Source organism: Melozone crissalis, unplaced genomic scaffold (assembly GCF_028551555.1).
Source record: "Melozone crissalis strain CALT ecotype California unplaced genomic scaffold, PUWL_Pcris_2 ptg000006l_1, whole genome shotgun sequence".
NCBI classification, from domain to species: domain Eukaryota; kingdom Metazoa; phylum Chordata; class Aves; order Passeriformes; family Passerellidae; genus Melozone; species Melozone crissalis.
Genome location: NW_026535784.1, coordinates 38676526 through 38817894, shown reverse-complemented (window position 1 = coordinate 38817894; position 141369 = coordinate 38676526). Strand labels below are relative to the sequence as shown.

Sequence of the window (141369 nt, the reverse complement as noted above, 5' to 3'; positions counted from 1 at the left end):
GAAACATCTCTCAAGGGGACTGGCTTGTGCTGAGTGTGTATGAAGTAAAAGAGGTGAGTTCAGTGGACAGCAGAAATAAGAGCCTGAGCTCCTCTTAACCCCTGAAATGACAAAACTTGTGGTAAAGGGAGACAATATGAACTTCTGTTCTTAAGAATCACAAGGGAATTGATGTTTATATGAAGGAGAGAAGACAGATTTGCTTGAAGGATATCTGTAAAGCACAGAAAGGATTTGGAAGAATATTTAGGGCACTTTTCTTCTGCAGAGTTGAAGGTACTGGAATTTGCCTTTAATGGGAGGTGTTGAACTGTCTGCAGAGAGAACTCAGTATTTAGAGAAGTTACATGCAATGGCTTAAATAGGTGAAAAAGAAATGAAAAATCCATTCAGGTTGTCTGGCTCAACAGCTCCACTGTTAATATGCGTCTAAAAGAGACAGTAGAGTTTTTCTCCTCACTAGTATATCAAAAAAACCCCAAAAGTTTAAGTTGATCCTCCACTGTGAGGTTTGTCTATATGAGAATACCGAGAAAGTGAATCTAGATTTGTAAAAGTCTTCTCACCAAAGTTGGACTAAATCTTCTGTGGACAGTCCCATCTAAATTTAATGTTCTTCAGCTTCTGAGTCCTAATTTGCTAAAGAAGTGAATGACATCCACTTCGCTGTGGAATGAACATGCCTACAGAAATGTAATTAAACTGGATCTGCTTACAAATTAGTTCAGCTCATGAGTTACTTGTTAAACAAGTTTGTAGGTCGAGTGTATGATTCTGATCTACGTGTTACAATCCAAGACTACAGAACATATTTGGCTGGCAAAGACTTTGGGGTGTCATTAATCACTGCCAGCAAAGTGTGCAGGGCCCAGGTTTGCCAGGAGAAAGTGTTTTCAGCACTGCTCATCTCAGGCTTAACTTGAGAAGGCGAGCCACTCTCTTCAAGCACAGAAAATATCCCTGAGCTCTTCCCAGAGTCTAACCCTGCTCAGTACAAAGATTTGCAATATTTTGGGAGTGACCAGTTGCAGCATGCTGGGATTTTGGACACAGTCCCAAACAAGACAAGTGGGCACTGAAGAAAAAGAGCCAACATAGCACAAGAAAAAGGTGTGCCACAGTCTACTGGCAATTGGCTTTCTACTCTAAGATGCTGTATCAAGTAAGTTATTTGACTCATAGAAAGAAAAATATTTTCATAACTATTTCCAGCGAAAAGGTCTAGAAATGAGAAAAACAATATAGAAAATTTGAAAATAATTATTTCTAAAAGGTAGATGCTGAAAAGGTAGGCATTAAGTGCTTTTCAAGCACAAGCAGCTTATTAGCCTTCTAAGTACTTACATGTTCTCACAAGTTTGGCTGAGGGCCTCATGATGGCTGCTCATGAATGGGCTGGTCTTTTTGGGGTTTATTTTGCTTATTGGATCACAGGGATCATTCTGGCCCGTGACACTCCATTGTCTGTTGACAGAATTGTTTTACAGGCACTGCTTAGAAAGCTGTTTAAATGAAAAATATTCCTTGGTCTGTCTGTTGTGGGAAAGTTGTACGGCCTGCCAGCAAGGCTGTTCCAAGGGGCAGAGCACTAACACTGTCAGGATACTTCACCTTCCAAAACCCCAGAGGCATCTGTGGGTTTGGAATGACTCCACCCCACTGAAGAGGGGCAAATCATTTTACTGCATACCAGTGCACAGTAGACTTAGAGAAAGGCATAATGCACATCAGTCTCTCTGGCTCGGGACAGGGAGGCCATCAGCAGCATCTGTGAGACTCCTTGGTTGTCAGCAGCCCAGGATTTGGCTTTTCTGCTGTGCCCAGTGGTGGCAGGACTGCCTTCACAGCCTTCTCTTCAATTTTTGGGCAGAGTGCTAGCTATTGATTTGCTGTTGTATTTCTGCAGTGCTCCTGGGAGCTCCCTCAGCAGAGCATTCCCCAGCCTCAATGGTGTGCCCCAGCATGCTGGGCACCTCCAGCACACTGTCTAAAGCAAAGCACTCTCCTCAGGAAGCTTTAAACATGTATCTCAGGACCTCTCTGGCACCATTCATTATGGCTCCTCAATTTCTTCAAATTAGAACCCTATATCTAATAAAATAAAAGAGCTAAAGATTACTCTATTGATTTCCAATTGAGGCAGCTTTTCCGCTTATGGCCACGGGCAATCTATAAAACACAGACTTTAATTAACCCTGGTGAATGCAGCTGACATGAAATGTCAATACCCTCAAAATTTTCAGCATAGAAAGCTGAAGGATCTTCTCAGCTCCCTTTCATCCATTTCGCACGTTCCCTGGCTGTAGCCACAGCAGAAGCACCTCCCGGGCAGGCTGCACTGGGACAGGGACAGAAACCTCTCTGCTGCCACAACCATCTTTATTGCTGGCATCGCTGGCTGTGCCTGCTGACATGCCTCTCCCTTTGCCTTCATCTTGAGGGTTGAACTAGAGCTTAGAGGTCACTTCCCACACAAATTATTCTGTGATCGCCTCCCAAGGCTTTGTAGGCAGGCAGGACAAAGACCCACGAGCAGCCTGCTGGTGGCCTACAAGGGACACCCAGCAGGTCCTGCTGGTTTCTGGGGACCCCATGCCATGGTGGGCAGCTCTGAGGCTGCTCTTCAGGCATCCACAGGTCACCCTTCATTCTGTGGCTGTATCACTGTGGGCTCTGCATTGTGCGGGGCCTGTTCCTTGGAACAGTGTCCTGTAATTTCAAGGTGTTAATCTGCACAGAGCTTGGTCAGTTATTTGAGGTCAAAGCTACTGAGGTGCCTCAGCAGGGCAAACCCGTCAAGAGCTCTGTTACATTTCAGGACCCTCACAAGTGGCAAAATTCCAAAGAGAGGAGCAGTACTCAGGACCTCTGGCTGGCCAAGGGTGAAACAAAAACCTGCCTGTTGGAAAGTGCTTTCACTGCCTTCCGCAGCAGCAATGCCAGTTTTTGGGGCCACATTACAGCACTCAAGGGAGCAGCATTAAACAGAGCAGCTACAGAACTCACTAGCACAAAAAACCCACAATATAAAACTGGGAAGAAAGAAAGGGCTATGTGGGCAAGGAGCATTTCATCAGTTTTCATCTCTGCTTTCCACAGAGCATTTATTTTCTCCAGATTTGGTGCTTTCTGATAGAAAAGCAACTGTGTTACTGTGTTCTTTATTATTATTAACAACTTTCACCTTTCTCATTACATCAGTAGGACGCTTCCCTGGTCAGGGCTGCTGTTTTTCTAATGAATGTGGCTCATTTGTCTGTTTCCCTCCCTCCCTGCTCTGCTTTTTGTCTGCCTGCTCTTTGGGTAGTAATTTGATGTATTGAGCTCTCACCACCTCCGCTGCCCCTGGGGCTGAAGTTCTGACGATGCTAAACAGTTAAAATGCAATGCAATTACAGGCAGCACAGAACAGCAGAGAATAAGCCAGCAAAAATTCAGTCATGCATAACGCTGTGGAGACTGTGTGGCTGTCAGTCTCCAACTCCAGGAGATAATTTGGGCTTTTTAAGAAGCAACAATTGAGCCTTTTGCATATGCTGCGGTTATGAACTAGTCAAAAGCCTGTTTGCTCTGCACCCTGGAGCACCAGATGGATTGGATAGTCCCTGCAGGTCTTTGGGGCCTGCCAGCTTTACACTTCAAGACTTTTCTAGCTCCTGTACTTGTAAGTTATTCTTTTGACAGCTCTTATGCAAACAGGCACCTTGTCTGAATTTAGCTGGAAAAGTGAGGAAGGAAGGGTGAAGAAGAGCATGAAATCCACGTAGCTTGGGGGAGTTCAGAGCCAGAGCTGAACTCTGCTGCTCACCTCAACCCAAGAAAAAATCATTTGAAGAAGAAAACCATCTCAGACCTTCAGCCCTCAGAGGATGGGAAATGCTGTGTGCTGCAGGTGAGACTGTGGCTGCAGGTGTCCCATGCCAGGCAGTCTGATCACACTCACTTTCAGTCCTATCTTCATGAATCCCATGTGCATATTTCCAAAGAAGACTCAGCACTAGGAAGCTCAACAAAGAGCTGCTACTAGAAAAAAAAAAGTAATTGGAGGGAGATATTTTTTCCCTGGGATTTAGCAGCTGACTGCATTGGAGCACACACCTGATGGAAAGGGCAGAGAGGAGGTGATTGCAGGTACCTGCAGCTGCTCTGCTGACTGTCAGGGCTTTGCATTGGACTTACTGGTCAAATTTCAGAGATGAGTCACAAAAATGTCCAAACAGTCCCCATTGCCATCAGAGCCCCTGCTGATGGAAGGGGGGGCAAGAGGCAGGATGGTGGAAAAGCACCTACTGGATAGAAACCCCTCATCTGCCCAATGCTTGTTGGGCTTGCTTACACACTCTCCCTAGGTCCCTCCCTCACATCCCCAAATCTGTGGGCATTCTTTGCAGACTGGGACAGAAAAGACTTAATCCTACTGCACTACAGTTTAAGCTCTAAGTCCTCATGAAGGGCCTGACCTCCACCTCTGGGAGATGGAGATAAATGGGGCCAGGATGCGAGCCAGACTGCACTTTCATGCTGCTTATGCCAGGTGCTTTAGGAGCCATGGCACACACCTGTGCCAGACTGTGCATGGCTGAGGGCCTGGGAGAGCCTCTGGGTGCCCACCCCACAGGGAAGCTGGCCCTGAGGCACTTGTGTTCCCCATCACCCCAGTAATTCCTTTCAGATGCCACTGCTGTGTAATCACCAGGGAGATTTTGCCTCATGTATCACCTCTCCTCTCTCCAGGTAGGTTTTTTTATTGTTGGGGCTGCTTTGCACCCTCCTAAATTATTCTCTTGGCAAAGGATGGAGGCTTTGGGGCATCTGCCATCCTCCAAAAACCTGGATATATTTGGGTTGCCTTCAGTTGGCCAAGTCTGGCTGCCCACTGAGGAGCAGGAAGGCTGAGTGCTGGAAGGAGGAGTTTACTGGGGATCTGTGCAGTAGTTCAGTACATTTCAGCTCCTGGTCCTTGGCATGGGATGATGATGGGTCTCACTGAGAGGGGAAAATTGTTGTTGTCCTGTAGCCATGTTTCTTCCCTTTTGCTGCTTCCATCTGCTCCCTCAGGCAGTCTGCTTTTGCCTTTTCTAAAAACCACGTTGTTACAAGGGGGAAAACACCCACCTCTCTCCAGGCTGTGTCTGCTGCCCCCACACAGCCATTAAGGTGTCTGCATGCTGAGAAGAGCCCTTTGTGATGGGCACCACCTGGCTCCCTCCACACAGCCAGCATCGAGCTCTGTACCTAAAAACAGACAGTTCAAAACTCCATTTTAAGTTCAGTGTTCAAGGTTGGGGCCCAACTCCTGCTCCCAGTGCCCAGCCTCAAAACCTGTACTAGATGCAGTCTGGAGTGATGCAGGTCAAACGGTTCCTTCAAACAGTTCCTCCACAACTCATAATTTTTAGACTTCTTTTAAACAGCATTTTAGCAGTTCTTTGGAACTTTGCTGGCCTGAAGCTGTCGCATGCACAGGACCACAACACAGCGAAGGTGATGGAATTCTCGTCCCTGGATGAGGAAATGTGGAATGAGAAGCATAAACAGGAGCTGGTAGGGAGGAGTCAGTCTGCTCCATCATGCAGTGTCTTGGCAGCAAAGGTAAGGGGTGGGTGTTGATAAATGAAGTGTGCCAATATGCTGCATCTCTGCTTTCTGGGCTTTCAAAGCTTTTTTCCCTGTGCCTACTAAGCAGTGGTTGAATGAGCTGTTTGGGATTGTCCTCTTCGTGGGGTGTGCACCATATACTCCTTGGAGGAATTTGCATAGGAGTCATTGCTGTGCTGTCTGTAGTCTGAAAACACATCCCTGCCTTTCTCCCCATGGCTTTGTTAAAAACTGCCCTGTTCAACATAGCAGGGCTGGGTCAGCTGTGGTGGTGCTTTGTGCACACATTCGGCTTTCTGCCTCCACACAGGTCTTAAACTGAGTCCAAAGTATATGAAGGAGGAATCCTGACTCTGAAAACGCCAGTGGGATTCCTGCATCCCTGGGGCAAGCAGGTGTGAATTTATGTACCTGTGCATCCTCTGGGAGAATAAAATTAAAGCATGTCACCCTCTATTTTCCTGAACTGCACCAGGTGATATGATAATATTGCAGCTGTCTCTGAGGGACTGCAAGGCAGAAGTGAGGGTCTGAAGAGGAGAGAATGAGTCTTGTTTTCTTGCACTTGGAAAAAAACTTGTTGGAAAAAACTGCAGTTTTTTGAGCCTTGCCACAGATTGTAGAATGGAGGTGACTTCTAGATCCAGAGATGTTTGGTTGAAAATATTCCAGACTTTTTTTATTTCCCTCCTCATTAAATAGAACACCTAACGTGCTGGTTTACTGTGCCGGTTTAAGGAACAGAATCATTAGGATTCAGCTGCAGTGCAGAGACAATGCACTAACTTTAGCTGAGCCTCAGTCATTAGGCACACACGGTTTTTATTTTCTGTAGCTGTCTGACATATTAAATTAGTTATTTTGCCCCTGTGTGTTGAAGCAGGAAGAATTAGTGTAGAGTATAAACAACATACCTGGTAGAGCAAAATAAGGAAAAGTTAATGACCATAAGTAGTGGAGAAAGAATTTTAGGTATTCAAGGCAGTGTTCAGGGAAGAAACCCTAACTATTGTGGATCAAATAATCTCACAGCTTTTAGACAGCTCTTTGCAATGGAGGACATGAATACTTGGAGTCTGTGTTTTGTAAGAGAAAATGAGAGACATTATTTCCACATTACCAAGGGAGAAAAACAAGAGTGAAAGAGCTTCACCTTGCCAAGGCATGACACATGCCTGTGATGGGGACAGGGAGAGCAGCCATCCAAGGCTCACTCCTGTTTTGCTCTGCAGGTTTCATGCCCAGGAAAACACATTTCAGGCCTGAAGTCCTGAAGGTGAAATAGAAACCAAGGGAAATTGCAAGGGCCGATCATGATTTAGAGGCTAATATTTGGATAATGTTAGCCCACCCTGTTTTATAAATTGTTTTTTATTTAAATTTAAGTTAACTTTTTAATTGTTCACCCTCCATGGTTTCATGGCTTACCTGAAGCTCTGTGACAGCAGGTGCCTTACCAGAAATATTTAGCCAGCAAACTTGTTCTATCAGCCTCCAAAGCTGCCTCTTACCACCTCAGAGCATCAACCACTCCTTTTCCTTGCCATTTGCTTTCATCTCCCATATTAATCCAAACTGGTCTGCTTTTAGCTAAGCTGGCTTGCAATGTTCAGCACAACACAGCAAATTGTTAGAGAAATGCTGAAACTTCTGGAGCAGGCGTAAAACAAACAAACAAATCAAAGCACTGGTTTGGATCTGTTGGGAGAAGTAAAAGCACAGCTTCCCAAATATACAGTCTATGAAATCCATAAACTGCAATAGAGAACTAAAGAATTCCTATCCTAAAAATACCTGTTAAAAAGTTGCTTTACAAAAGGAAGCAGTGCTTTTTGTATTGGACAACTTGCAGCAAACTTTAATCTTTTATCCAGAGAGACTAGAAATATCAGCGTAACAAAATAACCATCTTTCTTGATTTTCCTTCTCCTCAAGCAGCAAGAAATTCAGCGTTCTGATTGCAAATGCCCTTAGATGAACCCTGGGTGCACCATGTGCAGTGGCAGTGGGTAGGTGGAGAAGTCAGTGATGGTTTATTTTTCCTTGGGGTTTCCATCCCCAGGAAGCAAAAACTCCACTGATGAAACAGTAGAATTTTTCAAGGGGAAATGCATGACGAGCCCTTGTGCAGGGCTGCCATGCAGGGAAGGATATTTCAGCAGCCCTTGAGCTGTGAAGTACCATGGACAGCTGGTAGGTGGTGTTCACCACCACTGAAACCAGAGCCTGGGAAGTGCAGGTCTCACTTAGCCCTGCAGGTGGTTAAAGTCTTGTGCCTTCAGCACGATGCTTTCTCTCAAATACACGGACAGGTACATGATACAAATGATCTCCTCGAGCCAGGTCTTATGAGCTCTTAGAGAAATGTATCACACCCGAGATAGCTCTGCTACCTCTGAGGGCATAAAATCAGCAGGATGGCTTCTATGGTAGTGTTGGAAACAGAAAAGTTTTAATAAAAGGCAAAATAACAAATCTCTTTAAAGAGAAAACCCAAGCCAGGGGCAAGAGGCTCTTGCTCCTGGTAAACCACCCCACAAAAGCGATTAGTTCCTTTGTTCTCTTCTTTTTCTAGTGAATTGCTCAGGTGGGACTTTTTGGCTTCTGTCCAACTGGTTCTCCTTAAGTTTGAGGTGAAGTCCCCAAGGTCCTATGAGGTGTCTTTTTACCTAATTGAGGAAAGAAACTTCTAGGCTTTTTTCTTTTTTAAGGAAACAAGGATAATTTGGTCACTCTGTCAACAGGGGCACATTCCTACAGGTACATGCCATTGGCACCCGCTGACTGCGTCCCATGTAACTCCTGGGATGGACGGGGCCACTTGCTGCAAGCCCACGACAGCACCCTGGGTCTAGGAGCTGCTACTAGCTCCTCAACCCCTCTGGAGACAATTTGCTTTTGCAGTGGGAAAGGTAAATGGTGAGATGGGGATGATGATGATGATGATGATGATGATGATGACGACAGTGATGGCGTTGCTTTGTTTCTTTACCTGACTAGTTACTTCTGTCTGTTGTTTTGCAGGCTGTGTTGAGCACAGCAGTCTACACATCTATATTCTTCTGATTGCCTTTAAGCTTACAGGCTTTTTAGAAGGGTGAAGAGCTTCAGAGAAGCTGGCAGTGCTCCTGTCATCAGCTGGCAGTCATAAGTGGAATGCTTTAACCACAACATAATGGAGCAGCTTGGACCATAAACAAGCTGTCTGGATACCTACAAGTTATTCTCAAAGAAAACTGTTTTCTTTGCATCTGTGAACAACTTGCTGTTCTTTCAATCTTCAGAGCACCGAAATCATGACATTTTCACCAAAACATCCACCAGAGTCTGGCCTGAGAAATACAAGGCCTTGCCCCCCAAGCAGGCCCTGTTTCTTTTTCCCCATACAACACACGCTGGCCACAAGAACTACAAAGCTTGTGGCTTTAGCACATTGCCCCCAAATAAATGACTACAGGGAGAGGAAAAGAACGAGCTTCTGACTGCTCCAACCACGAGTCTTATTCCCACCTGTTAGACAACATCTTTAGACAACATCTCTGCCTATCAGCACAGTCCAACACAGAAGAGCAGACTGACTATATTTAAATCAATCAAAACTTTATTTAAATTGAATTAATCAGAAATGAAACTATATACAGGAAGAACTATATGCATAAAGAAACAAGTCTCTATAACTTCTCTAAGTCTATAACTATCTAAGTCATCTAAGTCTATCCTGAGAAACAGAAGCATTCATAAATAAATGGGATGGTATAGTTCTGGACTGAGCTCCACCCTGCAGGTTGGGCACATGTGAGAAGCCTCCAGGGCAAGAGGGAGGCATCTACTGCAGAAGACATGGCCACACAGGGTTGACATAAGCTGTCGTCCACGTCGCACAAACTGGAAGACAGAAAATCACAACATGTATTGAGAGGAAAGAATTTGACTTTGCTGCTCTATTGGCACCAGAGGCTCTAGTTAGAGCATCTGGAATCAGTTAGAAAAATGAGGGACCCACAGATGTGCCAGTGCCATCTTGGCAAAGGCTTCTCCCTCTACATTCACCATCAAGAAGTGACTTGTGGAGATTCACAGCAAGGGTTGTGCTTCCAGCCAGCTGACCACAGCACCCCACATCACCCAATTGACTTGTGCAGCTCCCCTTCTGGCTTTCTCCTCATCACAGGTGGATCCTTACCTGTGAGTAAAATTCCATGCAAATGGGACACCTAATGACAATTCCTTGCTGTGCACTAGAGGGAACAGAACTAAAAGAAAGTACAGCTGTTAATATCACCACACTTCAATGGTTATTGATACAGAAAATCTCACACAATCATGCAACTGCACTGACTAGCCATGACACATCTCCTCTGAAGAATCCTGCTGTCTTTAAGACTCTGTGTGCTGCATTTAATCAGGATTTGGGATCTCCCTGTCCTGAGGGAAAGGGTGTCCTGCTTGTCACCAGGAGAAAGGTGCAGTCAGTCACCCTGCCCTGGGATTTGCAGTAACAGCAGTCTCTAGCACTGGCCAGTTTCTGTATGGCAACTTTGACTTCCAGCAGGTCATCAGTAAGGCCTTGTAACTACAGCATCCAGCTGTCCTTTGGGAACTCTTCACCGCAGAATATTCAGTCCAGGACCCAGTTCTAAACTACAGAGTAACACAGCTCTGGCAAGATCCAGCCCTGGGAAGGAGCTTTTGGACAATTTTAAATGCTGCAGCACTGACCTCTTTCAGCCTTACCTAAACAGAGCAGTTACATTCTGTAACTGATAGGTTTGAGACTGAAGGAACAAAATATTCCTTTTGTTATATTAACCAAGTGGTAGGATTTGTTCACCAACAGACTTAAAAACCAAAATTTAAACATCTACAAATTCGTTGGCAACATGCATCATGGTTTAGAATAGTAGAAGCCCTTTAGTGGCACATTTAAGGCCTGACACCTAAAAGTTCCATACTCAAGTTCTCTCCTATCATGCCTTTCCAAAAGGCTCAAAGCACACCAGTTACAGTAAAACCTATGTATTCTCCCCCCACCCCCACAAAAAAACACGTTTAGAAAACATTATACCATAATTCTCATGTTCTTTGTCTTCCCTAGTGACACAGACACCTGGTTTAGTTTAATCAGCCTAATGAATTGCATCTTTCTTATCCTGATGGAATCCTACAGCAGGACTTCCCTGTTTCTCTGCAGAATGGGGATTTTACTGTAAGGCATCCAACTTCAACTGCAAGATCTCCACCACAGGAGGAAACAAATCAGGACTTGTGACATCCAGCACTGGCCATAAAAGCATGACCTCCACAGATGCCTGTGTACAAGTCTACCTTGGAAGAAGGGCTCCAGCTCCAGGAGAAAGGCACCAAGCTGGCACCATCCCACCAGGGAATTTCTGCTGGAATTTGCCCAGCTGCTGCCTGCCAGTTCCATGATGCCAAGCTCAATTGATAACAACAGAAGCATTTCCATATCTAACATCACTACCAGAGCTTGCCAGAAAAAGCAAATGCAATACTGAGCTATGGCCTGTGACCAATCCCCCTTCCTTGCCATACCCCCACACTCATCTCTCAGCTTCTGTGCAAAGCTGTTCATCTGCTCTGGGCTGCCTTTTTCTCCCAAAATGCAAATGGTATCATTTGATCACCATACAACACGGGAGAAGGAGGGAAATCCATAGAGTGTGGGAAGGCCTCAAAGATAAACCAGGCACAGCAGAATAACTTAGTGCTACACAGAAAAGAAAGAAAGGCACAGAAAGGCTCTGTGTTTGGTAGGGCAGGAGCCATACATACTCTGGACTTTCAGTGTCCTCCTCCTCTGCTCCCTGTTCTGCAGGGGCTGAGTCAGCCTCAGGTGCATCATTAGCTCCTGTTCCATTACCAGAGCCATCCACCTGTTCCTGGCTGTTCAGTGTAACAGTTCTCCTTTCTTGTTCATTCACTGTAATTTAATTTTCAGAAGTTAGATCTATTATTCTCTCTCTCCCTGGAGCTACCCTTGAAATGAGTTATATAAATAGTCAGCAATGGTTCCAATTTTAAATGGACTCTATTCAGCTGGGTTAAAAACAATCTTCAACAAACTACTTTCCCAAATAGTAAGGTCGAACCCTTCCAGATATTGTGACTATTCTGCTACAGACCAACACAAAACATTTGCTCTATTGCTCTATATAAGCACTGTCCTTTGCCTTTCACTAAAGGGAGTTTCAATCCCTGCTGCCTGAGTTTCTTTAATTTTTTTTTAAATATATATATTATGTTTAGGACAATTCCATTACCAACTGTAAAACATCAACTCACCTTCAAGAAACTTCCATCAATGCACATGGAAAGGTGGAAAGGGAGAGAAAAGAAGATACAATTAGATTTGGTGAGGCCACTGGTGCTTCACACAAGCCTCAGCTCAGAAAGCAGTTACAGCAGGGGAGGTGAGCAAGGGTAGGGTACCACCCTCTATGTTTGGTTAAGAGCATTCAAAGCAGTAGCACAAAGAGCTGCTGCCCTGAAAAACAAAGTGGGTGCTGCTGATCCTGCTCTCATTGCTGCAACAGGGTAGAAACAGAGACAGCTTAGGAACCCCCTGAACACCCTCCTCCCTCTCTACCTGTTTCAGCTCCCTAATTCAATGTGGTCTAGAGCTGTTTCTTTCCCTCTTTCTTCCTCAAAAGGGAAAATTCAAATGTGATATCCATAAACACTCAGTATAAGGTGAACCACTGCTGAAGAAAGGAAACCCCAACAGGCACTGGGAGTAAAGAATTCCAGTTTGCTGCCCCATGGCACCAGGAAAACTGAGCTGGAAATATGTGCAATCTGTCACTCAATGCTAGAACTACAAGGAACACACAGATCTGCCAGTTCCAGAGCCCTCTGCCAGAGGGCTTCTCCCTCTATGGACACCACCAAGGAGGCACTTGGAGGGATGGGTAAGTTGGAGCTTCCCAGCAAGGGCTGTGCTTCCAGACAGCTGCCCATGGTATCCCACCTCAAACAACTGAGTTGTGCAGCACCCCCTCTGTCCCCTCCCCTCACACAAAGTAGAAATTATGAGTGGACCCTCACCTCTGACTCCTCGTCCTCACTAGTTGGAGGACTGGCACGACCTGCTGGCTGTGCACTAGTGGGAACAGAACCAGAAAGACCATGCAGCCATTAATTCCACCATCCATGAAGGGCTATTGATACATAAACTGTAAGTGATTGAAACACCCCCTATTCTGATTTAGCAACATCCCAACCCACTAACACAACCATTCAAAAAACTTTTATGTAATGCAGTGCAACTCAGGCCATTCTCTGAGAAGCATTCAATATTGTTGAAGAGAGCAGTAAGGTTTCTTCTGGACTTTGGTGTTTGCTTCTCTTAAGTTAGTTGCCCTGCATTACATAAAAGTGCAATAGACAGGCCACTATATGCCAAATCAATTTTTTTTCACACAGAATTGAGTAGACCCCAAAAGCTTGGAAAAAAATGTTTCCACGGTATAGTAGAAATTAGGCTTTGAAGAGACATTTTCTCTTACGTACTCATTATTATCTCTTTGTTCCTCTTCGTTGTTCCCCATCACCAGCACAGCTGAGTTATCTTCTGCTCTGACGAAGCGTGGCTGCCGCCGCAAGTACCACCACTGTTGCATTGGAGTAGAAATGGAGGCACTTAGGTACCACCTGAACACCCTCCTCCATGCTCCCCCTGTTTCTGTTCCCTAACTGGGCTTGGGCTGGAGGTGTGGGTCCTTACCTCTGAGTAGTAATGCATCCAAAATCGAGCGACGTATACACTGTCTGGCCATCTCCTAAAGGGAACAGAACCAGAAGTACACACAGCATTAACTTCACTGGGCACCAAGGATTGCTGAAACATAAACTGTCAGAAATTGAAACATTCCCTATTCTGATTTAGCAACATCCCAGCCCAACAATACAGTCATTCCCATAGCTTTTATGTACTGCAAGCATTTCAGTATATCTCAAGCCTTATTTAAGAAACATTGAACAATGTCTTCATGCACAGAGAAGAAAGGCTTCTGCTGGATTTTGCTGCTTGATTTTTTCATTACTTCTCTTCAGGACACTGTATTCTAGGTCTGATGTTTTGACACAGAATCAAGCAGAACCCAAAAGCTTAGCAAAAATTTGGGTTTACCATGTATCAGAAATTAGAAAGACAGTTTCTTTCTCCCATACCCTTGATTATCTCTTGGTTCCTCTTCAGTATCCCTTGCAGGTAGCTCAGCTGAATTCTCTTCTCTTCTGAAAAATTGTGGGGGCTCCCAGTCCTGCAGTGAGATAGAAATGGAGGCACCTAGGAATACCTTCCTCCTTACTCCCTTGTTTCAGTTCCTTAATTCAGTTTGGTCTGGAGCTGTTCCTTTCCCTTGCTCTCCCCCAAAAGAGCAAATTCTGCTGTCACAGCTCTAAACACTTCATGCTGGATGAATAAATCAACGTGTGGATCCTCACCTCTGAGTCCTCATCCTCACTAGCTGGAGGACTGGCACGACCTGCTGGCTGTGCACTAGAGAGGACAGAACCAGAAAGAACATGCAGCCATTAATTTCACTGTGAACCAAGAGTTCCCAGTACACAAACTGTCAGTTATTGAAACATTCCTTATTCTGATTTTGCAATATCCCATCCCAGCATCACAATAATTCCAAGAACTTTTATGTACTACAAGAATTTCAGCATGTGTGAAGCCATTCTGATAAATGGCTTTATGAACAGAGGAGAAAGGGTTCTGCTGGATTTTGCAGGTTGGGTTTTTCTTCTTTTTTTTTTTTTAATTACTACTTTTCCAGACCACCAAAGAAAATGTTGGTTATTAAAAACATCCCCTATTTTGATTTAGCAATATCTCAGCCCAACAACACAATCATTCCCAGAGCTTTTATATACTGCAAGCATTTCAAGCCATACTGAAGAAACATGCAGTAATGGCTTCATGCACAGAGAAGAATGGTTTCTACTGGATTTGTTTTGCTTGTTTTGTTGGCTTTTTAAAAATTACTTCTCTTTCTGTCAGGCCACTCTATTCCAATTCTAAAGTTTTGGCACAGAATCAAGCAGAACCCAAAAGCTTGGCAAAATCTCCTTCTGCTATGTATCAGAAATTAGATTTTAGAGAGTCAATTTGTCTGTCACATACTCATCAAAATCGCTTGGTTCTTCTTCATCCTCCCTTGCCAGTGATTCAGCTGATGCTGAAAGATTTGGCTGCTGCTGGCTCTGCTCTCTGTCCTGCAATGGGGTAGACATGGAGGCATTTAGGAACCACCTGAACACTCTACTCCCTTCTCCCTCATTTCAATTTCCTAATTGCATTTGGGCCTGGAGCAGTTTCTTTCCCTCACTTACCCCCAAACTGGCAAATGCACTGTGGTATCCAAAAATATTTTGCAGTAGATTAACAGTTGCTGATGAAAGAACCCCAAATCCAAACCCACGTTGCTTTTAGTGGAACTGGAACTGGGTCATGCAGGCTCTCTTGTAAAGTCTGAGGCCTTTCCTTTGCGAAGGCTCAGGAATAATGCTGTCAGGAGTTACCCTTTATGTTATGCCTGCTGCATATTCTGCTTTGCACAGCAGCGTGACATCCGAAAACTGTGGGAATAAACTACACTGTGGGCTGGATCAAGGGCTATTCTTTCAAATAGCAGGGAAATTAAAAGAAAAAAAATAGTTACATTTTTAAAGACTTCTTGGAGTAATAAAAATACAACTGGTTTTTACCCCAGTCAGCTGCAGTTGCACTTGGCACCTCAGTGATAAGAGCACTTTAAACTGATGTTGCAGCAAAAACACTTCTTATTTGGGAAGTCAAAACTTCCTGTCCTTTCCCTTGCTTTTTCTTTAAATCACTGAAGCAACAAGCTCTTTTAGATTATTCTTCCACTCTCTGCAAGTGATACTCAAAGAGATAGATGCCAGAAGACAAGCCCAGGAGATCAAGAGAAACTAATTTGAAAGGAAGATGGAGAGGAGTGCGCCCTTCACTGCTTACCACAGGAGACTCATCGTCACTGATAATGATGACTTCAGACTCAGAAGATTCTCCTGTGAGATCTATGATGTCTTCACCTCTGAGAGCTCTGTCTTCGTTGCCTGTGACATTTATGACATCTTCACCTGTGAGGTCGGTGACTTCTTCACCTGTGGGATCTATGGTGTCTTCGCCTGTAAGATCTATGACTTCTTCACCAGTTGAAAAAGAGAACATTAGAACCAAGGTCAGAGATTGCAGAGGAATGAAATGGGCTGCCACTGTAGGACAGGCTGTGGTTGGATTCATTGTGCCCTCGGTCTCTTTTTTTCAGGAACGTGTACATTTCACTCAAGCTTTGCCCTCAACAGTCCAACAGGGAGCATGGCCAGCCCTGTCCCTCTGAAGGGACAAAACAACAGGAAGAGCAGCTGAGCTCCAAACAACTTCTGTTGGATGACAACAGCTTACAGGAGGTTCACATCAACAGATTATTAATTTCATATACAGGAATGTTTAGCACACAGGGAAAAAAAAAGTCCTACCAAAGGTGTAATCATAGAGGGGATCTTCATTTTGAAGTATCATGCTGTGCATGTTCCCCTCAAGGATGGGCCACAGCTAATGACAGGTTTTCTTCATCTTCATCCAGCTTGGGAGATCCCAAGCTCAGCGTGCCACCCTCCGCTGAGGCAGCTGCAGTGACTGCCAGCTCATCAGAACACACAGTCAGGGCTTTGAGCAGCACTTGAGCACCTTTGCTACACAGCTCCTCTCCCACTAGCTGCCAGTGTATCGAGCTCAGTAACACCAAAACAGTTGTCAGAAGGCTTGCTGTTTGGGGATCCCATTCCAGGTGCTTCCTCAACCCCAAGGTTTCCCTTCCTCCCCAGTAAAGGGCCTAGAAACTGGCAAAAGCACATGGCCAGATTTTCTTCAACCCTCCAGAAGCAGTTTCTGTTCTCACCAGGCTCAAAGGCAGGTGCACCACTTTCCTCAAGGTCTCTTGGCTCGGTCTGCGAAGTTCCACCTGCGCTGGAGGGCAGCAGCCTGCTCCGTTTCTGAGCTGGTCTGGAATCAACTGCTCCTCCAGGGCGCTTTCGCTGACCCTGACAGGGAACAAAGCCTGAGCACTTTCTGTGGCACAAATCTTAACACGGCCCTCGGTTTTTGCAACACCAATGACAGCACACAAGGATACAGAAAACTCTCCTGCAAAGGCTGGAATACACACCAAATGGTGCTATGGGCCATTCCCACCTGAGCACATCACATCAGGGAAAAGACATCACCCCTGATCTCCCACAAGCCGCCTCCCCAAGAGCCAGCCTGTCCCAATGGCTTGAGAATGAGGAGACCAGTTCCCAATTCCAGCAGCTTGCTGCTCACACCGTAAGCATTTCTGAACTACTGCTAACACCCACAGAGATTCAAAACCTTCACTATTCCAGAATGTCAAGTTACATGAAGTTTTCAAAGGCTTCTGATCCTCTGCATTTGCTACAAACTCTTGAAATGCTTTCTAGAAGTACCCTGGAAAATGTTTTAAGAATCAGGTTTCCATCGGGTAGCAAAGTACTTACTGAGCTCATGGTGGTTTCTGATCAAAAACCACCAGCAGAATAAGTGGGGCAAACACCAAAAAGGAACTTCAGGGATGTGATCAATCCCTTTGGTTCCTTCAGGCAGCCCAGTGCAGATTTTTTGGTGTGACAGAAAACTGCTCTTCCAAACCTATCAGAAAAGCACAGGGGAGATTATCTATTTGGAATGCCAGTTTTCTTGAACACCCCCATGTCCCAAGACTCCCATTCCTGAGTCCCCAGTTCCTGTCCAAAGCCAGAGAGGAATCTGTGACTCTGTTACTTGAGCCCACCGGCAGCCCATCCACCCATCCTGCAGCCCAGCCCAGCCCCTGAGCATCAGAAGCCTTGCCAAGAATCGCCCGCCCTCACCTGTACAGTCAGTGCTGAGTTTGGCTCGCAAATGTCAGCAATTCGCTCTCTATTCCCAGCCGGGATGGAGAAGATGGATGCTCCACATCTGCTGCGCAGCAGAGAATCCGTCAACTGGCTCAACAGAGTCCGTGCCAAACAGAACCTTGGAAGCGGGAGTGCCCCTGGCAACCAGGGGCAACATTCCATGCCTGGGTAACGGGTGTCCGCTCTGCCCACCCATGGAGTTCCAGAGCGCCATGGAGGCACCTCAACCATCGCCTGCTGCTGCTGCCACCCACCAGATCAGGGTGCTCAGGGCCCTGCCCAGCCTGGCCCTGAAAGTACCAGGGCATCCACAGTTTCTCTGGGCAGCCTGTCCCAAAGTCTCACTGCCCTCACAGCTCTTCTGAACATCTGATCCCAATCTCCCCCTTCTGATCTAAAGCCCTTCCCTTCCCCATCACTCTGCCCCCTTAGGGCTCTGCAAGGCCTCAGTGAGGCCTCCCCGGCCCTGCTCCTCCCCAGGCTGGACAGCTCCAGCTCTCCCAGCCTGGCTGCAGAGCATGGCTGCTCCAGGCCTGCACACATCCCCACGGCCTCCTCCAGCCCCACTCCACAGGCACGTCCTGGTGCTGGGCACAGCTCCACAGGCACATCCTGCTGCTGCTGGGCACAGCTCCACAGGCACATCCTCCTGCTGGGCACTGCAGGGCACAGCTCCACAGGCCCATCCTGCTGCTGCTGCTGCTGTGCACGGCCGGGCACAGCTCCACACGTGGGGCCTCAGGGACAGAGCAGGGACAGAGCTGCATCTCCCGCTGCCCTCAGCTACCCGAACATCACTTGAGCCTTCTGTGGCTAAAGAAACCTCAACAAACCACACATCCCCAAATCAGAAAGAAATTTAAACCCTTCCTTAGTCCTCCTCCTCCAGGTTTATTAGTCTGTTGCCATTTTAACTTTAACTCTAGTAAATAGCAACTAAAATAAAATCGGAAGTTTTTTGTTTGTTTCTTTTTTTTTTCCAAAACTGTTAAAAGGATCTAACCATTCAGATCTTTATTGCAAGTCTCTGAGGCCTTGACATTTTCAGGCGTTCAGCTATTCCTCTGACAGCATTTCACAACAGGGTTGAGAAGTTTTGCTCTGCTCCCGGGAGTAGTACCTTCCTCCCGAGGCCCTGCTCTGCTATGAAAGGTGAAACAGCACAAAAAGCAGAATTAGTAATTGGTTTTCCTTCTAGACATGCTGCCACTGGACCTATGGAGTGGGCTGGGGCTCCTGAGAGCAGCAGGGAATCCATCTTAGTCCTGCCAGATGCAGGGATGTTCCTAAGCACCTGGTCCCATTGGGTGCTCTGTGCTGTGGGAAGAGGCATGGAAATTCATCCAATGCTGAACAAGGACATTTTTAGCTCATGCTTTACATGAGGAAGATAATTTTTTACAACAAATTTTCAGTTATTACAGTTGTTGCTTTTAGGCAATTGGCAACATGTTGAGTGTTTAAGAATGGATGGGGATGACTTTCCCAGTATTTTGAGTCTTGTGTCTGGGAATTGAAGCAAAGTCTTGCTCTGGTCATCACATCCACATCATTTCTCATATTCAGTGTTTTGAGACTGGTATGAGGTACTTAAGTATCTATTAATTAATTACATATTTGGAATTGCTTTAGCATCTTAGCATTTTCATATGAAGTGTTAAATCTCTTTTAGTATTTTTCTTATCTAATCCTCTGCCCTTTGGGCCCAACATTTTTGGAAAGCAAAAGTATTTAAACAGGGAAGAAGTGGATTTACAGCAGTCTGAGACATCACATGTGCTAAAGCAGAGAGCCTGTCCACTCATGCCCCAGGTGCAGCTGAGGTTGTCTAAGTGGACTCAGCACCACGTGTGTTTTGGGACAGTACTGGATGGCTTTTAGCAGAAATGTGTTGTCATGGGTATGTGCTGTTTGTGAAGTCCCCAGGACGAGGTGAGAGATGAGAATCTGACTCCATGTTCTCAGAAGGCTGATTTATTATTTGATTATATTATATTAAAGAAAGCTATATTAAAACTATACTAAAGAAAGAGAAAGGATACAGACAGAAGGCTTAACAAGAATGAAGAATAAAAACTTGTGACTGACTCCTCAGAGTCTGGCACAGCTGATGGTGATTGGTCATTAAATAAAAACAATTCACATGAAACCAATCAAACATGCACCTATTGGTAAACAATGTCCAGACCACATTTCAAAGCAGGCAAACACAGAAGAAGCAAATCAGATAATTATTATTTACATTTTTCTCTGAGGCTTCTCAACTTCCCAGGAGAAGAAATCCTGGTGAAGGGATTTTTCCAGAAAATATCACGGTGACATGGGTAAGGGACAGGGGAGCACTGAGGAAGAGGGGCAGATTTTAGGAGGTCAAACATTTGAAGGCTCTAATCTCCCTCATCCCTGGTGGACAGTGGCAGCAGGGGCTGGGAGACCTTTACTGTAAGGCCCAACACTTTTTAATAAAAGCAGATATTGAAAATATTCATTGTTCAGTGGTAAGAGGGAGAGAAACTTCCTGTCCCTGCACTGCACATCCCAGGGAAGCTGCAAAGGCCACATTCCTGTTTCATCTCCTCCCATGTGGGTCACCTTTGAAGCAAGGTGCAAGACTTTTGAAGCACCCAAGGCTTTTCCATTTTGGGAAGGAAGAAGTTTGCATATATTAACTTCCAAAAATAAAAGCTAACAGCCTAAACTAAGCTCAGATTGAGCTGGCTTGGTATATGAAACACCTGGAGTTAGAGCACTGGTGTTTTCACATGATTAGCTATGGTTTGCCAGGAATTTTTGGAGAGAGGAGACTGAGAAGACATGTCAGGGAGTGAGAAAGCCAGGGCTCACTGGACAGGGGTTGTCAGCTCTGTACTCTCCCAAACCAGGGCTACCCTGAGGATCAGAGCAAGGGCCATGAAGTAATTTAGGAAGGGTGAATGTAGTGAAGGATGCTGTATACCAAAGCACTGCAGGGCGATCACTGATGATAAGCAAGCCTACAATGACATGAGAAAACCCACTTTCCACCCCAGCTGGGTCAGTGCTGCCTCTCTCTCTCCAACTCACCGTCTTCAATAACCAAAATGATTTTAATCTGAGGGTGGACAAACAACTGGATTCCACAAGGCAAAAAAGATCCAGCAAGCAGCCCAGCCCTTCAGCCCCATGACCATGGCCATGGCTGCCCACAGGGGTCCTGCCCATGGGCAAGCTGGTTTCACTACGGGGCAACCCAAGCAAAAAAGAGCTGCATCATCCTCACAGGCTGCCAGAGACATGTTATTGGTGTGAGGCAGCCAAACACCCAGCTTCCCACACAGCTTGGCACAGGGACAGGTCTGCAATCCCTAGAGCAGTCCTGCAGACCAGTCTCTCTAAATCCACCACAGGGATGTGGTGAAACAGGCAAGGATTACCAAAAGAAGCCCCCAAAAAGCTGATAGTCTTGACAAATGATAACTTATACCAGTCTCACTGAGGATTGCATTTCACTTCATGTGTAAAAATGTGCCTTTGCTTGACTCCAGCAATGGCTGTGATTTCAGAGTCTGTGTCCTTGAAGACTGTTTAAAGTAAAACCATTTTTACCCTCCCTGAAGGTAGGCAGTAGGCATGGCTTGTTCTGCAGAGCAAATATGTCTCTGATTTCCTTCTCCCATTTTTTCTAATACTCCACAGAGGTATGAAATTCCTCCACAGAGTCTACATGGTCTTGAAAGCTGAGCAAGATGTGTATCTTGCTCTGAATCTGAGGCAACATCTATGAGTGAGCTTGCAGGGAGATGTGCATAGAGGGCTTTTCAGGCAGTAACCAAATGGAAAATGTTTTTCCATCTATAGCTTACGTTGCTTGTTCATACCCCAGACCTAACACTAGGAAAACTCATCTTCATAAATTGCTTTCTTGTGAAGGCAGGTATCGTATAGTGTTTTATACAGTGTTAGGCAAAAATAATCTCTAAGAATTGGGTCACTATGGTAACCACTTCTTATCTCAAAATCAAATAGTTGTTATGGCTGTAATTAAACAATATATTATTTCTACCAAGAATTATTCTAAATTATAATTCATTTTCTGTCATAAGCTGAATTACTTTTATTGCCCCCAAAGGCATCAGCATTTGATCTAATTCAGCAGTACAAAACTTTGCAGAGAGAGACTACAGCCTGTCAGAAATCATGGTCAATGACTTCAATCTCTTAAATACTTAAAGAGACTCAAAATATCAGTAATCATTTTTGGGGAAGGCAGCAGATAAACAAGGTGTCCTGAAACTTGTGTTCCATTGCAGCTAGCCACATGTCCTGAGCCCAGTGGTGCACAGAAGAGCCAGGTTTGCTGCTGCACACAGAGTGTGCAGGCCACAAATTCAGATTTTCCTTTGGCTTAAGCAGAAACTTTATCTTAAAACAAGCAAAAAAAAGATTGAAAAAAAGAAGAAAACCTCTCAGCTTTTCTTCCCTGGGCATTTCTGCCTATCGCTTCTGTTCTTGGAATCAAGGACATGCATGAAAACCTTGGCAGACTAATGGGACACAGTCAGCATCATTCACAGGTCAGTCACTGTGACTGCCTTTAAAACCACAACATGAGTGACAGCAGCACAATGCTCCATGTAGGCCCAATCGAGCCAGTGGCAAAGCTGGTTTCCAAATAAAGGGGAACAAACCCAGCCTTGTGACGAGGTGAGCTGCACCACTGGCTCTGGTGGGGGTTGTCCACAGGTGGCTTCAGGGAGGAGCAAAACCCCCAGTGCTAATATGAACCACTTCCAAGGGGGTAATAGGAGGGGGATTTTATTCTGTCCTTTGGCTGTACTAGCTCAGGAGACTTTTAGCAGGACTTTTTAGTACTTGCATATGGGAGTTTTTCTGGCTTTTTTTTTTTTTGGGGGGGGGGGGGGCGGGGAAGGCTACAGGTGGTTTGTTCTCTAGCTAACACACTATGGAGCAAATATACGCCTATGTTCTACGAAAATATTAATAGAATTGTTTGCCAGAATATTTCCTTTTTTTATTTTTCTCTTTCCAAGAGGGAGGCAAAACAAACATTTATTTTTCTAAAAACCTGTAAATTTTTGAGGCACTCATTTCTCCATACAGTTGTGAATCCCCGTGGACTCTTGAGTGTTTTCTCCTGGAATTGAATTTACTGCTCAGTGGCTGCAGTTATTCCAGCAGGAAGCCATGGAAAGCCTTTCGGTGCCTAAAATAAGAGGTTTTTCTTCCCGGTCTGGAGGAGCAGTTTCCTATGTTCCAGATGAGCAGTAATGCTAGGCATGGACTAAAATTTTAATGAACCATGGACTAATGTTTTTTGATTCTTTGGGAGCTGTTCTGGCCACCCATCCACCCCAATGATGCTTAGTGGAGGAAGATTAACGAATCACTGAGTTGCCTAAGGACTTTTGGGAAGGGACCCTGTCAAAAAACAGAGCCCCAATATGTCTGTGGGGCCTGAGCATTGCACCTAGCACAGTGGCAGCCCTGCCTGCAGTGGCAGAGCCACTGTATATGTTTGAGTGCTGCGCAAGGATGCTCCCAGCACTGCCTGCAGCCTCCTCATCAGAAGTACAAGGCTGTGGCTTTCCAGGTAAACCTCTTGCATGGTGAATGGCTTCCTGAAGCATGGACTAACTAAGAGTTTAAGGTGCTGAAGCACATCTGAACCAAGTGCAGCTCAGAGGTGAGTTAGCTGGGCATGCCATCGGGAGGATGCGGGCAGTGGGAGGGCTCTGCAGGCTCCTGCTGTGGTGCTTCCCCAGGCATGGAGCACCCTGAACAGGAGGGCAGCAGCACAGGAATGCCCTTAGGGAGAGGGGCTTTCCTCACCCTGCGGTGTGCCCTGTCACTGCACAGGGACAGGACTCAGTGAAAGGCAGCTCCTGTGGCAGAGGGACTGAACCTTCTGGACTTGAGGCTTTTCTGCGGCTTTGCCCTGGGCATCCATCCCTTAGCTCCACTGTGGAGCATCAGTATTTTGGCCTTTTCTCTGCTGGCTTTTTCCAGAGCCTCCCTGCTGGTTTCTCTGCTCTTCTTTGACAGCTCAAGCTAATGGTTTTTTCCCCAAACCCCAGGCTAGCGGCTGCTTTTTTTGTCTTCTCTCTTCAGTTTTTGAGATATCCAGCAATTCTCCTTTTTTTTCCTGAGCTGCTGTAAAAGAGTCACAGCTGAGCTGTGGTTCAAGCCAGTAAAAAATATCCTGTGCCCACCCCCCACCCCAGCCCCCAGTGCAAGCAGGTTTTGCACTCATGATGGGTTTAATGCCAAGCAGTGTCTTCAAGTGGGATGTCATTTGCAGGGGCTGGATCTTTGCACTGCCATGAATTGTTAGCCTCCTCTGCCACCCTCATCTTTCTAGTTTCATGAAGGCAGTTGCTTGCTGGCATAGCCCTACCCTTAAATTCAAGAAATGAACTTGTGTGTGTTGACACACAAGACTACACTTTCAGTTTTCAACACAGGGTGTCTGCAGTGTGAAATCCTGCTCACCACCAAGGACGTGCTTCATAGTCCCAGCCAGTGGGGACCACATCTCCTCCCCTGAGGAGCTGCTCCATGAAGGGTGGAGATGTGTGGAGGGATAGAATGTAAGAGAAAAGTGCAGAAGGATGTCTCACACCTGAGGAGTTGCAGCTGTACCAATCACTAAAGATTAGGAACAGGCCTGCCCTTAATAGGCCATAGCTGTGTCCAATAAGAAGAAGAGTGCTACAAAAGAGTGGGTTAGCTGGGTGAGAAGAGGGTTGGAGTCTGTTGCTTGTGCTGTGAAGGGAGCTAGAGTCTGTTGGTTGTGCTGTGAAGAAGGAGTCAGTGCTGTGGAGAGATGACCATGAGAAATCACCCAGAAGGGATGGGAGATTTACAATGAGATGACAACAGAGATGTGCTGTGAGCAGCAGGAAAAGGCGGTGTGTCAGTGTGCAGCCCTGAAACTGAAGAAAGGAGGCCTTCTTTCTCCACCTGGTCCTCTTGCTTTGAACTGACCTTCCCAACTCTCCCAGCAGCACCTGGGGTCAGAAACACAAGAGACCATCAGAGGGAGTTCTGGGGGAGGGGACTCCTCTGCAGCCCTGCAATTGCAGAGGTGCTTGTGCTGAGCTCTGAGGAGCCCTTGGCAAGGATAATTACTCAAGACTGCAGAGGCTATGCAATCAGAGCCATGCTAAGCTTGGAGGAGCCTACTTCAGTTTGAAGTACATTAGCCTGCTCAGTACTGGAGAGCAGAAACCAGCACGGTGCATCCTCAGGCTGTGAAGTGAGAAACAAATCCTGCTGTTTGAGCTGGCTACCAGGATGAGGTGGCCCTTCATCTGTCTTCTCACACTGAATTCATTTCCTCATCCTCTGAAGAGGGTAGCGCAAGATGGTCCTTGCCCATGGGGTATCATGGGCAAGATGATAGAAAGAAGGGAGATGTGCTCACACAACTTAGTACCCTCAGAGAGCCAGGTGTAAAGGTGGTCAGGAAAGGACCAGCTGCACTGGCAATGCTGTGCCAGTCCTCAGGGGCAGTGGAGCCTTTCCTCCCCCTCTCTGCTGAGCACTCATCCTTTGGATGATGAGAATACATTTGAGTCAGTTTTTTCTAAATGCTGGAGCATTCATATAAGGCTTTTCATTCTACAGTTTTTCAGCCATTATATATATAGGAGGAAAAAATATTCTAAATCATATCTTTCAATGGCTACAGGAAAGTACTTACTGGCCTGGTTCCCACCTCATGTAAGAAGGAAAATGTGTGCAACTGGGTTTTCCCCTCATCACTGAAAAGGTGAGTTCTGTTACAGTTGTTACTGCTGTTTTGTGACTAAGCTCTGAGCAAACAGCCTGGGAACTGCTGAACATGCTGAGACCCAAGGCCCTGAGTCATTTGTTCATCCCACTTTATAAAATAATTTAATAGAAAATAATTTAAGTGTGGACTTAATTGTGTTGCTGAATTGATACTTTGGAGTAAAGTCCCTGCTGGATTCAGTTCATCTTAAGCAGATATTTATTAGAGCTTGGGCAAGGCCACTGACATTTTGCTAAAAGTGTTTCATAAAAATGCTGCTGGTGATAACTTGGACACCACCAAACAGGCATTTTGGGAAACAAATGAATATCAACCAGTGTTGTACTGGATGAGTCATATGGGAAAGAGGGAAATCTGGCTGATTTTGCTGTTCTTAAGGCAGTCAGCCATACTGATGTGAGTGGCAAATAGGCGAGCCAGGCAAATGTCAGCTATGATGGAATCCGTGATAGCCTGCTATTCATTTTGGAGGAAAAGTAGCAGCAAAAAGGATCTGGTCATCATTAAGCTCCAGCAGAGTTTATTCTAATTTTGTCAAGCTGACTCCTTAATTAAATGGTTGTTTTATGGTGAATTGGAGAAGTATTGCACGCGAAGTAGCAACAGGTAGAGGCTGTCATCCCAATTCATCTATTTTCTCTGAACTCTGAGAAAACACTTTCCACCTCTGAGAGTCTCTTCTCCCAAAATCTGCCGATCCTTCCCTGAGCAGACAAGATGAAAGTTGGGGGTGGGTGGGAGGGAATCCCCTTGTTTCTGTCATAGCCACCTGCTTCTGTACCCCAGCTATCAAGGATAATTTTGCTTTTAGTTTCCAAACAGTGCCCAGGCATTTGTCTTTTCCTAAGGGACAACTTAATTCCTTTTGTGAACTCATTTTGGCTTATAATGTGACTATATTTCAGTGCCTCTTATTAATCCCATATTGAAGGCAAGCATAGTAAAGATGGGAGAGAAAAAGAACTACAGTTTGTTTTTTCTTTTCCTTTGAAGGTCTTTTTCCTTCTCCCCACTCCCAGGGCTTTCTCTGGGTTTCAACCCAGTAGCCCCTCCATCTTACAGTGCTCTGCTAAAAGAGCCACAGGAGATGCACCAGGGCACTTGGTGGAGCAGAGAGAGATGGGCTGGATTTTTGCATTGTACTGCTTTTCTCCCCTGTACATCCAGGGCAGGGGTAAGGCCAGACACACCTCGGTGTTTGCTTCTGAGGCTGGGCTTGTGCTGTGGGTTTGTGATGCAAAGCTGTGCTGGGGCTGACAGTGCACTGCCAGCTCTTGTGAGCTGCAGCATCCGCTGCGCCACTCAGCCTGCTGCCAAGCTGTGTTCCCGGGGAGGCCTGAGGGCTCACACCCACCTTTAATGAACACTGTCCCATCCAGGCTTTGGATAACCTCGAGTAGTTTCAGGGCTTTGTGACTTTCACCAAAAAAGGAGTTTGCCGGTGGAGAGGGAATGTTGCTAGGTGCTGTCCCAGCAGTACCCACTGTGTGGCAGAGATGGCTTTGCAAAAGGGCCTAAATCCTGCTGGGAGCAGCTGCCAGGGAGCATTCCATGCAGAACATGAACCGAGTAGGAATGCAAAGCTCGTCTTGCTTCTGTCTTACCTTAAGAAATCCTTAGTGCTCTAAGGACACTTGTATTACAGTATTAGAGTGCTTGTACCTTTTTAATTCATGAGTGAAAGCGATGTGGAGTATCACATGTGATTGTGTCTGAGAGCTGAATGACGGAGCTGTCAGCTGTGGGACACTGCAATGACAGCCCTTTAAAGTGCTGTCAGCTCTTGTTGGATACTTTTATCATAATGCTTATTTCAGCCTCAGGAAGACAAATCCACTGTGTCTTCCCTTTCTGGGGGGTCTCCTTAAAGTACTGCTATTCAGTAGTGGGTTGTTTAAAAAAATGTCTTTCTTGAAGTTGTCTGCACTGTAGGCAAGATCTCCTCCCTTCCCAAAGACGGGAACCACACCAATGCCACAGTCAGGGGCTTTAAGCAGGGTTCCCAAGACAGAGAGAACTTTCCCAGGCCTTGTGGCCCCTGCCCTTTCAACATCTGATGGATTCCAAAAGTGCAAATGATCTGCCTAACCCCACTGCCAGCCCCTCTCCCACGGGAAGAGCCCAGCTCCTTCCCAGCTGGAGGAGGTTTGGTGCACTGTGGCAGTGCCACAGCAGAGCTTCCCCTAAACCCACCCACAACCATTAAGTCTCCATTACAGGGCACTGATTTCACTCTGCAAATGAAAGATAGATAATGTCTCCTGAGGAAAATAAACTAAAAGCGGGGAAGGGGGTTGGCAAAACAAAAACAACCCTTCCCACTGCAATAGCACTTTCAATTAAGAACAAAACAGAGCAGGAAGCTTTGAAGCTTGACTTTGGGCAGGAAGAAAAGGCCCTTTCTGAGAGCCCTGGGTTTCTGTAGGCACAGCACAGCGGCTGCTGTCTTCTTTTTACGTCAGAGCATTAATGCTGTTGTTTCGCCCCTGGTATCAACAGAGCTTGCCTGGTAGGTGGGTGGGGTATTGGGATTTATATTGTAGACAAATTCAGTAAAGCTTCAGTCTTTTTTTTTTTTTCTTTTTTTTTTTTCCCCTAACAAAGCTTTTGAAAGTTCACTGGGGACCCCTAATGTTCAGCTACTGCTGAAGCAAGCACTTCAAAGCCAGAGCTGCACAGCTCCTTTAGCCATCTATGGGTTTGATCATTCTGGTAGGCCTTTATTACAGGCAAGCACACTCCCTTCCCCCTACTAAAGTCATCTTTCTGGAAGGGTCTGAGAGCTCCTCAAACTGCCTGGTAAAACAACATTTCTGTGGTCAGAAAACATGCCAGCCAACTCACACTGAGATGGCCTGGAGATGCTTTGGGAGGCAGAAACCTTTTTGCCGCCTGCAGAGCAGGCAGGATCCCTCCCTGCCCTGAGCTGTGGCTGCAGACACACCTAAGGTGCCCCACAGAAATGTCTGCAGAAGAAAAGTCGGCAGAAGAAGTGGTTATTGTAAAAGGGGGTGGGAGGAGTAATCCTGTGGGATTATAAGGATGTCAGTGACAGTGTCAGCCCTCCATAAACCCCCACTGTCTAGTCCCTATGCCCACACATCCCCCCTGTGGCTGCCTCGTTTGCCCCCCAAAAAAATCTCCATTGCCCACCTTCTATGGCCCATACCAAGCTGGGCAGCCTCCATGACCAAAACCTACAGTCTTCCCACTGCCTTCAGCCAGGGCAGATGGGAATTGCTGTTATCCCAGGGTTTACCCTAGTTTCCTCTGCGGGTGGGGCCAAGCAGGACATAAAAACACCTCCACAACAGCCAGGTTTAGGATTTTTTCAGCCCGATTCCTGGGGTCAGCTTTTCTCTCTCTTATGATAGGCATGCATGTGTTTTCTCTCCTAGACTAGCATTAATATAATTCTAATTTTCCACCATAGCCAAAGGCAACAGAGTGGTCAGTTACTGGGAGAGCCACACCAAAAGCACTTGAAAGTCTGGGCAGAAAAATGTTAGAAATGCAGCTGGAGTAAGTTACCTTCCAATTTCATATCTCCATCTCCAATCCTAAGTAAATCAGAAAAAATTGTGCTTTCTAAGTGGTTTCTAACATAATGAAAGTCAATTAGAGTGATGCAAACAGAGCTTATAACTGCAGGTTTTCATCATTGACTCTGTGCTAAATATCTGCACTGTGTGGTTTGCAAGGAAGTAAGGGTGCATGGAGAGGAAGGGGGGTTTTAAAAGCACTTAAATTACCTCTAATTAGCAACACAACTGTAGTCAAAACATAATGTGAGGATAATAAATTGATATTTGCATAATGGAAAGACTACCAAACTGTACTTCAAATAAGATGAATTAGATTATAATTAGAGCTGTGTTTTGGGAAAGAAAATCCTTCTAATTGCCGGAGTACAGGCAGTGCCAAGGAGGGGGGGGCTGGCAGCAGCTGGGGAGGTCCAGCCAGGGCTGTGTGGGACAAGTGCCCCACAAGTGGGGCCATTCCCTGAGGGGGGACAGGGTGCCCACATCTACCAGCAGCCAGAACAGCCATGGCAAGGCAGGTCTGGGGAGAAAAAGGGAAAAAACAGGAGGAAGGGGAATGTGTGCACTCTCAGCCATCAAGTGCTAACCATGAACTGAAAGGAAATCCAGGGTGAAATGGTATGGACAGCAATTAGGGTGGGAGACACCTGTGTTTCAGGGGGAGGTGGTGCATGGGTAAAAGTGCAAGCATTCCTTTTGTAAATTGCAGGAAAACAGTGAACATCTTTTTCTGGTAAAATCTCGTCACCACCTTGAGTTCTAATGCTTCCTTCTGCTGCTGTTTGAGAACTGACTTTATTAAACCAACAATTGTTTTCATTCTGTTGAATCATATGCCAAGTTGTTTGCAAACTTATTGCACAGCTCTTACTACTCTTTTTTAGTAATTAGAGCCACCTGGATAGCACTGGATGATGGGTCACTTACCCATTGTACATGACCATGTATACCAGTAAGGAAATTACTGCTGATATGTTATATTCCAAAACAGCTTTTTTTGAGAAAGCAAGCAGTAGAATTACACTTTGTCACTGAAGTGAAGGCAGAATGAACCTTGAGGCTGACTTGTTGCCTGGTAGCTGCAGAATCTGGTGCTAATGCCCATTTTGTTGTTGGGCAATGACATGGTTCAGGTGGGAAAATTGATCAGCATTAAAAACCTGCTCCCTCATTTTGGCTGGGGGACTGAAAAAGGTGATTTCTTAAGTCCTGTGTGGCCATATTTTGATAGTGAGGGGGGTTATGGGATGGTTTCTGTGAGAAGCTGCTAGAAGCTTCCCCCATGTCTGACAGAGCCAATGCCAGCTGGTTCCAAGGCATGTGTGCTGCTGGCTAAGGCTGGCCTAGTCAGGAATGAGAGTAATGCCTTTGTGATACCATATTTGAGAAGGGAAAGAAGTTATTGCACAGATGTAACTGTGGCCAAAGAAGAGCAGGAGGGGACTGCACCTCGTGAAAAGTGACCTCATTGGAGCAGTCAGTGGAGAACTGTCTCCTCTGGGAGGGATCCCAAACTGGAGCAGGACTTCCCTCCCTGAGGGGGCAGCAGCGGCAGAAACAGCTGTGGTGAACTGACCATAACTCCCATTCCCCATCTCTCTGCACTGCTGGGAAGAGAGGAGGTAGAGCCAGGGAAGGAGGGAGGGATGAGGAGGAAGCTGGTTTTAAACTTCATCTTCTTTTTAATTATCCTGCTCTGATTTTTTTAGTAGTAAATTTAATTATTATCCCTGAGTTCAGTCTCTTTTGCCTGTGACAGTATTTGATGAGTGATGTTTCCCATCCCTTATCTCAACCCATGAGCCTTTTGCTATATTTTCTCTCCCCAGTCCAGTTGCAGAGGGCAAGTGAGGGAAGGGCTTTGAGGGGGTCTGGAATCCAGGCAGGGGCAATCCAGCAATTTACTGTGAAATGCAATGACCTTGCTCACCAGGCCCTCTGTCTATTTGCTCCTCACATACCCAGGTGAGTGTGCCTTGGCTCACTGAGCTTATGTCATACCTGGGCCACCGACAGCATCATCCTGGGCCCAGTGGCAACAGGGAAGGTGTGAAAGGTGCCTGAGCTTGGCCATCACTGGTTGGCAGAAGTGTGCAGCAGAATATGGCTCTCTGCAGCCATGCTTGGATGTCCCTCTGACATTGGCTGCTGCAGTTAGGGAGGATGGAGAAAACAAGGAGGATGATTTTGGGCGTAGAGGAGTGGCAGCACACACTGGTTCTGGGTTTCAGTGGGGTTTCTGAGACAGCTCCTCATGTTACTCGCTCTCTGGGTGCTGTTTTGAGGACACAAAGACAAGGTTTTCCTGCTCACAGGCACAGAAAGGAGGGTACCAGAGGCCTGGAAAACATGCCTGGTGCACTTAATTGGTGGATCTCTCTATTTATGAGATGTAGAACATAGGTCTGGTTTCTAAATCAGGAGCTACTGCTCATGCATGTTTACTCTGTGAGGAAAAAGGGCAGGGTATGAGATGTGATGCAGCACAAGCCCACATCACGGGAAATATTTCCCTGCCTTCAAAGGGTCCTGGCTCAGGGCATGGCCCACAGAGACCATGGGAATAAGCTCCTTTTTGAGTTGGCAAATGGTGCCTTGCTTTTCTGCTTGAGGAGTTGGAAACAGAGAAACTCACCTGGAGCTCTGCTCTGCTGTGCAGTTGGTGGCACCAGATTTAATAAAGGGCTGTGTGGGAGGGAGCACAGAAGGGAAGGAGGGAGAAGAGTGGGGGAGCAGGCAGCTGCAGTGCACCAGGGAGCGTTGGTGTGCAGCATGCTGGCAGGGACGAGCTGAGGGGGGCAGGACAGCCAGGCCACAGCTTTCCCCTCCTTTGGGACAGAGAGCTGGCCCTGAGGAGCCCAGCCTGGGGACAGCCAGGCAGAGAAGAGGCAAAGCCCGACCATCCCTTCCTTAATGTGTGGCCACCACACAGTCTCCACCACTCCACTGTGCAGGGTGCTGGCATGCTGTGCCTGTGGGATGCCCCGCAGTTGTTGCCAGGATCGCCTAGAAAGATACTGAGGCTGACATCCAAGAGGGGACAGGAAAATGGGAACCTCAATAAAATCCTTCATGCCTTTGCCTATGAGTCATGGCACTACAGCAAATCTCAGAAACCAAAGCTTGGACCCCACCATGGACTTGCTGCCCCATTTGCTCCCTCTGTGGCAGCCCCTTGTTCTCAGGCTCACCAGTGTGGCCTCAGGCACCCAGGGGGACTGCAGGGCCGTGTGTCATGCAACAAGTGAGCTGGATAATGATAGGAAAAAGGAGACATTGCACACCAACAAAAGCCCTGGGAAACAATTTTATTGCTAGCAAAACTCTGCAGGTCTTTGTTTAGTGAGTGCACTTCCCATGAAATGCAATTGCTCACTGAGGTTTTAAACTGCGACCACCCTGAAAATGAAGGCAGTTTCCATTAAATTGAATTACTTTTCCCCAGAACTGGCATGACAATGGTAATGTTGATAAGGAACAATAGCTGTTAAGTGAGAGCATCATTTCTATTTTCTATTAAATCACTGTCATTTCCAGTACAAATGGATCATGTGTGCATGTCATGCTGATTTGCAGTGATAAAAAGCCTTAGTTGTGATGAGTTATCACAAGGCTGAGCAGAGCATGAAAGGTGCCACAAACATGCAAGCAACACTGCACCAGGCCCAGATCAATATTTGGCTCTAACTTAGCATTAGCAGATGAGTTGGTGCAACAGTGATGGAAGTTTTTTCAAAAATGTTCATATGCTAGTCATCAGTATAACCCTAAAGGCTATTGATCCCCTCCACCTCACCTTTCCTGTGGTCTTCAGAAGGGGCAAGCCAGGAAGCAAATGGAGAAATGCTATGGACCTGACCATGGAGACGCAGCACAAAGCAAATGTAATGTGCAGTGAATGATCCAAATTCCTGAAGATTAGACACTAGGTAGGGAGAAGGTGGGGAGCTGAGTGCAGAAGAAGGCGAGGTTGGATGAGCACTGGTGTTGCAGCAGTCACTCAGGGAAGGTTTCTGCTCTTGAAGATGTTTTCCAAAAGTTGCTGAGCTTCTAGGAGCCCATGGGCTGCTGCCACACTGAGGAGCTTCTCCACCTCCCTGAAGGACATGAAACCTTCATCAAGAAAATATAGGAGGACGTCCTAAATTCATTCCTACTAAATTTTAATTACACAGGCTTTTTAAAGAGGAACACAGTTACTGAATATGAAAACATCTGTAAAGTTAACTCTCCCCTACTCAGAAAATTATCTGATTTTCCTTCTGCTTTTTCCTGTGGTCTGAGCACATATGTTCTAGGTTTGGTGATTTTCTCATCTTAGTTGAAGGAGAAATGGTTTTGGAGTTCTTGAAATACTACTCAATATATGAGTCTGATCATGCAATATGTTGTGCAGACTGAAACAAAACGTATTGGCTTCAAACCACAAGGTTTGTCCAAACAATGCTTTTTTAGCTTCATTTAGTGTACAAATGCTGTATCCAACCTCAATTTTAATTTTCAGGCTTGAAGCAAATGAAAAGAATCAAAATTAAACAATACATTAAACCAAAAAAGAGCTGGGTTTCACTGTGGTGGGATCAGTTTCTTCAGTTTCACTAAGTCCTAGGACAAGTTGCCACAGTGACTGTGTGAAGCACAAGGCAACTTTTCTCAATCTCTGGGCCTTGCTGGGAACACTGGTGTGCAATGTGCCCTTGGACATCAGGGAGAGAAGCTCATCCCAGGCAGTTTCAACCCAACCCCCAGGCAGTCAACAGGAAGCTTCTCATTGACCCCACTGGGTGGAAGGAGAGTGAAAAGGAAACCCCCTTAAAAGAGAAAACCAGAATTTTCTTTATAGCAGAAAATGCACATGTTGCTTCAATACCTCTTTCCACACCAGTACAGGTCTTGTCCCTTGCCTTCATTGGGAAACCATCATGGAAAAACATATGCAATCAGACCACGGGCATTTTAGGTGCTGTGACACCTAAGTTTTAAAATGTCATTGGACTAACTGTGTTTTTCCCTTTCCCTGCTGCAGGTACTGCATTACTGACAGTACAAAAAGAGGGCATTAGAAATGCTGGAGTGGCTTTGTGCACAGAGCACCTACAGCACCAGGTTCTCCCCTCCCCAAGAGGAGCTGAGAATGAAGCTGTAATAGGAAGGAAGAGTATTATCTCAGGTTACCCTTCTTCAAGTGCCATGGTCATGTTTCTGAGTGTCCCCACTGCCAGGTTGAAGGAGGAGTGGGGATGGCCCTGTCCTGCAGCCTGCCTACAGCCAGGAAGAGACAAGCAGAGAAAATGGTAAGAGAAGTACAGAAGGAAACCAGACTTTGAAAGTTTTCAAGCAAGGTAAGAGTTGGTTTTGGCTGAGAGTTACTTTTCCTCCAAGCAGCTGGTACAGTGCCGTGCTTTGGATTCAGTATGGGAATAATGTTGGTTACACACTGATACTTTGGCTGCTGCTGAGCAGTGCTGACCCTAAATCCAGGATTTTCAGTCTCCCATGCTCTGGCAGTGAGCAGGTGCACAAGAGGCTGGGAGGGAGCACGGCCAGGCCAGCAAACCTGAATGTGCCAAGGGGATATTCCATCCATGGAGCATCTCATGGTCAGTGTATAAACTGGGGAGGTTGGTCAGGAGCTGCTGAGTGCTCATCAGGGACAGGCTGGGCACTGGTCAGTGTGGTGAGCAATTGTGTTGGGCATCACTTCTGTTTCTTGGGGTTTATTCCTCTCTTTTGTTACTACTGTTATATTTAACTTTATTTCAATTATCACGCTGCTCTTATCTCAACCCACGGATTTTACGTTTTTCTAATTCTCCTCCCACAGGAGCAGGAGAGGGGAGGGAAAACCAGTGAGCAGCTGCACTGTACTTAGTTGCTAGCTGAGATTAAACTGGACTGAGCAAATAAGGGGAAAATTATGTATAATTCACTTTTAGAAATGTGATTCCTTTGAAATTTCAGGCCTGATTTGGGAAACATCCTTATTCAGAAAAGCATGAAAGCTTCAGCATTTCTCTTGGTATGGACATCTTTAATGATTCTTCCTTGATTTCCATCTCCTGCTGTCACAGGCATAGTTCTTTTAACCCTAAAAGTCCTGCAGCTTGATGCTGTTCTATGCCTTGAGCAGGCGAGATACCATCCAACATGCCTACCTCTCTCCCCTTGTTTCTTGGGGAGCACAGTAAATTTCCCTGTCCTTAATCCTTCCCATTTCTCACCAAGACTGGCAGGATTCCAGGGAACACAGCCCAGGCTCCCACCTCAGGGGTAACTGCTATGGGTACCACAGCCCATGCACACATAGCATGGCTGTGTCCCTCGTGTGGCAGAAGTCTCTTGGGAGGGTGTGCTGAGAGCAGGACAATGATACACTGCTGTAACTCGATTTCCCTTTGCCTCAGCAGCTCCTGGCTCCCTCCCAGCTGCACCTATGCACTCCTCCTGCTGCCCACCTGCAGTTCAAGCCTCCCCAAAAAGCCACAGAGCAGCACCAGCATCCCTCTGCACTGCCCCTGATACTTCCTTTCTTCCCACGGGTTTAAAACAATAGCAGTAGCAGGTGGGGAAAGGGGAGCAAAGCATAGTGCAGCCCACAGGGAGAAGTCAGGAGCTCCCAGTACCCCTGCGGCCACCTGTGAACCTCCTTCCCACCAGCACAGGACAGCTCAGTGAGGGTTTCCCCACAAAGCACGGCCAACTTTTCCTTCCTCCCACACTACAAGTAGCCTTTCCCCAGAAGAAGCCAATTTCCCATGACAGGAATTGATTAGAGGGTTTTTGAGCCTCACCTGAACCAGTGCATGGCCATGTCCTCATTTTTTTCCACTCCAGCTCCTGGGTGTGAGACAAGGTAGCAAAGGTTATAAGATACAGTGTCCAAAATCCGGCAAGGTGTTGGTACCACAAAGGCACCTTTGTGTTTCTGGCCTATAAGCATGCACACTGTGGCAGCAAATTAGCCACAGACTGGAGAAACACTACCTTGCAAATACCTCTGTGCCAGGATGTGCTGGGCATTGGGGTACCCCAGGTGAGCGTACACATGAGCCACATGGAAATGGAAATGCTCGTAGCACAGCAGGATGTAGAGCAGGAGGAGGCCAGCAGTGATTACAGCTGCCAGCTGTAAAAGAGAGCAACAGTCATGATGCAAGAAAGAAAATAAGCTGAGGGCTAGCAGCAGCAAATATTTCATCTGAACTCTGAAGTCTCCCAAAGCTATTCCCCACAGAGAAATGGGAGGAAAGGCCCACACAACTGCAGAAAATCAAAGTCACCTTTGATAGAGAGCCGGTTCCAGAACTTCCACTGAAGCTGGCAGAAAAGGCCCTGCTGAATTCAGTGAGCAGTGTATGAGCTCCCAAGTTAATTTCCCCTTTAAGCTCTGCTGCAGCAAAGGAAAGTACAATCATTTAATTTTCTAGTGGTCCTCTTGAAGTAAAGGGGGAAAAATAAACCCTAAGGTGCCATCAGGCTTTTAGAAACAGTTCATCAAAGGCACTTACCAGAAGGAGCCTCATTCTCCAGCCACCTGGGGACTTGTGGCCACCACTGCCCACACTATTGTCATACAGATGTGAACCCTCATATAATCACAAAATAGGTCAGGCTGGAGGGACCACAGTGGCTCATCTGGTCCAACCTCCCTGCTCAAGCAGGGTCAGCCTAGAGCACATGACACAGGATTGCATCCGGACAGTTCTTGGATATTTCCAGGGAAGGAAACTCCACAGCCTCTCTGGGCAATCTGTTCCAGTGCTCAGTCACCCACACAGTAAAGGAGTTCTTCCTTTCTTCCTCGTGTTCAGGTGAGAGTTCCTGTGCATCAGGTTCTGCCCCTTGCCTTTTGGCCTATTGCTTGGCACCAGGGACAAGTGCTGTCTCCATCCTCTTGACATCCTTCCTTCAGATACTTATAAATGTTGATGACTTCCCCTCTCAGTGGTCTCTTCTTGAGGCTGAACAGGCCCAGCTCCCTCAGCCTGTCACCCTCCCTCAATCATCTTCATTGCCTTGCACTGGACCTGCTCCAGGAGCTCCATGTCTGGCTCCCTTTGAACATCCACAGCCCATAAACCCTTTCATTCCATGTTACAGCAAGGACATGCCTACACCTGACAGGAGAATAACCTTGAGTCTGAAACTCTTCTTGCATCCAAGGTATAAATCAGTGAAAAGCCTGAACTGCACCAGCAGGGGAAAATATATGAGAGACCAGAATAAGACTGTTTGCTTCTTTTGCCAAATTGGATTTTCTTTGTTCAGTGAGCTAGCTATTAGCTTCCAGTGAGAGGAGCTGGCAACTTATGCACCCACATCTTGGCAGAGTCAGATGTTCCTGGCAGGGGGAAGAAGAACATACTTAGGAAAAGGCTGTAGGAGGCCCACGTGGAGCCCCCTGCCTGCACAGGTTACCAGAAGCCCTTTGTCTCCCTGGAGGGGAATGCAGCATCTCACCAGTGATGCCAGCCCTGCAGAAGGTAAAAATCTTCCCTACTACAGGGGAAGATGCACCAGGTACAGTCCTGGATGGAAGGCATGGCTTTTGAACACATCAAGGAGGTGAGTGCTGATCAGTCTCTCCGTGCTGCTCTGTGCAGAAAGAAACCATGCTGAAGGTGTGGGATCTGCAGGAACTGGGGGTATCCACTAATACCTCATCCTTCAGCTCTGTAGCTTTGGTGAAGCAGTGATGGACTCTTGGAGCTGATGCTCATGGAGACATGCAGAAGTGCCCGCAGGTGCTCTGCATGCCACCGTCCCTCCCTTGGGTGTGAGAAAGCAGAGCAGACACAAGTAGCCCTTTTTAACAGCCAAGTCAGAATCAAGCCCCAATCTCTGTCCAGTTGACCACAGCTGTTCCAGAACAAACTCACTTTTTCATCTGGGCATAATTTCCATAGTGGCTACAGCATGTGTGTGTGCATTTGTCATCATGTCACGTTCAGAATGAGCCAAGGGGACATGAAGCAGCTGCAAAGGATGATGAGATAGAAGAGCTTTAATACTCAGGGGCTCTTCTGGTCACTGTGGATGGTTTGATGCAACTGACACAGACATGTGCAAACACCAACTCTCCTTCACTTTTTTGGGGGGCAAGAGGGAGAGGGTGTAGTCCTCAAGATATATGCAGACCACTGCAAAGCAAATGATGCATTTAGATCCTGATCTGCTGCTCAGTTGTCTTTACGGCTTGAGCACAGAGATGTTGTGGGTCTGCCATTCCTTGCTGTTTCATGGGGGCTTCTGCATTCCCACACATCACTATCAGCTGCAGGGATTGCTGGAGCAGCAGATTGCCAAGAGCTTTTTATCTCCTAATTGGGACCCAGGTCCTGGTTTGGGCCCATCTCTAATTGGGATTAGTGAATGCTGAGGATTAAATGAGCCTAGTTAGGTAATTAGGCTAAATAATAAAATAGGTAAGCAATAATGACATGCAGATGCCCCAACATTTGATTTTCTGATTGATAAATTTAGGGATTTAAGAAACTTGGACACACACACATTCCCCATTCAGCCTGTGTGATGCTGTTCTGAAAGTGCTGATGGATATGTAAATCCCTGTAAGCCAATGGCAAGTCCAAGAGGAAATGCAAGTCATAGGTCAAACTGGGTTTTTTCAAAGCTTTTGATCTTTCTATTTAAAAGGAGGAAATGATACTCCTCCTGGTAAAAAGTGCTTCTTGCTGGAGACATGGCTGATGTTAAAGGTCCAGCTCAGGCAAAGCTGAGCACAGATCTATGGTGAAGGGTAGGACAGTGCTTCTGAAGCAGTGCAAAGAGTCTGGTTTCACACAGGGGCCGTGGGCTATCCCTGTGCTGTTTTGTCACTGCTGCAGTGGCTGGAACATGTCAGGGAATGTTTCATGTGGCTGCAGGAGATGCAGCAAACTGCAAGAGGCAATGGCAGTGCTTTATAGGTGCAGGTCTGTGACCTGCAAGATACTCACAGCTGTGGTGTCTGCTTTGTGCTCCATGACAGGTTGTCTGAAGCCTCAGGAAAGGAGTAGGAAATGCAGTGTTTTGGAGGAGCTATTCCTATTGCAAGTCTGGAACATCCAATACATGTAACAGCAAACAAATGACCAAGAAGGTGAAAGGGAAAGGATATGGTCAGAAGCTAGGTGACATGCACCAGTGCCATGGGGGTACACCCTGGCACATATGCTCTCTGTGGGACACCACCTTTCCACAACAGCGTCCATAATGATCAGCCATGCCCTGCTGGCAGCCTCCACCCTCACTACTGCAGAGATGCTGTGCCTGGCTCCTAGAGGCAGGTGGTGCAGGAACCTCTGGGTGTTCACTTTTTATCCCAAGATGTTTTTTGAGGGGAGGCCTTCAGCTTTTTGCAGTTGTGTAGGCACTGACATGTATGGCAAGTTCACATTTCACAAGGAGCTCCTTTAGAAATTGATCCTTCAGCATCCCTAATCTGATTTGCTTGTTTGTTTATTTGGGAGGGGTTGTGGTTTTTTGTTTGTGTGGGGGTTTTTTCCATTTTTTTTTTTCCTAAACAGGGAGAAGAAGGAGACCTGTGCATGACAAAAGGCAGGTGCACAAAGTGCTGGAGTGCACTGATCCCAGCTCCAGAAGATGGTACCACAAACAGCTGTTGCTTGGCTGCCCACCATCTGAAAATGTATCAACAAGCATCTACATCTAGTCCTACACAAGCAGAGACATTAGCAAAAAGACTCCTTTGTCCTCCACTGTGGCTACATCTCGGTTCAGGTAAATATTGTGTTAAGTGTCTCCAAGACCAAGAGAGGACGGAAACGCAGCTGCTGGTGGATGGGGGGTCGCTTTGAAGTAAGGCATGCCTGGAGAAGGGATGAAGGAAGGAGATGCAAGTCCCCTGGGCTCCCTCCCTCTGCAGGCCTTTGCCCTCACTGCCAGCAGCAGGGACTACAGGCACCAAGAACTCCTCAGGGACCCCAGCTGGGCAACAAATATTAGTCTACTTCAAATGGGGAGCCTGTTGCATTGCATGCAGAGATGTGAAGCAGATCACTGCCATGAAACAACCTTTGTGGTCTTGGCTGGCACCTCTCAGTTGCTCTTCACCGCCTTTTCTGTGGTGACTCATTAGAAAATACTTTGCATGCTTGGAACCCTGCATCCTTGGGGCAGCTCTAAAGCATGGGGAAGCCCAGTGCTGTTGTTGGGGCTCTGCTGGGCAACCAGGCACTGGGGGACACAAATCAGGCTGTGTATATGTATTTATGCAACCTGGTTCCTATACATCACCCATGTGCCAAAGTCAGGTGAACAGGACCAAAATCATGACCAAGAGGAATGCCTCAAAATCCCACCCATAATCACTGCATTTGAAGATGCCATATTGCTGTGTGCTAGCAAAAGCCTCTGCTCCCCAGGCTGAGAAAGGCATTGCAAGCCTTGCCATTTGGAGAGGCTGCTGTGAGCAAGCAGCTCCTGTGGCTTCACCCACTCTGGCACCAGTGGCTTTCAGAGGCAGGGTGTGACATAGCACCAGCTGCCAGCACTCCCACCCTGAGCCCATCCCCACACTCACCTCCCAGCTGCTCCATGCCAAGCTCGGGGGGTGGGGGTTCCCACCTTCCAGAGAAGGATTTTCCCCACAGGGATCAGCTCTGCCCCTTCCCTGCCGTCGCCACCGCGCCGCAGCCTTCGTGTCCCCCATCTCTCCCTCACGCAGGAAGTCCGAGCACCTCGTTGGAAGCTGAAGCTGCTCTTTCCCTCTCACCAGGCACCACCACTGCCCTGCCATCACTCTTACCCATCACCATCCCTTGGTTTGGCTCCTGATTTACAGCAGCTGCAGCCCAGCTGCTTCACTGAGATAAGAGGGATGGATACACATCCCCTTGGAGAGTCACAGAAAAGATGGTCCTGACAAAAGCCTTTCAAACAACCAATGTTTAACTCTCCCTGTGCTGAATATTTCTCTTCTTCCAGACTGCTTCCTAGTGTTGCAAGGCCTTACCAGTAAAATGTTGCATTTGACAAACTTGTTTACATTTTTTTCCTACTTTTTACATGCATGGATTTGGGACAAATGCAAGACCATGCAGGCCCAGGCCTAGGTGAGAAAATCAGACACAATGCAATGATGTACAATTGAAAGTTATCAGGACATACAACCCACCCACCCCCCCAAATTTGACAGGATGGGAGGGGTTTTTTAAGCTATAAAAGAGCTCACTTGTAAAGTCAATCATTTTATAGCTGTGCAATTATGCCTCTATTCATCTGCAGTAACTTCACCTGGTGAATTTCATGTGCTAAGTTTTGTTTTGCTTTCACATCTAAGAATAAAAATCCCTTTTTAACACAAGATCTCTAAAGCATGTTATCTTTCCTGCTCTGAAGTCCTAGCAGAGGATCTTAACCAAATGGCAGCCAGGCAAGGTCCCTCTCACATGAAATGCTGACCTGGCCTGGTCTCCTGACCACAAAAAATAAAATGTTTTTCTTTCCAATTTTTCAGCAAGATAAGTGCTGTGCTTTGATTTTAATGGCAACCCCACCCCCAGAGAACAAGGATACCACTTTGGTGATGATGACTCAGCCTAAAAAGCCTTACAGAAGAGGAAACCCTTCATATTTTCGTATTTTATTTCTTATGTTATGCTGCCACCATTGGGACAATTTCATTTGGTCAGTCACAGCCCCTTTACAGTTGAAGAGATTCATCTTTATAACCCTGGTCAAAGTGTGACTCATTTTCACAGTATATCAAATTTAATTGGGCAGTAATAGTCATACTGCAAGATCAAATGCTTCCAAGTGCAAACCTCTGCATTAAGGAGACTTGGAAATTTCCAAAACAAGTCCAGCATAAAACCCTTCGCTGTAGCAAACAGTATAGAAGAGATGAAACAAGGTGAGGAATCTACTTACCTACTTGACTTTTTTTTTTCTTCTTTAGGTGCAATTTAAAGATAAATGAAAAAAAAAAAAATAAACATACATTAAAAAAAAAAACAAAGTCAACCTCTCTGGGAGTTACTGTTCTTGGGAATGAGATGCTCTTAGCCATAATCCCAAATTTTGGCAGAAGTGAACTCCTGAGTTAAACTGCTGTTGTTTGTAAAGGTATGTCAGTAAGAGCTATACCCCCTTGACCTCTGACCCCTCATCTTTGATCCTTGACCCTTACCCTTTACCCCTTATCCTTGGCCCCTGGCTTTTGACCCCTGTCTCTGGAGCCTGGACCCTGACCCTGGTCCCTAACCATCTGCCCTGCCTGTACCCAGACCTGCTGCTGTGTCCTGTGTCCCCAGCCCTGGTGTGTGACCCTCGGCCCCCAGCCCTGCGTGTCACTGCAGCCTGCAGGTGCCATCCCTGCCTTTCTGGGGGGCTCTTGTCCTCCTGTCAGGGTTCTGCTGCTGGCCTGGTGCCATGAGGGTGAAAATGGCATCCTTAGGGCAGTGTGACTTTCTACTGCTGTTTTTTTTTATTTTAAACTAGAGAGAAAAATTACAGTCTGGTTTAAATGCAGAAGAGCAGAGGAGCCTAGGTCTTGACAAAAAAAGCAGATCAAATGCAGAAAGGTTTAAAATATACCCAAAAAACGTGATTAAAACCAAATAAGAGGGAGGAAGGAAGGGAGGGAGTGACAAGGGTTAGGCAGAAAGGTGTCATCCTTCCAGGGATCCCGACAACATCTCGTTTCTCCCCTCCACCTGGTCTTCTTGGTGGTGAGGGTCCCCCACAGCCAGGGCCATGCTGAAAAGGACAGAATCCAGTGGGATTTGTGCTGACACCTTGACTCACTCAGAAACTGGTAAGTTCTCAGTAGAAAATTAGGCCCTAGATCTCACAGTTCTTTGTTGCAGATGACTAAAAATGAGAACATGTTATTATTAATTATGTACTATTCAGTGAGGGCTAGGCTGTCTGTGTCACAAGTTAGGTGTGGTACAGGATCTCATTCCAGTTGTGATCGTCAGTTACTTCTCTACCAAACCCAACTTGCACCACGAGGAAGAAATGACAGCTGTAGTAGCTGCCTCCTACCACCTAAGAAGAGTTGGATTCCTTCTACTTGCAATGACTTCGGCAAGGAAAGGGTTAAGCCCCCCAGTGAATTTTCTCTCCGGACTTCCAAAGGGCAGGTGGCATTTCTTTTTTCATGTTCACAGAACAAGTTGTATAGAACCATTTCCAGCTCCTGCAAGGGAGCATTTTGTTTGAAAACCTAGGAAAAGCCACCTTCGGGAAAATGTAATTTTCTTCTTTTTTTTTCATGTTTTCCAAGTTGCTTTCTTAGGCAAACAAACTGGTATAACGAATTTTCTATAGCTGGCAAAAGCCCATTTGACTACAATGCCCTCGGGACATGGGTATCACAAGGCAAATTAGGTTCACCCAGAGTTCCCCAGCTTGAACACAATTGGAGTAAGTACTTGCAAATGACTTTGTAGCCAACACAAAACATCATGTAAATATAGCTTCAATTACCATATTGAACAGAGCTCAGATAGGAGGAAGGTGGAGGACCAAAGCAAACCCCAAAGAGTGTTGAGGGATAAGTTTCTGTGTAAGACCGTGGGAAGGATGGGGTTAAGGAGTTCTGGCTGTCACCATCTCTGACAGATTCTCATTCCACCTTGCCTAACTAGCTGTAGCTTCCTTTCAGAGCTGGCTAAACAAGAACAAGATAAAAATCGATACAGACTAGTCGTTGTGACACTATTAATAGCAAATACAAGGGTGTGCCATGAACAACAGTGTGGATATAGCGGTAGTTCAAGTCTTTCTGAAATCAGCATGCAAGTGTTATCTGCAAAACTATTACAGACTTGTATTTTGTTACAAGTACAAAATTAATCAGAAAATAAACCCTCCTGTTTTCCAGTTGGCCCTCAGAGGGTCTGGGTGCAGCTAGGTTTAATTTTTTATTATAACCAATTCAGCACTGTAAGTTCAGTTGCATTCAGTAAGATCCCAGAGGCACCAATACAGTGGATCTCATTCACAATCAGAAATTCAGAAATAGTGCAGCTTACCAATGAGACACTGTAAGTCTGGTTGGGTTCAGAAGAATTTGCACAAATACAGACTCACCAAAAGTGCAGTTTATTGGAACAACAGATTGTAGATTCTTACAGATTGGCAGTGATGGATTCACGAGATGTGCAAAATATAAATATATATAGTACTATGTACAAGTGTTTCCAGATATATTTTAGAGGTGCAAATCTTACCAAAGAGGCATCCCAACTTTGGGGAAGAAGAGAGGAGTAAAGTCTTTGACTTGTCTGCAAAGTGGTCATATTCTCAAACTTTGCCACAGAGGATTTCAAATACCAAATCACATTTTTTGGAGAAGTGGAAGTGAGAATGTAGTCAAATATTTTGTTAGCTGCTATCACAAACCGGAAGGGTAGACACTTTATACCTAAATGAGGAATACTGAGAGTTACAGAAAGAGAGATTACAAAGGCTGTATGTCTTGGCAAGAGCAGAACAGGACTGTGACACCTGAGTGTTACTCCCTGTTCCAGCTGGATTGCAGTGATGAGAATCACCTTCAACCTACAGATAAGATAACCTATCACCCCAACGGCAGGCCATCATGCCCATGGTAATCCCTTCAGCACATATCTCACACCACATCTCACCCCTACAATGTGTGAAACTGCTTAGAGATAACAGATTAACAGATATATCTGTTAAACTGAGCAATTGAATTCATTAATCACTACAAACAATACAGCAGTGCAACCACAGAGGGTGGGATTTTTCCTGAACCTTAAAGCAGCAGCCAGCAAGGAGACCAGCAGAGCAGAACCCTGTTATTTGATAGAGATCCTGGAAAAGGGCACAAGGGAACCCTCTGCAAGAGGAAAGAACCCTGGGGGCAAATGCAAGTCATACAGGAATTCCTCTCACCACAAAAACTAGAGTCTAAATAATTTAAGTGGTATCTAAAAAAACCCCATATGAACTATATTACTCATCTAAGAGGAGTTGGTTCAAAGTTCAGCATACTAAAACCTCTGACTAAAAACTGTGTACTAAAATCTGAACTGCTTAACTCTCACCTAAAAAAAAAAATTAATTTCTCAAATGCTCTCTGCTGCCTGGCTCTTGAAGTTCCACAAATATCCAGATTTGTATCCTGGAAATACCATGGCAGAGCTGAGCACCTCGACATGTATCTCCCACTTAAGCAGGATCCAGAAACTGTAAAGTTCTGAAGGCTGTGGTACAAAGAGCTTTCTGGGAATGCTTCATCAGCCCACGGAAGATGATCTCCACCACTTCTGCAGAAACTAAAATCCTGCAAAAAATTCAAGGAAGTCCAAATATTACCATGTTCGCAGCCCAGTACTTACTGAGGGGGGAGCAGCAGTGCCCACTTTAGAGAATTTGTTGATATTTTTGGGGCAATTGGAAATAATAAGGAAATAATACCAAGTAGTAGGCAGAGTAGAAAAGAAGGCAATGCCACACCCCAATTCTCCTAAAGCTCTGAGAACACAGAAGGTCCTTCAGGTACCACTCTGTCTCCAAGGCAGAGATAACCTTTACCCAGCAGCTCCCACTGCAAGGCTGAGAGCCTCTCAGCAAGGAGCTGCGCTAAAGGCAGGGCACCAGCAAAGCCATCCAGCTTCCCAGGGCAGGGACAAAGTGGTCAGGACAAGGCAGCAGCAGCCTGGATGCTGGGCTGTGTGTGATGGGCAGCAGCAGCCTGGGTGCTGGGCTGTGTGTGATGGGCTGCAGCAGCCTGGATGCTGGGCTGTGTGTGATGGGCTGCAGCAGCCGGGGTGCTGGGCTGTGTGTGATGGGCTGCAGCAGCCTGGATGCTGGGCTGTGTGTGATGGGCTGCAGCAGCCTGGGTGCTGGGCTCTGTGTGTGATGGGCTGCAGCAGCCTGGGTGCTGGGCTCTGTGTGTGATGGGCTGCAGCAGCCTGGATGCTGGGCTGTGTGTGATGGGCTGCAGCAGCCTGGATGCTGGGCTGTGTGTGATGGGCTGCAGCAGCCTGGGTGCTGGGCTCTGTGTGTGATGGGCTGCAGCAGCCTGGGTGCTGGGCTGTGTGTGTGATGGACTGCAGCAGCCTGGGTGCTGGGCTGTGTGTGATGGGCTGCAGCAGCCGGGGTGCTGGGCTGTGTGTGTGATGGGCTGCAGCAGCCTGGATGCTGGGCTCTGTGTGTGATGGGCTGCAGCAGAAGCAGCTCAGGCACAGCCTGCCCAGCACAGACAGCCCACACAACATCAACAATGAGAAGCACTAGAAAAACTCCACAGTAAAAAAAGTAGGGGCACAAGGGCTGGGTAAATGATGTAAAGCCCTTCACCACTGTGGCCTTCAAAGGTAAGACACCTGGGGATAGGCTTTCAGTACAAATATCATTATAAATATCATTAGGAACTTGGACTTGGTAAATGCTCCCTTCGGCTCCTTTTATGCATGTGGGATTGAGGTTGAGTTATTTGTGCTCACAACTGGGTCTGAAGTTGCTATGGGATTGTTTCTGAGTACCTAAGTTTGTTTCAATTTATCTCTTTAAATAGCAGAGAGGGGAGTCCAGGTTGTGCTCATGAGAGTGTCTTGTTAGGCTGCATGAGGTGACCTGAGGCTGGTTTCATGTACTCTACCTGACACGTCCCTAACCTTACCTGGATGGTAAGAAATATCCTTGCTTTGGCTCAACATTTGGTGTTAAGCTGCCTTGCCAGGTAATCCCAACTGTAAGGAGCTCCAGGCAGCCAAAGTGAGCCATGTGGAAAGTTTGTGTGTGTGAAACAGGGAATGTCTGTGGCAGGGATATCTCCATCTGATAGGAGGCCTTTTTGTTCCTCTTCCTAGCACTTCTCTGGACAGAAACTAGAGAATTTTTTGTTTTGTTTCTTCCTACATCGTGAATGGTGTTCCATAGGGGTATTATGGCCTGCAACTTGCTTCTCTTTTTCTGCAAGGTAAAGGGCACATGGATCCTTGATTTTGAAAACAAACAGTTTTTAAACAGCATGTTGAGCGACATCTTAAGTTCTGGAGGCTTTTGTAAAACCTTGAGGTTTGTTTTTAAACTTTACCCCCTCCCCCCCCAATCCTTCAAACCCTTTTTTTTTTCTTGCTGGAGGAGAGTATAAACAACTGATGCTTCAAATAGACAGAAGCACCAGACAGTTACATAAAAACAAACTGCCAGATCCCTGCATGTAGGAGTGCTGCTCTCAATTCAGTCCTGCCTCTCTGTGCCTGTGCTGGAAGTAGGTCTCCCCACCCGGAGGCGACAGCAGCTGGGACTAGAAGCCCAAACTGAAACAGGGGGGTGCAGGCATTGATGATGTGGCCTTGGGCTGTCCTTCATAGCCAGGGGACCAAGTACTTGCAGTCAGACATTGGAGAAGAAGAGCCACAAAGTTTTAAATCTTTACTCCACGTGTGAACAGCTCAAAAGACCTTTAAGTGAAGCTCTAGGGACATATCCTCCTGTCTTAGAGCTCTGAGTACTTCGGTTGTTGTAGACCTGAATAAAGGGGAAAAGTTATGGTGTGGAGAGCATCCTCATGAGGACTTTATGGTGTCAGCTCTACCTGCCACTTAACATCTGGCTGTAAGAGTATTCATTGTGCTCAGGACTCTTCAATATCAAGGGAGAAGAAACAGAAACTACACCTACCCAAGTGCTGGGTTTGTGATCAGGTTAAAGTGCGTGACAGATGTAGCTTGTCTTCCCTCTAAAGAGCTATTCAGCCATCTAAAGGCCAAGGTTTCTCCCTGAGTTCACTGCATGCTCACTGATGAACAGCAAATCTCTCAGATAAAACAGACTTACAGTGTTCTGGAAGAGCACAGCAAATTGTTACTTTTTTGAAGCTGAAAATACAGAATTAACCAAGAACACCCTCAGCCAAACTCTGAGGTTCAATGGTAACATACTGAAAACAGCACCTCGAAAAACTAAGTAGGTTATGGCTTCATTTTAGGGAAATACAGCCAGGGATTCAAAGTGCCCAAGGTAAGGAAATTTGCACTACGTTAATTGTTACACTTGGAACAGAAAGGATGATAAACTGCTTTTAACTGCAGTTTGTGAAATAGCCGGTGACACAAAGGGGTCTAAGGCAGGGTGACCTGAGGTATTAGAGATAAAAAATAAAAATCAGAACACGTGTGTAGTCATTGGCACTTCTCCAGGGCTGCAATTTTGAGAAGTTGATGGGGGAGCTTTATTTGACGCCCCTTATTTGACGCCCCTGAGCAGCCTCGTGTCCTCGCTAAGGCAGTGTAATAGCTGCTTATCCAAACCCGCGCATGATCTCCTCCAGGCTGCTCCTGAGGCGCTTTGCACACAAAGCCAATTAACTCCATTGTGGGAAGAAAGCTTCGCGGGCAGCGCGGCGGCTCTGGAGCCATCTGAGCACAGAGGCGAGGCTCGGAGCGGGGCCCGCCGATACAGAGCCACGCGAAAATGAGTGGAGTGACTGTGGGCAGGGTCTCTCTCGCCGGTGACCCCACGGAGCGCCAGCCCCAGAACAGGCCGCCGGCGCCGAGCCGAAGGGAGCCCCACACCGCGGGCAACATAACCGAGACACCCCCACCGCCATCACCCCCCCCGCGCTGTCTCTGTCCGGGGAGGCGGGGCCTCTCCCGTCCCCCGCGTCGCGCGCCCGGCCCCGCCCCAGCTCGCCATTGGTTGTCGCTGGGGCAGAGCGGCCGCCCCGCCCGCGGCCATTGGCTGGCGGCGAGGCCGGGGTTCCCGGATGCGGCCGCGCGGTGCGGATATAAAGGGCCAGGGGAAGGCGGGAGTGGGCGCAGTTTGAATCGCGGCGGGTCGGGATAGGTCGGTGCTGTCGCCCGGGCTCGGTGCGTGCGGGACGCTCTCAGCTTCAGCCTTCCCCTGCGCGGCACTGCGCTCCGGTTCGCTATGGTGAGGAAGCGCGAGGGCGCTCGGGGGGGGGCGGCGGCGGCCGGGGCCGGGCGGGTTCCGTGCTGCTGAGGGGGGGGGGAAACGCGCGCGGGCTCGGTGGGGGGAGGGCGGGGGCGGCTGGGGGGGGGGTGGTCGCACGCGCTGTGGCGCCCCGGGAACGGGGAGCGGGGGCCGCGCATGCGCGCAGGATAGCGGCCTGTGCCGCGCGGTGCGGCGGGTGGCGCGCACGCGCCTCGCAGCCGCGCGGGTGGCTCTGCGCGGGGTCGGGGGGGTGGGGTGGTGGAGGCGCTGGGCGCATGCGCGGTGGGAGACGTCAGCGTCTGCTCTTCTCTTGGCATTGCCAGGCTGGTGGGAAAGCTGGGAAGGACTCCGGGAAGACCAAGACCAAAGCAGTGTCCCGTTCCCAACGGGCTGGATTGCAGGTGAGCAGGGGCTGAGGGGTGCGTGAGTGAAAGTCAGGCGGACCTTCAGTCTGTTGGTTGGTTTGTGCAGTGTGAAACCTTCACACTCTGCTGTCTGGCTGTTGTCTGGAACGATGTAAAGGATCGTCAACCAGATATTAGCACACCCGGCCGGTTTTAGACCTTTGCATATCTATGCAGGGAGGAAAGCAACTCCCTTGTGGCTGTTGCTGGGAATCGTGAAAGTTGCTGATGCGAGTTTGGCATGCAGTCTCTTAACTGGATTCTCAAGTTCTGAAATGCAGCCCGTGCTTCTGCCGCTGGGATTTTGCTGCCCACAATGTGGTTTTGTGCAGAGCCTTTCTGTCGTCACAGCCTGTTCACGCTTCCGTTATTTTGCAGTTCCCTGTTGGCCGCATCCATCGGCACCTGAAGTCCAGGACAACCAGCCACGGGCGTGTAGGAGCCACAGCTGCTGTGTATAGTGCTGCAATCCTGGAGTACCTGACAGCTGAGGTAAAATGCCTGCAAGGCTGCCAGCAAGTTGGTCAGTCCCCAAAAGGTGTAACGACCAATGCCCACTGTATTTGACAGTTTGAACTGGGTTGTGAACTCTTCATGTGCTTTGAGACACTTTTAAAGTGTCTCAAAGAGCAAAAAACCATGAAATATCACTCCTCTGCATTTCAAGCAGATCCTGCAGTGTGCCTTGTAGGAAAAATGCAGTATTGAAATAACTTTGAGAATGGGCCATTATAGCATGTCATATCTGCTGTCACTTACTCTGTCATTGGGAAAACTAAATGCAGAGCTCCAAAGGAGGAACCCCTCAAAAAGAGACATTGTTTGCTGTCTTGTTGTCACTAGCAGTGACACTGTATTTGGAGCAGAGAATTGAACAGCTAGCAGTGTGCTGTTGGTATCACTTGATTGTGTAACTGTTGAAAAATGGTCTTGTTTCAGGTCCTTGAGCTGGCGGGAAATGCATCCAAAGACTTGAAGGTGAAACGTATCACTCCCCGTCACCTGCAGCTTGCCATTAGAGGAGATGAAGAGCTGGATTCTCTGATCAAGGCAACAATTGCTGGTGGTGGTATGTCAGTGCTTCCTGTTTATGGGTGCTTGGGTGGCATGGACTGTCACAGACTTGAAGTTAGTTAGTGTTGTCATTTTATTTGAAGCATGAAGTTTAGGAAAATTGTTGAAGAAAAATATCATGGCCTTAACTGTTGTTCTTTTTTAGGTGTAATACCACATATCCACAAGTCCCTCATTGGCAAGAAAGGACAGCAGAAGACTGTCTAAAGGATACCAGGATTCCTTGTTATCTCAGGACTCGAAGTACTTAATTTGTCCAGTGTTGGTGATTCCAGTGGACTGTATCTGTGAAACACAATTTTGCCTTTTTTTAACTTTGAGAAGCTAAAGCTCCCTTGAGCTTTCTAACAAACCAAATTTCTGCGTTGAAGTCTTAACCATATTTAAGTGTTACCATGGCTTCAAAGAAGCTATTGTGTTTGTAGTGGGTTGTAATTGAGCCGACTGTTCTTAGATTGGTTTAAGTAAAGGAAATGTTTGGTTTTGTACAGACTTTTCATCTACTAGAGTGGAAATACTCAATAAATGTTATGTCAGGACTGATTTGTCTCTTTGTCATTAACTGGGAAGTCTGGTCTCCACTGTGCAGCTCTTGAAGTTGCTCCAAGAGCATGTAACTGACAGCCCTTCCTGCTGGGCTTGGGGCATCTTCAAATACAGCCCAAGAATACTGTAGTCAGTAAATAGCATGTAGGGAAAGGGCACAGGGCTTTGTCCTGTAAAGTCACACTCTTCCTAACTGAACCTGCTGTTCAGCTGTCTTTAGCAGGGCACGTAAAAGACTGATGTTATTTAAGGCCAGTTTTACTCAGTGTCAGCCTTCATAGAGGGAGAGGGTCTGTCATGGAGGAGAGTAAGATAAGCTGAAGGGATGTTGAAATTCCATGCTTCACATAATTTCATGTCAGGGCCTCTCTTCACTGGTTCAGCTTGCAAAAGCTTTGGACAGACATCCATGAAAGCAGGAACTATACAGCAGCACCCTTTAAATTGTGCCATGCAGTACAATCCTCAGTAGCAGGGGATTACAGGGGGGTCTGGGCACACCTTCAGCTGTCCCCCACTCTGCTAGTTCATTTCCTATAGCAAAGCCCTGCCTGTTGTGGTAAGGGAAAACCCCCTTTTGTTAAGGCAGAGGGAATGGTTACTGTGTGCGGTTGGGGGTAGCAAGCTCCGTGCCTTCCAGAGCTGCAGTCAGCAGTGAAATACTGCAAATAGACTTGGTTCTGCTGAGAGCAGGCTCTCGTGTTTCCCTAAGCTCTTGGAGGCAGTAATCTCTGCTGCAGCACTGTGGCTGGGAGGCGGTGACCTAGATCGGAGACGCCGGTGAGACCTGTGCTAGCTGCGCTCCTCTGGCGCTGCGCTGCTTCCCCGGACCAGCACCCTCCTTGGCGGCACAGCACTTTGCGGGCTGGGACTGTTGTCACTAATTACAGTGAGCCGCTAATGAGCACCGTCAGGCAGAGTCGGGCACGGGAAGCGGTGGCACCGTGCGGGCCCGCAGTGCTGCGGCAGCGCGCACGGTACTTTTCCATCGCAGCCGGCTCCCCCGCTGGGCCGGCCGTGAGGGCGGCTGCGCTCCCGGCCGGCCCGATCCCAGCGCTCCCGGCCCTTCCAGCCGCTCCAGGCCGGGCAGCGGCGGAGCCCGGGGCGGGCGGGGCGGCGCATGCGCGGCGGGGCCCGGAAGGGGCGGCCGGGCTGGTGCCGGTGCGAGCGCCGCGCTGGGGCTGCGGCAGCGCCGGGGCAGCGGCGGGATGAGCCCTGCGGAGTGAGCGCGGCCCCGCCTGACGCCCCGCGCCGCTCTCGGCGCCTCCGCCCCGCCCGCCTCCGCTCTGGCTTCGGGCCCCTTCTCTCTGCGCTGCGGCGGGCGGAGGCGGCGGAAGGAGAAGCCCATGGAGGGGAACCGGGACGAGGCCGAGAAGTGCATCGGGATCGCGCGGGAGGCGCTGGAGGCCGGGAACCGCGACCGCGCCCTCCGCTTCCTGAACAAGGCGCAGAAGCTCTACCCGACCGAGACGGCCCGAGGTGAAGCCCGGCCCCCTCCCCGCTGCCGCTGCCCGGCTCCGTCGGGACGAGCCCGGACGGACCGCGGGCCCGCAGGAGGGCGGGCGCAGGGGGGCCTGCCCCGGGGGGGGCCGTGCGGGCCGAGGCGAGCGGGAGCCGGCCCCAGAGGCGGCCCGGGGGCTCTGGCGGGGTGCGCGGCTCGGCTGGCGGAGGAGGCCGGAGTGCGTGCCCGGGGGCCGCGCTCAGGGCAGGTGCCTTCCGCCGCCGGTGCGTGACTGGCGTCAGGCGCTGCGGAGGAGTGGGTTTGCCTCCCCCGGTGCCAGCGGGGATCTCCCAGGGCCGACCCAGCTCCTCGCCTGCATTCCTCTCCTCCCTACAGCCATCAGTAAAAGCGCAGCCGTACAGACGAGGCTTAGCCCCGATTAACATCAGGACATCTCAGGCCCCAGGCCGAGACAGGCTGGGTTGGCTTATTTTCTGTCACTGTGAATCACCCCTCTCTACCAGCTTGCAATGAGAGCTGCAGCTCCAGAGTGGACCGTGTCCTCATTCTCTAATATATTTGTGGTCTGTGTCTCCATTCTCTAATATACTTGTGGTTTGGGTTTTCTCGGGTTTGGTTCCCTTTTGGGTGTACAGCAGCCACATAGGAATTGCACACGGGTTTACCTTTGCTAGAGAAAATAGAATATTTGGCACCCCCAAGACCTAATTAGCTCTCCTGAATATTCCGTACTAAAACCAAAAAATATTACCTTTAGTGTTTAGAAATAATTGTTTCAAAGGAACAGTAGTAAGGTTTCAGTGTATGTAGAACTGTTTCCTGTCTTGGAGCCTTTCTGTCACACAGTGCCAGAAGTCAGCTCAAAACACCTTTGGACGCAGCAGGGACTTGTTGCGTTCCTGTGGTTCTCACTTATGTGGTCTGTGCTGTGCAAGGAGTAGGAACAGCTTCAGTGCCCTGTACCACTTACAGGCCTCAGCAGTTGCCATTTCTGCAGCAGAAGTGTGAGGCCAGATCTTAACTGGAAGTTGCTGTGAGGAGATGCAGTGAACATTTTTGGACCTCCTATCCCCTGACTTCTTCTTCTATGCAAACGATAAATGAAGACTTTGCTGGCACTTTTTAAATTAGTATTTAATTTTTTCAAGTGTTTTGTTTTCTGCAAGACAGCATGGATGTTGCCATATTCCCCTAAATTTCTGAGAACATGACATAAATTTTTGAGAACATGACATGCGTGAAAATACTTGGAGCTTTTTGGAATCTGTGTTAGTCAGGAGGCAGGAAAGGAGAGGATTTCAATTCAGCTTCTTTCACCAAGGAGAGCAAATAGCTTCATCTGCTTCACACAGCTTGTTATCATCTTATATCTCAAGGAGTTAAAGCAGCTTTCAGGAAGAAAATCTGACTTGTTTTGAGCATTTGGTTTTTGGTTTTTTTTAAGTAGGACTGCCACTACATAACCACCATGATAAAGTATTCAGTGCAAGAAATAGATGGCTAATTAGGCTATTGTCTGTAGGACACTTGTTTTAGTCACTGTGGAAATTAGCCAAGTCAATCACAAATGAGGTACAGACCTGAGGAAAAGAATTTGGCTTTGTGGTAGTGGGCTGTAATCTGGGGAATTGTGTCTTCTTAAACGAAAAGCTTCCCAGAATTTCTCTGTGATGTTAAATAAGTCAGTTCACACCTTTTCCATTAGTCACCAGCTAATTGTTTGTGCTTGGTTTTTCAGGTATTCACCTTGAAACAAGGGCCTGATTTGTGGAACTGGTGGGCAGTTAAAGCTCCATCTGAAGCTAAAGAGAATTGCAGATGCCCTAATACCACTGAAAAAGTTCAGGCCCTAGGCCTGATTTGAACTAGGTACTTAGAAATTAGGGGACTCTGTAAACATCTAATATCTCTGTGCTTCAGTTTTCTATTTGTGGAGGTTGTTGAATCTTTTAAAGTCATCTCATTTCCTCCCAAAACAACACCAACTCATTGAATTTATTTTGGTTTTAAAGTTTGAGGCACTTAAGTGGCCCTCTTAAAAGTGCAGGGACACAGACTGTATTTTTTTCAGAACAGGTTCTGGACAGGCTGCAATAAATTACAGCTGGCATTTTACACTAAGAACAAATTAAATTGCTCTCATTGGCATCTTTTAGTTGGGGGCCAACATGAAGGAAAAAATCCAACCTGTAATTCACAATTCAGGTAACCAAAAATGTGTCATAGCACATACCAGAGAGAAAGGAGTAGTTAAGGTTTTGTGAACCCCTTTAGTTCTAACACAAATTCTCATTTTACAGTCATAATGTGTTGGGTTTTTATGGTGCTGGGACAACGTGGTGCAGCCCCAGTTGCCTCTCTGCTCACTTATGTTTCTCTGGAGTGGGTTGGAAGGTAGTTGAACTAATTTCTCACTGAAGTTGCAGATTCTTCGTATGCTGTACCTTTAGTATCGTTTTGAGAACAATTGCCCACCATTTCACAAACAAAGTTGTCAGTCATAAAAGCAATGAGAATGGTACTGCTGAATCTTTTACTGGTGGGAGCTTCCTCCTCCTGATGTTGTAGTGGATTACAAAAGGGCAGAGAATAGGTTTTAACTATTGTCTCTAAAACAATACTATGTGTGATCTGCTTTTGGCAACATTTACATTTAAAGGGCATTCAGCACTAGTTCAGTCATCAGTGAAGTTTAGTTTTGCTAAACAAAGCTTCTGCCTGAAATACGCTGACTGCAGCAGTGCTATTTTAGGGCTTTACTAGTGTGAAATGTAAGGTCAGTGCTTATTTAATGATACTGAGCTAATGACTTCGTAGTAGCAGTGTCCATGTTGACGTCATTCTTTGCTAGAAAATTGTTTGATTTTGGTTTTTGCCAAGGATTCATCTTGCAACTGAACAGAATCTAATCGCTTGTCTGGAAAAGATTTTTTTAGAGTGAATTTAAAGATAACAAAGACAAAATGCCCCTTTCAAACTTAGGTGCCATTCTGTTTGAAGGCAGAAAACATTGTTAAGGAAAACTTTATTTTTTAATGCTTCTTAAGATTTTCTTGCCCCATTTCTGAAGCTGCCTTTACAAACATTTTTTGGGAGCATGTCAATTTAGTTTTTAGGCTGTTGCATTAGGACAAATTCTGAATTAAACGGAATTCTTCCATTAGTGAAAGTGGGGGGAGGAGGGGGGTCATGTTCAATGCATAATGGAATCAAATGTAGTCCAAGGATCTTTCATTCAACAGCAGGTAATAGTACACACAACAGAGGCTTCAGACACACTCAGAGATAAGATTCGTTGCCTTACCTGCTAACAAAATAAGTCTTTGGTTCCCTGTATGCCCTATTTCAAAATACTAGATGCACAGTTAAAGTTTTCTTAAATGCAGTGTTAGTGTTACATTCTAACAGCTGGTTTTACCACCAGCAGTTCGTGGAAGAGCCAGAGTAATTTCTGAATACCTAAACTGTATCTTCTATTTGAAGGAAACAATGGCCCCATACCCTTTGTGTGGTTTTCTTTTTCAGTGTAGGACAATAGCATGTTTGTGTACGCTGTGTCCTGCTATTTTAAGAAGTTCACACTGATATATTTGAATTTTATTTTTTTAAGCATCCTGCATTGTATTCTCAGCAATGCAGCTCCATTATGAGGTCTGAGAAGGGGGTTAGAAAATAGTGATGTTTAAAGTATACTGCAACCAAACCTGTTCATTAAGAGACTTAGAGCCACACTTGCTGTGGAGAAACAAGGGGTGTTAAAAATGCAAACCATGGCCCATGCCTGCATTTCTGCCATTTCTGCTCCCACAGATGCTGCATAAATGTTGGGGCAGGGATGAGAAATTTCTAGAGCAATACCAATATGAAAGGAGGAACTGCAAAACTTGGAGCAAGCATTGTTTCAAGAAGGCCACATGTGCATTAGGATTCTGTGCAATGCCATTGTTAAATGTCATACTCACTGGATAGAAAGATAATTATTTTTTTTGTTTTGTTTTCTGGTAGCAGTTCTTTGGACCACATTGGGATTGAAATGCTTCATTCCCAGGGCGCTGTCTGTTCATTCAAAGCTCTGTTCTTGATTAGTTCTTAATCTGCAGACCTGGTCACCTCGTTGGAGTTGTTACAACTTCATTTACCTCAGAACTTCATATGCCACAACAGAGGATATTAGAATAAAGTATTGCAAATATTCAATATGTCCTTCAGCTATAATCCATAATGCAACTGTAGCTCTCCTGTTTTCAGTCTCCAGATTTCATTTGTAGTGAGAGCATCCCCTCAGTTACAACTAGACATCTAAAGCTTAATTGTTTCCTTTACATCTGCTGTAAAGAGCCTGATCTGATCAGTCCATGAGTCTGGCTGAGGCAGGCGGAGGGCAGGACTGGCTCTGAAGTCAGCTGACTTTCTTGTTCAGGCTGAGTGTAGCTACTCACTAGTAAGTGAGTGTAAAACTAAATGCTGGGGAACTTTTAAGAAGCTCCTTTTCAACAAAGCTTCACTTTCTTTTCTTCCTGTGATACACAAGCTATGATGTGTAGGATCCCAGTTTTCTGCTGCTCTAAGAAAGACTATGCTAAGCAGAGGAGAATTTTATTTTAATTTAGGAGGAAATTCTTAAGGATTCTTCCCATGGGCTTTCTAGAAGAAAGTGCTGTACTTTCACAGTGCATGGGACATTTTTCCTTAGCAGTTTTTATTAGTGCATTTTTAATGCAGATAGTAACTAATTTTCTTTATGAAGCGAATTTAGCTTATGTAGTTTGCCATGTTGCTCTGAAGGAATCTGTTTTCCGGAAAGGTGGACTATTTAATAATCTTTAATCTATATTATACTTTCTGTGCAGTCCCTTGTGTTAGAATGGTATTGTTTCTGATTCATTGCTAAGACAGATACCCCTAAAATACAGGCTTATATACAGAAATGGACTTTGTGTATAATGTGTATTAAAACTGCTACATTTGAGATGTACTGGAACATGGAATGAAAGAGGATTTCAAGAACTAGCAGAAGCCACTGGTTTTCAAGTTTCAGGTCTTGAGTTGGGTGTACTTGGCTGGTCCTTGCTGGTTGTGGCATTTTAACAGTGGTTTGAATTTCAGCTGATATTGCCTGGAAGGAATAGAACATCAGTTTGTGGCAGTACTGACTCGGGTTACAGACAGGTATGTACTGTAGGAACTGAAATGTCTGGAGATGGGCTTGATGTCTGTGTGGAATGATTTGCATTTTATATAGAGTGCAAGGTTAGTTCCTCTTCTTCAATTTGCAGTTGCTTATTCAGGTGTTCAGATGTTTTCACCCCAAGGCACAGGTTCAGTGGCTCTAAAAAACATCTAGAAATGAAGCACCTGGACATATTAGCTCCAGTGTTACATTACCTTGGCAGAGACAGATGGGAGGAGCCTGGTTACTAATTTTGAAACACTGTTCCATAGTTTTGGCATGAAATTTGTGACACAAAGTGGTGATCAGTAAGGAAGGAGGATGTAGCAGCTAGTCTTGTCATGTGGTGCTCTCATCTGAGATACTTGAGAGGCCTGACTTTTTCACTAATACCTGTAATGATACTATGATATATTGTTGTTTTTACAGTTTTGTTGGAAGCTATTATGAAGAATGGAAGCACTGCTGGGGGAGGCGCTTACTGCCGAAAACCAGCCAGTAACAGTGATCAAAGTAAGCCCAACAGCACGAAGGAGAACAATGCATCTGCTGCAGGTGAAAGTGGAAAAGGCTACAACAAAGACCAAATGGAAGGAGTACTAAGGTATGGCTTAAATATGTCACTGCTTTTCATTCTGTGTATTGTCTACTTACCCTTTCAATTCTGTCATCTAGAGGAGCCACAGGAAGTTTGAGGTTGTCTCAGAGGGATTACTTGTACTGAACTTTGACTGGAAGGAGGAGTGTTGCTGGCTTTAAACACTGAGTGAGACGCTGTTACTTTCTGCAAGAAAGATGCTACTCCTTTCTTCAAAATATTAAGGCTACTTTATGGAAAAATAATACTGAAAATAGTTACTGAGTAGATCTCATGGTAAATGGAAAAAGTTATGAAAATTCTGTTGTACAACTTGCAGGGCAGTGTTTCTATTCAGTATTTTTATACTAAAGATACATGGTCACTCCTAAAGTTTATTTTCAAGCTAATCTTGCTGTCCAGGCTGGTCTTAGACAAATGTTAAAATTATTTTGGTTTAAATGTAAAGGTGTCTGAGAAGCACTGGAATACATCATCTGAGTTGCAGTATAAACTCTGCCTAGTGCAGCTTGATAGTATTAAGATGAGGTGACATCAGGAAAGGATGTGGGAAAAGAAACAAAAGTCAATAAAAATGCCCTTTTGAGGCAACTAAGTCTTAAGTCATGTTATTACTGCATACTTGCTGGCTGTAGGAGCAAGAAAAATATTGTTTCATATGTGCCCAGGTTTCTGCTAAAGAAATATGGATATAGCAAGGAAATTTCACAGCTCAAACCCTGGTATTTTCACATAAGCCTAGCCCACATATTTTCAAGGGAGCTTGAAGGGAAATCAAGAGGTCCCTGTCTCCTAGTTTGTGTGTATTGGATGTTGTGCATAACAGAAATTTGGGGTGATTGGGGTTTGTGTGCATCTGTAAAATGTATGTTTCTGTTGATACGATCTTAGATCTTCCTGCATTTCAGAAATCTGTTCAGCTGTGCTAACAGTGAGGAAAGAAGTAGTTTTTCTGTGTTGATACAGAAGCTCTGCATTCAGGCAGGTAGACAGCAGCAGGTCTCACATGATTATCCTCTTGGTGTTATTTACTAGTGCTTTTCATTGACCATTATCTCTGCTTAATTAATGTTATTACCTTTTGTGATATATCTGAAGTAAAGCCTGGATAAGCCTGTATGTTTTTGTTAAAATGATTGTAGAATGTATGCTCGTACACACATGTGTGAGACAAAATATCCAGAAAGAAGTCCTCTGTAAATGTGGCTTAGCTCAAAATAAGGCATGTCACATACTCCCAAAAGGCTGCTGCAGGGAGGGCTGTCTGGTGCCAATAGTCACTCACCTGTGACGTGCCATTCTGAGCTGCAGTCTGCTTCGACATCAGGCTCCCTGCAAGATCAGTCTGTTTGTCTTAGCAGAAGGTATGTTGCCTACTTTGTCTTGGCTGAAATGGTGTTGTAGAGCTAGCTTTTTTCTCTGGTTGGCTTTTGTGGTATTGGGTATTGCTTTCTTGAAGGGATTTGTTAAATGCTATATAAACTTAATCCAGTTTGTTGAGATCAGGACCAGAGTTAGGGGTATTCAAGAATCGCACATTGAGAATAATATTGATGCAACATTGCTTCAAGGACATTGAATGTTGAATACAGAGTTTTAAAACCTACCAAGATCTTTGCAAAATAAGCGATTGTAATACAGAACAACCCATGTTTGTTTGTTTAACATACCACTTAAAATCATGTGTTGAAACAATGTCTTCACCTTTGCTCGGGGAACGCTGCCATCCTTTAATACAGCACTTCATGAACCTTTAGAGAGAGATGAATTTTTTGTTTAGATTTGTGCAGTGATCATGTTGAAAGTTTTGAAATGTTCGTCTTGTTATTATTTAGTGACATAAACCACTTAAAAAATTTGTGGTTAAGAATTAAAAAACATGTGTGCCTTGCCCATGGGAGCAGAATTAAATACAAACAATGGCCTAAAACTAAACGGAAAAATATAACACATTCAGCGATGATAACTGAGAGAAAGTTCATGTTTAAACCACAGTGAGAATGAGCTTTCTAGTTGGAAACATGACAGACAGCATATGATATTGCTTCAGCCAGGCCCCATATTTTTCCAATTAAATGAAACATGCCCCTCTGGGGAGGGTATTCTTTAGAGAATAGAGTTTGTCACCACCATATGCTTCTGCTGTACCGCAGTGGAATGGTTTTAAGATGTTTGAATTGATTAAAGAAATTGTGTGTGAAAAGAGGTGGTTTTAAGCAGTGTTTCATGCCCAGTTGTTGTCTTTTTTTCTGTAAGGGAAGAAGTTTATAGACAGCAAGGTAGCAAAACCTCCAAACTTCAATAAATTCTGACACTCAGCATGGACATCGGACAGAGTGGTTTGCATGTGCATGATTCAAAAGGTCATTATCCTCAAATATTCTTCCCTTTAGGAGTTCTTGGTTCAGTAACTGAATATAGACATAGGAAAAGCTTTCAGCTACACTTCCATGCCATTTCCAATGCTGTTGTTTTAAGCTTTACTGAACTGTCAGACAGGGAGACTGACTCTGAGCTCCCTGGCTTGGATCACTGATTAAAGTTCCTGGAATTGTACAGCTATCTTGAATTTGTTTGTGACAGCAGATTTAAGAAGCATAGTGAGGATATGCTTGGAGCAATGTAACTAATTTAGCTGCATTAATTTTCATCAGTGTTACTCTAGTAATGTGAGTAGCTATGAGTACAAACAAGCACCTCTGTGCTGGCTTCATTTTTTCCACATACACAGGGGACACTGATCACTAGCAAGTTACCATAACAGTTCTGTAGAGTATTACGTGAGCTTGCAAGCTGCTCAACAGGGAGAAGCGTAAGATGTAACATATTTCCTTTGATTGCATAAGTGCTGGGTAATGCTGCTCTTTGTGGGAGCTGTGCTTGCTATTTCAGTGTGACAGTTTGAAGGTTGAGAGATGCCGCAGCACTTCGTTGCTTTTTAGTGGAAATGCTTTGAAAATCCCATCTGTAGTACGTGCATCTTAATGATCCTTACCTTGTCACCGAGAACTGGATCAAGTTGCCTTAACACCTTTAGGTGACCTGCGTGTGGGAGGTATTGACAGGAGACCAGCAGAAATATGTTAGGACCCACAGTAGCCTTAATGCCTTCTTAGAGCAAGTGCCCTAGAGGTCTCTAGGCAACTGAAAGCTACACAAGCAATGTCAGCTTAAGACAAATGTGTAAGAATCACATGCACGACAAAAAAAATGAGGCATTTTCATGTTGTATGTTTTATACAGGGTCTTTTTAAATTATCTTAAAATGCACATGGTGTTTGACGTCTTTGGTCTCTTTTTTTTTTTAGTGAATAAGCCATAGCATGTATTCCATATTGCCTTTTTGACATCTGAAAGAAAACTGCCATGACTACTAGTATGCTAAATTTGCATTGTTGTCTTGTGAAAACTGTGGTGGAATACTGCTTTTCCTGCCTTGCCAGTGCCAGCTTCTTGGAAGAAAGCACAAGAATCAAGTTTTGTATTTGGATTTTTGAGATAAAACCAAATCAAACTAACATGAGTTCTATAGAAACCTTGCAAGGCAGGATTAAGTGCCATTGAGTAGTGGTCAGGAATAATCAGTAGCTTGATTTGAATTCATGTAGTGAACCAAAACATTGCCTGTACACATTTCATGGATCAAAACAGGAATATAAGTTGTGTGACTGACTTTTTCCAAGCATTCTGCTGACACTTTCACAAATCCAGCAAAAAGAGAGATATTGGTTCTTTTCTACCATAGTGTCAAGAAGATAATTAATTGGAAGTGGATTAATAAGAGCAATCAGTATGTGTTAAAAAAAACCAAACCACCAAAGCAGAGAAATCAGGGCATGCCTTTAATTAGGCTGTAGAGCTGCCGTGAGTTTTTGAAATACCCAGTTGAATGATGGATAAATTAAGGTGGAAATCATAGTCATAGAGCCTGTCACAGAAAAGTGGCAGAGAAGAGATGATGGACTTTGTCATAAAGCTCATAACTAAAATAAAATATTAAATAAAATCTGGAGAAAAGTATGCTGATGTAAACACAGCCTTGACTATTTCATATGATATACACAGTAGAAACAAACTGATCAGGTACATCCAAGAGGAAGGTAGTAAGACAAGCACCCTAATAATGTGTTGTTGAATCTATCAGTGCACCAGAAGTCTGAGAGTTCTGCTGCATTTGTTTTAAAAACTAGGGGTATGCTGGTACCAGCTTGAGTTCCTTGACAGTGCTGTGACCTTCTCTTCCCCATCTAGAGCACTTCTTTCAGCCCATGTTTGTCACCCAAACTGTGACTGGCACATTACCAGCTCAGCTGCAAGATACCATTTGCATCAGGCTCTCTGGCATAGTTGGAAATTTGACCTGTATAGATTTTGGTCTGCATTTTACTGTGTTTTTCGGCTCAACTCTAGGATCAGAAGTCAGTATAGCTTCCTCTTGCTGGATTCTTTGTCACTAACATTCACATTGCTGCTCACTGTGCTGCTCAGTTCAGATTACCATAGGGAGAAATGATTGTGGCTCCCTTGACATGCTTCTGGTTGAAGTATTTGTCTTTTGGGCTGTTCCTGTGAGACTTTGGAAGACCCTTTGAAATACCTCCTCATACTCCAAATTTCATGATTGTGCATTGCTGCAGGTATTTGATCCAGTAAGGCAAGCATCTCTGATAGGTTTTGTTAATCTGATAAAAACTGACAGTGCTGACCTAATCTGAATTGTAGATTTGAAAAGTGATCTGACAAGCACAGCATTAGGATCACATAATTTTGTAGTCACAGGAGAACCAGTGGTGGCAGCCCTTGGGTTTCTGCAGGTGAGAAGAGGCGTTTCAGAACCTGAAGGGCTCCCTGTGCTGTCAGCCATGAGAGCATGGAGAGGAGCCCAGCATCCAGCAGAGTTGTTGCTGCTGCAGTTTGCAGCTGGCTGACCAGTTGTACTGCAGGTGCCTTGTCAGCTGCAAGCTGGGATAGTGGAGCTTTGCAAGGGGTGATGAGATGCTTCTGTCAACAGATTGGGCATGAATGTAGGCCATCACTTGCTCTCCTGCAGTTTGAGAAGTCTATTCTGTAAAAGTCAGGTGTTATTTCAGGAACAGCCAGCAAATCTGTTAATCAGAAGGACAGTGCCAAGGTGTTGGCAGGGGACTGACAATTCAACAAGGAGAGAAATAACAGAAATAATTTGATAGTAATTCAGATACAGAAGTGATCCAACCAGAAATGAAAAGTACAGGAAAAGCAATTCACAAAAAAGCCAAAACCCCAAGCAAAGTATCAGTGAAAACTACAAACTTCAAGTAAACCAAAAATAAAGAACAACAAAAATAACCTGTTCAGTACAAAATGGGCAGTTTGTAAGCAAGTGATGTGTACATTAGAATTTAAAAAAGAAATGTCTGCATGGAGTTTACATATGCAAGAAAACTAGCAGTAGGAACTGCAGTGCCTTAAGGGCAGCAAGACCAAACAAACAACAATTTGAAATGCAGCATTCAGAAAGTTGTTAATGCTGAGAGTGTTGGAGGGGTTTCAGGTGCAGTTGAAAGCCAGCAGTAACATCAGTGATGGAGCTTTTCCAGACCTTCACTGATTTTACCCTTAATTTTTCCCTGCCTTTACTAGCTGATTTTTGTGCCCTGTAGTAAAAGAAAAGTGCCACCTGTCTTCCCATGACAAATGTCCACAGAATAATTCAGTGGTGCAGGTGAGGGTTTCTTGGCTGAGTGAGGATTGTCAGAGGTCAGTCTGCTAAAGTAAAGAGGTGAGGAATATGTCCAGTAATGTCTGCATCTTTTGAGGGGCAAGGATCAAGTTGGCCATGGCTTCCAACAGCTTCCAGCAGCCGGAGTGAAATTTCTCCTCAGGAGAGTGGAGTTTTGGGGGAGGAAGACTTGGAGCATCTCTTAAAGGATGAGGAGGGATGGGGCATCTGAGGCTGTGTGCTGAGGCATCTGAGGGTGGGCTGTGTGCTCCTGCAGTGTTAGAGAAGCCTTGTGGCTGCACAGCCATGTGTGACCTGAGTCCTAGTGACCCCACAGTTTGTCCTGTGATAAACTGACTTTCCAGGTTCTGTTTGTGGTGCATGAAAGTTTTGCTTCTCGGGAGCACATCACAAACACTGATAACTTTGTTTAACTGGAAAGCACCTTCTAATCATCTTTGCTTGTCCCATCATTCCCAGTGCAAGTTTTGGTGCAGAACTCACATGAACTCAGCTGAGAGGGGTAAAACAGAGGTGTTACCCTGTTATGATTGCCCTGAATTGTGCTCTGTCAGGAACCTCCTGGCAAAAGTCACTGACTCCCTCCCAGGAGGAAACTGCATTAACCAGATGCTGGCAGCTTACAGTCCAGGTGGTTTTTGCCTTGAGGTGGCCAAGCAATGGTGTAAAACTGTTGGCTAATGGCACAGTGTGGTAAGGGCTTCATAGCATAAGGTCACTGCTGAAAATTCCAGGCTTAGGTATGGTTTTTGGCCCCTCTGCATTTGTAAGATCATTTAATGGTTTTTAGCTTTAAAACTTTATCTGCCTAATCCAAAGTCCTGCTAAACTGCAAAATTTCTGTATGTATATTCATGTTCCACATTTGTGTTTGTAGAATTTTTCATTTACCACTAGGAAAGACTTGCAAAGAAAAAAACAGAAATGTGTTATACTTTGGCTGAACATGTTTCTCAGTAATAACAATACCTCATTTGTGGGCCAGGTTCAGGATAGCTGTTGCATGAAAGTGATTGCATTAATCCTTTAGATGTTCTGATAGATACCCACCATTGCTGCTTCTCCTTTGAGGGTCATCCACTGTGGAGCATCCACTGGTTGTGAACAGGAGGAAATCTCAAATGGGTTTTGGGGAGTTAGAAGTACAGGTTGGCATCTGTTGCACTGGTTTTTTTTTCCCATATTTCTCCTCTTGGCGTCCTAGAGTTGTGAAATGAATGTATATTGTAAATAAATAGATTTCTGTGGTTTTTTTCTTCCCCATGAAAAATGACAATATGCTGTTGAAGGAGAGAGTTGTTCAAGATGCACAATGCTTAAAAACACAAGAATGAATGTTTCACACCAGAGTTTTAATGCTAAAACAATAACAACTTTGCTGAACATTGACGGCTTGCTATGTAATTTTATATCAACCAAAGTTCTGAAGAGACTGGCCCACAAACAGATATCTCAGAAGCAATTGTTGAAGAGAACTTAGATTGGATGCTGAGATAGCAATTTCATTAAATAAAAGCTTAATTTGATACTGTTAGACATTTAAATAAAGCTACCTGTTCTTGGTACAGTTCATAAATCATCCCAGCATTGAGGCTATGGATTAAGGGATCTGTACACTACCACACTTCTTTCTGCTTGTACAGATTACCAAAAAGAGTTTCCAGTACTCACGAGTATAATTTAATGTATTTTCTTTCCAACCTTTCTTGATGGATTCACTGTGTTCTTTTTAGTTAGCTCTATCAGCTTCCTAATTGGAGCTTATTAAATGTTACTTCAATATAATGAGCCATATTTATTTCACAGGATGTTTGTGTTGGCAGCTGCCTGCATACATTCAATTCAGTGCTCTTGTGAGCATTGCACCGAGGCTTCCGTCAAAGCTTCTGTATTTGAACACAGGAAACAGGATCCCTCAAATGAAATTTGATTTGATCAATCTGTGAAGTAGGATGGACCACACATGATGGTGTGGTTGTACTTGTGATGCTCACATTCCCTTAATTACAGGATTCCATGAGAATGCCAAAGGCTTCCTTGCCCCCTTGCAATACACAGGGCTGCCCTGTGTATAGTCTTGGAAACATTAAACCCAAAGTTATGTAGACATTTGTGCATGTAAGAGAATGCAGATACAATTACAGCCATGTGAAAGACTCACATGAAGCTTTTAAAGTATTTTTGGATGTAATTTCTATTTCTTGCTCAGACCAGTCCATTTTTTTTGGCATGCACTCCATGTCAGTGTGCTTTATTTCTGCAGTGCAAGTTTGGGATTCAGCCTTTTCTTTCTGAATTTTTACCCAAGTAACTTGGTTTGATTGTTAAGCTGTATTTACTGGTTTGATCAGTTCTTCCTGCCCACAAAGAATTAATGTTCTCACTTTTCCTCTAAGTGGTCTTTCTTTCTTCTGGGGTATTGTGAACTATACTAAATCATTACATCATTTCCAGATTTTGCTTTTCCTGTCTGGGTTAGACAGCCTACAAAAAGAATATTCCTGAGGTTTGAGTTTTAAAAAATGCTATACTTGATTATATGAGATAAGCTAAATATGCAATTGCTGGAGCTGATAGTGTGACTTTGAATTTACATAAACACTTACAGAAAGATTGTTAAGATCCAGGTGCATTCCCAGCAGCAGAAGTATTCTCTCATGTTTTATTCCCTGAAAAGTGAATGCTTGAGTGATGGTAGGATTTGGCTTTAGTTTGGAGAAAGGGAGGTGTTGTTTGCTTTGTTTTATATCCTTCATACTGAAGTGCATTTGCTGTTTACAGTCAAAACACATTTTCCTACCTGCTAGTTGTGCAAAGTAAATTTGGAACCTTCTTTTTATGCATTGTTAACAGCAATATTAATGCAATTATGGATGAGAAAATGCTACAGTAGTTGCAAACTGAAACCCTTTCTTACAGCCATGGTAGTTCTACAGTAGAAGTAAAAGAAATGTACATAATAAGCTCAATAGTGAGTTTATTATCAAAAAATGACATTCTTTGTTTCTAGAGTGGATATTTTAAAAATAATTTATATTGAAAGCAAAAGATGTAATATAATGCACCAGTGTAGTGTATGACCTCATTCACAGCTGTGTGTTAACCCATTACTTTTACATCTTTTTGCTTGCAACATTTTACATCATTTTCTTTTGCAGTATAAAGAAATGTAAAAATTATTACGAAGTCCTTGGAGTGTCAAAGGATGCAGGTGAAGAAGACCTAAAGAAGGCTTATAGAAAACTTGCTTTGAAATTCCACCCTGACAAAAACCATGCACCTGGAGCAACAGAGGCTTTTAAAAGTAAAACACCATTTTTACTTTAAATTTCTTTTATCATTAAACTTCCTCCAAATCCATATTTATCTGCATTGATTGCTTGTATTTTTACAAATGTAAATGTGATTTTTAGCTGTGGTTGGACCGACATTTTTATTCAAGAAAATATTTGACCTTTGTTATATTAGAAGTAAAGATAAAGAACATGGACTTTGGCAGTAGGGCTTGGTTTCAGAAAATTAACTGTATTGTTCAGTACAGGGAAGAAATACTTTATCTGTGAAACCCAATTGTACTTTTTTACTGTTGTTGACTTAATGTAGTTATTGAATTTTATTGTCTTGGATCTTTACTGTACTTGAGCTAGATAAAAAAGAAAGCAATCCTTGATAGCAAAATGCAGTTTTTTTCTGAATCACGTGCCACACTAAGTTGCCTTTTCCTTAGAATTTCTTGGATATGTGTAGTTTTACTACTTTTCCTGCATAAATGAGTTCAATCATGGCCTTAATAGTAGTTGCCTTTGACCATTTTTTAGGTAGAACTTACAATCTGACTTGACCTTATTTAAGGCTGCCTAGCTTAGTCCTACACAAGGGGAGTTATTGAAGAAGAGCTTTTTAAAGAAAACTACAGCTTCATCTCAGATGAAGAAAAATGTGAATCTGTAAGAAATTATAATGGATAAACAATCTGATCGTGGTACATCTTTTTATTTTTTTCCTGTGTGAGGTTTACATGCAGACATTTGAAAAAATCATTCGGATAAAACACTTAAAATTGGGGAGGGAAAAAAAGAAAAAAAAAAGTCCTGAGCAAGACTTCTGATACAGACTTTAAGAGGTAATTATAATGATATATTAACAATTCCAGATGAAAAGTAGATACAGCAGAGCAGGAAAGTTGATTGCTATTGATTCATTTCCTACAGCCTTGTGATGTCTTTATCTAAAAGATACTATTCCTATAAAATTGTCTCAGGCCCTGGGAATAAAATAGTTCTTCCTTGTTAATAGCATTTCAAATAAATCGTCTTTAAAATGTTAAAAATCAGCTTCTTAATATTTTATTTAATGTGAGCACTTTGTACAAGTCTAATTTCTTCAGCTGAATTTCACTTTCTGGTTTTTAACAAGATGAGTAAATGAACAGAAAATTTTGTTGGGGAATCTCATTGCCCAAAAATTATTTCATGACAACTGGTATTTTCTTGCATTGAAATTATCGTAACCTTTTGTATGGCTGAGTAAATTTATGGTTTAGTTTTCCTTTAAAGATATCTGATCAGTTTTTGACATCAATCTGAGAAAAAGAGTTTATAACAATAGTTTTTATTTCATAATAATGCTTTATTTTAAGGAAAGGTCACATTATAAAACAGAATTGCATTTCATGATAGGTAAGGTACTTAGATCTTGACCTACCTAGCACTTCTATTATACTGAGCAGTCTTACTGAAGTGAATTTTAAATCAAAAAGTATGTGCAAATGTAATAACTTCTGCTATCTTTTATCAATTTAATCAAAAATCTTTCCTGTGAAAGTTTTGACCAGTGACTTTTTTTTCATTTTTATGTCCTTTTTGAAAAGAAAGTTATATTGGAATCAAATCTGTTGTGAATTAGCACCAGATAATCAAGAGCAAGTAACAAACAGACATATTGTGACAGTAGGGTAACTTCACTTTATGTGCAGTCACCTGAATTATCTCTGTTCATTTTTAAGTCTTGGGATAATCTAAATTTTTACTACCTATTTTATCCTCATACTGAGCAACACAGCAATATTTGATGTCAGTTTGTATCATGCTGCAGTTCAAAATACCAGGCTTCATTTATTTGGGTTTTCTCCTTCACTTAAAGGAATTGCTTAGGTTTTTTCCTAAGAGCATCTTAAAAGACTGGTGGCTAAAACTCATTAACTTTTGCTTAGATTGGATAATGTTTAAAATATTAATTATAAAACCACAGTCTTATTTGCCTGTGTTGAGGTTATAGTGTTGCACCTTTCACGAACTTTTGATGACTGATGGCTTTTCAACACTGAAAATCATAATCCCTGTGCCTTGGGTTGGCTGGCTGCAAAGGAACTCTTTTGTTGGAGAGGCCTGGAGGAGAGAGTAGAGAGGAAGGCAGAAGGGGTTTAATGAAGAAATGACTGAGTGAAGATTGTTCATCAAGTGGCAACACAAACTTTCCATCAGTCTGTAAGATCATTATGTCTGTGCACCGCAAGAAAAAAGCTTCTAAAGTCAGCAGTGTGTGTGGGTTTTCTTGCTGATATTTTCTGTGCTTACCTAAGTGAGGTTTTTTCCTTTCTACTGCCAAAATGGAAGCTGTTCATTTGTGATACCATAGCATAAACAGGGACAAGCATCCAGGCCAGGCCTTCCAAACACTGAGGTCATACTGACCGCCCGAGGAGCACATTCCTGCCATGCATTAATGTTCTACTCCTCAGGTTACATCATGCAGAACTTTGTGTTATTCATGTAACCCACAAATACCTTCAGAAGCACGAAGAAAAATACATTCACACTCTTGTAGACAATGAGGTTGGTGCGTTCCAAGAAATGCCCACTTTACCGAATGAAACCAAAGAAAACCTGCTGAGTCCATGAAGGTTTTTTAAGCTAGCTGGTAGAGCAAACTGCAGTTACTCAGCTTCAGAGTCTCATTGTAATGCTTGATGCTTTTTTTGTAACTGCAGTGAGAGAGAACATTTCCACAAGGGTAGGTGTTCCCCTAGAAAAGGAAACAAAGCTCTCCTGCCTTCTGCCTTGTTTAACAGGATAAAAGGCTTTTGGATAGCGTTGGTGGGAAACTTTGTGGAAGCTATTCTAAGAAAAGTGGAGATGTTTCTGGACCTTGTTCTACTGTAGCTGTTTTGTAACATACAGTAAATTGCATCGTTTGCTGCCTATTTTTGACTTTGAAATTGCAATTTTCATGCTGGAATAGCTTTTATCATGCATTTATGGGAGTTGTGTTTTATTCCTCGCTTCAGAAATCGGAAATGCGTATGCTGTGCTGAGTAATCCAGAGAAACGAAAGCAGTATGACCTTACAGGCAGTGAAGAGCAAACCTGCAATCACCCTAGCAATGGCCGATTCAACTTCCATAGAGGTTGTGAGGCAGATATTACTCCAGAGGATCTGTTCAACATGTTTTTTGGAGGGGCCTTTCCAACAGGTATTTGTATACATCAGCATAATTATCGAGATGTACTGCCAGAGTGGCATTAGAGTTTATGAATTATAAAATAGTAGAATTATTCCGGCCAGCCTTGAACCCCAAGTCTACAATCTGCATCAGTTTATTTTTCCCTCAAGTGTTCCTAAATCCCAAAAATGTCAGTTCTTTGGGGTTACTATCATACAGCTTAAAATACTTATTTTAAACAACTTTGAAATTTCAAGATACCTTAACGTCATTTTATGTGCTGTTGAGCAGTAACGTAAAGTGCTTTATGTTGCTTCTGCACTGACCTCTAAACAGTGTTTTTGTACATGATTTTAATGTGGATGTTCCTTCCCCAGGTAGTGTACACTCATTTTCTAATGGTCGTGCTGGCTACAGCCATCCAAACCAGCACCGTCAGAGTGGGCACGAGAGGGAGGAAGAGAGGGGTGATGTAAGTTTAAGCACCAATGGCTTTAAACTACAAAATTTGCTTTCAGTATTGTGATTGTACAGGAGCTCTGTACTGTAGAGGAGGATTTGTACCTGCCAGTTGGGTATTTTAAACTTCAGTGGGTGGTTTGCTTACTGACTGATAAATAGGTGTGCAAATTTGAGAAGGTAATAGTCTGGTTTTGTAAACCTGATGTTGTATGTCACTCTCTTACTGGTGACTGGTATTATTAACCTATATGAGCCTCTAATTGTGGCCACTAATCCTTGTATGCATAGAAAAATTTATTTGGGCTGAAGTAAGAATTGAACTTATGGCTCAGTATTCACCTCCATGAATTATCTCTAGTCCTGTATAATCACATATCACTGCATAGATAAGACCAAATCATGGCATACAATGTAGCTGAATCCAGCTTTTATGTGGTAGTTGCTTGTGTGTACGTGCTAACCCATGAACTCCTGCAGCTTGAGCACTGTGTGAATATTGTGTATGCATCTGAAAGTTCAGATAATACCACAGTGTTTGCAGTTACTGTTTTCCTAGCAGCTTTTGAGGCTTAAAGCAAAAAGTCACACTTAGCATTAAGTATTGTCAGATTTACCTGTTTGCCTGATGATTTATGAAATACCTGAATCTGTTTTGTTCCGTAGGGAGGTTTCTCTATGGTCATTCAGCTGATGCCTATTATTGTGTTGATCTTTGTCTCCTTGTTGAGCCAGTTGATGGTATCTAACCCTCCTTACGCCTTATACCCAAGATCGTAAGTAATGCTTAATTACATCACCTTAAAGCAGAGGGGAAGGTATTGTGATCACCCTCTCCCACTTAGAAGCATTGTGGAGAGTCTTCCCTTAGTTGATCATTGATTTCCCACAGTGAAGAAAGGGAGGGAAGGTGTAGATGAAGCAGAAAAACATGTTCTGTTTTTAAAAAAAATTAGATGCAAAGAACTTGCTGTGAGAATGTAATGGAGAAGAGAGGTCAGCAGTACCTGGAGTTCAGGAGGTCTAGGACAAGGCAGTGGGTCCATGCAACATGGCACGTTGCAAAGGTGTTTGCATCTCCAACATAGTTATCAAAACCTGAAATCTTCTAAGGCTCATTACTCTTTTGGGGGTAATCTGTGTTTGTGGAAGGTGAAGAACTTGAAAGCAACTTTCTCATCTTCATTTAAGTGGTAAACATGATGACGGCTGGGAAGATTGTCTGTTCTTTGCTTCATTCTAGGTGCTGGTAAAATCTTCTTTTTCTTGTGAAGAATTCTACTTGTAAAACTTACCTGTTTCATACAGTAGGATATTTAAACCTTTTTATCTTCTGAGAAATAAGTAACTTGAATCAAGCATGCAGCTAGCTGGTAGAAATAGCCCACTCATCACACTGGTTTTAAAGGGCCTTAGTTCCTTGCAGAACTAAGAACAACAGAGAGGTTTCTTTTCTCCTGTTTTTCAAAGTTCTCTATTTCTGGAGTAGGATGTTTTTCCCTTCTGCAGCTAAGCTGTTGTAATGCTTACAAAAGCTTTTCTGCCAAAATATTTGCACCCGGTCTTTGATTTTTAATCATCGCATCTACAGAATGCCAGCAGGAAAATGAATTTATCAGGGCTGGCAGCAGACACTTCAGAATGGAGATGCTGTACTGGGTTGCTACAGAATAGTGACTTGTTTCTGTTGAGTTTGAATGTAATTTTCTATTATTAAAACTTGTATTTGGCTAAAGAGGTATGAAATAAGTGTCTTAGTAAAGTGGATTTTTTTTTGAGATCAAGTGTTTTGGCAGCAGAAGTTTAATGTTTAGGTAAGTGCAATAATTTTTTTCTCTAGCAGATTACAGAGCCATTCTTTTAATTATTTGTCTCAGAATGGCAATTTTGGGAATGTGCTGCTATTATTCTGTAATGTCAATATTTTTTTAAGTCTACTTGTGGTGTTAAAACAATAATCAAATTAATATTTAGTCTTTCTCTCCCCCCTGCCTCCTTTTTTGCAGAAGTACAGGGCAGACCATAAAAATGCAGACAGAAAATTTGGGTGTCATTTATTATGTCAATAAGGACTTTAGAAATGAATACAAAGGAGTGTCATTACAGAAAGTGGAAAAGAGCGTGGAAGAAGATTATGTATCCAACATTCGTAATAACTGTTGGAAGGAGAGGCAACAAAGTAAGTTTGGCAATGTGTGTAATTTCATTAAATCATGCATTACTATAAAAATAGCCTGAGGCTAGATGGAAGTGCTTGTATTGTTACAACATCTCAATGCAAAAGTAAGTGTAAGGTCCCCTGCTGTTTCTCACTTTAAAACTGCCCCAGTGTTACTTAGTTTTTGAATTTTAGTCAGTGATCTGAAAACCCTTTGCAAATTATCAGCAATTTTAACCTGATTTATTAGCTGTGACCATTTCTCAGAAAATTAAAGACTACACTAAATTGATTATGACAAAGCTTTTGTCCTTAACTCACTGCAATTTCTAAGAATTCTCATGTCTTCCACATTACTTTATCATGGCAATAGCTCATTTCCCTAGGTGCTTTTATACAAGTAAATAAATAAACCAGAAGCTTGCATAGGTGTTTCCAGAGAGACGAAAAATTAATGTGCCTTGGACCACAGTACATACAAACACTGCTTTTCCAGGCAACCAAGGACAGGCAGCACATCCTGTAAAACAAGGGGGTTTAGTTTGCCATCTGTTTCTCCAGTCTGATATTATACAATGAGTTACTTCTTTTCAGAAACCTAGAATTCAGTGTTAAAGCATAAGAATACTGAAGAGCACCAGCAGCCTTTTCTAAATCAGCATCAATTTTAACCAGTTATTCTGTTGTCTGTGAGCTCTGTGGGAACAGCACTGCTAAAATTACATCAGTGTTGAAACCAGATGGTTTTAACTTTTCATGTGGTGAGCTTCAGTCATAGAAAACTGGAAAAATAATTCATTCATGACCTGTCACTACACAGACTGGAAGTAAATAGAATGTAGTTCTCTGAGTCAGATCACATATTTCTGTCCAGCTTTAGTCTCTGCAGTCCAGTTGTTTGGTACTTGTCATTTATCATGTGGTGAAAACTACCCAAAGTGATTTTGAGTAAGAGGCTCCTAATGGTTTTTCTTTTTATCCTGATTATAGAAACAGCTGATTTTGTGGTTTTATGGATTTAAAACACCTGTTGTGTGTTAACTCTCTTTGACAGTTAAAATCTATCTGGGGTTAATTGACGTTTAAGAATGTCTTGCATTTTGAGTTGAAGTGACAAAAAAGATTTTACAGAATTATGATGCTCAGCAATGTCAGGCTGTTGAGCACCAGTATAATACAGAGAGCTCTTAATTATTAATAGCTCTGAACATTGACAGTCTGAATCAGCATCAGCTGAAGTAAAGGGCTTAACATTAAGATTGGATTTTTTGGGGCACAGACAAGATGCTAGAGGAATCAATAACAATGCAGGATCACTGAGAGTGGCCTATATTTGTAATGTTTAATGAGGTGTGACAGAAGTAGTAGGGGATTTTTGTAGGGTGTGGTTTTTTCGTGTTAATCAGATACTGCTGTATGAACTCTGAGGGAGCTGGAAGGCTGATACAGCTTTACCTGCTCAAAAAGATGGAAATGTTACAAAGATCCAGCAAAGGAAAACTGTAGCAGTGCTGTTTCAATGGCGTCTGAGGGAAGTTAGAATAGCGAGAAGGAAAAAAGGGCAAGGGTTACAACCTGAGGTGTTTTGTACAGCTCTGTCATGTGCCAAGTATTCAGTTTGTAACCAAAAAAATCTTTTCTCTTTTCTCCTTAAAGAAACAGACTTACTTTATGCAGCAAAAGTCTATCGAGACGACCGGCTCCGAAAGAAAGCAGAGTCCATGTCCATGGAGAACTGCAAAGAACTAGAACGGCTGACCAGCCTCTACCGAGGAGGATGAGCTACAGTTACACACACATCTTATCTATGCTGTTATCTCTCCTGAAACTGAGAAGAGATTTAGTTTCACCATGGATGCTGGAAAAGAGGGTGGATGTAAAACTCTACTGTGTAGCTGTTTCCAGAAACCTTATGCTGAAATATCATTTAACGGCTTCTTTACCTACTGTGAAATATAGGTAACTTTAATTGTTTAGATTTTACTTCAAAGCTTCTGTGAATTCTTTCAGCAGAGAGAATAGCTCAGAAAGGATGCTATACTTATAGAGACTTAGTCATAGTGGTTCTCCTCTAACATATTTGCCATGTAAATATCTGTGGAAAGAACTCTTTGTGTATATATGAGTTAAATGACTTTCTATTTAAAAATCTCAGAAATTTAGTTCCATATTACATTTTGTCTCACTGATGGAATAAATGGTATGATTACATCACTCCTATTCAGATGTCAAGTGTGTGGAGTTGAAACAATAATTTTTAATATTTTATCTCTAACTCTATGTAAAATCTTCTAGGTTTACCACTTAGAGGAACTTGGTATTTTTAAATATAATGGCATATATTCCTAAATATCTGTTGGGGTAAATTGATCTGGTGTAGAGTAGCAGTTTAGCTGTTGTAGTTTTTTAGCATTTCTAAGCAATGCTGAGAAAAATAAGAACTACACTAATCTCTTTTCAGAGTAAATATTTGCAAATGCTGTACAGACCATTATAAACATTGCTTTTAGTACTTGCAACGGTTTACAGCAGCTCTACCATTTGGTATTCCAGTAGTAGTAAGTCCATACGTACGGTTAACATGCATCCATAGCTTCCTTAATTTTCACTGGAAAGGTAGAGGAAAACATGCAGCACTAAAATTTTAAAACTAAAATAAAAAGGCAACCTAATTTTTTTTCCTGGCAGGCTTCCATTTTCTTACTACTTTTTTATTTCAAGCTAGGTCCCAATACTGATTCCTCAATGGGCACCGCAAGTGGAACAGGGAGATTTTGCTAAGGACAAGCTATGTGCCTTTCAACCCTTTTGCCAACTATTTAAATGCTTTGCTGCTTTGCAGTGTGCTCCTATGGTCAGAGCCCTATCACTTGTCAGAAGAGGTAGGGTATGTTTTTTTTGGGACCAGAATGTAGCTGGACTGACTTTGTAGAAATGAGCAAGCCTACTGTTTGGCTCCTGCATAGAAGATCATGTAACTCAGTGGCCTGGAAATGGAAGCTATATGTAGCCACACCTGCTGATGCAAAGAGGTGTTCTGAAGCAGCTAAGTACAATGTACTTAAAGTTTATCAAAGTATGTTGAAAATGTTTTTAGGTTCAGTAGCTAATGTTTTTTACATTTTAACAGTGTTATGCAGGGGAATGTTTCTTGAATTTGAGAATGGCAGACAGCTTGTATTATGGGCAATATATTTTGTTTGACAAAACTGCTATCTTTGAACAATGCTATCAGTTCATGTGGAGCCAAATATTTCTTCTAAACTGAAAATTTAAATACTTTGTCTGACTTCATTGCAATTCATTCTGATCTACAGCAGGGTATGACTTTACAAACAAACTAAATTACTCCAAGTGATCCAGAAAACGTTTTGAATATATCCCTTTTCCAAATTGTCCCAGTGGAAATGTCTTCTCTTGAATTGGTGTATCATGAGACTGGCTGCAGGCTTTTAACTAAGCAGCTAAACCGGCATTCAAGGTGAACATAAAAGCCTGGGGCACAAAACAGAACTAAAAGTTGCTGAAACAACAAAAAAAATAAGGGGTTGCTGTACTGAATGTCCTTGCTAAGACTGCAGTAAAAGGGTTCAGATGCAATGGAAAGGCATCCAGATGTTTGAAATATGCAATCCAAATCTATGGAGAAAACCAGATTCCCCAGATTTTGTAACTGTCCAGAATGTATTGTAATTATATTAATGAAAACAAATTATCAACGTAGATCCTGGTACTCCTGTGTCTTCTTAAAAGAAGAAAGTTGTTCCAAAGGCTTTAACAAGTACTTGGGCCTTCCTGTTTACAAATGAGTCTGAGTTTGCAAGTGATCTTTTAGTTAACAGGAAAAAGGATATATAACACATTTATCAAACATTGGAACTGTGAAGTCAGAGTGAACAGATGGTCTTAGCAAAGCTGCCTGTAATAATCCTATGGGCTGTGTCTGCCCTGCAGCCACTTCTGGTGCAGGTGAGAAGTGGGGAAAGGGATGGATGCTGACATTGCTGTCAGTTCCGCTGCAAACTGGAATGATGTGCTGGCTGTGCCCTATGGCAGCACAGACATCCCAGAAGGTTTAAGGTGAGACCTCGACTGCAACATTTCATTTGACTACCTATTGCAATTAGCACTTTCTGAAAAGGAAATAATATGTTTATACTGCTGGAAGTATGCTGCTTAGCATTTAACAGATTAAATAGTTGCACACTTTGAAATATTGAGTAATGTGCAAAAGGATGCTGTGATTTCCTGTGGCATAAAGATTAAGCTGCTCTAAATATGGCCTGCAAACATTCTTGTAATATTTCAAGTGGGTGTTTTTCTCCTCATGATTGTTGCTTTTTTTCCTCAAGTCTGAAGGGGTTTTTTTCTTCAGAAATGTCAATATCTTCCCTGGATTTGTTAAGGGAATCTGCTGGAAAGTTCAGAATTCATTTTCTCATGAGCAGAATGCAAATTGAAGAGGGTGGAGTACTTAAATCTTTTCAGATGACCTTTCTTCAGAAGGCAAAGTTCCCATTAAAATCAGATATTGGAAAGAAAAGGGAAAAACAAAACTGGTTTTGAACAGCCTGACTAAAAATCCCTCAACATTTTATCTACCCGCTCCGTACTGTTTTTATTTAGTCATTACCTTTCATTTAATCTAAAGATAGCATGAACATGAACATGGGTTCTTGGTTTTATCCTTTAAAAGGGCAGGCAGAAAAGCCTTGCAAAAAGAGAAAATATCTTGGCATGGCTCTGAGACAGCCTAATGAAAAAAGGAGGTGATTTGCATCTGCTGAAATATACCATCAATATGTGTTCTATTTATGGAGCATCCTGAGTCACAAGCAGTTCAGTGTTCACATCTGATGAACATTTCCCTACAAGTTCTCTGTTTGGGTAAAACAAGTCTAAATTGGAATTTTTAACCTTTTTTTAAACAGTCTTTTTTTCTTTTACAAGTTTCCAAGAAATGGTAGAACATTACAGCACTAAAAATGTAACAGATGCATTTAAATAGACAGCAGAGACAACTTTAAATAATAAATATTTTAATATAATTTTGTAACAAATGCTGTAAAAGGATTAAAATGGGAGGGCAAGAATATTTTTTAAGGTTGTGTGTTCATAAATTTCATTCACCCTTAAGCAGTTGTTATGCTGACTTCTTGTAGCTCTTTTTGTCAAATAGAAGGAAAGTGCAATAGTAAAAGCATTTTGGTTTTTTTTACAGCAGGTAATATTAAATAAATTCCTGAAGCTCTAACTTAGATATGATGTAATAAATACAGGAAAGAACAAGGCCATTTGTTGTGGTTTGGCCATGACCCCAGCACCATGCAGCCAGCTGCTCCCACCCCACAGCAACAGGAGGAGAACCAAACTCAGGTAAAACCTCTGGGCTGAGATGGCAGAGGTTTAATCAGCAAAACAAAATCAGAGATCAGTGATCAATAGCAATGAAAAGGGAGACAGCAAGGGAGAGAGGAATAAACCCCAAGAAACAGAAGTGATGCCCAACACAATTGCTCACCACACTGACCAGTGCCCAGCCTGTCCCTGACGAGCACTCAGCAGCTCCTGACCAACCTCCCCAGTTTATACACTGACCATGAGATGCTCCATGGATGGAATATCCCCTTGGCACATTCAGGTTTGCTGGCCTGGCCGTGCTCCCTCCCAGCCTCTTGTGCACCTGCTCACTGCCAGAGCATGGGAGACTGAAAATCCTGGATTTAGGGTCAGCACTGCTCAGCAGCAGCCAAAGTATCAGTGTGTAACCAACATTATTCCCATCCTGAACCCAAAGCACAGCACTGTACCAGCTGCTAGGAAGAAAAGCAACTCCCCTATCCCAGCTGAAAGCAGGACACCATTGTAAACTATACTTCTCATACTGCTCAGCCTGGCAGGAATTAGGTTTGAGTATTGGGCTTCTCCACATTTTTAGAAGTAACATTAACATGCACTGTTTAGTTATGATGTTATCCTTCACGCAGAATACACTTCTCCCTTCAGTACTGGTTTATTCCATGTACAGAATGACTGTCATTGGGATGGGAGAATAAATTGCCATTAATAGCAATACAGGGGCCATCTCATAGATTCTTTTGCATCTATGGCCAATAATTGGTCTTATTCAAAATGTGACAGGGAAATAAGTAAAATTGATCACTGAGCATCATGGCTGCAAATAAAAAAAAAAAGTTGCATTTTTAAACATTTTTAGTGTATAGTAGGGAATATTTTAATAAATGAGAAGACAAAGGTTGTTGCAGGTAGCATTTTTAAAATACTACCAGAAGCTCACATGATGATTTTATGGGGTTCTCTTTTAAGTATCTCTCTAATATGACCAAGTCCTTATCAAATTGCTGTGTGTGCATGGCTTGGATTAAGAAGGAGGTATGGATTCTCAGTATTCAAATAAATTTGTTCTTTTGAATGACCTTTTCCTCTGTTACTTGCAAAAAGTGGCTTATCTCTGTTTCAGGCTTTTTGGAAACTTCACTGGAAGTTCAGAAACACTAGGAAGTGATTTTTTTTTTTTAATTTACACTTTTTAAAATTTTAAGCAAAATCTTCAGGTATCCACAATGCTCTAGTCACTAGTGGTGTCCCCTGGGCTCAGTATTGGGCCCAGTCCTGTTCAGTATCTTTACTGACCATCTGGATGAGGAAATTGAGGCTACCCTCAGTAAATCCACAGGTGACACAAAGTTGGGTGGCAGTGTTGATCTGCTGGAGGGCAGGAAGTCTCTGCAGGGGATCTGGACTGGCTGGATCAATGGGCTGAGACCAGCAGAATGAGTTCAACAAGGCCAAGTGCTGAGTCCTGCCCTTGGGTCACAGCAGCCCCAGGCAGTGCCACAGGCAGGGACAGAGTGCCTGGGGAGCTGCCCAGTGGAAAAGGACCCAGGGTGCTGGTGACAGCAGCTGAACATGGGCCAGGGTGTGCCCAGGGGGCCAAGAAGGCCAAGAGCATTGTGGCCTGTGTGAGCAGTGGTGTGGCCAGCAGGAGCAGTGACTGTCCCCCTGTACTGGGCACTGGTGAGGCCACAGCCCAAGAGCTGTGTCCAGTTCTGGGCCCCTCACCACAAGAAGGACATTGAGGTGCTGGAGCGTGTCCAGAGAAGGGCAGTGGAGCTGGGGAAGGGTCTGGAGCACAGGTCCTGTGAGGAGTGGCTGAGGGAGCTGGGGGTGTTTAGCCTGGAGAAGAGGCAGCTCAGGGGCCACCTGACTGCTCTGCAGTGCCCTGACAGGAGGGGGTAGCCAGGTGGGGGTCGGACTCTTCTGGCATGCAGCCAGTGACAGGATGAGAGGAAATTATCTCAAGCTGTGCCAGGAGAGAGTCAGGTTGGATGTTAGCAAGAAATTCTTCACAGAAGAGGTGACTACTACTGAAATGGGCTGCCCAGTAGGGTGATGGAATCACTGTTGCTGGAGGGGTTTGAGGAAAGACTGGATGTGGCACTCAGGGCCATGGTCTGGGTAACATGGTGGTGTTCAGTCATAGTTCAGACTCGATGATCTGGGACGTCTTTTCCAACAAAATTTATCCTGTGATTCTGTGCTTGGCCTTTAGTAGCTTATTTTATTTTATTTTATTTTATTTTATTTTATTTTATTTTATTTTTAGAGAAAAAGCATTGATACATGATGAGCAAGCTTGGAGGTTTTTTGAGATCTCCCATGAGGGTCCTGCATTCTGATAGAAGACTTTAAAAAAAGATATGTAGTTACCATTGTTACCCTGTAGGCATCTACTAAATTAAGCTATGTATTTTTTCACATTAGCTGTTTAATTAGTCTGCAGCTGCATGGTTTGATGGACTAGATCCAAAAGCAGGGGAAATAGGCAACACAGGGGAAATAGTGGAAGAGTGGCAGTAACTGCTCGGCATAAAAACACGTTTGCTGCCGGTTGCTGATCTCCTTTAACGAAAATGCTGTGGTTCGTTTTGGTTTTGGTTTGTTTTGCTGCCGGGGCGCAGCGGGGCGGGGCCGGCGGGGAAGCGGTTCCGGGGCCGGGAGGGCGGTGCCGCGGCTCATGTGACAGCGGCTCCGAGGGGAAGCGGCGGCGGCGGAGCCGTGCGGGGCGCGCCGGGGGCGCCGACAGGTACGGCGGGCCGGGCAGGGGGCGCCCCCCGCTCCCGGTGTGCGGTGGTCTCGGCCCAGCCGAGCGCCCTTCCCGGCGCGGCTGTACCACGGCGGCGGGACGGGGGGGTGGCGGCCGGCCGGGCCTCGGGGACGGAGAGCCCTCCCCTCCCTCCGGCCGCTCCCCTCCTGGGAGGTGGTGGCCGCGCCGCGGTGACGGGGCCGCCTCTCGTCTTGTCTCGCAGGACCGCGGAGGTGGCGGCGGCGGCAGCAGCGGGCGGGCCCAGCCATGGCCGACGTGAGTGCGGCTCCGCGGAGCGGGCGGGACGCGGGCGGTGGCTGTGTCTGTGGCGGGGGTGGGGCCGGGGGATGCCAGGCCGGGCCGGGCGGGAGCTCCGGGGGCGTTGGGAGCCGCCGTGAGTAACGCGCCGCCCGTCTCTGCCCGCAGGACCTGAAGCGGTTCCTGTACAAGAAGCTGCCAAGGTAACGCGGGGCCGTGCGGGGCGGGTGGGCAGAGCCATCCGGTGCCAGCCCTCTGCCACGACAGGGACACTTCCCACCAGACCGGCTTGCTCGGTGCCCCATCCAGCCTGGCCATGAATGCTTCCAGGGTGCGGTATCCACAGCCGCCCTGGGCAATAGGGCACTATTCCAGTATCTCACCACCAGCACAGTAAAAAAATTTCTTCCTGATATCTAAGCTGAATTTCCCGGTCTTCAGTTTGTACCCATTACTCCTTGTCCTGTCACTGCAGTTCCCGATGGAGGGTCCCTCTCCAGCTTCCCTGCAAACCCCCTTCAGATACCAGAAGGTTGCTGTGAGGCCTCCACCCAACCTTCCCTTCTCCCGGCTCTGCAGCCACAACTTCCTCAGCCTGCCTTTGTAGGGGAAGTGCCCCAGCCCTCTTATCAGCTTCGTGGCTTCCTCTGGACTTGCTCCAGCAGCTCCATGTCCTTCTTATTATTGGGGCCACCAGACCTGTACTAAACAGAACAAATGCTAAATTAATCAAAGTTTTCCCCTTTCTTGCACGTTTGTTCACACAAAAAAAAACCCTTTCCTACTAATTACTGTGTTTTTAAAATGGTGTCTCTTCTTCCCTTTTTGTTCTTTTCAGCGTTGAAGGTCTTCATGCTATTGTAGTCTCAGATAGAGATGGTGTGCCTGTTATCAAAGGTAACTTCAGCTTCTTGCTGTGCTCTGCAGCTGAAATCCTGATGGAACAGCAGGGGGTGGAGAAGTACAGAAAAGTCTTCTGGTTATGCCAAATACCCGAATATCCCAAGTGGTAGAGTTAAATTGGACTTTAAGTAGAAGTTCAGTAGTTGATTATGTACCTCTTTAAATATATCCTTTTGTTTGTGTCCTCAGTAACTGTAGTCCATGGAAGCTTTTTTTCCTCTGTGACAGGGATTGGAGTGCTGTAAGGTCCTTGTATCTTTAAGTCCCTCACAGGCTGATTGATACTAAGTGGTAGACAGAGCTTGGCATTGTTTTGTTGGCTTTTTTGGTACTGAAGTTTTTATGTTCTGCAGTCCTTGTTGCAGATGTTTTTGGCTTGTGAGTGCAATAGTTTAAGGATACAAAGTTTCAGGTATTGCAGATTTATTTTGTTCAGTGCCCCAGAGTATTCAAACACCCAGCAGAACTTGCACATCATCACCTGTCTGCTGTCAAGTGACTGTGTGCCAGTAATCTTTTCAAATGCTGGAATGGGTGCAGTGGGACATGGAACCAAAGGAACATCAGCACAGGAATCCTAAAGGAAAAGGATTAAAAAGGATCATAGAGAGAGCACTAGATGATGTACAGCTTGTGAAAACTGTTTGGTGTTCCTGTGGGAGCACCTCAGAGGTCTTGCATGTTTCTCTGCTTCTGGCAGAGCACTGAGCTGGGTGAGGGTTGGGGTGCAGTCAGAGGCCTCATGTAAAGATAAGGATTTTCTTGTTTTGTTCCAGTTGCCAATGATAATGCTCCAGAACACGCCCTGCGACCTGGCTTTTTGTCCACCTTTGCCCTTGCCACAGATCAGGGCAGTAAGTTAGGACTCTCCAAAAACAAAAGTATCATCTGCTATTATAATACCTATCAGGTGAGTAACCTCAGTGTGCCCTGTCCTCAGCAACATGAGCTGTTCTTGCATTACATTGAGTAAGAGAAAGAAGGTTATTTAAGCTCTGGTAGATTTTCACTAGGCTGCTATTGAAGTAATTTTGATTTGTTTCTTACACAGCTTTAGTTAAGCCTAAATTTCACAGTATTTTTTAAACTTCTGTTACCTTTCTCATAACTTGAGATTTACTTGTTGACAATGGGAAAGTGTACTAGTTCTGAATTTGCAGGAGATGTTGCTGATATGCTCTTCTGAATCTTTTATGAAGGGTTTATGTTCTTTTTTATAAACAATGTTTATAACTAGTGACACCTAACATGAATTAAAGCACCTGCAGCCTGCTTCATAGCTAATGCTGCTGCCAGTATGACTTTGAGGTAAGAACACTTCGAAATACCACTCACGTATTTCACAAATAAATTGATTATTTGTGTCCAAAAGTCCATCATCTACTACATTTCTGCTCCTTCACAAGTTCTGGTGGTCCTGAGAGCTTTTAATTACAGCTGCAGTAAACTGGCCAGCTGTTTAGCCTGCAGTGTGTCAAGCTTTGTTTGGAAATTAAGTGGGTGAGTGAGTTAGTGCATTGCTTTGACTCTCTTGATGCTGCTAGCTTACTGTAGTGCCCATGGTGCCGTTTCCCTGTAATGGAGGAACAGATACTCCTGTACAGGGAACAGCAGTGCAAAACAATAAACCTGCCTGCCCTCCTGTTTGCTGTGGAGGGTGTGGTCTCCACAGTGTAGTGTGCAGGGTCTGCAGCTGAGGCAGGCTTCTGGTGGACAGCATTGTGTAGAACAGAGTGGAGGTGGAGGGAAATGCCAGGTTTTCCATCTGCAGCTCCCTGTACTGTAGCGTAAGTTCTGTTGGTGTTTTTAGCCATGAATCTTGAGAAACAGGTACACTGAAAAGTCACCTCTGTGGCTCTTGCTCCTGCTTGTCCTTTAAACTGAGGAGGCTGCTTGTTGCAGAAAGAATTTTTGTGGAAAGAATTCATCAGAGCCCTGGTGTGCACGATGTGTTGGCTGCTGGCTGAGCACTTCTCTCTCCTTGCAGGTGGTGCAGTTCAATCGCTTACCTTTGGTGGTGAGTTTCATTGCTAGCAGCAATGCCAATACAGGTATGTCTGCACATGTGTTTTAAAGATTGCAGTATTTTAATAATTGAAAATAAATTCCCTGAATTCACCGCAAGCTGTGTTAGCTTTGTTCCTGCTGTGAATTTTGTCAGTGTATTGTGAAAGGTGTGAGTAGAAATTGACAGATTTTAGGTGTCTTGCTGGAGTTGTTATTCTTCTAGAAGCATATTTCTCCTGTGATTACCCTTGCCCATGCTGCGTGGGCAGTACTGTGCTGTACAAGCCAGCTGTTGGGTCTCTTTCTGTCAGTCAAGTCAACATTCTGCAGGAATGTGTGCAGATTTGTCTTCAGTTCTGTGGGTGGGGAAGTCCTTCAGCCAGGCCCTAGCCCTGCTGGTGAGGACATTGGCTAATGAATCTGAGCAGAAGGGATTTAGTTCTGGTGCAGCTTCTTGGGCCACAGTAGCTATGCAAGTGGCAAGGCAGTAGTGGGGGAGAGTTGTGCTGCACTGGGTGCCTCTTTTAGTGCCAGGGACTGCAGACACCCTGCCTGGGGGTGCTGCCCACTATGCACAGGAAAGTGAGGAGCTCACATGAAACATTTCAGGCTTTGAAAAACACTGCCTGTGACTTGGGAGGGGGAGGGAGCTGTGGGCTTCGGACTCAGTGATGTTGTTTGATGGAACATTCTGCCTCTTCTCTCTTGCCAGGGCTGATTGTAAGTTTGGAGAAGGAGCTCACGCCCCTGTTTGAAGAACTGAGGCAGGTTGTTGAAGTTTCTTAAGCCGATGGTACAGCCAGAGTGCAGCATTCCTCTGCAGCCCAGTGGACAGAAAGATTCAATAATCATCAGTCAAATAACACATCTCGGAAGAAATACCACAGCTCCTTAGTATACTAAGTAAGAGTAAATTGTACATAGTACTGAATCTGAAATGATCTACTAGTGTGTTGTAGGTGGATGTTACTTTAGGCCATGCTTCTTGTATTGTGCAGTACTGGAGAGCCCACCAAAATAGCTCCCATGGAGTTTAGCTCAGCCAGCTGAGCCAGGCCGGCGCCATGCCCTCGGCTCCAAGGAGCGACCCCCAGATCTCCTGCCTCACAGGGCACGTGGCACATGGCAGGGGTGTGCTCAGGCCGGCCACCACTGCCTGTGGGAAGGCGCATCAGGTGGAGGGAGTGAGCAGAGACGTGCTTGGAGGCATTGTGAGAGCAAGTGTGATAGCAGTGATGTGTCGGTACAATCAATGTCCCAGCTTCCTTACACGGGGGGCACTTTGGCAAGGGAGTGCTACTAATCTGGATGCTAGGTGCATCCTGCTTCCACTAGGAAGAAAGCTGTTTCTATGGAAGCTATTGCTGTAGGGATTTTCATGATGCCTAGCTAAAAGCACCCAAACAATGTCTCACTTCTTCATGGGGTTTTTGTGTAATATGGTTGTGAAGATCTCATGTCTCATAGTCTTTGTGTGGGTTCATCACTGGTGACACTGTCAGCTTATTTACCCTTAGGTTTTCTTAAGTAAATAAATATAAATAAAATACAGTATTTTTAAATGACAGAGCCTGGTCCACTCTTCTGTTGCACTGTAATAACCCCACAGCACATCTGCTTATCTCTAGAGAGAGCAGCTCTCTTAATTGTTTGTAAATGTCCAAACTCCATGAATTATACACTGCAAACTAACCAGTGTGTCTCTCAGTTGGGCAGTAAGGATACCAAGTCCCAGGGCAGAGCAGAGATCCTGTTGCTGGGGGTCAAGCCTGTGTTCTTAGCCCCATCCCTTGTTCCCTCCCACGTCCCCTTATGACAGCTGCCAGGCACTGCAGGTCTGGGGACAGCTCTGGGCACAGTCTGTGTCCCAGGCTGGGAAAGGGAATGCCATGGCCCTTGCTCACACCTCACTGACCTGTGGTGCATCAGGCAGGATGGGGGAAACAGTGGTGCTAGAAATGACAGCTGGGAGTTCTTGTCTCAAAAAGAGATTACAGCTTGTCAGTCAACCCTTTTCCATTTAAACTAAGCTGGATTGGGACTTTGGTTGCTGGTCATTACAGAAGCAGCTGGAAGGTGTGTGTATTTCTGGCAAAACGTGTTTGTGTTCCAGCAAAGGCCTCCCTTTGCTGTTTGCTTCTGTTCAACCCATCTGTCTGTGACAGCTTCCAAGGCCACCCAAGTGCTGTTTCTTTCACTGGCTTCAGTTTGTGACACTGTGCTGAGCTTGTGCCCAGTGTTTTGTGAGGCAGCCTGTTGCTGTGAAAAAGGGAAGGCAATGTTTGTGGTTTCCCCACAAGCTCCATTTCCAAGCCATGTTCACAGGACACCGATGCTGTTGGAGAATATAATCTCTCTCTTCCCCTTATGCCGCCTCTCTCTCACAGAAACTCAGCAAAGGTTTTAACTAAATGGGAGATGTGAGTTTGTTAAAGCTTCATTAAGGGAAAAGGGAGGACAAAGCTTTAGCAATACAGTGCAGGAATATAAAAGACCTGTGGTAGTTTTATAATGACATTTTATTCAGAAAACAGTCTGTATAAAAATATTTACAAATACTTTGAATTTCTAAGTTGAAATAAAATGCTATTTATATGTCCTAATTTAGATTTTCTTTCTTCTTCCAATGTGCTTTTGCCTTCCTCTTCTGCGCTCTTCTCCCAGCAAAGGCAATTATCAAACACTTTCTGCATGATCAATACCAAACACAGACTGCAGTGTTGCATAGCAGGAGAGGTTTGCAGATGCTGTTTCAGCACAAATTTGATTGCTATGCAGGGAGAGAGGGTCCCCTCTCTTTGCCAGCCCTCGAGGAGGCACAGAATTGCTCAGGGGATCTTGCAGCTGGGTCAGTCTGGTCTTTAGCCTCTCCAGTGGGTCAAACTTTGCTTCCAAAATGTAACACCTATTTAGAGTACAGCACCAACATCATGGGGTTTCACTTCTTGTCTCTCTAGTGAGCCACAGCACTGTTAAATGTGTGTCCTATGGTTTCTCAGAACCCTGGTTTGTATACAGATGTGCTTCCATGATGCTGCTCACCATTACCTACAGGTGCTGTTTGGAACAAACGTTCCCTTGTAGCCACCACTGTGGAATAAAGCTAAACCATATAAAAGTTTGTTTGACATCTGTCACTTTGAAAAGGCCCTTGAAATACTACTCTCTGGATTGCAATATAGATGCTATTTACAAAATGTAATTCTGTCATTTTTCTTTTGGTTTAAAGCCTAAACAGGTAATAAAAAGATATTTAATGTTTCCAGAAAGGACCTGTTTTAAATAAAAGGTTCAAGGTTACAGAATATGATACCAGTGCTTAGTTGTGATGCAGGTTGTAATAAATTAATGAGTGCTCTGAATAACCCCAAAAGTTTTGAACAGTGCCCACTTCTGTGATTAGGTGGCAGGAGTTTGAATTAAGTGCATTACAGGCATACACCAAACCCACACTCTGGCTCTGCAACCATCCCCACGCGTGACTCGGCAGCCCCAGAGCAGCCGGAGCTGCAGGATCCCGTGTGTGCAGCGCTGGGTGACCTCTGTGAGGGGCACAGACAGCACTGCAGACCTGAGGCTGCGCTCTGGTAAGCAATGCCTTCCCTTGGAGAGAGGCAATCCTGCCCGCGGAGCAGGAGCGCTGGCACGGCGCTAGGAACTGAGGGTGGCGCTGCGCTCCTCCAGCTGCTTCCGTATCTGTGACTGCAACAGAAACACAGCCCATTATTACTGCTTGGCGGCGTGCATGTGCCTGTGGGTGAGTACAGCCCACCCAATTCCTGGTAGTTTTATAGGAAGTAGTGCTTTCAAGCCTTCACACGGTCTCCTCATTCCTGCCATCATGACTCCAGGACACGCAGGCTGGGCTGATGATCAGCATTGTTTACCAAGCACATATAATGACATCCTTAGAGATGGAAGTAATTTTTTCTTACAAATGAGTGTGCCTGTAAAAGTGCATCCCAAAAATGCTGAAGTGGGTTTGCAGAGATATACATTATGCCCCTGTGCATGGCACTGATGAGGCCACACCTCGACTGCTGTGTCCAGTTTTGGGCCCCTCAGTTCAGGAAGGTGCCTGATGCCAGAAAAGGGCAGTGGAGGGGAAGGGGCTAGATCGTAAGTCCTATGAGGAGCAGCTGATGGAGCTGGGGGTGTTTAGCCTGGGGAAGAGGAGGTTCTGGGTGACCTTATCACTCCCTGAAAGGAGGGGGGAGCCAGCTGGGGGTTGGTCTCTTCTCCCAGGCAACCAGTGACAGGATGAGAGGACACAGCCTCAAGCTGTGCCAGGGGAGGTTTAGACTGGACATCAGGAGGAATTTCTTCACAGAAGGGGTTGTTAGACATTGGAATGAGCTGCCCAGGGAGGTGGTGGAGTCACCATCCCTGGAGGTGCTTAAGAAAAGACAGTGTGTGGCTATGACAGTGCCACAGTGTCTAGTTGACAAGGCTGTGACTGATCAAAGGTTGGGCTTGATGACCTCAGAGGTCCTTTCCAACCTAATCGATTCTGTGATTATGTGAAAATGCATATTCTATTCTAGCTGGTCTGGCAGCCAGAGCAAGTTCTCACTTGCTGGAGGTGCTGAGAGCTGTAGCCCTTGGGTGCCCCAGTCCTGGGGGGCTGTGCTGGCAGCAGCAGCACACATCACCTTACCAGCTTCCACCGCAGGATTTTAATCCACTCGTCAGCTTCTATCCCCGTTTTTGCACACAGGTAGTATGTCCTTAGTGGGAACACTAAACTGCAAGCAAACAAAGCTTTCTTAAGTTGCTAGAACAACTGGCAGTTCTCCCAAAACTGAGCCCAGCTGGCCTGTGCCAGCAGTTGCTGAGACAGAGCAGGACAGGGAGGCTGAGCTCCCCTTCAGCCACCAGGAGGGAGATTAACCAAGAATGGGTGACAGCCTTTTACAGCCCAGGGTCCTTAAGGACAAGGACCCTTCTAAGGATAAAAGACCCACATTTGGGCACAGAAGAGGTTACCATGTGACCTGTATCAGTGTCTGACCCCAAGATCCATGAGTCTAGGTGATAATTATAGATGCTCACAGAATTAGAAATGCCCACTTCACATGGGCCCAGCTTTTGCCAGGAGTAATTTGGCAAAGCCATGCAGGACTGACAGAGATTGTCTGACAGAAAGAGACTTGAGAGTTAGAGGATGAGCAGGGTCACAACCACCAAAGGACCTTTCAGAAACCTTTCAGAAACACACATTGTTTATATTTCAAAATGCCCTTTGAACTTCCCAGCAACATGGAGAAAATCCTGCAACCTACCAGAAACAATTGACTCTTTCCTGGGAATAGTCAAATTGCACAGCTGAGCATTCAGTTAAGTCAAGTGCTCGAATTGGTTCCGTAGCCTTGAAGAGAAAATTTTTTAAAATGCGGACACATGAAAACAGAAGATAAGGTTATCTCACTTCATCTTCAGTGCATCTAGACTTTTACAGGCACCTCCACAGGTTTTTCCAGGCATAGTTACAATGGCTGTAACACTATAAGCACAAACTAGCAAGCATAACATCAGTGGTATGACACAAAGTGAGCTTAATACAAAAAATGCAGGCCTGTTCACATCTGGACAAGCAACAGAGGAGATCTCTACTGCAGGAATGTTTGAGCTACATGGAGGCTGCTGAGGGTTTGGCTGATGCCTTGTAATGTGACTGACACAGCAGCAAACCTGGCACCACTTTCAGCCAAGGTTTACAGAGACAAAGGCGTGGGTATGGGGGCCTATCAGACCAGCCAGCTGTTGGAGATTGAATTAATTCCTAAGTGCCTTAAAAGGATGAAGCTGGGTCAGGACAAATGTAGAAGTGAAGGCAAAGTAGTGCTTGCAGCAGAAGTGATAGGTTTGGCTGCCTGAGAAGCATGTGTGCACAAACACACAAGCAAACACACACACACAAATATATGTGTGTAAAAGTTTCTTTGGGTGAGCTGAGGTGCAGGGATTGTGTATAACAGCAACCCATCTCCCTCAGGAGTTTCATTCTCCCTAAGTGTGAGAGCTCTTCCTCCCTTTGTTTCAGCCTCACGTTGTTAAGGCCTCAGGAGAGACAGCTGAATTGCTTTCTGCCCAAACACCCTTAGCTGTTTCCATGGTCCTTCATCAGGTGTATGGAGGTGTCTGTTGCTCTCTCATCTTCCCTTAATATTTTTGCTGACTCAGTGGCTGTTAGCAATACCCTACATCAGAAGAAAGCCCCTTGGGCTGTGGTGTGATACCAAATGCTATCCCAGGGTTAGCTGCAGGCTGCCCACCTGTCGGTCCCTGCAACCCTACAGCAACAACAGGAGTGCCAGGAGACACTGGAGCTGCTGCCTGGAAGGAGACTGTAGTCCTGACAAACACAGGAGCTCTTCTTGCCTGGTAAGTCACTAATGGAGTGCTGCTCTTTGAAATGCTATCCTGCAAACCTAAGTTGTCTTGAACTGAAATGAAAACTGGTGGAAAGCCCTGCAAAAACATAACTGTTTAGAAATGGTAATGTTTGGTGAGAGAAGGCTTTTGTGTAAAAATCTGTTAGAATCTTGAAATGGGGCTTGGCAGAGGAGAACAGTGTGGATGTGTTTATGAAGGAACTTCAAACAGAGGCATTCTAAGGGCAAAGAAACTCCAGCTGTGTTTCTTATCTTTACTCAGATCAAGATAGAAATGGAGCAGCAACTGTAAGGATGCTGCAGATTAATCTTTGTCAGAAGGAATTTTTAAATGAATAGTTTTTCATGTATCCTGTGAGACCACTTGAAATAAGAGGATGAAATCAAAGAATGCAAAGGATACTATCAGTATTTTCAGAACTATTTTAGCAGCATGCTCTCTGTCAGGTTGTGTCTGAGCTACAAATAAAGGTTGTGTTGTGCTGATAGCTTAAAATCCACTTTACAAAGCAAAACAAAAATGTATTCTAGGCCAGGTTGGGCAGGGCTTGGAGCAGCCTGGTCTAGTGGAAGGTGTCTCTGCCTGTGGTGGAGAGCTTGGAAGAAGAAGATCTTTGAGGTCGCTTCCAACCCAAACTATTCCACGATTCTTTGCAAAAAATCCCTGTAAACTCTATACAGTAGCTAAGACTGGCAGAGCACAGTAAACATAAAACTTACTTTCTCTTGTTGAAGTCATCAGCAAAACTGAATTTACTTGACAGGTTTGACCCCTCTGACAGTTTGGGGAGCTTTAGCGTGGAAAGCTGTGATACAGATGTGAGAAGCCAGAGAGACAAGGAGGCTGCAGCTGCCTGTGTAGATGTTTAAAAGGTGGAATTGGTGTTTGCTACTTACTGTCTGGTCTTTGAAGTACTTCAGTTCATTCCTATGCAGTGTAAACCACCTTGTTTTCCAGTTCTGAAAGATCAAGAACGAATGGTAACTGCTTTGGGAGAGTTTAGTCTAAAATTTCTTGGGGAAAGAAAAACTTTCAAAGCTGCTGGCTTGCCCTGGTTTACAGCTGTGCTTTGTTGTTGCTCAAAACACAAATTGTTCCTCTCTGCAGGGAAATACAGGTGGAGCACTTTCAGCTCCATGTTGTCTTTAGCTTCTGTGGGTGATCACAGAGTGGAAGCAAAAAGTAAGAGTTTTCCTTACCTTGACTATTTTGCCTTGTTTTATCAAATATCCTTCTTTGGTACCGAGCTGTGAAGTAAGAAAGAAAGAAAGGGATTGTGGTTAGAGGCTGAGCTCTGCTTCCATGTCCCACATCCCCCCCTTTGCCAACATTGGGAAGATGCATCAGGTCTTTGGGAAACTCCCCAGAGCCACCTGCCCTCACTTCAGTGCTCCCCCTGGGCTGATCCTGCTGTTTTAGGGTGAACATGGAGCAGTGCTGGCTCTGGAGCAGCCCCCAGGCTGGAGCTCCTGCCCTGCCCTTCTCAGCCAAACACAGCACAACAGCTCAGTTACTCTTCATTTGGTGAAGCTGGATGGCTGTCCCTGGAGGTGTTGTGACCAGGAACACGTGGGGTTTAACTGACAGTGGAATGATCCCCAGGAAAGGCTCCTCAAATGCAGCCAGGGGAAAGTGCTGTTTTACTGAGCTGCTCTCTTCTCTCAACCAGGCCCATGCTAGACAGGAAAAACCTGTTATGTTCGGTGTGCTTTTGGAAAAATTGGGGTTTGAACTGTTTCTCTGGCATCATGAGTGACACTTAGACCTTATCACTTCTTAGGTACTGAAAATCTCTCTAGGGACCTGGCTGTGAGATCTCTGAAAATCAAAATCTTGCCAAGTTACTGCTTGTTCTTGAAAAAATGTTACCTTATTGTTGGTGGTGTGTGGAAGTCAAGCTTCTTTGGAGGTTAAAGTGTAACTTGGTGATGAAGGGTTGGTTGTGAGACACATCAGAAGTGGTTCTTCTTGCAACTTCATTAACCCATATTAACATAATTCTTCCTCTTCCCCCCCCAAAATACAGTGTACAGTTAAAATACTTTCCTCTCTGTTGAGAGCAAACTGTTTTGGAGAAACCACCTGTCTCACTTTGACGTGAGTTACAAGGGATTTAGAGACTCCAACTGCTGTTCAAGTGAGTCTCAAATGTCAGAATAGGTGGCCCAAATGTATATGATGATTTTTTTTGTATGCATTTTTTAAAAATTCACGATAATTTTAATAATGATTATTCTAAAGAAAATATTCTAAAAGATAATGTGAGAATGAAAATCTTTCACAGATTCTTTGTTTGGATAGTCAGACTCACCCAGGTTTTTCCAGGGACAGTATTGAAGTGACAACAATTATAAAAGCCTTTATTTGCCATGGGCCTGTACTGAGCAAGTCTGTATTTGCTTTGCCTTGTTTGGCAGAGACTTCCTGTATTTACAAACCCACAGAGGGATTAATAACCAGTCCTACTCCATAGCTCACTCCAACAACCATGCTAGGCTCAGGCCAGGAGCACCCCTCCCACCAGAACACAACTTACTGAGGGAGCATTTGGGACAAGGTCACTTTCTGTCCTTCCTGTCTGCATTGCAGTGTGAACTCGGACAGACTCATAAATGGAGGGCTCCTCCACTTGCCGTGGGTAGGGATGCTTCAACACAATTAAAGTTCCTGGACAGAAAAGAGCAGGAGTCATCCATCTGGCAAGTCCAGCTTAGAAAATAACTTGTCAGTAGCTACATCTCTGAGGAATGGTTAACTTCACCTTCTCCTAAAATTAAAAAGGCAGCTGTGGAAACTGTAAACAGATGGTACCTTCTCAAACCTTTACCCTTGCAAATGCTTGCATGAAATCTCTTGACTTTTTAAGTTGCTTTCCTGCTCCAGAGGCTGGCTTGGAGGGTGGGCAGGATGCTAAACTAGACAGGAGGCACAGGAGTCATGGGGTTTGCCAACATGCCACTAGCTGGTGCTTAAATCACCTAATCTGTCAGAGCTTGGCTACAGGCTTCCTAACAGTAAAGCCACGTTAACATCACCCTCAACTGTTCTTACCACAGCTCTTCCCAGTTAAACTTTTCATTGCAGACATTCTTCTTTTTCTCCAAGCGAGGTCATGTTTATTGCATGTTCCCTGAAAAAAACCTGCATTCTCAATAGTGAATGCATTGTACTTTTAGTACAATAGTACTATTGTACATTTCAAGAACATCCTTGAAATAGTAACTGCTCCACCATCTAACACCATTCTTTAAAAATAGTGTCACAGCATTCCAAATGCTGCTCCATTTGCATTTTATGCTGATATTGCAGCTCTTAAAGAGGAGGGATGCTAGAACTGGAAGCAACTTGAACTTGAAACCTACAGATGTATGAGTAATTTAAAAGTATTCTGCAATGGGGAGGGTTAAAAAGAGAAGTGGAAAAATTGTATTTGAAGTAACCAGCTGAAATCTGTTTGTAGGCACAGGGGGTGTATGCAAATGGGACCTATTCAACTTGTTGTAGGTGGAAAGTCAACATTGGTTTATTTCTATCTGGCCTTGCAGAAAAATTATGCTTTACCATTTAAAATAAAATTGAGAACAGCTCCATCACCATTCCAGAGAAACTACTCCTGAGCTGTTGCACAGAATCAGGATATCATCATCTGTACCCCATGGACAAAAAGCTCCATTGCAGAAACTGAAGCACTAATATAACATTTTATACAATATTTGTTTTCTCTGTGGATTTTTTTATTTTTTGCCTTCACAAAGACAACTGTACAGAATAATCTGGTACTTATACACAAGATCTAGCAAAAGCTGCACTGTAGCAAGATTATTCTGCCACGTCTGCAACTGCTGATGCTTGGATTGGAGTTGACTCTGATGAGCCCCTACCTCATTTTTGACAAAACATGGTTATGACCCAGGAGAAATCTGACACCTGTATCTGAAGGAATATTGCCTGAGTGTTAATTCTCTCTTCCCCTCTACTGTTTTCCATGGTATTTTAAGGTGGAAGGTTTCTTGATAAGACATCCAATTTTTTTTTTTTTTAAATTTTGTAGCACATCTGACTTAGAGGTTTCACAGAGCCAGTAGAATCTGATTAGGAAACCTTATGGCAGCAAGTGTTAATCTCATCCATAGAGATCAGATAAAACCAATGTCTTGCTTATTAGTGTCTGTAACACATGCAGTGAAGGAGTGAGGAATGGGGAAATACAAGTTTTATGTCATCTGAAATCTTTACAGGGCTAGGCCTGTGGGTGCATGCTTGATTTCCCAGGAAAAATAGCTCACTGGCACAGATCATACATGTGGGAGCTCTGTGTTTGAACCACTCTTGAAAGCAATTTAAAAAGAGTGTTTTGAAAGATACAAGTGCTATATTGAGTGTAGAACAGCACTTTTCTTGGGGGGAGAAATTGGCAAAGGAGCCCTTGAATTTAATGTTTGGGTTAGCAGAGTACTGGTGCAAATTTAGTGTGTGACAAGGTACAGTTATTGCATGTGCCAGCTATCATTTAACTGGGCTCTTGCATACATAATTAGCACTGCTCTGAGTTATTTGCATACACTTGCCACAGAGGACACTGAAGTTTTGGGATTAACTTGTACTGACGTGTCTTCATCTCTTACACTTGAAGCTAAACATAAAACTGACATTGCCATGATAATATCCACTTTGTTTCTCCAGGGATTCTAGCCTGATGGCGTTCAATTCTTGTAGGAATCATGTTTAATATTTTGACCCTTTAACTCAGGCAGCACACTGGTTGTTAAAGAAACCTGTGGTTTTCTCTCTCCTCTTAAAAGCAAGAAAAATCACTGTGATGGCAGATGGCATCAGCATGGTGATGGCATTGCAGGCAGAACAGGAGAGTTGGTTAAAAACACATTCCCTACAGGAAGGAGGAGCATAACACTGTAGGCTCCTTCCTTGGACAAAGAATTGTGAGATGAAACCATTTCAAGTCACTTTTCTATTTATTTTATTGGGGGATTTCAAGTTCATAGATGAATATTTATTTCCTCACTATCACTGTGCTTTGGTTTTGCTGGTTTTGAGAATGTTCTAATCCTCCTGATATTTTGAAATCCTCCTTCCTCTGAGAAACTGAAAGGAGCTCACAGCCCTGGTTAGCAAAAGCCCAACAAGCTTATGTGTGGTTTGTCTTCAAAGAACTTGAAAGACTTTTCGAAGTGGAATTGATTTAGATACAAGTACAAATGTGAACTTATGAACACTTTAGCAGAAGATCTATTTGCTAGCACAACAGAAAAGATCCTTTTAGTTAGATCTTTGTGAAGCATGGCTACAAATGTGTTCACACACACAATATGGCTCTCCTTACCTGTTTCACTTCCAATTAAAGGCTGGTTTGCAAAGTGCATGACCAATTCTTTCAAGCTAGAAAATTCATTAAATCCAAATTTGAATGAAGTTCCTGTGTGCTCAACATGGAAGTGTTTCACAGAGTCTTTACCCCTAAAATAAAAGAGGAAGATTTGTCAAGACATAAATGCCAAAGGTATTTTGCAGATAAAATCCTTAAATAGCATCTTTCACTGCAGGGCCCCAGGTCACAGGCTGCCAATCACTGTCCTAGTAGTGATACTACTGCCATTACTGTCCCTCACTCAACAGAGCTGAAAATCAGATTGTAGTTGCTGACTTGGAGATATGAGATGATCACAGCCTAGAAAGGCCAAGTTGGTTAATTTAACTCTTGTATCAACAAAAAGACTCACAAGAGAGATTTCAAGCCTTCTGCCTAAATCCTTTCACTTACTGGGCTTCAGCCTTGAGGGTGTACTCAGTATGTGTCTTGCTCTTCAAGTAGCATCCCAATCTCACTGAAAATGTCTTCTGTTTCCCTTTGAAAAACAGGCTGTCTCTGTTTTGCACCCAAACAGGTTTAATAACATAATTTTACATACCTAAGGCTTTAGCAGTTGTTTGCTTTGTCTCTGTATTTGGATGATTGGTTCCACTAGGATGGGCACTGACAAACATGAACCTGGGTCCTTGTTCTCTAAGGGAAGTGACAGCTTTTGTTTATGAAACCTGATGGCATTTAGAGAAGTGTGCAAGGTCTCACTTCCTGGGTAGGCAATTATTTTGACTTCAAAGGACAGTGAAGCACTTATTGCAAGTATTTCTCCAGTGGAAAAGAGACTTTTGTTAATGTTACTAGCACCCAATGCAAACTGTCTGAGCAAAAACTTACACAGCAAATATACTGGAAAAGTGTGGTGAAGAAAATTAATTATAGCATCTCTTTCATTGTTCATTGCCACTTCCAAAGAAGATTATGGTTTCAAACTGGTATTTAAAGATTTATCTTTGAGCAGTATTTATGGTACTGTAGAAAACAGAAGAAGGCCTCTGTGGGCCTCCCACATGTTTTGTGCTACAGTAAGCTGAGGCACAACAAGACAAGTGCAAATGCTCAATGCCAGGGAAGAGCTGCTGTGACTCTGCTGCAATTACAGGCATTTCCATCTTTTTGTTTAATTTCTCAAGACAATGTTGCAATGAGAGCAAATTCTACTCTGCTTCCTACTTCCCTTTCAAACTGGGTAACGTAGCTGGGGGAGGGGATTTCAGGGAATAAGTGATCTCTCTTCCTACAGCTGTCAATAAAAACCTCAAGGGATGGCTAAGCAGTTTTTCCTTGAAAAACCCCAAACTATAATCATGACCAAAGTTCCTTGTGGGGCTGAGGCAGAAAATAAAGTAAAAGCTACAGAAGATATTTCAGGACAGAAGGAAAAGGACAGCTAGAATTGCTGAAGTTATCTTTTCTACAGAAATGTATCAGAACAAAACTCAATTCCTTATTCTACTATTAACTTTTAATATTAGTCAAAAAACTGAAAGAAAACATAACGTTAACCAGTAGAAAAATTGAAAAACATTTTTGAATCAAAATAAGTATTCAAAGGAGATGTAACAAGAGAAACTAGCAGAACAGAATAAAAGACCAAACTTCAGACTGGGCTATTCAGTTCACATGGTAATGCAGTGAGTAATTCTCACTATATGAAGAGCTGAACAAGAGACTGGAATGGGCCTGAAACAGACTTTTGTAGGTCTTCTAAGGCTAGAATCTAGTCAAGCAGCAAATTTATTTTCATTAATTAGCACTTGTGCTTCCTATTAAAAGAACTATTTAAATTTTGGTTTATTACAATAAGTTGTTTCCTGAATGCCCTTTAAAACTACCTTCAAGATACATATATATATTTTTAATTAGCTGAGGTAGCTACCTCAAATAATGCTTAACATTTTAAAATTAAAAAAAAATATTAACCAGAAAAACAATGATTCACATGAAATTACTTTTTTTTTAAGGAAAGCTATTGCTTATAAATGCCATTGTTCTTTTTGGCAACACTTGCACTGAATTCAGTCATTGCTAGTCTGAATACTCATTCTGAACCACCACCTGCAGATCTGTAGGGCACCCTTTGTATAAATGGCTGCCTATAGTGGAAATAATTTCAACAGTGTGTGTATAGGCACACTTGCTCCTAAATCTTCTGTCAGAAGCGGGTCAAAGACCTCCTTGTTGCCTTTCCTGGGGAACAGGGTATGTGCAAATCAGACTTTCCTCAGCTCCCAAGCAACTGCTCTTCCAGATTGTAACAGCTCCTGGTACTGAATGTGCAGAAAGCCACAATCTCAAGGGCACATGCTGTGCCCCTGTCAGGGGTGGAAATAACCAGCAGCATTACACTGATCAAAGTGACTTTAGAAAGTTACTGTGATTCAGCTGAGTTGTGGTCATGAATTGTTCAGAGGCTCAGTTTGCAGCAGGAATCAGCCTGCATGCACCAGTTTAAAATTTTGGTCTAGAGGCTGCTTTTATCACACAGCTGCCAAAGATTACAAATATTTTTAGGGCTGGTTACCTCTAACCAGCCAATGTGCAGGGAGTACCTTGTGTGTCTAACGCATGTGTCCTTAGGTTTCCTCAATAAAATGTTGTGGCTTCTCTCCTTCTAGGAGACTGTTTAAATGTGATTCCATAGTGAAGTAACCAGGCCAGGCTTCCTCTGCTCTGGTTGTATCCTGAACAGTTCTGTCCTAAACTGCTGTAATTGACTTCAAGGCCCTGGCATTGATCACTCACAAGCTGTTATTCAATTTAGTCACCTAGACCTGGCTAAGACTTAACCTTAGCACAGAACAGAGGAGTAAACCAGCCAAACACTGGATCATCCTTCAGAGGTGATGGTTCCTATACAGGGATTCAGAAACTAGTAAGATTAGCACCTGTTAAGTGTTTGCTGCTGTCCTCATCATAAAACTTTTCTATTCCCACCAGCTGTTTCTTAAGCTCTTTTAAATGACATGCAGATTTTTATCATGCAGACTGAAAATTTACAGCCATTCTATAGAATTATGTTTTCTATCAATGGGATTAATTCATAATTTGGAAAAATGAGAGCAGCTGTCAAATCCAATCATTTTTTTTCCCTCTAGCAAAATGTCATTCAGTGGGATTACAGCAAAAGGAATATATTTCAAAACAGTTTAAGCCCTAGGGAAAAAGAAAAACCTGTGATGCTTGGGACATTCAAACGTGGAAGTAAGTGCAGCATTAGATTAGTTCACCCTGTCCATAGCCTACCTTACAGAGAGGGAGTACAGATCTTCCCTTTCATTACTCTTCCTCAGAAGATAGCTCCCATCCTGCCCGTTGGAGAGCAGCAGCGCTTCTGCTGCGTGCCGGGTGAGATTGTCATGGTACCACCTGGGGAGACACAAGGAGACACAAGATTGTCATGGTACCACCTGGGGAGACACAAGGGGTTACAGCATCCTTCATTCTGGTGCTGCTTTTTGGAGCAGGGTTAGAAACGGCAGTGTTAGTTGCAGTCCTTCCTCTACAATTTTGAGTTACCACCCTCCTCACAGGCACTCACGGTTTACACAGATCTGTGCCTCTTGCAGTGGCCATCTTTTGACACAGTCAAAAAACTATTTTTCCTTAACACAAAGTTGTGTACAAACAGCTGAGTGTTTTGCTGGATCTAAAAACCCTGCCAATTCTGCTTGCATGAGCAACAAATTACCCAGGTCTGTGCTGATAAGGTGAAAGCAGCTTTGGGGGGTATAGAGAATCCTTTGTCTATTTTCAGAAGCTGCACTTCCTGACATATGTATGTTCTTTGGTACACATCCCCTTCTGGGCAAACAGGCAGTGCCTAAACTCCTCATAAATTCTGTATTTCCTTCAACGTGTCTTCACTGACAAGAACTGCAATTAAACGTGCTTGCCTAAGCTTAGAATTAAAGGGAAAAAAATTAACTGACAAAATGTCAGTGAAAATTAAGATAGCTTGCCATTGTTGCCTCTTGGCCACCTGTGAGCTGAGTAACAAAAGAAAACATTTAAACACTGTTTCAATTTATCTTCAGTGAAAATAAACTTCATTTTTATATCAAAAGTTTTGAAAGGACTTCACAGGGAGAAAGCCCTGCAAAGAAGTCCAGGAAGTGTAGTTTATAGGTTTGTTTCCATTCAGAATGCTCCACAATGGAAACACCCAGTTTTTAACAAGAGACAAGGATCTCACTAGAAATGAGCCTGAGACTGAGCACAAAAAACTGGAGCTGTAAAAGGTTGGAGCTGAAATCCTGCAAGGCATGTGATAATAACCATAGCCATGCACATACACGAGCCTCTGGAGCAGAAAGAGGGAGGGATAATACACCCAAGGCTCTGCTGGGAGCAAGCTTCCCTGGTCTGTGTGTGGAGTGGTGCCAGGTCACCTTTCCCTTCCTTTTAAATACCTGCAGCATTGGGAGCAAAGCCTGTCACTGCTTCAGCCAAAGAAACACAGTTCCACTGAAAGCAGAAGTGCCATGGCAGCACTTTCCACAGCTTGTAACGTGGCAGTCTTAGAAATGAAACCAGGTGTAACTGTATCCTCCTTCTCCTTAGCTGTTCATCCCAAATTTCCACCAAACTTGGCACCTCTCACAAAGCTTTAGCTCTGGATTTGGACGGCTGCCTATTTGAAAGGCCAGCTGGCTGATGAATTGCTTTATGAGAGACTCCAGGCTGTTAACCCAGAGGAAGAGAAGATCCATGTGAAACTCAATACAGGCAGGGCATTGCTGCTTTGGCTCTAGAATGTGGTCCATCTACACAGTAGAATAAAATAATGAATATTTAAAGAGTCAAAGTGTCATCCTCTGGAACACCTGTTAGCCAAAATCCGCTTTGGGATTAACTGCCCAAGTAAGGAACAGGCAAAGGTCAGGTCATTCCTGGTGTGGCAGGATGGTCCCAGCATGGCCAGACCTGCAGCTGAGAATGTTGCACTGTGCTTTGGGTGGGATTTCCTCACACTGTTTGGCTAACTTCAGTGCAAAAGAAGCAGATGTTGAGAAAATCTGTGAGTGGTCATTGTCAGGAAGGAAGCAGATTTAGTTTGATGTTGCTCATAACTGTGCTGTTACCTTATTTCCAAAAAACAGCCCTTTGCTAAACTTTTGAGAGAGAAGTCACTTAAGTTTAAAAAATGCTGTGTTTAAATTCACACTCTCTTTACACATAAAAGAGCAGTGACTAATGAAATGTTACTACTATGCAAAAAAAAAAAAAATACATAAACCAACAACAAACCCCTTAATTGGGAAAATAATGTTGTTTGAAAGCAAACTTTTAAAACTTTGCTGACAAGGCTGTAGCAGTTTCTTGCCTAAATATGCTGTCTCAGACAAAAATCCCTCAAATGTTACTATGTTCCTCTTCTTCAGCTCAAAAAATAGAAGTGGATGGGAGACAGTAATGCAGATCTTGGTGTCAAAGGGACTGCTACATGTAGTTTTGGGATTTTTCTCTTCCTGACTGTGACAGATGGTTTGATCAGGTTACTTTGATATTCCACTGTGAAAATGGTCACACCAACTTTGTTCCAATTGCATAAACACAGGTAAAATATTAAAATGCTGAAGAAAATTTAGAATTTGCATGACATGCCACCAGGAAGGTAATCAAATACTCACCTATACAGTCTGCTCTCACAATCAAGCCTGAGCTGACAGTACAAGTAATTTGGAAACTTGAGAGCAGTTGTCAAATCCAATCCAATTTTTTTTCCTCTAGCAAAACTAATCCCCAATGTCCTGTGATTAGACACTACTAGGTATACTTCACGTAAATTTAAGTATTTTTCACAGGGAGAATCCTTCTATTTATCTGTCTCAGAAAAAAGACTTTTAAGCAGTTCTTTGAAATTGGCAAGCAATTCAAGATGGGATTTATGCCTCATTTGGCAAAACTGTAAAAGGCAGACCACCTTCAGGTGAAGTTTAGGTTGTCTTCTGAGTTACACTGGGGCAGGAAACAGTTGATACAAAACACAATATTGTATCAACCTTCCTGCTGTCTTAAAACAAGACATAAAGGAAATTAAAATGCTTTACAAACACCCATCTCTTTGAAGACCCTAAAAGTCCTTTATAAGGTGAACTGTCTTAAATCTTCGGTTTTGAACATGCTGGATAAAGTTGGATAATCAGGATGTTTCTGAAGGTGCCTCCAAAAGTCACCTTTACAGAGTCTCGTATTCACTACAAAGCAAATCCAGAAATCTGCTCTGTACTTTGACACCTTTCAGACTGAAAGCCATCAGTAGTGTAAAAATTGCCTGAGGTTCTTGATTGAGATTTCTCTGAGAAACACAAGAAGAAAGATAGATGAAATTCTTTCCTTGCTTCAACCCCACTTCTTCTGGCTGCTCTTGGCCTTGTACACCCTCCTGGTATGTATACATACTTCTGGGAGGTTTCCCTTTTCTAATAATTTCATTTCTTCTATTAATAAAAAAAAGTGTGGTCAACTTTTTGGGGTTCCATTTCCACAATTTGACTAGCAATCTCGGGCTCAGAGTTTATAGCTGCTGTCATTTATCCATTCTTGTTACTTTAACTTCATCCTAAATGGCATTAAATCTCTTTATCCCACCCATGTAAGCATGCTTGTGCTGTCACTGTGTGTGGCTGAATGGCCATGCCATCCTTCCTGCTCTTTGGAATGGCCAGTGAAGGCATGTCTTAGAGTGGGCAAGCACAGCCAGTGAGACCACTTTTGCTACCCTTTGAAAAAGAAACCATTTCCAGACATCAGCCTATTGTTTATGCCACACTGCATTGGTGATGGCACAGAGGAAGGACTTCACTGATGGCTTTTACAGGAAGGAGAAGGAAGTGAAACACCCAGTGCCCCAGAATGCCCAAACTCATCAGAGCACTCAGCCTTGCCCTGAAGATCTGTCCCTCCAGACAGGATGCAATCATGCTAAAATCTCTTCTTAGGAAGATCTCTCTGTAGTTAATGCAGCAACTAGAGCTACCTACACCATGGTGAAGATCAGGAATACGTTACAGCAAAGTCTGGGGTGGGAAACTCTTTGTTCAGGTTAGAACATCATCCTCAAAATGTTCATTCATTCTTTAACAACCCAAGCTGTTCCAATGAAAAATGTTAATGAAACTTCATTTCTGTGTCTCCTGCAGATGAGTGCCCTTAGGTATGGCATCTATCAGTTATGATAATGCTGTTTTCAAAGCAAGCACCTGGATATTTTGCCAAAAAAAAAAATCTGCCTGTGTAAATAGGGGCTGCTGAATAAACTTGTAGCTGGCATCAGGTGGATAAACTTTTTAAAAATAACAGAATACGCAAGGAACACAAACACTCATCCATGAAAGGGTGAATGCTGACTTGCATAATTCTCTTCTGAGCCATTTTAATGTGCAAATTGTGTAACATCCAGTAGAAACCCTTGCTTTTCTTCCTCACAAAAATGAAAGATAGTAGCACCAAAAGAGAGCACAGCTGGAAGTTCTGGGCTGCTATTTGGTGCAAGTGTTTGGAGTGATAACTCTGCAGTATGCCCAGCTACCAGATGAATGCAGTAGGCAGAGGCACACTTGATTTTTGTGTCCTTATCAGATGTTCTCAGGCAGGTGTAGCCTGGATAGAATTAGAAACTCTGTACATGTTTGGCTTGCTTTTGTGGAAAAGTCGGGCAATTCAAAGTCCCTTCTGTGAAGCAAGAAGGAGATTCTTGGTGTTCAGCTGGGTGACCTGTGCTGTCTTCCCAGAAGCTCCCTCCCTGCTGCAGCAGGGGCAATACTGCTGGCGCCATGTGGCGGGGGAAGCACTTGGGCCCTCTGAGCTGCAGGAGCCGAGCAGGAACACAGCAAGTCCAATTTATCCTTTGTCCACCTCTGAAAGGTAACAACGACCCAGGTTACTGTGAAGATGAGCTCCCAGTAGGACTTCACTCCCATAGTGCTCACAGCAGCTATTTACCCTCAGTTGCCTGACTGGATTTTTTGTTGTTCGTTTGTGGAGGGTTTTTGTGGTGGTAGATGTTGGCAAGTTTTATGTTTTGTTGTTTTGGTTTTTTTATTTAATTAAATATATCTTCTACCACGAGGAGTTGAATTTGCTCACACTTTGAAACTATATTCTAGCCTCAAAGATGTATTCCCACTCATGTTAAAGCAGTAGTCCCCAGCACTGCTCAATGGAGCACATGGGAAAGCACTGACTTATCTCCTCTGGCTGGATGCAATGTTCTTCACACGCCTGTGCTCCAAAAATGACTGTAAAACTGACTCACTAGTTCTCTGTTTTTGGCACTCTGTATTTCAGCAACTTCCAGCTCTTATCTGTCAAGTTTAGTACTTTGGGATCTTTAATTTTTTTTTCCCTAATATCACACCCTAGAAGCATTGCCCATCATCTGAAAATTGCAAGAGTTCTCTGTACCTCACATCACTAAAAGTGAAGTTTTGGCCATGTTTTTAATGGTGCATGAGTAGACAGAGCTATAGAGAATCTCCAAAAGGGCAAGACAGAAGTTACAGATGTCAGTCAACCAAATTGGTATTTATTAGACATCCTTTCAATGTGTTACACTGAAATTCACAAATCTGTGTAAAGTACTTTGCTGGAATACAAGAAGGCCATTATATGGGGGAAAATAATTTTAAAATAGAAATAAGAGGAAATAATGTCATTGTATCCAGTCTTAAGGTTTGTCTTCTAACTGTAGACTTTCACTAGTTCATCTTTTGCTTTTCACTTCCATTTTCACTCCCCCTTCTTTTAACTGCCTTCATTCTGATTTTCACCCATTATTGGACTCACTTTCTAGTCACTTTAATTTTTATCTTCCTTAAATTAGAAAATAGAGATAAAAAAATTCTTATGACCATTTACCCTGTTCCAGTCTAACACGTTCCTCAGTTTCACAATTTTATTATCACCCGAATCCACAAATACTCGGGAAGCAAAACACCTGTACTTTTTTCATCTAGGCCTGTGGCTTAATTTTTCTTCTGTTGCTAAAGCTAGGCATGGAATGTATTGTCCAGCCTTACAAATATCACCTGTCATGGAATTGTCAGACCTGAAAGGGCATAAAAGTTCTGCTGCAAGGGGTGACAAAGATTAAGTTTGGACTGTAGAAGGAAAAAAGGCTACAAAAATATGTTTTCTCTCACCCTGTGCCTTTCACTTCTGATAAACAAAGCGTCACCCAGACTAAGCTGTATTGGGATGGGAGCTGTGCTGCCAGAGCCGCCTGTAATTACCGGGATGACGGGATCCTCCACATTCTCCCCTCTTACGCAAACAACAGTGGAATTCCCCGGAGTCCGTGCTCAGCCTCGGAGCTCCACGCTGCTGCCTCTGGCTGTGCCTCAGCTCTCACAGCAGCAAAGGCACTGCAAAAGGGACTGACTCCAGCAATAACCAAAGAGCCCCTCAGAGGAGAATCCCTCGGTCAGCTTCCTTCTCCTTTTAAGCCAAGGTGCTTATGTCTCTTTTAGCAAATTTCAGTGTTTCTGTTTAAACATTTTGGTAGATTTAGGGACAAAGCTAATCGGTGAGGCAACAAGTTTTTAACAACGCGTTCTGCTTTTGATCTTCCTCTTCATTAAGCATCAGGTCCACCTGTATACACGTCAATACAACGAAGCTGACTGTAATCTGAATTTTCCCAACAAGTTTCCATTCTGTTGAGCAGCTAACCTGGTAAACTACGGGCATATCCAGGTATTCAGCTTTTTCTCTCAAGAGTAAAGTCCTTCCCATTTCACACTTCTTTAAACCTTATCCAACTTCTTTGATTTTTGTACCAGAAATCAGAAGCTTTAAAATAAACTGCTTCAAATTCCCCCCCAAAGATATGTGAATGTTGAAGCTGCTTCTCATTTGAATGACCATTGTCTCTGTTGGACACACACTCCTCACCAGGACGGGGTCTCAGTTGTGCTGGACACTGCATCAGCTGTCACGGGAGCTCTGCACTGTGAGAAGGGGGCTAAGTTTAGGATGGAAAACCCTTGTGATGACTGAAAACTTCATTGTATGGTCTGGAGAGTGATACACCTATCTGTCACAGCAGAAAAAGTATTTACATTAAGAGATCTTTCAGATTATGCTACAAGAACGTCTGCTGCCTGAGGGCTTCTTTTTGCATCTTTAGGCAAAAAAAAAAAAAATGGGGGAAGAAAAGTGGCTTCAGTACTAGCTGAAAAGAAAGGGCCTTGTTTAATAATTTGAAGGGATTCTTTACCTGGCATTGCTTATTCAACTTTAATGCATTAAACTCAACACACTTCCCTGAAGGAGATGCTGAGTGTTCTGTGGAAGGGTGAAAAGTTTAGGTTTTCCATTGAAGTGGAAGTAAAATAAAGAAGGTACAGCTTTAAAAATGCATATTTGTAGCCTTCTAATTTGTACTCTTTCCTTCTTATGGATACCACATTAGGTACCACATCAAGCTCTATTTCTACAAGACTGTCTATGAGAATGACAGTCCTTGCTGCTAATAGGCACATGTTTCTGGCATATATTAACTCAGACCACACTGTGGAAATTAGTGAAAGTCTGGTAATTGGGAGTCATGCTTCCCACAACAGCTGCAACTAATTTTTCTTTCCTTCTTCCCTGTAGACTCTGTTTTAGGATGAGCATAATCTTACATATGTAAAGAAAAAGTATAAAATGGCTACTCTGGATACCACTGCAAAGTGACTCCACTGAATTTCAGACCTGTTAGGTGCTTCAGATACCAGGAATTTCATTGAAAGGTTCTTTTAAATATGGGAAAGTAGCACCAGTGTGGAGAGAGTGAATAAATCTGAGTGCAACAAAGTAGCTTGGAATTACTAAGTGAATAAACTGCAAAAATAAGCAATGGATTGGTCCGAATCCACAAATACTCGGGAAGCAAAACACCTGTACTTTTTTCATCAGTTCTTTTTGAATGCAGAGCTGATACTAGAACCTTTTTGCTTTGCCAGAATGATCACTGGCCTTTTTTCTGCCTTGCCTCCCCTCTGCATTGCTGCCACTGCTCCCGCCCTGCCTGTGCCCACCCATGCTGCTCCTCCAGCCCGTGTCTCTCCTTGCCCACGGCACTGCTGCCGGTGACAAAGGGACCCAAGCCTTCCTCCTGCAACAACCAAAACTAACTGGCAGAAAAAATGGGCCGGCCACATAAGATAGGGAACAAGGTCTGTTGCAACCTTCAGCCTTCCTTTTTGCTCCTGGGCTTTTGCTTTTCGGTCAGCATGGTGTCCTCGTCAAAGTGGCTGTGACTTGTCCGCTGCTGTCCCTCCCGATGCTCCGGGCACCTTTGGGAATTCTGCAGCCTCCCGGGGCCCAGCAAGGCCAGCACCTCTGCAGAGCCCAGGCCCAGCTACAGGGAGGCAGCCGAAGGGATGGCACAGGGAGGGCAGGGATCTGAGGGCAGGTGTGGGTTTGGTGCTCCCTGGAGACGCAGGGAAGTGGCACGGCACACCCTGGGCTCTGTCGCATGGCGATGGCTTCGAGGCCACAGAGGTTCTCCGAGGGAAGGTGCACCCCTGCCACCGGCTCCCCGCTGCATTCGAACCGTGTGCCCGCGCTCTCGGTTTTCTGACTATTCTTCATTTCTCCGGGTCCCCCGTGCCAGTCCCTCACCCCCATCCATCACCGGGACGAGGCGCTGGGCACAGCACCGGAGCGCCTGGGCGGCCTCGCTCAGACAGACCCGCCGTCCCCTCCCCATCCTCACTCACCAGACACCGAGCAGCCGGAGCCGCAGCTCCCGCCCCGCCAGCCCCCCGGCTGTCCCCAGGGCCCCGCGGTGCCCTTACCCGAGCGCCAGCAGCTCCCGCTCCAGCGGCTCCCGGCGCTGGGCCATGCTCGGCCGCTGCTCCGCGGCGCTGAGGAAGTGCGGCCCGGCACCTCCCCGGGCGGGGCCCGCCCCATCCCGGCCCGGCCCCACGGTGAGACCCCGGCCCTCGGCAGGAGCTGTCGGAGCTCCCCGGCTCCCAGCGGTGCCCGGCGTGGCTCCCGTGCTGCTAACACACCTCGGTGTATCGCCAGAATAATTCATACCTCCCGTTGCTACAACCTGTCCCTCCCAGAAGTTCGTATTCCAAAGCGTTTCGTTGTCCGCTCGTTTTATTCCTGCAATCAATCCATGAACGCCCCTCTCCTCTTCTGTGTCCGCCCAAGTGCTCAGCGAGGAAATCTGTGGAGGTGAAATTTGTGGATTATTCTGTAAGTGTCAGGTGCCCAGTCCTGTCCCCAGCCAGCCCCCAGAGCCCAGTGGGGCTGTGGCTTACAGCTTTCCATGGCCTTCCGCTGGATTGCCTGGGAATGGGGATGCTGCCTGCCCAGGGTCTGCCCCGGCACCCGGACCCGCCGATTTCTGTGTGATCCTCCGTGCAGGCTTTGGAGGGGTCACACTGTCTTTCTGAAACAGGAATAGGAACATAAACTGCTAGGAATTTACAGCTTCATTCCTTCTTTGGAAGTATCAAGAGGACTGAGCTTTGTGGATGAGAAATTTCTGAGCATTATTTGGTGTCTGCTCTTTCTAATGCTTAAACGATCTCCTGCAATACTAGAGGTTATTGGTATTCCCTGATACTTCATGGACAGTAATTATAATAGGTGTGGCAGATTACTTACTGATCTTTTTTGACAAAAGGACAGGACTCCACAAAAAAAAAAAAAAAAAAAAGACAGAATGCTCCTTTCCAGTCATAGTGAAGTTTTCACCAGGTATCCAGGACTAAAAATCACCTGTTTCCAGAAAAGCTGCTGGTATTTAGAGAGGATGGAACAGCTACTTTTTTTCCCAAAAGTAGTCATATGAACTGTGTGCTCAGCATGGAGCTGAGAGTCATTTGGAACAGGATTTTTTAGCCTGCAGATCCTGCTGGTCTTGGGGAATCAGTTTTGAAAGAGCTTTTTTAGCCTCCCAAATGGGAAAATCTTCAGAGAGGTTCCCTGTGTCAGTTCAGACTGTCCTTTTTTTGAGTTTCTAATTGTGGCTGCAAGGTGCTCTGCTTCTGTACTTACCTGTTCATGTTGACAGGCAGACATTCAGTTGTAGATAAAGATTTTGCAGATAAGCTGGGGGTTTGCTCCTTACTAGGAAAATGTAATTTTTTAGTGGGGAAAAATACTTTTTTCTGAGTTTTCCCCTTCCTCTATTGCTTGTTGAAAGCTTGTGATCTATACTCTGGTAACCTGACTCTGAAATCCACAACATTTGTTAAATAGATGCTTTGATGTCTCCATGGTTTGCTTGTATTTGCTGGATAGATTTATTTATTGTTGTTCTCCTGTTCTGTATTTGATTTAACAGTGATGGACAGTGATGAACCCATTCCAGGTTGTCTTGTCTGTTCTACTGATAGAGGCAGAAAAGCACCTATGAAAATTTCTTGGTTACAGAGGAAAAGGCACAGAAGGAAAAATTAATTAAATTCCAAGCAACAAAGAACCACAACTAGATTTTACTAAATTCTACTTGTATCACAAATGTGCATATTTGTGATACAAGTAGAATGCATGCTCAAAGGTGGTTTCCAGCCCTTGTATACACCACTGTGTTTTCTGCACCACTGTGCTGCGGTGGGAGGGGGTTCCCATCTGGGAGCAGACACTTCCTCTTACTCTGCACCTGACAGAGCAATGTTTCCTCTTCGTTTGTAGAAAAAAAATCTAAAAATAAATTTTTAAAAAAGGGCAGAAATTGTACTCTCATGCAGCAGAGACGGTCTTCCCCTTCAATGAAGTCCACTTGAATTTGGGTTTTTGGCACAGGGTAGCCACTGGACAGAGAGGCTGCAGATTGCCAGCTTGCACTTCCCCAAAGACAGAACACTTCAGTGTCTGTGTTTTGGTCCTGTTCCCAAGCATGGGCATCCCTGTTGGAGGAGTGGTTCCGTGTGCAGGGTGAGGCTGTGCAGAGCAGACCTGTAGATAGCAGCAGTGCTCTGGTGCCTGCAGCTCAGCCCGAGCCCTGCTGGCCACACAGCACCCTCAAAGGACAATTTGACTCTCTACTCATCCCCTCACAGCCGTCAGCTAAAAACCAAAGTGGGATTCAATTAAAAAAACCCAATCTCTTCAAGCCTTTCTTGAATAACTGCACCATCTCACGGGAAACAAACACCAAACCCCTATTGTTTTAAATTAGGTCATGAAAAACAGAAGAACTACAGCTGTCAGAATGGGGAGGGTCAGTAATGATCAATGCATGTGCAATTATTCCTTGTGTTGTGTCACACTAGGGTTATTCCAGAATGCCATATTTACCAGCAGACTTCAAAACCCAGTGAATCCTTTACAGTGCAGCCACCAGGTCTCTCAGTCCAGCAGGTGCTTGCTTTTAGGACAGTGCTTTTGGAGATTGTGTGTTCTGTTTGGGCAGAAATCGTGGGATGGCTAGGTGAGCTTCTATCATGTGTCCTGCAAGTGGTCAGGTCCCAGCATCATGATGGTTCTTCCAGGTTTTTGAGTTATTATTCAGCAATTGTTTAAAACTGTTTCGAAGGTTTAATTTTTATTTTCAGGTAGCTGTAATTCTGTACTTTAAGATATACTAAATTAATAAAGGAGAATTTGGCTTAGATAGGCATGTGACAAATACATAGATATGATTGCTGCAAAAGCATAATTAAATAACTCCAGTTACTTGACAGAATGTGGCAGGAAAGAATTGAAAATTTATTTTTTTTCCTTTAACTATTTCACCTTCTAATAGCCTGAATAGATTACAGATAGCTGTGAACCATCCAAGCAAAGATGGTCAGTCACAAAGACAGTGATTCCATCCAAATGAAAGAAAAAACCCCAGAAATATCACAAAGCCATTGTTAACATGATTGGGATGAGGGACAGGTTGGGATGGAGCACAGTGGGCACCTGCAGAGCACAGGTTTCCTACACAACAGAGCTGGCCATTGATTTATTCATTTTAAGGTGATTGCATCTGATAATTTTGCAGTGCCCAAGACATCTAATCCCTATTACACTCAGGTATGACCCCATGGGATTCTGTGAAACCCTCTAAAGCAGCTACAGAAATCTTTCCACTGTGTTCAAACACAGGATGCATGCCAACATCATCTTCTGAAGTTAACCTGATTCTTCCCTTCTGAATGTGCCACAGATTGTCTTGGAATGTTTATTGGAAACAATTGTTAAGCTGGAAAACACTTCAGACAATGGATATCAGCATAGTGATGAGTTTACTTTGTGGATTTTGAGGCACCTAGGGCATGTTTATTCAATATGTTTCTAATGTCCACAGTCAGTACATTTCCAGAGCATGCCAGCTAGCCCTGTGTTGGCTGCAGTCTATTCAGACAGGAAACACAGAACAGTGGTCAGAAAAGGAATTTGAAATTACCCAGCTTCCTAGGGGAAAATGGCTTGAAGACAGATTGTGCCAAAGGAAGGGTTGTTCTTGCCCCATTTTCTCCACAGTTTGGGTGGGGCAGGGCTCCTATAGCTAAAGATCACAGTAGCTGTGCTGCTGTCAGGGTCCATTCCCCACACCTGGATTAGGAACACATCTCCACCTAGGCACAGCAAGAGGTGCAAAGCCATGCCCTCCCAAGCCTTTTGGAGTTTCCTGCCAAGTAGGATAGGCCCAGCCATGTCCCAAAGGAATATAATTATGTATGGGATCCCAGAGATATTAATTTAATAATTCAGCTTTATAAGTCTCTTAACTCTGCCCCTAGTGAAAAAAAATTAGCATTCTTCATATTCTTCACAATGTGACTTTTGGGACCAAACCTAGTTATAATTTCTAACATCATGCACTTTCTCCTCTTGTTTGCTCTAAGAAATTCAGCTACTTCTCTTGGGCTAAGTGCAGGAGGATTTTTTTTTTCTGGTTTTTGGACTTAAACAGGGACAGAGAAATAAGTACAGGAAGTTTCCCTTGATGCTTACTAATTTTTTTTCCTAGCCTTTGATTGCTGTGTGCATAACCAGGAGCTGGAGCATGTATATTTTGAGATGATGGTGGGAGATTAAATGCCTCTAGCTAGAACAGCTGTGTTGTTGCACGTGGTTTGGTTTTCACAGTTTCAATAATGTGGATAATGATGTGAAGATTATGTGTTTCCACTTTCAGTTCTACAAGGAAAACTTTCTAGGAATTTTGTCAATCCTCTCTTTAATGTGCATGTGTGCTTGAAGCCTTCAACACTTTTTTCATGTCCTCTTACACATAGCCAAAGTCTCTTTAAAACTTCCCACTTTAGAGCAGTGACATACTCTCTGAATAGATGTTGTGCAAGTGTTTTTCCTGTCCAGTCCAACCCCAAGAAATAAACCCAAACACCAAGGAATTATCTTTAAATTATAAAATGTGGGTGTCAGTACATGAGAGGAGGTGGGGGAGAGCAGCTCTTGCTGCCAAAGGCCAGGGTGAGGGGCAAGGTTGGAGACAAGCAGCTCCTCTTGTGGTGCCTTGAGCCAAGTGGCCTGCTGGTGGTTCAGCCTCTTTCCAAGAGGAATCAGACCTGGCTGGCAAGTCTGTGCTCCGAGATTAGCCAGGATTTAAAGATGTAGAGAGGAGGAGCCGCTCCAGACTGCAGGTGAGGAGGCGCTCCAGGTGGGGAGAACCTTCAGGGCTGGAGACCTGACTGTCCCCATAATGTGTCCTGCAGCAGAGCCCAGGGTGCCAGCTCCACCTCTGCTCTGGCTCCCAGCTCCTCACAGATGGCATTGCAGTACCCTTGGTCAAGGCAGAGACTGCACCCAGAGCAGGACTGACCCCACACACCAGTGTCCAGCATACACGAAAACTGATGGAGGGGCAGCATGTGGTTTTAGGCCTTGGTAAAAGTCTCATGAAAAGGTAGGCTTGGGTAAAAGTGTCATAAAATACAAAATGGAGCAGTTTAAACTAAAGACAGGGTAAGGGGGAAAAAAGGCTGAGAACAGTCTTACTTGCTGGCTTGTAAATCTGTTTGTTGTGTGCTCTTATTACAGCTCATAAATTGTTTTTTTTTATTTTTGCTTTTTGCAACTTTAAAGTTTATGTTCAAATAACATAAAATAAATTATGAGTTATATATATAATAAATAACATATATAATAAATACAATAACATATAATATAATACAAACATGTCTGTGCACTATCAAGCTTGATAGCCCTGTCACCTTATGGAACTGTTCATGGATGCAGAGACAAGCTTTAGGAGTGATACCAAGACCTGAGTAGAAAGGAGCTCAGAAGAAAAAATCATTTTACCCAAATAAAATTATGTTATGTCAGTAGCTCTGAAAACATTTGAATGCTGCATCATTTTGCATTTTATGGCACTGCTAATGCATAAAGCAGGATGCTGAGAATCTGGGTGAAAATGGGGACAGCAGCTTGCTGTCTGAGAGCAATGATTGTAAATACAGTGCCTTTTCCTTGCAGAGGGAGCATGGGTTAATATGTTAACATTATGTGAGCATAATATGTTAGGGTTATCCCAGCAGACATTTTGCTGGAATTACAGATGCCAGGCATTTTTCAGTGCCTTGTCAAAAGCACAGTTCACGGCCAGTTGCTAATTTAAAGATGTATATACCTTGTGAGGAGTCTTTTTTTTTCCTAAAATGAATAAGAGCCTAACCTAAGGAAGGGTGCAGGAGCTTTATAACTAATATTTTGTGGACCCTAATTGGTCTAATGGGTGTTCAGTGCACTGCAAATGCCTGGTATGGATGGCTGCTGCTCCTACCAGCACATGGCATCAATGACCATTTGCAAGCCAGCAGCAGCTTCATCTTCCATTCCATTCCATTCCATTCCATTCCATTCATGTTCAGGCACTTCAGTGACTTTAAAAACCAGCGCTCTGTCATATTAACACCTCAGAGCAGTCTCCTGGCAGGGTCCAGGTTTTAGACAGAGATCTTCTCCAGAAGCCTGGTCTCTTACCTGAGATATCTGTCTGGCCATGCTTGCAGGTATGATCTCTGCATGCCCATTTTGGGGTGACTGCAGTGGATCTCTCCTGCAGTAGTGGGAGAGGCTGTGCACATTGCTGTGCCCAGCACATTCTCCTTGCTCAAGGGGACGAGAGCATGTCCTCTGCTGGTTTTGGTGAGGGGAAAGCCGAGCTGGGATCATCTATGGAGGATTGTGCAAAAAAGAGGAGAGAGCAGTAGATGCAGGCAACCATTCCATGCTTTCCTGCTGAGGAAAAGCACCAGGACTGTTGTCTTTTTTGTATTTAAACTGTAGATATTGTCTTCTTTTGTTTATTTTCTTTTCCTCCCCAAGGCGAGTGCGTTTGGCCAAGTAGCACAGTAGGGGGTATTAAAAAATCCTGCCTGACCACGGTGCTTCCCTTCCCTATAGCTATTTATTGTACCATGGAGCACAGCAGCTGCACTGGGCAGCCACGTGACACACAGGCCTGGCCTGTGCCAGCACCTCAGCCCCTCCAGCCCTCTTATTTATACTGCGACTTTCATGGCAGCCATCTCACCCCACCTCACTGTTATAATTAGACCTTGAAAACCAGTTGAGATAAACATAACTCCAACATTAAAAATCTCCAAACTGATTGACATAAGCAAGTAAAGTAGTGTGGGGCTGGAGAGTCTGCTCAGATGTGTCCTTGTCACCGTGATTTTGGCAAAGTAGGCGGGCTCTGGTTTGAATGAAATGCAGCTTTCAGGTAGTGGTCCTTGGTTCTGTTACTTTGGAGCAGAGCAGGGTGCACTCATGTTTAACTGCCGTAAAGTTGATACAGCTCAGGCCTTGTCAGCACTGTGGGTGTGCTCCAAGTCCAGCCACTGATCTAATTTCACTGCAGATAGGCAAAACTAATCAAAGGACAGTTGTATCCTGCAGTACAGGTGCCTGAAATGCAAGCTGTAATTGAACAAAGAGAAAATTTTTGGATGACCCAAGAACGAACCAGTGAGGATTTTCCTGGGTTAAGATGAAGAAATAAGGAAATTGGGATTTGAGACACAAACCTGATACTGTAAAGAAAGCGGAGGAGGCTCTTAGAAATATGGGGTTTTTATTGTTATTATGGCCTGATTTGGTTTCAGGAGGTTAAGAATCTCCTCTTTGAACTCAGAAATTAAATTTGCATGTTTATTCAGTGTGTGAGTCAGCTTTCTTTCTCAGTTCTGACAGACTGTAAGTTTTAATACCTGGAACCAGAATTTGGGACCTCTTGTAGGCCACCTTTATTTCTCCAGTTTTTACATTTAGGGCATGTCATGGGTTGGAGGGGAACTGGGCTATGAGTGAGCCTACAGGAAATCCTAAGTTTGAAACATGAAATTCATAAGGTGCTAGCTCTCTACATCTTTATTTTTATGAACATTAAAATTTAATTAACTTCTTTCTTTCTTGGAAAGGATTTGATAGTCCAGGAGTCTGTTTGCCAGAGCTGGAATAAACCAAAACTTCATGGCCTGTAATCTATTAGGAAGTGTAATCATGCACAAGGGTCAAAGCCCCCAACTTACATCCAGGAAGTTTCAATTCTTTAAACTACATTTCTTGTCTATAATAACCCAGATCTTTGCAGCCTTAAAAAAAACATAGTGCTGACCAAAGTATATATGCTATACCCACCGAAAGCATTTACTAACTGGTGTAAAAATTAAATATTGCACAAATACAAAAAGCACAAGATCTTCATGTATAAATCAGGCTCCCCTGTCCTATTTTTGCAGGGGTTAAAGGAATCATCCTCACAGTCCTGAGGACCAGGTAAAATTCACACTCTAAACATCCACCAAAGCAAGGAGGCTTTACTGCAGAGCTGCAGCCCTTCACCACGTGTATGCTGCTCTTTTACCTGCAACACACAGAACTGTGCCACCCGAGGGTTTCACAGCCTGTGCCAGTGTCAGACAGAGTTCTGTGAGCTTTTGTGCTCCTGGCATGGCTCCAAACTGGTCACAGAATAGCACCAAGTATTAGAGGTACTTAGCCAGAAGCCCAGGGGGGCTGCATGGCTCAGTGAGGCCAAGCAGCCTGTACCACAGCCAGGAGCAGAGCACAGGTGCTTTCACAAGCAAATCCCTTTCTGTATCACCAATGAAAGCTTGGAAGTCATTGTCTTCTGGGATGGAAATGGCCTGGCAGAGAAAAGCAATGATGAGATTGAAGCTATTTTTAAGCTGCTAAAATGAAGTTGAGTTGTTTGGGAAATGCTGCTGAAATGCAAGGTTGGTTTAGTACAGGTTTAATTGCAGTCCTGAGCCTGACCAAAATAAATTGAAACTCTGTAAATGAAAAGTTCATTGAACAAAAGCACCCAGTATAAAAAGTGCAGGTTCAACATAGAGATCTCAGAATATAACAAAATGTTTATCTGCTTCAGTTAGTGAACATTATTTTGACTTCTGTATTAGTTCAAGTCGTGTCAGAGTGTTTCTGGCAAAGCTGCAGACAATGACTTTATAGCAATTGATCTGGATGTTACAAAGCTCCAAGAAGCTGAACAGCAGTTATTCTGTGGCATGTTTTGCAAGTGATAAAAATCCATTTAAATAACAGGTGCATGTTCATAATCATATTCATCAAAGGGGAACTGCACACCCAGCATACCTTGGAGATGTCTCACCAGTGCACAAACAGGGATCTTAATCAGCATCTCCAGAAAAAAAAAAAAGCAAACTGTGGAGTCAGGTGTGAGGGTGAAGGTGGGGGCAGTCTGGTTGATGCCAAGAAGCAAAATGTCACTTTGATTCTTCACCTGCTATCATGGTTACAAGAAATAACCTAGGCAGCAGCTCCCATCAGCACTTTGAAAAACAAGCTTTTGCTTGTTTGGGATTCAAGGCGAAAACTGCTTTTTGAATTTTGAAGTGGCAGGTTCTGCTCACATTTCTGGGCTGCTTCACATTGTGGGAAGGTTCAGCTGGCTGCTCTCTGCCACCAGCACGTAGTTAGGTACTCTATGCTTCCTTTAGGATCTAAATACAGGGTGTGTAAACGATCCTCCTTGCAACTTAAACAGCTTGACACCAGAAAACCCCTTATTTTTCTGTCCTCCTATTTTGCTTTAATATTTGAAATGTATAGAAATACAATACATTGAAGCAGAGCTGTTTCAGGGATGTCCAAGCATAAACACACAATCACACTGGTGAGTAGCAGCAGCAGCAGGGGAGGAAAGGGGAAACCTTATCCAGGAGGAGCTGGCACACAACTGGTACTGTGGGTCTGTCAGGCCCTTCAGACTGACACAGGAGCAGGTGGTTATCTGCAGGAGCACACAGTGCAAGGAAATAAAGGCTGCAGCAGATCTTCCATGATCAAGCCCCGTGGCTTCAGGGAGCCCTCATACTGTCAGATTGATAAATAGATCTTTCTTATTACAGACTTTTATCTTGCCAAAAAAGCAGCATCCACAGCAAAGTCACTGTGGAAATTGCCTCTGAAGCCTGCTGCAAAACTGGGGAAAAGATGTCCAGGACTGAGATATTTTGGAAGGATATCCTGTGCTTGCAAAATATTATTGAGCATGCATTGCAATCAAGCCAAGGCAAAGCCAGTTGGTGCTGTGGCACCTTGCTCAGAGAATGGGCTAAGAAGGCGTCTGTCAGAGAGCTCTTCCCAAAGCCCTCCCAGTGATTGTACTCAGAGAAGCAAGGGTCTCACATAAAGCTGGGCTTGCTTTAGGCTACCTTGGTGACCTGCTAAAGAGCTTGGAGTGCCAAATTACCAGGGAGAGAGAGTCCTTAGCCAGGCTTTTAAGTGACTCAAGCCAGGACAGATGGAAAAATGCTGTTCACAAGAGGCAATGTCCTTGTGCCCTTCTGAATGCAAAGAGGTGAGTAGTAATGTAGCGTTTTTCAGCAACATCAAAGTAGAATATTTCTTTTGCAAGGTCAGAAATAGCTCAAATTAGTCAAATGGTAATAACTCCATAAGCCATAGGCAAGTTTTGCTCTGTCAGTGCAGTCCATGCACTCCCCCATTTCCGCTGCTGCAGGGGGAGAGGGGCTTCCAAATCTGCTCTCACTCACCCAATCTGATCTTACTCTCAAGAACAGCTCATTCCAGCCTTTCCATCTGTACAAGAGGCTCTGAAGGTGTGACAAAAAGTAGTTGCTAATCATTTAATCTGTGCACCAGGGTGCTGCTGACAAGTCCAGCTCCCTGTAGAGGAGCTGAGTCCAAAAAGAAACTCTTCTTGTGGGAATTGCAGCACATAGGTAGGCTGCTGTGGCAGTCACAGTCCTTCAGAAGAAAATACAGTATCCTGAGTGGAAAAAATAGAGAAAGTGCCCTTCCTTCTCTAGCAAGGAGGTGTACTCGAGTATTGCTAAACTAGATGGGCTCCCATATGCCAGCTATGTGCTTGCAAACACCTGTGGCAAATCCCTTGGTTGTGTGAGGGATTCTTTCCCACCTATGTTTTATTTCAAAGGTTTCCTTTGAAAATAGAGATTTGTGATTTATTTATAGAGAAGAAAGAAATCAACATGCAAAGCTCATATTTCAAATTCTCACTGATTTTACGGCAGAAAGTCAGCTGTTCAGACACTTGAAAATACTTCTTTAATACGTGTTGGGACGGAGCTAAACATGTGACAGAGAGATGCACATCCACAAGTTCTTCTTGAACAACCATTCCTTTTCCCCTGCATTTCAACCCATTTCTAGCTGTTGTCTTAAAAGCCCTGTGTCTGGGTTTTTGAGTGAGAACATGAACCTCTTTCCTTTGAGCAGGCCTTCTGAGGGAAGGTGCTTTGTGTACCTTCCCTTTGCATGGATTTCCCCATCTATAAGGCAGGGCTGACAACTCTGACCTCATCTTCTGAGTGCTGCAGGCTGGCAGGCATGAGCCAAATCATCTCCTAAGAAGAAATAGTAACGTGTTTACTTCATGTAGGAACACAAAGCGCTGTGGTTGCAGACTCAAATGAAGAACCTTAGGGGCTCAAGTAGAGTGAGAAAGAGCTGTTGAAGAGGAGGGGAAAAAAGAAAGATCAGTTCTTTCAATCTTCCCAATTTCTAATCCATGGCAACCTGGTGCTGAGGACAGCTGAGGGAGCTGCACGTCACCAACACATCTCTCAGCTGCCTTGGCCACTCACCCTCCTTGCCCTCCCTTTGGGCTTCCCTGGCCATTGCTGGCTCTGTATTTATACCACACTCCCCAGATACTGCAGGGCTGGCTGGGGTGTGAATACTGCCAGACAGCGATTTGTCACTCCTGTCACTGTCCTGACAGGCCCCAGGATGGCACTAATATGGGTTCGCAATGGGTTTCTGTGCTGGGAGAATTCTGAGCTGCTTTCTGACACCATGAATTCTCCCACTGCTGAGCTCCCACCTTGGGATTCAGTGCCTGCATGTACACTGAGGGAAACTGGGACAACTCTGGGACAAACCTCTTTTGTTGCTGCCAGCATTGTTTTGAGCTGTGCCATGATAGACACGGGCTGTAAGGCTTGCTGCTTCCATAGCAGTGAAGAAGAGTACAAATCTGATGGGCTTGCTACCATACTGTTTATTTTGGGCAGAACTGGCTCCTCTCCAAGTGGCACAGAGCACAGCTTTGTGGCAGTCATGATTCACCCACCTCTGCTTTTGCAAACAGGCACCTGAGCAGGGAAACCAGTCACAGACATCCCTGGAGAGTGGTCACAGGCTTCTGGAGGTGTGATGATAAGTCATTCATCAAAATCAAAGACTTTGAGCGTTTCTGCGGCACTAGGAAAAGAATAATACCATGAGAGGATATAAAAGAGTGCAGAAGTTATGAGGGCAGAAAACAGTCCTTTTTCCTACCATTTTGACTTCATAACCAACAAGTTCACAGTATTCTAAATGCTTTTACCACTTGCACTAAAGCAGCAGTGAAGGAGAAAAAAATTGTAACCAAAAGAAAAATGCAGGCAATCTCATATCTTTTAAAAAACTAAGCATCAGAACAGTCTTTTGTTCCTAGTTACTTTAGAGTAGGTAAAGTATATCTAATTCTGAACTGTTGGGTAAGAAAATGATGTGCATTTGATACATGCTTCAAGATACCACTGGGGGAAAAAAATCCTTTGATATACCACATGGGGAAAGAGCTTTAAATCATTGAAGCTTTCTGTGTTTAGGGATGGAAATGATGGGATAGTGTTTCCATAATGCCAGCAGAGGAAAGAGGGATGAGAGTAGCCCCAGGCACTGAAGCAGCATAATAACACACTTGGGGGGCTTGGGTACTGAAAGCAGTTTGTGAACTCTTGGGAAGCATGAGAGCAAAGCAAAGCTCAGAGGTTTTCTTGCAGCACAGGACATGCACCACCAAACTTGCAGGCAAATGTTCAGGGAGCCAGAGAAGATGTAAAAGAGTAATGACAAGGTAGATAGGAACTACGTACAGGGTAGAAGTAATGAAGAAGGAAAGATGGAAGAAAGAAACAACCTGGAGTGGAGAGGTGAGAGGCAGGTAATAAAAGAGAAAGCCCAGAGCTTCACTGTTGGTTGTAGTTGTAGTCCTAGCAATTAGTTTTTGCAGACTATATTTAAATAGCTTACAGTACCTGTGGGCCATGGTATAAGCATCTGCTCCTCCTCAAAGCTAATATCATTGAGGAGAAATAAAAAAGGGAATTTGTAAACATGTGTCAGTGTCGGGGATCCTAATGCAACCTATAGGTCAAGGATATCTGATGGATATTCTCCTGGGTTTAAGTGGGGAATTGTATTACTGCTTTAAGAATGGTGGTAGGGAATATATTTTTTCATTAGAATGAGAACTAAAATCTTAATCTTTGGTTTAATTAAAATTATATCATTCTTTAACCTTAGCACTAAGTGTCTCTGGATCATACACAATCTGTGATAGAGAAACTGAGGTTCCATTGCAATCTGTAGCTCCCAAAAGATGAAGTATAACAAAGAAGTATAACAAAGAAGTCCCTGTCATGCATTAATGTGTGTGTGTACCCAGGAGGAGGGAAACACCAGCAGGCAGGAGCTGGAGAAAGCTGTCTGAGGAAGAAGCAGGTGTACCAGCCTACCTGTACAGTGCTGCCTGGATGCTGGCCAGGTGGTAAGCTGGTGGATATTTGGCACAGGAGAATTTGCTGGTTTTATAGTTTTGTGTCCAAGATGGACTGTGCTTTGGAAAACACAGGAACTATACATTGTTGGCACTGTTGGAAAGCAGCACACCGATGGCATTTGCTGGACACAGTGCCACCATTCTCCACATCAGGCTGCAGAACAGCCTATTTGGGAGAACAGTCAGAGGGGAGGGAACTCTTGCTTTTCTCAGTGCCAAAGCATTAATGGTTTATCCCTGTTGTTTTATGGGCTGGCCTGAAAGGACAGGGATTCCAGAAATGTGAGACTCCATCAGAAGCAGGCTCAGGAGGCCACTGAGAGCTGTGAAGTGACAGAGACACAGGTAGAAGACAAGAGGTGTATGATGGCAGGGGGCAAGCTGGGGAGATCCTGCTCAGCGCTCCTCATCCTGAGCATCCCCCAAGCTGGAGAATTTCCTCCCAGGGTGGAGGACGTGTGCTGATGATGCACAGCAGCACCTCATCCTTGCCCTGCAAGGAGAGAGAAAGGCTCGATGTCTGGGGGAGCAGGCTCTCTCTGCAGGTCTTTTCATGCCAGGAGCCGCCAGGTCTGTGTGCCCATCCTCCCCGGTGCCACGGCTGCTGGCTCCCCAGGGATGTGGCCCCTGTGGGACTCAGAGAACGGCACAGTGCCCTCCTCAGAGCTTGGGTTGACAAGGGCAGTGCAGCAACGTCAGCCTCCAGGGCCTGTCTGCCCTGTGGGGGTATTTCTGTTTGGGTGAACTGATGTACAGAAGGGTAATGTTGTTAAATGTTGGCATATAAACAAGCATATAAAATATTAGGGGAAAATTAAAGTCAGAACAGCCTGTGGAGGTCATCCAGTCCAACTTCCATCCATAAGTCTGTTGCCCACTCTCTGTGCAGCTATCAAGGACACTTGTATGAGTTTTTAAAAATAGTTTTTGTCAGTGCAGTAATTGCATCATAATTATCTCATTATGTAGCCATAAAAGTGAGGATGATGATAAGAATTCAGAGGAAAAAGAAGACAAAATGACATCAAAGCGAAGACATCAAAGACATCAAAATGACATCTTAACTTGTAATCCCCCAACGTTAACATCAGAGTTAAACCACAACTATGAATCTGGAATGTTACCCACTGATATGTGTGGGTTTGCATCTGGTCTTTTGGTTAAGTATTCAAATATGTATTCAAAATTATTTATGTAGTCAGAACACATATGGCCTTACTGAATTAAGTAGTGCTTGTTCACACTGGGTTTGCTGACCTAATTTTCAAAAAAGTGAAGAGGACGTAGAAAAAGGCTAATTTTTTTGGTGACAATAGTGAAAGCATAATTTCTTACACCATGAATGGTATGGTTATTTTCAGAAAGAACTGAGGGTCAAACAGCCTTTTAGGACTGGAAGTGTGAGACAATTGATAACCATTATACTGGTACTGTCAGTACTGTCAATACCATACGACACAAGAAGAAAAAGAAAATTTTAAGGAAGTCTTTCAGAAAGTTCCTTTTTTTGACATAACCCTCCTCATTTGTATACAAGTAGATTCAAACATCCTTACTTATGTGTCTGCTCTGTAGCACTAGCTTTACTGATGATATAGGAGCTGCTTGGGGGTTTTCATGATTTAAAGAAGCGTGGGATAATTTTATGATTAAAAAGACAGAAGTGTGGGATAGAAGGAGTAGAGGGTTGCAACCCTGCTCCTCATAGACTCTCTTCCCTGCCCAACACCTCCATCCCAGGGAGTATTTAACTTCCTGAGAAAGCAGGTTGTTTGAGATGTAAGTTAAAGTTTAGATACCTTGCTATGTGGCAAGGAAAACCATAACCTTGGATTTGGGTAGCTGGCCATTTAAAAAGCACCAGAGTGAACCCTGTGATGGTGTCAGCAGGTAGCTCTTATTGATGTGTGACATAACTGGTTGTGGTTTCTTCCTGGACGGATATCTGCACCTAAAAATAAATGTGACACAGTTTGTGTTTTTAGCAAGATGGCACAAATACTTTTCAAATTACTCTGTTGACTAGAAAACAATTGCACTTCACCCTCTGACGAGTGCTGGCACCTGCTGCCTCCTGAAGTTTATTTGCAGCATGAATCATCAGCGGGGCCTTGAAGTGCCATCAGTCCATTTTAGGCTCTGAAGACCTGGAACACATGAAGACCTGGCCTTTTATGGACTCCACCTGGAAGCCCTTCTTCTGCTGAAGCATCTGAATCTTTCTTTTGCTCCTCGTCCTGCATCCGTCCTGTGGGAAGGGCCTGTGACCTGCATATCCAAACGATGGAGTTCATGCTGCTGTGGCTGCAGTTTCTGGTCACTCCAGGGCAGTGGCAGCTCCTTTTGGCTCCACCAATCCAAGTGCTGAGGACCTCAGTTTCCAGATTGTGATCTCACTGTGCAGAAGCCAGGCACCAAGCAATCTTTGCCACCCTGTGGCCTGTAAAGGAAATGAATGAAATACGATCACATCCATAAACTAAAGGAGCAGTGAAAAGGATATTTCTGTACAAAGACATACAGGCTTTTCTCATCAAAAATGGGGTCAAAGCTGGTCTGTTCTATTACTTTCAGAGAGAACTTTTATGTGTTATATTCTTCCCCAAACTGCTAGTGGCTTTATAGCCATAATCTCTTCAATTATTTCTGCATGCATTTTGCCATATTCAGAAACAATTTACAACTTAGAGATACAAGGATCATAAATGTCTCTACCTCAGAGCTGCAGAAACTTGATACTTTTCAATGCCCTTGGATGCTAACAGTGCTGGGTGTTATTATAGTAGCATTTACTCAGCCACGCTGCCCTGCTGAATGCTGAGGGGCATGCTAAGAAATAGATTGGTCCCTTAGAAAAGGGAGTGGAAGGCAAGTCAGGATGTGGCATGGTTTCCCAGGCCACAGGGAGGACAGCAGCATGAGCTCCATGTCTCTGTGAGCCTCTGAGGCTGTTTGCAGCGGCAGTAAACTCAGGGTTTCCAGTGAGTGCAGAGCACACGTGCAAGGCAGCAGCGTGTCGGGGTGCCAAAGTTAACATCAGGTGAGCTGGCTCTGGAGTCAGCGGCAGCGCAGGCTCCACACCAAGCCCTGTGCAGGAGGGAGCTGCCCTGGCTGAATGCACGTGGGCATTCTGGGGGTCCCTGGGGTCTCTGCTGCTGCCCAGCAAGGTCAGGAATGTGTAAGGATGGGGACACACTCATCCTGAGCTGCCCTGCATGAAGTGGGCACGTTCTGGGTGTCCTTGGGTACCTCCTGCCATGCACACTGCTCCCGTGTGCCAGAGCCTCTCAAATAGCTCCTGAGAGCTGCACAGCCACCCCCACACTCCTGCACTAAGACAAGACAGCTGCAACTGATCTCTCTTCCCCTTTGCCACCTACTTCAGCCAGGCACAGCTGGCAAGGGCTTCACTTTCCTTAAAATTCCCAAAGGTCTCCTGCCCTGAATGAACATGACCCATGCAGAGCTTGATTAGACCGTCTACCACCCACAGCATTTCAGTATGATTGACTTAGACCCTGAGGGCTTTGAACCTGCTCTTCCTGACCTGGATTAGAGCTGCTAAAATATGGGCACAACAGATGTCTCCTCTGTCCCACAGGTGCCAATCTGCCCCTTAGGTGCCCCTACATGCATCTCCCTTGTTGCTGCAAGGTCCCTGCAGACACTGGCCCCATCCAGGAGAATGCCAGTGTTAGCTTGTTTAAAATGTGGCTGCATCATGCGGTATTGCAATAACTTGCCTGTAAGAGGCAAACATCTAAACTGAACATAAGCCATAAATTACAGCTGGGAGGCAGGAAGATGTCGGAAAAAATCCACAGCAACCTGAATTTTTCTGGGACTTTCCATGAGACTGTCAGATCAGCTTGAAAAAGTTCAAATAAAGCAAGTTCCCATCCACACCCTGCAAAAGCAAAAGCAGCTCAGTTTTGCCTCATTCTAGGCAAAAGCAGTCAAGCATTTTGGACAGAGGTCACTTCTGATCCCTCAGTGAGAAGCTGTGCCTTCTGTCTCTTTGTGCCATTTGGAATGTTTCAAGGCAACAAGGACTGTAATTTAGGGCCAGCACAGCGGAACGATTGTGACCACCTGATGAAGGCTACTGAAGCCTCACTGGGACCTTCTGTACAGAAACTTTTCATTGCCTCTCCTCTGTGCCACTGCACAAGCAGACCACACAAAGGACCCAAGCACAGCCTTGTTCTGGGCTGCCTTTGGGTGCAGGAGGTGAATTTTAAATTTTATCAGGATGCTGGTGAAGTTGGCTGCTTCTGGCTCAGGGCCCTGTGAATGTCTAATGAAGGTCAGAGTATTCTCCCTGATGGTTATCCATGCTGCTGGTCAGATGTAACGAGAGATGTGTGAAAGCACAGGCTCTGTTCTGCTCAACAGGCTAAAGTGAGAGCAGGGAAGGGATTGTGGCAGATATTTCCTCCCATCTGGCAGCTCTGAGAGCGCTCTCTGTATGGAGAGCTCACTTTCCATATGGAAAGGTCAAATGAACTTCACACTTACTAAATTTTATTAGCCAATTTTTGACATCCTTCCTGATGGCTCTACCACATGGTTAGCTTGAGCTCTTCATCCTTCATTAACAGTGATAATGATGATCATTTTTACGCTTAGCTCCCAGTCCCTATAAAAAAGCCTTGACCATGGGGATGCCTGAGGGCTGCTCAGCCTGCACTGCCTATGCTTTTGTGCAGATATGGTGCATTTACTTACCCTGCAGATTAAATCACTCTGAAGTAACTCACTGCTTAGACAGCTCACCCTGAAAATTTGGCAAGAGTATTTAGCACTAAACAAATGTGCGTAAAATAAACTCAAAGAAAAAGAGGTTTTCCAAGAGAAAACCAATAATTATACATTTGTAGTGACTTAGCTGAAACGCGCCTTGGAAGCATACTGCAATCAGTCTGTCACCAAAATGTGCTGTATTTTGAAAGGGATCCTTTGTACTTACTGTATGTTTTAGCAAAATACCCAAAGCTGCGCTGCAACTATGCCATGACGAGGTAGAATTGGTGTTGTGTTCTGGTATGTAGGTTGGTTTCCAGCATCAGCTCTCATTAAAAACTGTAATTTAATACTAGAATTTGACCATGACCAATGGATGCTCCAGACCAGTACATCTATCTACACTGCTTTTAAAAAATCTGATTAATATTCCATTTTAAATGTTTGAGATCGGGAAAAAAAATTAACTTCTAATCAAGAGCCAAGAATTTAACATGTACCTTGTCTGAGGTGTTGCTATGATTATTGATAGCATCACAAACTTTGCTTTGCTTTTTCCACACTTCCATATTGTTTTATGGAATAAAACTTTGACCTGCTTTTCCACACTTTCCCCTTCAATATTATTTTAAACTAATATTGATCAAAATGGAAGTAACCCCTAACAGGCAGACTACCACGGCAATTAGCCTAACAACTGGTGGATCCTCTAGAAAACAACAATTCAGGGCTTTTATTGTGAATTTATGAATTAAGGTTTTTTGCCCTGACTTTGCTAGTAACCTTTGAAGTACAGGGCTGTGCTGAAAACATCTGTTGATCTTTATACAGTGCCTCTATAAATAGCTAATGCAGCTATTGCATCCCCACCTCAACACTTGGGTGTCAAAACCACATTAATGTGACCAAAAAAAAATTGTCCATGGACAATACCAGGTTCTTAAGGCAAAAAATTTCATATGTCTCACTTCTTATTATTATTCCTGTCCTCTATTGAGATATATTTTGGTCCTGTCCAGCACAAAGGAGATCATGAGGATTCTTGCTATGGTACACTGAATTTAAAATTAGACTGAGTAGAGCTGCTAAAATGCTGCCTGGTCAATACAAATCCAACACGGTGCAGTGCCATGCTCTTTTGTTTAGAAACTTAGGTCAGGTGATGTCCAGCTGGGTGGAAATCTCCATCTGGTGCCTGGTGAAAGCGCTGGGGCAGCCAGTGCTGCAGGTTATTCAGCAGGTGGAGCGAGCATGCAGTTGTGCTTTCATGCTGGTGTAAATCTGGAGATGTGCTGTAAAACCAACAGAACAGCTGTTCCTCTGGTCAAACTGGGAGACGGTTCACATTCAGCAGCACCTGCTCAATGGAAAGTACCCAGATACGAGCCCAGGATAGAGTTTTATATCTCTAGTTTGCAAATACAAAAAATGGGATAAACTTTTTTGTTAAAAGTACATTGCATTTCACTTCTGTAAATGATACTCAATTGCAGGGAAATGCTCTGCACAAAAAGAACAGCAAGGTTACAGAATTCCAGAAAACTTTGGACTCGATGATCCTTGTGGGTTCCTTCCAACTCAGAATCTTCCATGAATTAGAGCATTATAAGGAATACTAATAGCTCTGTTGACTTTTCTGATTGCTAATGGAAGAGTGGATGGTGTCCTCCCAAAACAAAGCCACAGTTTTTGGCTTCAGTCACAGGTTTTATCATCTTCTGACAAGCGCAATAGGAAAAGCTATTTTTTTAACTTTTAGTGGTTTCCTTTTTGAGATATCCTTTTAACACAGGTGCATTTTTAATGTGCCCTTGCTAAGTATTTTTTTCACTACTTCTAGTACATAACTTCATAAACATGACATCTGAAAATAAGATATGGGCAGAATGTGATAAAAGACAAGCACGTCTTCACTTCTTGCAGCGGCATACTGTGACAGGACTGAATATTCAGCTCCCCAGCCATCTCCTGAGTAACCAAGCTTAGGAACCAAACTGCTTTGTTAAAAACAAGAATGTCATTACTTTCTTCCACACTGGTACCCAGAGAGCTCTCTGTGAAAGCCCAGTGTGGCTCATTTTCAGCGGGTATTAATGCATGTGGGAGCAGAAAGGTTTTGTACGAGTGCCTGTGCCTTGTCTGTCTCTTGTGCCAGCTGCAAAAGCCTGTGCTGCAGGGTGGCAAAGCTGCCTAACAGACGAAGGCAGCTGCCAGGAGAGCTGCTGCTGATCTCCCAGCTACTTCTCCTGTAACCTTGGATGACCATCATTTCTGGGTAAAGGGAGAGAACATGAACCTGTGGATTAGGATCTGATAAATCGTGCCTTTGCCCCAAACCTACGTGATCAGTTCTATCACGCCTGGTAAGCAATGGCCTCAACTGCGTAACCTGAGAGCCTGGCCATGTACAGTAGAGATCAGCCTGGGTCTGCTGGGCTCAGTCTATGGCCTGTACTCTCTCCATGGCTGCACAGCTCTTCTCAGGTTGCCATCACATCCCTGTAACTGCTTTTGGCTCTGTCTGATGGCTAAAACAACTGTACGGCCGCAACAGGATACGTGTTAAGTAAGGCTTTGTTGTCAAGTGATGCTGGATTTTTGCCCAACCACTTTAAGTGCCCATCCTCTTCAACATATCCATAGGAGGAGGTATGGAGGTTTCAGCAGAGAGCAGTGATTTGTCCAAAAAGATCAGCATGTTCTTCCTTTCATCAGTCAGGGATAAAAAATCATTCCGCTGTGTTCTCTGCTTGCTTTATATATTCAGTTCATGTGACTTACTGCACGGAAAGTTAAGTGGCTTGAGCTGCTGGTGCACCAGAATAAGACCTTAATGGACTCCTTTTTTTCCAGCATGGAGAGGAACATACCCTAGTTGAATGCATTTCAACCAGGGCTCAGGAGTTCATTCAAGCTAAAAATATCCCTGCAGTGCTGTCAAGGTATCAGGCACGAAGCTTATATATAACTACGTTTTTTCCACACAGGCCCACTCATGTGGGTTTATACCATTCAATAAAAGAGCACAAGGCACAAAGTAGATTTCATTTGCTTTCCCTTTAACTACATAGGCTCAGCCAGATCACTGATCCCAGTTTGGACAGAGCAATCCATCTGGCAGATCTTTTTATTGAGACCCCATAGCACACATAATTATGGATACAACACATGCCTTTATGCACCAAAGTGACTCATCTGAAGTAAAAAGCTAATTACTGTCTGCTAATGACAGACCAGCTGGGACTTTAGGTGGGTTGAACTCTCCCTTTGCTGGTTGTTCTTAAAGTTTTGGTGAAAAGTTATACTCTAGATGCCTTTTCTCCTTTCTGAGCTTAGTCTTGGCAGGGTCAGGACATAGGAATGGAAATATGTAAAGGGATAAAACTAAAACTCAGCTAAAGTTGTAGTTTTTCTGTCTTCTAAAGTACAGAGTAGCAGGTGTGAAATAGCTTTGGGGGAAAAAGCATAAATCTAGAGTCGCTCTTCTTTTAAAATTATTTTTAATCTCTTTCTCACCACAAATGCTAAAACAAACAAAATCTCTCTGACAAGGAGCACATTCTCAGCTTTGGCCCTTGAAGGGTCTTCACTGTTGCAGAAAGGACTGCTTTGGGATGATGAGGGGAAAATGCTCACATAAAGACATGCAGAGATGAGATGCCCCAACTTAACTGCTCTGCTTTTGCAGGTGAACAAGTGGCCAGCACCCCAGCTAGCCAATTTAAAGTTGTCTCAGGAATCTCTGTGCTGGTGCTGCCCTGCAGCCAGCAGCTAATATACAGCTGTTACTTGTGTCACTGGCTAGCAACCTTTTGTGCCATCTAGGCTTGTACTGCTAGTAAAAGAAAACAATCACCAGAGTGTGGCCAAATACAAGTTCCAGCTGGTCACTTCACTAACTGAACAATTCAGACCTCTCTGTTAATTTGGGTTAAGCTCAGCAAATGGTTCATAGGAGAAAGAGTTGTTAAGTTGTTCAAATTTTCTGAAACAGAGAGGGTTTTTTGCTTTCTTTTCCCAAACTTGATGCGCAGAGAGGTTTGGAAACCATTCAGAGACAGGAAGGGGAAGGCTTTCTTTTTTATTTCCCTCATCCTTGAGAGCTATCCAAAGCAGAATACAATCCATGCTCAGTTCCATGACCCCCCAGCCATGATGTGCTGGTGCAGGGGGAGGGATAAGAAGCCACTTGGCAACTGCAAGAGCCTCTGAGCAAAAGAGGCTTCTTTGGAGAAGGAATGCTGCCCCATGGGGGTTGGTTTGGGCTCTGGAGCTGGGGAAGAGGAGTGACCTGCAGCATCCAGCTGGGTCCTATGGGGAGCCCATCGCTCCAGAGGGTTTGCACACCAGCCCTCATTGCTGAGCAGCTACAGACTTGAGTCACAAAGTGGACAAATACTTCAGTATTTTGGCAGAGTGAACTCCACAGTAGCCAGTATTTGCCCAAAATTCACCCTGCCTCATTAGCAGGATGATCAATTTATCAATGGAGAGCCTCCACAAGGGCGGCACTTGAGGAGCAGGTTGGTGCATGCTGCAGAGAGGAGGATTCCCAGGAGGGTGTCGGGGGAGATGTGCTCAGTGGCTGCCCAGCCTGGGGATGTAAGTCCCAGGGATTTCAGAGGGCTCATCGCTTCCTGGGAAGCACTCATCACCTCCCAGGAGCAGGCCTGCACACCCTGTGCAGAGCACCCTACTGAACCCCACAGCCCTGGGTGCCGAGGCACCACCTGTGTTCTCAACATGCTGTGGCCAAGGGAAGTAGCAGACCTGGAGAGAGAGCCTCAGCCTCCTTGCAGAATAGAGAATACACCATTTTTGTGCTCAAAGTATTCCTATTTTTCCTATTTTTTAAAATATTCCTATTTTTCACTGTTGATTAAAGGAGTTGTGGGAAACACTGAAGTGGATAAGAAAATCACTAGTGTAGCTGTAGATAAATACTGTATGTTTTGTGTAACTATAGATAATATGCTATAGCATATCTACAGCTATGCTTTGATTGAGAGATATTGTATGTGTTGAGGCAAAACTTGAAACCGCAGTTTAATGAAAATTGCATTAAGCTTCAGCATGACAAGAAGTGCTCAGTTGATGAAGGATGTGTTCAGGTGCTCACAGTGTTCTAGAGGGTGAATTAACTCATTGCACAAGGTAAAAAAAAAAAAAAAGCCAACAAATCTAACTTGGTGTTGAACTGCTTTTTGGAGAAACAGTATTAAGATGAGAGAGATTTTTATTGCAAATTAAAAAGTATTTTTGCTCTGGTTAGATACACAAAGGCTTACTCACTCTAAGGGTGCACATGCACCTCTGTTAAATGTATATATTTGATTACAAGCTCTTCTGGACAGGTCGTCCTCCTGTTCTATGGAGAAATGCAGTTTCTCTAAGTTAAAACTGTGTTAAAGTTCCTGTAGAAACTCCTACTATTTCTCCTTCTGAGGCTAGCTATTAAGAGTTGATGTTTTATGGGGTTTTTTTTGCAAAGCATAGGCATCAAAATTTGTATAACTTTCAATAACATATTCTGCAGAAAAATATGTAAAACCTTTGGAGGGTAAAATTACAGAATAATCCCTCACATAAATAACCTTTTCTTACCTCAATTGTCAGCTGAATGTGAAGAGCTACTTACACATTTTTCATCCCTGTGAGATCTGGAAGGATCAAGGGCAAAACAAAAAAAATAAATTAAAAAAAAGTAGTCCAATTTAAATAAATCCCTAGCTCTAGTATTACTCAGCTTCTGCCAAGCTATCGTTTTCCAGTCTCATAAAACTGTCATGTCATTAGCATTTTGGGATGGTCTCCTTATAAACCTGACCTTTACAATGGATTTTACACGTGGATTTAAAAATCTTATTCTTACTTTGCTCTGCAGTTGCCTCATGTACTGACTAAAAGGTTTTGTCAGATGGAAACTGGCTGGATTCCTAAGTCCCCATGAGGCAGCCAGCTCCTCACCTGCAGTTCTTTAATTTGTAGGCCAAGGGAGCCATGGAGAATCACACACAAAAGCGTGGATGTGACCTTAATTCTGGGCAGGCGCGCCGCATGCGGATCATAATGGTGTTTATTGAGCTGCCCTATATTTAGCCCCTCCATCCCGAGGGAGCTTTGCCCTGGGGGCTGCTTGATCCCCCTTGTCAGTGCCAGGGGTGGGAGGCACTTTAGCTGCCTTCTGCTGTGAGCCCGGTGAGAAATGCCAGGGCACGGCGGCCGCACGCACCCAGCCAGTGACCAAACATAGCCCCGCGGCAGGAGCTGTGTGAAACCAGCAGGGATCGCTTTCCACAGGGCCTCCCGACATTATTTATTGAACACTGGGAGCAAATTAATCCAAATCCCACGCTGGCCGCTCTCCAAAGCATGGCAATTTCATGGTACAGTCTCAGAGCAGGTTTGCAATTGACTGCTGGAGTGCACATTCCTCTGTAGGAGCTCTTCTTTGTCAACAAATTGTTGCCAGAGTTCAGAACCCCTCTGCAAAGCAGTTGGTTGCATCAAGCAATGGTATTATCCCATATAAAATCCAGACTGACTGCTTGCATTTTTAAATCTAAAGTTAGTGGGGAAAAAAACTGATACCGCTTTGTGGTTTTGTGTGATGGCCCCTGGCCAGTTAAAAGATGGACTTTTTAAAATATTAAAATAATAAAACTAGATTTAACAAAATCTAGTGATAAAAATAAGAAATTAACAAACCATGAGAAAATTAAGAAAAATACCTTGAGTACAAATAAGTTGTATTTTAAAATATAACACAAAACATCATAAAAATATAATCCACATTGCTTCAAGAGATAATGCCTTGTTTTTTCATGTCCAAATACCCTGAACTTTGCAGGCAGGTTTTTAGCCTGAACTTCTCAGCTGAAATCTATCTCTATAATCAGTTTTGTGTAGTTTTAATGAATGGTCATAAATCATGTCTCTTTCCCCCCACCAGCTTGGCTGATAACAACTCAAGGAAAGGTCACGGTTTCGGGTTTTTTGGCAATCATCTCCAGAGTTCCAATAATCAGATACATCTGTGGTTCTCGGGTTACCCAATAATACTGTACAAAGAATAGGGTCACTGAGGAAAGTTCATTTCCAAAGCAGGTCCATGATTGGAGATTTGAGCAGACCCAGCCACCTGGGAGGGTTGCTCCTGTGGAAAGGGACTTTGAGAGACCTGGGGGAAGGAGCAGCAAAGTTGAAATCAGTCAGTGTAACTTCAGTTCCTGGAGAAATGTGGGCTTAAACTTTCACTCCACAGGCAAAGAGAGAGAGACATAAAGAACAGATAAATAATGTGAGTTTGATGGGATTTGTTCTTGGTGAGTTCTTCTAAAATGAGTCAATGGGCTTTGCAGAGAGAGCAGAAATGGTATTTGCCTTTTTCAGGGTGTGATTCTCTTCTGTTAGGCAGGTAGGAAAGCACTGTGACGGTGAAATTATGAGGTGAGAAAAGCCTGTTTGGATTGTGCTTGAAGGTCAATTACAAATACTGCATCATTTATGTTAGTAGTGAAATTATGGGGGTCAACACCATTGTGTTTGTTCAGTATTTTCATTGGTACCTGGCAGAAGAATGGAAAGCATGCTCAGGACAGCACTCAAGCTGAAGGACACAGTCATGCCAACATGAAAACAATGGATGTTACTCAGGGATGGATGAGCAGGACACAAAATTATTCTTCTCACTGTGGGAGAGGCTCCACCTGGTATCTTGTAGGCACCACTTCTGACTGCCCTACAGATGGGCTAAAGGACATCTGAAGAGCAGTGATGGGAGATGCACCTGGTATGTCCCATGGGTAAAGTGAACCTAGGCCTAGGGAAAGCTGGAGATTGAAGGAAGAACACTGTTCACCCTTAGTTGTGAAAAACCCTGTAGCATAGAGCGGGAATCCTCTTCTTCCTCCATCTGTGGCAGAAATAATGGATTAACAGCAAGGAGAAGCCAGATAGACCTGAGGACCATCTTTCTGATGGTGTATGGACAATCAGGTACCAGGGAATTGGGCAAGCCATGAAGCCTCTGCAAGCAGAAGTTTGTCAGTGCAGGCTGGGCAGGCACCTGCCAGGATGTTTGTGAAGGCAATGAAGTGTTTATAATTAGTCTTATTCAACAGATTCCCACAGTTTGCATGTGCTATTGCTGTCTACATGTAATAGCCACCAGAACATTCTCTTGTGTCACTGACATTGTAGACGCAGTTTAATCTGTCATGCACAAAATTCAGCAAGTATTTGATTTATTTTGTCTGAGGAGCAGACACCCCATATAAATACATGAACACATATTTAGACTATATCTGCAGCACTACTGAAAAGCAGGGCTGAAATCTAAACTCCTTCTGGGATTATGTTCCTGCCTGTTTGTTTTGGCATGAGATTTTGGGGTCTGGAAGGGAAGGATGGGTAGCGAGGGGGAGGATCTGGTTTAAAAACATCTATATCTTCTGCAGCCCTTGTAAGGCACCCGGCAGGAGCAAGGGCGGGGGGAGCTGCGGGCAGGGCTGGGGCTGCCGCTCCGGGGGCTCAGGGACACAGGAATGCACAGGGCAGCGGCCAGAACCTGATCCTGTCCCATCCTAGGAGGAAAAGCAGCCTCCCAGTCAGAGAGCCACGCCAGGGTCTTTGCATCATTCAAGCTCAAGCACTCAGGGTTAGGGTCTTGTGAAATCCACCCAGCTCTGGAGTTTCTTTAGGCAGGGCTGACACTCACTGAGAGGGAGAGCTCTGCCAGGAGGGAGTGCACATTTGGTTTCCATTTGCAGGTTGAGTGTTAAGAAGAGCCCCTCAATCTCTTCTACAGGCTCAGATGGAAAAGGAAATAAATAAAGATCCCCTTGACTAGCATAGTCTCTGTGAGAGAAAGGATTGAGCCATCCAGGTGTTGGTTTTCACTTAGTTTTTGCTTAGTACTTTTGCAGTCAGACCCTTGCTAAATGCTGTAAGAAACACAATTTTAGTGCAAGCTACAAAAATCTCATTTTATTTCCACTTGGTTTTGCTAGAAAACTTCCATACCAACGCACATGTGTGGTTATTGTATTTCCTCTCAGTATATCTGGTAGCACTTGGAGATGTATAATGTGTGCTGGGCTGCACTGTTTATTGCTAAGCCACAAATCCACCTCTTCCTTTCCAAAATGGAGTTTGCTCCCTCCTTCTTGGGTACTAGTCCTCAGAGAAAATCAAGGTGCTGTCTTCAGTTTTCCCTTCTCCTTAACACACACACACATCTAAATTCCAGTATTGTATTTTTTTGCTTTGATTTCAAAGATTACCACAGAGCTCACCCTGACAATGTGCAACGTTACCAGAAAACTACTGAGAGAAAAACTTAATCCAGCAGTATTCAAATACTACTCAAGAAAATAATCAGCCAAAAATTAAACCTTCTCCCTATGACTCTATCATTCTTCACTTCTCTGAACCTATAGTAAGTGTTTTTTGCTGTGAGCACAGAATTCAACAGAATCCTTGTGCAGTTTCCTTATTTTTTTGGTGAAAGACATCACTTTCCATGCAAGAAGCATAACCTTTCCTGCAGGCCATCTTAGTTACTGGAACAGTGTTTGTCTTCTCCATGAAAATAATATTTAGATTTTTCTTCTGTATGAGTCTGATTTTTATAACTCTTTTATGATGACTTTACACTGTAATAACTAAAATATTTGAAGAGGTATTAATGTTTCCTAAGGTTAAATTAACAGATTAATATTTTACCTTTCCCTAGTCAGAGAAAGCTCAACTAATTACTCCCCCACCAATTGTTCACTTCCTTGTCTGTCTCATTTAAAGGGGAAAAAACCCTATGCCTTCCTCTGTATGGTCTCCTATGTAACTGTATAGTTACAGTCTTCCTCATTCTTCATCTCTTGATTCCACTTTTAAGTGCCTCTTGTCAAATCCCTTTTAAATCCCACTTCCCTGCTACTTCCATGAGTACTTAAGGTGCAGAGCAAATTCAGCCTCTCTACATTTTCCCCATCACCTTTACCTGTCTGACCTCACCTCTAGGAGCAAAGGACACAATGTGGTTAAAGAGTGCATGTTGTTATTTTTACCAGAAGGAGTTTAAAAGTGGAGTACCTACTGTGTTACAAAAGGCATTAAACACACAGGTTTTCTGTGATTCTGAGGACAGGTCCAGTAACACTTCATGACAGATTTGGATGCAGAAATCTTAGACTTTGGTACCTTTAGTGAGTGAGACAGATTTAAAGGTGGAAACCACAGGAGAGTAATTGATGCTGATGCATGCCTCAGCTGAGTATTGCTAGAATCATCAGGATGACATGTTATTTACTGATATCCCACATTATTAACCAAATCACATTGATCTGATTATTAATCAGTGGAGATGTCATGCCAGCACAGAGCAAGAAATTGCTATTTGCAAGAAGATGTGATGGAGCTGCACTTTTCCTGTGTACTTTTGACTGTGACCAAACAGGTCTAACACTTTGCTTGCTGTAGAGCTTTCCTGGCAACTGTAATAGATACAGAAAAACCATAAACCCAAAATCATCCGCCCCTTTGCAAAGCTGCTGAAGCACTCTGATCCCTTGTGAGGCAGTGCCACAGGGGAGCAGTGCTGGGGAGCCAGCTCTGGGTCCAAGCTGTGCACCCAAGCTTTGGATGCAATGCATGGAGGCTATTAGACACCTCCAAAGCAGGCTTTACAAAAGCTGACACTGTGGTAGCTAAGAGGAAAGGCTGGGAAGAAGGCATTAAGCCTAAACCCCATGGAATTTTACGCTTTGCTCGAGGCCAGACTTGCAGCAAAGCGTCTCTGAGGAGCTGGCACGGCATCAGAGCAGAAATCTGTGACACAAAAAAGAGAGGAGGAAATCCTTCTCATTTTCCCCCACTCTTCTAACACCACACAGTGATTAGAGCACTTAAGCTGTGTGTCAGAGACTCACTTTTTACAAATGGCATTAGGATTTTTGTGGCTCTGTACCCTGCAGCAGTGTCTTAGTGCCCTGGGAAATACCCTGATCTGACAGCCTAAGGCATGCAGGCCTCCAGGACTAGCCCTGACTGAAAGTGGAGAGGAACAGGTGTGGATTTTATGTATGTATTTTTGTCACCAGGGGCATAAATTCCCTGTGCTGGAGATATCAGTATGTTACAAACATACATGTATGAGTGCTCCATTGTGGTTTCTGCCTCAGTTGGGAGAGTCATTGCCCGGGTTTGTCAGATTGAGTAGATTTAGTTCAAGATACCACCAAAGGAAAAGGGCAGAAAAAAACATCTCAGGACCATAGCTAGAAACTGGACTGTGAAAATAGATAAATAAAGAGTCAAGTTTCGATGCTCATTTTGGTGGGGATCTTGGCAGGAATACATGAACAACTGTTACTCAAAAAAACACCACCACTCTCAAATGTTGTGCAGGTTTGGGGAGCAAAGATCTGATTCATTATGTACTCTTAATGCAGGAAAACCAAACATTAGAGGGGAGAGTGAAGTGTGAGAGACTGGTTAGGGAGATCAGAGTGAGGGGCACTGAGAACCTGGGGTGGAGACCTTGCTTGAGAGGAGGCATCTGGCAGAAGGCAGAGCAGAAGGCCAGGCTGCTACAGCTGCCAGCAGTCACCCAAGTACAATGAATGATCAGGGTTTAAAGTGCATTCCGTGGCATCCCAGGCATTTGGAAAGGACTGTATTGGAGAATCTACTCTTAGCCCATCACCAATTAAAACTAAGATGTCTCTTAATAATGTGCTAAAATATTGTCTTTCTCTAGTTATGTTGTGATTTTATTGTGCTGCTTGAGATTTCATTGTGCTGCTTGAGGAGCAAGCCTGTAATATATATGGATGGGACACAAGACCCAGTGAAGTTGTTCGGGGATGAGGATGCCACTTAACCACAGCTCTGTGGAGAACTGCAGTCACTGTGTGCACCAGGGGAGTGAAGCTACATAAGCCTGGGCTAAGATTGAGGCTGAGGAAGCCTAGTGCCCATAAAAGCTGCTGCCTAACTTCTCACTAACAGCACACTAGTGAGGGCAGGACAGACTCAGTAAAGATGGGAAGCAGTTATCCCTGCTGCCTGGGAGAGCCTCACTGCACGTGACCTGACTCGCTCCAAACCCTCCAGGTTTGGAGGATGTGTCTTTCTGTTAAAATATCACGGGGTGCTTCAGTAGTATTTTCCATCCTGCCAATCTACAGCCTAAGAAATGACCATGTATCTATGTAGAGCACTAAAAGCTGGAGCCACAGCAGAGACCCTTATCTGGAACAGGCTACGAACCTGCCTTTGCTGCAGGGAGCCTCACAGGACTCCACTTGGGCTCAGTAAAGAAGGCAGGTCATTTTTCCTGGTGGCAGCAGGAAGAGTGGGAGGATGGCAGCAGGGCCTCCTGGCTACAAGGTGGGATGACGAGATGGGAGCACTGGGAAACCCTTGTTTTGACATGGAAAGTGCTGAGAAGACTTCTGGGATAGCATCACCTTTGCATCTTGGCTCCTCTATTCCTGTGGCATCCCTGGCAGAGCTGCACACCATGCCACCCCATGCAGCTGGAAGGTCCTGGATCCTGGTAATCACTTTAGGGATTTCCACAGCTCTCCTGCACCTCAGTTCAGTGTTACCAGCCCAATGCCAGCTTGCTCACCTTAGTGTTCAAGTACTTTAAATTTGGGATGCTGTTTTTCAAGCTGTGAATTTGAGTTATTATTTGCATTGTATAGCTGTGGGATACAACATTGCTGGCTTTCCTTTGTTTCTCCTCCTCAGTGTTTAACAGCTTGCCTTTTCAAAACTCCCATGGTGCTGGACTGATTTTTGGTTTGCCATCTTGGGGGCCGCTTCAGTGAAGCTCTCAGCTGCCAAAGGTCAGGCATGCCATAGAAATGCCTATTAATAGGCCTTAGGTGCTGGTTGTGTCTAAACCGGCATTTCTTGGAAAGAGAAATATTTCTTGGAGGCCGGTGGCTCTCTGGACTGCTGTATAGGTTCAGGGCCAGACTGCCATCCATAGGGTGTCCCTGTGCAAGGATGCCTGCTGCGACTGGGGACGCAGGGTGCAGGGGGATAGTTTAGGGAAGAAAACAGCTGTTTAGCCACTGCTACGTGTAGAACGAAGAGCGTGCGCTTGCCGCTGACACGCTGCGTGCTCAGCCAGTGAGAGCCCTGGGAGCTGTCTCCTGCAGCCGGTGCCGCCGGCTCCCCGGGGAGCTGGGCAGCATCTCTGTAGGCATGGGCAGCTCTCCCCTTCCAAGGGGTGTCCGGGCGCCTTTATTCCGGGGAAACACAGATGTTTAAAATAGGATTTCAGACGGCCTAAGTGACGCCGGCTCTATGTATAGTCCGCGTCTCGGAAAGCCCGCAGGACCGGGGCCCGTGCCGGGATGCGCAGGGCCAGCTCCCCCGCCGTGTCCGGAGCGGCTGCCCTGTGCCGCGGGGGGAGCTGAGCCCGGGCCGACCCCTCCGCCCCCCGGCGGCGATGCCCGCCCCGGCCGGGAGCCGGCGTGACGGGCGGAGGAGGGCACGGGAGAGGAGCGGAGGGGAGGGGAGGGCACGGAGGGGAGGGCACGGAGGGGAGGGCAGGGCGTGGGCGCCGCCGCCCCCCCGTCCCGCCGGCACGTGCCTGCCCGCCCCCGCTGGCCACTGCCGCGCCCCGACGGCCCCGGCATGGACGCGCCCGGCCAGCGGCCCGCCAGCCCCCGAGCCGGCCCGGAGGGCGCGGCGGCGGCGGAGCGGGACCCGACCCCAAACCCGAGCCCGAACCCCGGCCCGGAGGCGCCCGTCCAGGAGGTGAGGGAGGCGGCGTACGTGGAGATCCGCGGCTCGCCGCAGGGGCCGGAGGAGAGCCGCCAGAAGCCCGATCTGGCCCCGGCCGGCGGCGCGGAGGGAGCGTCCGGTCCCGCACCGGACAGCGGAGCCGGCGGGACCGGGGATGGCGACTCGGCGAGCGGCGGACCCCCGGCGGAGGAAGCGGGGCCAGCATCCTCGGACCGCGGGCGGGATCGCCCTCCTTCCCCGGCGGCGGCGGCGGAATGCGGCGCTGACACCGGCCCCGGCTCCGCGGAAGCGGCGGGGAGCGGCGGGACGCCGGAGGCGGGGGGCTGCCCGGAGTCCTCCTCCTCCTCCTGCCCTTCGCCCGTGACCAAGGCGGACGACTCTCCCGCAACGGGCGACCCGGTGTCGACGGAGGGCAAAACCTCCTCGTCGTCCTTCGGCTACGAAAGCGAAGTGGAGGATGAGGTCGCGGGGCGCAAGGCGACTCCCCCCGGCGCCCCCCCGGGCTCCCCTCCCGGCGGCGGCCGCGACGAGGCGCACTATATCAGCACGCAGGAGATCCAGCTCAGCGAGGTGGACCACGACATGGACTTCGACGCGGGGCTGGCCGCCCGCTGGGACTTCGAGGATAACAACGTGATCTACTCCTTCGTTGACTACGCCTCCTTCGGGAGCGACGAGACCCCGGGGGACACGCTGACGGAGGAGGAGGAGAATAGCTGCTACCTTAGCACGACCACCAGCGACCCCAACAACCAGACGGACAGCATCGACAACACCAGCAGCACCGAGATCGTCAGCCTTACCTCCGAACACGACACCCCCGGCGCGGACAAGCGCGCCAGCTCGGGGGAAAGCCGGTCCAAGCAGCCCGGCCGCCCCGGCGGGAGCCCGGGCGCCCAGCTTCTCCTATCAATCAAAGCCGCTTCCCGGGCTATAAATGAGTCTAGCAACGTGCACGGAAAGCAAAACACTGTTTACGCTGCCAAGCATGAAGGCGACATGAGTCTCCGTGTCGCCGCGGCTCCCGACCGCAGTGCGAGTTTAAAACAGGATGCGCTCCGCGACCACGCGAAAAAGTTCATCGCCGTGCCCGCGCGGCTGCAGACGCGCTGCGGGGCCGCCAGGGCAGGGGAACACTCGAGCGGCGCCTCCAGCGCCGTCAGCGAGCTGGACGATGCCGACAAAGAGGTGCGAAACCTTACGGCCAGGGCTTTCCGCAGCCTGGCGTACCCCTACTTCGACACCCTGCGCCCCGGCTCCCGCGCCTCCTCCGCCTCCCTGTCCGACAATGTCCTGGGCATCAACCGCTGGTCCACCTACCTGGACCTCAAGTGCGGCTCTCTGGGGCCGAGAGCCGACCCCAGCCTGCTGCGCTCCGGCCGCTCGCAGACCAAAGCCCTCGAGTTCGTGGTCAGCAAGCTCGACGGGGAGATCGCACACGTCGAAACGCCGCGGCGGCTGCGGGCGGGCTCCCGGGTGGTGACCCTGCTGGACCTCGGCGATGCCGCCGAGGCCGGGGAGCCGCCGGCGGCGGAGGGCGGCGGGAAGGGCTCCAGCAAGAAGTCCAGGTTCGCCTCCAGCCTCCTCAAAAACGTCATCTCCAAGAAGATGCAGCTGGAGCACGAGTTCAAGATGGAGCGGGGCGAGATCACCGACACCTCCTACACCGGGCCGGGCGCGGGCCGGGAGCCCGAACCCCCCGGCGGCGGCGCCGGCCGGGAGCGGCACCGGGAGGGTGGCGTGCAGCGGCAGAACTCGCGGCACTCGGAGGGCGGCTCGGACGGCGCCGCGGCGCCGGCGGAGGATGCGGGCGAGGGCGGCGGGGGCCGCTCCCCGGCCTCCAAGGCGTCGCCGGCCCGCGAGGGGAACCGCAGCCTGGACCGGGCGCTGTCCGAGGAGCTGTGCGAGGTGAAGCGCAGCGCCTCGGAGGCCATCAAGGCCACCTTCCTCCGCAGCCAGAACAGCGCCTTCAGGTCCT

The 141369-nt window shown here is 44.9% G+C and overlaps 4 protein-coding genes across 6 annotated transcripts; 3 read left to right on the top strand and 1 right to left on the bottom strand.

Annotated features, from left to right (window-relative positions):
* The first annotated feature begins 48635 nt into the window (after positions 1-48635).
* On the top strand, positions 48636-50818 carry LOC128949170 (histone H2A.Z). 2 transcript variants are annotated; one of them, XM_054294023.1, is made up of 5 exons: positions 48636-48780; positions 49125-49202; positions 49584-49697; positions 50145-50274; positions 50425-50818. In XM_054294023.1, the coding sequence occupies exons 1-5, from the start codon at positions 48778-48780 to the stop codon at positions 50484-50486; spliced, it is 387 nt and encodes a 128-aa protein (XP_054149998.1). In that variant the 5' UTR covers positions 48636-48777; the 3' UTR covers positions 50487-50818. The 2 variants fall into 2 exon arrangements, with proteins under 2 accessions (XP_054149998.1, XP_054149991.1); XM_054294016.1 differs by lacking the exon at positions 48636-48780 and having other exon boundaries at positions 49077-49202.
* Positions 50819-52022: 1204 nt separating this feature from the next.
* Positions 52023-76380, top strand: DNAJB14 (DnaJ heat shock protein family (Hsp40) member B14). The gene is made up of 8 exons (XM_054293355.1): positions 52023-52304; positions 57887-58061; positions 66936-67081; positions 70064-70249; positions 70597-70691; positions 71345-71454; positions 72685-72857; positions 74493-76380. The coding sequence occupies exons 1-8, from the start codon at positions 52172-52174 to the stop codon at positions 74615-74617; spliced, it is 1143 nt and encodes a 380-aa protein (XP_054149330.1). The 5' UTR covers positions 52023-52171; the 3' UTR covers positions 74618-76380.
* A 4786-nt stretch (positions 76381-81166) lies between these two features.
* LAMTOR3 (late endosomal/lysosomal adaptor, MAPK and MTOR activator 3) lies at positions 81167-85676 on the top strand. Its single transcript, XM_054295821.1, has 6 exons — positions 81167-81219; positions 81370-81404; positions 82040-82098; positions 82881-83014; positions 84092-84155; positions 84824-85676. Exons 1-6 carry the CDS (start codon positions 81211-81213, stop codon positions 84895-84897), a joined length of 375 nt encoding a protein of 124 aa, XP_054151796.1. The 5' UTR covers positions 81167-81210; the 3' UTR covers positions 84898-85676.
* A 2053-nt stretch (positions 85677-87729) lies between these two features.
* DAPP1 (dual adaptor of phosphotyrosine and 3-phosphoinositides 1) lies at positions 87730-140989 on the bottom strand. Of its 2 annotated transcripts, none has more exons than XM_054295513.1 (9): positions 140712-140989; positions 99134-99256; positions 95849-95982; positions 93044-93174; positions 91707-91754; positions 91404-91466; positions 89394-89479; positions 88769-88856; positions 87730-87813 (listed from the first exon to the last, which is right to left on the bottom strand). In XM_054295513.1, exons 1-9 carry the CDS (start codon positions 140987-140989, stop codon positions 87763-87765), a joined length of 1002 nt encoding a protein of 333 aa, XP_054151488.1. In that variant the 3' UTR covers positions 87730-87762. The 2 variants fall into 2 exon arrangements, with proteins under 2 accessions (XP_054151488.1, XP_054151489.1); XM_054295514.1 differs by lacking the exon at positions 140712-140989 and adding an exon at positions 107677-107744.
* Between the last annotated feature and the right edge of the window lie 380 nt (positions 140990-141369).

What these genes read in the sequence shown, in the direction of transcription:
- DAPP1 (XM_054295513.1), bottom strand. Translation starts at nt 140,989, where the DNA reads ATGACGTTTTTGAGGAGGCTGGAGGCGAACCTGGACTTCTTGCTGGAG. An exon ending in AGTACTTCAAAGACCAGACA is followed by an intron (nt 89,480 to 91,403) that starts GTAAGTAGCAAA and finishes TTTCTCTTCAAG; the next exon opens with GCTACGGAACCAATTCGAGC. An exon ending in AAATCCTGCGGTGGAAGCTG is followed by an intron (nt 87,814 to 88,768) that starts GTAAGGTGATGT and finishes TTTCTGTTGCAG; the next exon opens with TCACAGATACGGAAGCAGCT.
- DNAJB14 (XM_054293355.1), top strand. Translation starts at nt 52,172, where the DNA reads ATGGAGGGGAACCGGGACGAGGCCGAGAAGTGCATCGGGATCGCGCGG. An exon ending in AGCAACAGAGGCTTTTAAAA is followed by an intron (nt 67,082 to 70,063) that starts GTAAAACACCAT and finishes TCCTCGCTTCAG; the next exon opens with AAATCGGAAATGCGTATGCT. An exon ending in TTGGAAGGAGAGGCAACAAA is followed by an intron (nt 72,858 to 74,492) that starts GTAAGTTTGGCA and finishes TTCTCCTTAAAG; the next exon opens with AAACAGACTTACTTTATGCA.
- LAMTOR3 (XM_054295821.1), top strand. An exon ending in CTGTACAAGAAGCTGCCAAG is followed by an intron (nt 81,405 to 82,039) that starts GTAACGCGGGGC and finishes TGTTCTTTTCAG; the next exon opens with CGTTGAAGGTCTTCATGCTA. An exon ending in TGGTGTGCCTGTTATCAAAG is followed by an intron (nt 82,099 to 82,880) that starts GTAACTTCAGCT and finishes GTTTTGTTCCAG; the next exon opens with TTGCCAATGATAATGCTCCA.
- LOC128949170 (XM_054294016.1), top strand. Translation starts at nt 49,077, where the DNA reads ATGCGCGGTGGGAGACGTCAGCGTCTGCTCTTCTCTTGGCATTGCCAG. An exon ending in CCCAACGGGCTGGATTGCAG is followed by an intron (nt 49,203 to 49,583) that starts GTGAGCAGGGGC and finishes GTTATTTTGCAG; the next exon opens with TTCCCTGTTGGCCGCATCCA. An exon ending in TGGAGTACCTGACAGCTGAG is followed by an intron (nt 49,698 to 50,144) that starts GTAAAATGCCTG and finishes GTCTTGTTTCAG; the next exon opens with GTCCTTGAGCTGGCGGGAAA.